The sequence below is a fragment of the Lissotriton helveticus genome, chromosome 2_1 (genome assembly GCF_964261635.1).
Source record: "Lissotriton helveticus chromosome 2_1, aLisHel1.1, whole genome shotgun sequence".
NCBI classification, from domain to species: domain Eukaryota; kingdom Metazoa; phylum Chordata; class Amphibia; order Caudata; family Salamandridae; genus Lissotriton; species Lissotriton helveticus.
Window position 1 is genome coordinate 208,023,288 of NC_136059.1, and position 144,179 is coordinate 208,167,466.

Here is a 144,179-nt window from a genome sequence, read left to right on the forward strand (position 1 = left end):
ACCTCCTGGATGAGTGCTTTCACTGGCAGTCGACGTTCATGTAGCAGGCCCCTCAGATGCTTCCGGGCCTTAAAAGAATGGCTGAAATGTGTGCACATTCTTTGGCAGGTGGTCAGTACCTCGCACACTGGACTTTAGTCACTCAAGAATTTTTTAACAACCAGGTTTATACAGTGCGCCAAACACGGCACTCTGAAATAGTGACCCTTATCCATGGCCTTAACTACATTGGCGCCATTATCCGTGGAAACATAACCAATCATGCGTTTTTTGGGGGACAGCCATTTCAAGACCTGCAAAATGTTTGAGCTGTATGAGTTGTCTCCATGCCAAACATGGCTAGTGTTGCATGTTTCCGAGCAGCTTTGAAAACGTTGTCCGTGTCAACACCTGCCCTTAGCTTTGCTGTAACTCCTGAAAAAGAGATGCAGTGTCCAGTGATGCACATGTAATCAGTGCCTGCGCCACTGGTCCACATGTCTGTTGTCAGATGTATGGTGTGAACAGCACTCTTCTTCAAAGCTGCCCCAATCGCCTCCAGCACATCTGCATGTAGTGCTGGAACCGCAACTCTGGCAAAATAGTACCGGCTAGGAACCTTCCATTTAGGGCAGAGCGTTGCCACTAATTCAAGAAAACCAACTCCTTCCACAAAAGAAAAAGGGAGAAGGTCCAGCGCTAGCATTTTAGCCAGCTTAGTGTTATACAGACGCACCATTGGGTGGTTGCATTCAAATGGCGCATCTAAAAACAACATGCTTCTAATGGTGGGCTGGACCATTTTTTTACGGGAAGATGATGACTTCTTCGACCCAGTTACGCTCGGTGATGATGAAAATTTTCGCATTGGTGTCTCACTCTCTCCCACACTCTTAGTGTGGCGCACAGGGGGTGTGCTGCTGGGGTACTGGGTGTAGGTGAAGAAATGTTTGATGCTTCTTCCTCCTTGTCATCATCAGATGAAACATCAACGGATACAGTTTGTTGACTTCCAATTCGGGCTTCCTTGATCTCCTTTAGGTGCGCAAGCCATTGGACAAGGTGCTGTCTCTTAAGATGACCTCTCTGGCCTCTGGTACCATAGTTGGTACCAAGCTTACCACGAGTAACTGCAAGCTTACAAATGCTACAAATGGCTATGTTTTCCCTTTTTGGGCAAACACTAAAGAAGTCCCAAACTGCGGACTTCAAATGTCTGTGGGGGGCGGAGGAGGCGATACTGCCGGTCATGCTGCTAATGCCAGATGAAGTGGAGGATGTGTGTTGCTGAACTTTACTACGTTGTGCAGTTGCATCACCACTAATTGAGGTGGAGGTGGATGGAGGTACCTTCTGGCGAGAAAATATGGAAGCGGTAGGTGGTGGTGTACTAGTTAACTGCATTTGTGGTGGTCCCGTTGTCACGTCGCCATCATCTTGCTCAGCAGCATTTTGGGATAGGGTAAAAATGTCTGTTTGCTGCATGCCCGCTGAGGCTGGAGTGTGGCGGTCGGCATACCAGTCTCCTTGGTATGTGGCGCCACTTGCTTCTTCTGCTTCTTATTGCCATCTTTCTTGCTAGAGGAGCTACGGGGAACTTTTTTTGGAGCTATCTCTTCAGAGGTTAGAACAGCAGGCCGTAGTTGCACGAGTTGCAGAGTTGTCTTGTCTGTGGCCACACGTGATGTCGCGTGACGTTATGCTGCACACACACCGCTGCAGTACTTCTTCCTGGCACTGGTGGTTCTCTTGTGCACCTAAAAGCAATGGAAGACAGAGGAACATCAGTTATCCACCCCAAAAAGTCGAAAAAAACATAAAAATCAGCACAATCCCATGCCATCCATGCCCTCAATGATGTTTAAATTCAAGAAGACACCCCACAGAAAGACTAGGCCCATGCACCACTCACTACCCCATGGCATAATGGATGAAAGCTAGGCAAAATGGGTGCAAACCTCAGAACACTGCCTGTCTTCAGAATGGCCCCTTGAACCCCAGACACATGGCCAGGGCCTGCCTGTACCAGCACTCAAAATGACCACCACCCACATGGCCAGTCCCCATCAACAGTACACCAAAAAAAACCCGAAAAAAACACAAAAATCACCACAATCCAATGCCATCCATGCCCTCCATGATGTTTACATTAAAGAGACCCCACAGACAGACTCAGTCAATGCACCACTCACTACCCCTGGGCAAAAGGCCTCAACAGCAGCCCCAAAAATCGAAAAACACACAAAAATCAGCACAATCCCAGGCCATCCATGCTCTCAATGATGTTTAAATTCAAGAAGACACCCCACCGAAAGACTAGGCCCATGCACCACTCACTACCCCTGGGCATAATGGATGAAAGCTAGGCAAAATGGGTGCAGGCCTCAGAACACTGCCTGTCTTCAAAATGGCCCCTTGCACCCCAAACACATGGCCAAGGCCTGCCTGTACCAGCACTCAAAATGGCCACCACCCACATGGCCAGTCCCCATCAACAGTACACCCCCAAAAAACCGAAAAAAACACAAATCACCATAATCCAATGCCATCCATGCCCTCCATGATGTTTACATTAAAGAGACCCCACAGACAGACTCAGTCCATGCACCACTCACTACCCCTGGGCAAAAGGCCCCAACAGCAGCCCAAAAAAATCGAAAAAACCCACAAAATTCAGCACAATCCCAGGCCATCCATGCCCTCAATGATGTTTAAATTCAAGAAGACACCCCACAGAAAGACTAGGCCCATGCACCACTCACTACCCCTGGGCATAATGGATGAAAGCTAGGCAAAATGGGTGCAGGCCTCAGAAAACTGCCTGTCTTCAAAATGGCCCCTTGCACCCCAAACACATGGCCAGGGCCTGCCTGTACCAGCACTCAAAATGGCCACCACCCACATGGCCAGTCCCCATCAACAGTACACCCCAAAAAAAACGAAAAACACACAAAAATCACCACAATCCAATGCCATCCATGATGTTTACATTAAAGAGACCCCACAGACAGATTCAGTCCATGCACCACTCACTACCCCTGGGCAAAAGGCCCCAACAGCAGCCCAAAAAAATTGAAAAAACCCCACAAAATTCAGCACAATCCCAGGCCATCCATGCCCACAATGAATTTTAAATTCAACAAAACAGTTGTATCGTGCACCCATAACTAACCCTGGTCCTACTGGATAGTGTGGCTACCCACAATATATTTTATTTAATGTTCTGAAAAAGTTCCAAAATTGTAGTTGCAGCAACTGTAATGCCCCAAACAAACTTACTTGTGAAAGTTGATTTCTAATCCAAAAGTGATCCAAAGAAAGTCAAAAAGGCCTCAAATCCAAATATCCAGCAGCATCCACAAAAAGTAATCCTTCCAGGTCAAGATCCAAATAAAAGTGACCAGCACATGAAGAAAGCACTGGGAGGAGCCTGCTGGACAGGAACAGGAAGTTGGAGACTGTGGGGCACTTCCTTCCTCCCACCCCCCCCCCCAAAATGGACTCCTTGCAAAAAAAAGTGCAGGCAAATGTCAACCTTAGGAGCTATCCTGATAAAAATCATCATTTTCAGAAGGTTTATGCTGCTTGCTGGTGGATTTCTTGTGCAGAATTGCAAATTTTTCAATTTCGCGAGTGCGAGATTGTTGCTGCCCGCCGCATCTACGTGTTCACAATTGTTTACTGCCGCGATGCGTGATCGCGAGCCTTTATGACGTTCTCGTGTTAACAAAATCTCGCTGTGCAAGGTGGCGGGCGCGATGACGCAATCGCGGTCGACAAACTCTTGTGGGATCACGCAGCAAGATCCAAAATGGCGCAGCACACGAAAACATGGAGAAAAACAACTTTTCAAACGCTGAATGACGGTAAGTGAACGCCGCGCGCCGCAATATTGTATTTGTCAAGCGCGACCAAGCAAAAAAAAATCCGCTGCGTGCGAATTTACTAATTTTCGGCAAATTCGCGAGAGTTCGCGGATCGCGAATTTACTGAAAATCCGCAAATTCCGGGAGCGGAACGGATTTTACGCCCATGCTTAAAATCCACCTCCAGTGTTTCCCTGTCACCATTGCGGGTTGCTGGGAGATCGAGTCCTGAGAGATACAAGACCTCCTTCATTCTATAGCCAAGGTATGGAGGTGATTAGACCCTTAGAGAAACTATCTTAACTCAAACTACATCTCACTTACTCCTTCCCATGTACTAGGCTTAGGTTAGGTACACCGGGGTAGGCGTATCTTAGAAGCACCAGTTGAGTACATTTAGTCATTATTTTATCATTGTATGTATTTTATCCATTTTAAACACCGTATGGCTTAGAAACCATACCATGCTTTTACAGTATTATTTTATAGTACTCCTTTTACTATACACACTTTACTTTATGACAAGTATTGTGATTGTAGCAATTCACTTCTATTGCATGAGAAAGAAGACTGTAAAATAAATAACCTCTTTTATTGAAAACGCTCGTCTCTCTGTTTCTCTGCACTTCTGGTGAAAATAAGCATGCACGATTGACTGAGTGAAATAGCTATCTATTGTTTCCGCGACTCTGGAGTTATACTCCTTATTCTTGAGGGAGCAAAGTTGTCATGTTTATGCGGTTTTCAGAAACTAATCCCTTCTTGTGAATTCAAGAAAGTTTCTAGTACCTCTGAGCTAGCTGGCATTCATAATTAAGTCTAACATATTCAATAGAGACCTAGTCGACCTAAGTCCTACGTCTAAACTATTGTTTATGTTATTCCAATGCACAGAGCCTATTGGGAATATAGGAACTACACTACATGGCGCCCAACATTTGGTAAGGCGATAGTTTAATGCTAGATGCTGGAGTAACTCAGTCGTGCTTTTCACACAGACCCCTTTTCCCCGTAAAAACTCCAATAGACGTCTGGAGTGGGTGAAAGGTTAATATCCGCCAAAACTTAGTAGGATGAGAATCCTATGCAGTAGTTTTTAGTTTAGTCAACGTTGAAGGATACAGTGTTCCAAAATATTGTGCACCTAATCTTTGTTTCCTTGAAACTTGCTCTGCAGTAAAATGTCGGACAACGACAGAGAAAGAGATGTTTTGGCAATTCAACTTTTAGCGGAAGACACAAGTCTTTGGCAAGATGACCCGGATGCTATACTCATCCCAGTCAATGTAAGGAAGAGTGTAACTTACAAACTTATAAATAATGGAGTATCATCAAGAGGTGGTACAGTCATATTTGTGGTAGAGGCCCATGAATATCGGCAGACAGAGGTATTCTATTCCTGGATACATTTTCCAGCAGCAATAGACGTCTGGAGTTTGGTTTAGTCAACGTTGAAGGATACAGTGTTCCAAAATATTGTGCGCCTAATCTTTGTTTCCATGAAACTTGCTCTGCAAACTTTCTGTCAGCAAAAATGACGGAAAGTGACGACGAAAGGGAGAGAGCAGCCTTGGCAGCTCAACTGTGGTTAAATGACACAGCTCTTCAAAAAAATGACTTGGATGCAATAATCATCCCGGTAAATGTAAGAAAGAGTGTAACTTACAAACTTATAAACAATGGAGTATCATCAAGAGGTGGTACTCATATTTTATAGTCATATTTGTGGTAGAGGCACATGAAGATCGGCAGACAGAGGTATTCTATTCATGGATAACGTTTCCAGCAGCAAATGCTGTAACACACGAGTTCCACTACTACAAAGCAGAGGAACAAGCGGCGGAATACGTTCCTTTCAAGGACGTTGAAATTCCACTAACTTACCAGGAGCATCAGCTCTGGTTTAATGGCGCCCTAAAACATCAAAATCACATTACCAGGCTCGGTCCACTAGGTAGACCAGGAGCCACATGGCCGTCTCTAGCCAGCTATACACCACATCCTGACATTGAAGAAATGTCAGACAGAGAACTTTTAGTTCAGATAAAACAATTAATTAAAATACATAGACAATTGGTCCAATATGTCATGCGGACTTTAACAGTCCAACCAGCAATAAAAATTCTACAGCACACCCCTCACCAGCGGAACACAAATAAAATTACACCACAGACTATACAATCAGTCATTGGCATATTACCCGCAAAACGGGAACAAATTCCGTTCTGGTTAGCTCAAAAAATTACTCAAATAGAGGCAGTATTTCCTGATAGTACACCTCATGAAAAACACAGAATTTTGACAATCTATCTACTAATGGGGATCGCACCACATGTGGAGGACTGTGACACTTGGGGAACAGTCTTTGCTTCAATATACACAAAAACACATGGTGTTCTGTCTATGGCGGTTATACCAGACGTGCTAAGACAGATTCAAAATGAGTACGGTCCGGAGCCTGCTTTAAATCTAGGTATGAAATTACTGAAAGAATTTAAGCAAGTCTCAGCTATACTACTAGCCAACATAAAAGGAGAAGCAGCATCTGTGGCAATCCGCCAAAAATTAAAAGAAACAGAAATAACATAAAACATGCCGAGGATTCTGAGGACACAACTCAAGAACGGAGAATGGGCCCAGACAATGCTAGACAGCACAGCAGAAGTGACCATAGCTCACAAGATCCTGATGAATCTTCTGGAGACAGTGGACACAAATGAACACATTCAGGTGGAAACTGCAGACACCAGAGTTAGTGTACCCCATAAATTATATCAAAGAACATTATGTAAAGAAGGGGACAAAACTAGGAAAATAAAAGGTCTCTTTTAGGAGAATATATCTAAAGGCTATGATACCCTTCTAGCAGAGAAAGACTGGCCACCAGAGTTTGTCAGGGAGTGCCCACATGGCGAGGAAATAATTATGCCTGCCTTCTCAAATCACATTCCAATTCATAAAAATACACATATGCTAGAAAATGGATAGTGGCCCAAGCCCCTGCATTATATAAAAATCATGTAGGATGGGATGAGGATTCTCCTCACCATAAAATTCAGTTAAAAAATCAACCTACTGCACAGAGGCAGTATCCTGTTAAGCAAGAAGCTAAAAAACAAGTCAGGGAGATCTTAGATCAACTTGAATACCAGGGGGTGATTGAAACATGCACCTCACAAATGAACAACCCTTTGTTTCCTGTCTCCAAACCAGACGATTCATATCGTCTAGTTTTGGATTACAGACACCTAAACTCTAGTTGCAAAACATTTGCAGTACAAAACTCACACAGTGCAGCACTAATGAATAACATCGTGTGCAAAAAATATAAAACGACATTAGATATTTCAAATGGTTTCTTCTGTCAAAACATTGCACCAGAAAGCAGGTATTTGAGCGCTTTCTCCAGTATGAGGGCCCAGCGGCAATTTTGTCGTCTTCCCCAGGGATTCAAGAACAGCCCAGGATTATTTTCAGCCAGGGTAACAGAATTACTACCAATGTATGATGATGAGGCATTATCTTATGTCGATGAAATCTATCTTACAGACAATGACCTGGAGACACACTTGAAAAGAGTGAACACCATTATACTTGGGTTCGCATCTGAAGGGTACAAATTCAACTTTAAAAAATCACGAATTGCCCACCTCACTGTCCTATTTTTAGGATATGAGTTATCAAGTAAAGGCAAAAGCCTAGCAGACAACTTCTTAGGGAAGTGTGCAGTACTCCAAGCTCCAAAAACGCTGAAAAACTTACAATGAATTCTAGGTTTCCTGAATTTCGGAAGAACTTACATTCTAAACTACGCAGAGAGGGTTAAACCCCTCTACGATTTCAAACCAATTAATTGGACACAGAAACACACAAAAATGTTACGATCAATACAAACAGACATGTTAACTAAAACAAAACTGCAAACACGCGCAAACGAACGCAACCTTGTAATCCGAGTCATCCTAGGGTGATGCGGATTTACGTACCTGACCTCTAATGAGGGAGAAACGGTACCAATAGCTTATAAATCCCACTTGTACACACAAGCTGAAATGAAATTCAGTTCTACAGAAAAAATTCCGACTGCGGTCCAAACTGCTGTAGCAAAAGAAAGAGCCCTAGCCCAAGGGTAGATCTTATCTGGTTTAACAGCAGTATCAGCCCTTGAGGCAGTAACAAGACCGAGAATTCCAAATGCTATGTCATTAGATCCAAAATGGATACAATGGGTTAATTCTCTTGCTGCAACAGACGTGATACATGCATTTGATCCCAAAATGAAAAAGCTAGAACATCTAGAATACGAACATGAATATCCTCTGTCGATCGAAATTCTGCCTCTCGAACAGTACGCCTGTGTAATCTACACAGACGTATCTGCACAACACTACGTTGTGGATAAACAAGTTTACAATGCAGCATGTGTGAGAAGTTGGCCTGGTATATGATGCTCACTAGTTCTAGTGATCACCTTGTACCATGCTAAGCAACCCTTATGATGATTGGTTGTAAGTCAACCTTATAGACCAGCTATCCTAGTAGCGTGGACAAAGCAGTCTTAGGCTAAACTCTGTAAAGGCATGTGAAGCAAGCTGTTTTACCATACACAATCCACTTGAATACCAAATGAAAGGACACCACACAGATATATATATTGAAAATATATATATATTTATTTACTACAAATATCCCCTATACTCTTTATGAGCACAGAAGCAAATGCGTTAAAACAAAACACAGTTTAAATACACAAAAGTTGCACAATATGGATGAGCCCTAGGGGCCACTTAAACCATATACTAAAATAGTGGTATAAGAACCACCATTTGGAAAGGAAATAGGCCTAGGGCCTGGGGAATCGCTGGAGCTGTTCGGGACTAACAGTGAAGAAGTCGGGAAAGGCCAGCGGGACTCGGGTGCAGTGCTTAAAGTGCACGCATGCACCAATGCAAAGTCAATGGTGCGTAAAAGTTACAAAGTTACTGCAAAAGGAGTCTTCCGACTGGACTAGGACTACTAAACTTTGGAGTTAGGCACTAGAGGGGTGTACCAGGGTAAGAACACCGGTGTTAGTAAGTTACCTCACCCACAGGAAGCGGGTGCACAGGTGCCAAAGTGTGTGAGATTTCGTCACGCAGTCTGATGGTGCCTGAGGATGAAGATGCTGCAGGCGTCCAGGCGAGTAGTGTCCGGTGTGATCCAAGGATGGATTGAAGATGTGAAGACCTGAAAGCAGAGGGGACAATGTTCAGAAGTCACTAGCCAGTGACTGGTGAGGAACCAGGATGGAACCAGGCGATGTCGTGTGCAAACAGGCGATGAGGTACAGCTTGTCTCCGCAGCCACGTGGACACGAAGAGGTCTAGGATGTCGAGGAGTCAATCACGAGCTGTCCCACAAAGGCTCTAGCTGATGGCAGTGTCGGCAACTTGATTGAAGCAAACAGGCCTTGGCTAATGCAAGCCATGCAGGAAGTGAAGAAAGCTTAGTTCTCGGACCAGCAAGGTCAGAGGTGCTGCTCCTTTTTACAGGAGTGAGGGCCAGTCTGGAGCAACCAGACCAGTGGTTTAGATTGTAGATTTCGTCGCCAAGATGGCCACTAGCCACGTGGCAAGTGACCGGGATGACGCGTCGAGTGGCAAAGTGCAAAAGGGCCCCACGCAGATTGTGGAGATGCTGGGGGACTGATCTTTTGTGCAGATGCTGCTCGGTGGTGGGGCTTCTCAAACCCCAAAGCACAGCATTGAGGGAGCCTCGGGGGCTGCGCAGTCAGCTTCTCGGGGGACTTTCAAGATGGCTGATCCCACGTCTCTCGATGCCTCCACGGGTCTCTTCTTTTCAGGGACTGTGGATCGGGCTGTGAGATGTCTGAGAATCCAGGTCTTGTTGAGCTCTGGGCTTGGGCTCCGGCGGGAGGCGGTGGCAAAGCAGACGTCGAGTTGCTGGTTGGTGCCTGTATTCACAGGGTGGTCACTCCTTGGCCACAAGCGAGATTCTCTTCAGTCTTCTGTGCAGCAGAATGTCGAAGTCCAGTTTTCTTCTTAGTTTCAAGTCGAGTTCAGGATGATCTGAAGTCTTGGGACACAGCTTCTACTCTTATTCCAAATCTAGGGGCCAGATTACCTGCTAGGTCCCTCCTCTGGGTGGGACCAGGAAGGGGGGTGGTTACACCCCCTTTCCTTTGTCCAGCTTCGCGCCAAGACTGGGGCTGGAGAGCCCCAGCACCGGTTTGAACTGGCATATGCACAGGGACACCTTGTGTGCCCCAGGCATGTCTCATTCTATTCAGCCCTGTCCTACCCAATACACAAAATCCTGTCTGGGGTGGTGCTAGCACCTCCCAAGGCAGGAAACCCTTTGTCCAAGCCTCCCTCGCTGGAAGGCCTACCAGCAGCAGGAGGTCAGACTTGTGTCTGTGGTGGCAGCATCCATTTTGTGATGATGAGGCTCTAGTTTAATTTTAACCGGGGTTCAGGTTATGTACATGTCGTGTCCCTCTAGAAGGGTGGAATGCTACCCCCGTTACCAGAACTGGCGAGGGGGTAGTATTCCAATTCGTATGACACCTTACTCGACATGTTTTGATAAAGCCAAAGCAAAGTTAGCAAATAACCACGAGGATTATAATGCACTTAAGAGTATATGGTATGGCAGTATCATGGAACAGCTACAGGAAGTGGTTCCGAAAGCTGCAGACAGGCTCAGCTCATGCTAGAGCACCATCTCACATATTTCCAAGCACTCTGCCTCCAGGATTGATGAGGCCTTCCATAGGAGTGGCTGATAGGAATATATGTGTCCATTTTAGGTTAGGCATAGGCATACTATACCTAAGTAAGGGGTGATTACACCGACTTACCCCAGCTGAGTGATCAGCCAGTTGTGTTAAATATGGAGGCCAGGCCAGGGGTGGCACAATACGTGCTGCAGCCCCTGGTAGGCCTTGGAAACACCTATGCCCTGGGTACCCTGGGTACACTGTTACAGGGGCCTATAAGGTGAACCAGTTCCAATTTGTAATGCACCTAGAGTGCATTGGCATTATTTAGAGAGAGAACAGCAGGCTGTGGGTCTGATTAGCAGGCCCACAGCCACATTAAGTCATAAACCAGTGAAGCAAAAAGCAAACATTTGGGGTGACCGTAGGATAGCAGACTCTACTCTCCTACACAACCCCCCCCCCAAACACAGGGACATTAGACTAACCTTGACCAGTTGTGTCTTCATGTTCTAAGTGGAAGTACCTGGATAGACCATCTGCATTACCATGGTGAGTGCCAAACAAGTATGGTCTCAACTTCTTCAGGGCCCACACCACAGCAAAGGCCTCCCTCTCAATGGCTGACCAACGTTTCTCTCTGGGGGTCAGCCTTCTGCTAATAAAAGCAATGGGCTGGTCTTGACCATCTACATTAAGTTGTGAAAGCACAGCTCCCACTCCCAACTCAGAAGCATCTGTTTGGACAATGAACTCTCTTGGGTAGTCAGGACTCTTCAGGATAGGTGCAGAGCACATGGCCTTCTTCAGGTCATTAAATTCCTTTTGACAGTTTACTGTCCACTGAACCTTTTTGGGCATCTTCTTGGATGTCAGATCATTAAGAGGAGTCACAATGGACCCATAGTTCTTAACAAACTTCCTGTAGTACCCAGTCAGGCCCAAGAAAGCTCTGGCCTGAGTCTGGGTGGTTGGAGGGGACCAGTCCTTTATGGTCTGGATCTTACTCTCCAGTGGTTGAACTTGGCCTCCACCTACAAGGTGGCCCAAGTATACAACTTTACTCTGCCCTATCTGGCACTTTGTGGCCTTGATAGTGAGGCCTGCCTTTTGCAGAGCCTCTAGCACTTCCTTCAGGTGAACCAGGTGATCCTCCCAGGTGAAATGAAATGAAAATTGATTTGTAGAGCGCATGGCTGCCCTAGAGCGTCCCAGCGCTAAAAGAAACACAAAGCTACCAACAGCGTGCACCAAAAAGTCAGACGTCAAGAGGGAATAAGTGGGTTTTCAGGGCCTTCCGAAATTTCCCCAGACTTGGTTCCTTCCGAATCACAACTGGGAGGGCATTCCACAGCTGACCGGCATTAACGGAAAACCGGCGCCCACCAGACCGTGCCCTCTTCGATCTCGGAATTGTCACCAGATTGCCATGGTCGGACCGAAGGGAGCGCAACGACTTGTAAGGGCGGTTCAAGTCCCTCAGGATACGGGGGCCGACGCCCTGAAGTGATCTGAACACAATGCAGAGGGACTTGAACTTCACTCTTGCTCGGATCGGCAGCCAGTGAAGGGCCTTAAGGGCAGGTTTGGCAGAAGATCTTTTTGCCGATCCGGTGAGCAGCCTGGCAGCCGCGTTCTGGACTCTTTGGAGCGTATGGAGAGTTGACTCTGGGGCCGCCAGGAATAGGGCGTTGCTATAATCTAGCCTAGATAGAATGAGCCCCTGCACCAGAAGTTTCCTGAAGTTGGGCGGGAGTAGCGGAAGAATTTTCCGCACTGATCGGAGCAAGCCATAACAGGTCCCCGCAACCCTTTTGGCCTGTGTTCCCATTGACAGCTCCGGCTCGAACCAGACCCCCAGGATTTTTATTGCATCCTTAGGGGAGGGGGGGGGCACCCAGACAGGGTGGCCACATGGTTTTTGGGAGAGAGGTAACCGAGTTGCCCAGGAGCATCAGCTCCGTCTTGGTGCCATTGAGTTTTAGTCGGGAGCCTGACATCCAGGACATAATGCCTGATAAACAGGATATTTAACAACAAGGGGTGGTGATGGACAGAGTTTCTGAATTAAGCAGAATACTCTCACCCAGTCAAGAGATCAGGGCTAGATCCAACACCGTTTTTTAGCTCACTGCACCATCCCAGTTCAGAACCTGGCTATATGCAAATTAGTCTGTTCCTGTCCCAGTGCATGATGGGAACAGGGCAAACCAAACTACCAAGCCAATTCTTATACTGGGAAGGAAACAAGCTTCCGGGGACCGGTTTCTGGCATTTCAGCCGTCGTCGGCCCGGCTTGCTTGAATCCTGATGGTGCAATGAGCAAGGGACTCACATCTGAGTATACCCTTCCACGCTTAGGGTGGACAAAATATTTAACAACAAGGGGTGGTGATGGACAGAGTTTCTGAATTAAGAAGAATACTCTCACCCAGTCAAGAGATCAGGGCTAGATCCAACACCGTTTTTTAGCTCACTGCACCATCCCAGTTCATAAACAGGAGGCAAACTTTTCACCATGACTTTCTGAGAGAGACAGCGAGACGACCAGTTGTGTGTCGTCTGCGTAGGTCACTATTTTCACCCCGAAGGGTGAAACCACCTCCTCCAGTGGGGCCATGTAAACGTTAAAAAGCGTAGGGCTCAAAAATGAGCCCTGCGGGACTCCACACTGAAGGGGGATAGGCTCAGATCTAGTGTTGCCTTCGCAGACCTGATAGACCCGCCCGCTCAGATATGAGGTGAGCCACTTGAGAGCCACGTCCCTCACTTCCATCTCGGCCAGATGTTGAATCAGGATACGATGGTCCACAGTATCGAATGCAGCGCTTAGATCCAGGAGGACCACAGCCGCGGATCCTCCTGAATCTAAGATGTATCTGGCCTCCTCCACCATGGCGATTAGGGCCGAGTCAGTTCCCTGCCCGGGACGAAAGCCCGTTTGAGACCGTCGCAGCAGGTCATTGGACTCAAGGTAAAGTGATAGCTGCCGGTTGACGCATTTCTCAGCGATCTTGCTTAGGCCCGGCAGTAAAGAGATGGGACGAAAGTTTGACAGGTCCGCGGGATCGAGGCCTGGTTTTTTTAATAGCGCCTTTACCATTGCCTGCTTCCAGCTAGGTGGTACTACGCCCTGGTTGAAAGAGGCATTTAGCAGGGCCGTTGCGGGGGCGGCAATGGTGTCAGTAAACCACTTGAGGACATGAATAGGCATGGGATCAAGGGGAGAGCCGCTCTTAAGGGCAAACAGCTCGGCACAGAAAACCTCCCTTGAGATAGGTGTGAAGCTGTCCAACACTACCCTGTCTGGAGCGATGTCTGGCTCAACTTTATCCAGCCTGGGGGCACTCTGGGGAAGACTGGCTAGAATGTTACGAATATTGGTGTCAAAGTAATGGGCCAGTTGGTTACATTTGTCTTTGCTCCCATCTTGTGATGCAGGTGGAGTGGGGACTTTAAGCAGCTCCTTAACAATGTTATACGTCTCTCTCGAGGAATTAGAAGAGGTTTTTATTCTTTCCTCGAGGAAGGCAGCTTTAGTCAGATTGCGAGCCACCTTATAGGATCTCATAGCTTCGCGGTAATCTGATCTAGTGTTAGAGGCCCAGTTCTTACGCCATTCTCGCTCGAGTTTTTTGCACTTTTTCCTCATCATCCTCAGTTCAGGCGTGTACCAGGAGGACTTAAGGCCACCGTTCTTTTTGTTCACCATTTTCATGGGCAGAACGGCATCTAAGGCAGAGCATATCCAGCTATGGAGGTTAACATCGGCCTCCAGAGGATCGACTTCAGGTATGGGGACCGTATGTTCAAGTGCTGTGGTTAGGTCCTTTATTGACAGTTGAGACCATAGCCTTTGAGGGGTACATGAGGACGTTGCGGGGGGAGGTCTAGGTTCTATGGTGTGGTTAAGCTCGAAAGGGATCAGGAAATGGTCCGACCAGGGGAGGGGGAGAGGGGGTAAAGACCTAAGTTGGGAGATGTAAGAGAACACTGGATCCAACAAATGGCCTTTTACGTGGGTAGGCTCGGAGTTGTGCAACACAAGGTTGCCTGCCCCGAGCTCAGATCTCAGGTCTGAAGCCACTTTATCATCTTGATTATCAAAATGGAGATTCAGGTCTCCCAGCAGCAAGAAGTTTGAAGAAGAGGCTGCCAGCGCCAACACGATGTCGAGAAGGGAGCTAGTAAATTGCTTTGTTCCGCCCGGAGGGCGGTAAACAAGCATGCCTGAGACGAGTTGTTGGGGGAAAGTTGTATCCTAAAATAAAGACTCTCGGCGTCCAGAATGAGACGGTATACAACGGTAACCACGCATTTTGTACAACGCAGTACCGTTACCACGCTACTTTTACCACGCAAGTCGTTACCACTACTTGCGCTGGAGGGCGCTCCAGGATAGTAAATATATTAATTTACTATCCAACTCCTTTCCCTAGAGTCCACGGGGACTGGAGTTGGAATAGTAAATTAAAAAAATTACTATCCAGCGCCCCTCCACGCAAGTCGTGGTAACGACTTGCGTGGTAAAAGTAGCGTGGTAACGGTACGCGTTGTAAAAGTACGCGTTGTACCGTCATATATCCGAATGAGACCCTTATCTGCCCTACACGTGAATTTATCCCTGTAGATTATGGCTAACCCCCCCTTCCCTTGAGATCTATGGAGGCATTGGATAAGATAGCCGTCCGGAAGGGCGTTAACAATATCGAAATCAGAATTGACAGATAACCAAGTTTCAGTGAGAAACAAAATGTCCAAGTTGTTATCCTGGATTACATGGTGGATCTGTAGAGATTGTTTGGGCAGGGATCTGCAATTAAATAGTGCCATAGCCAGCGGGACCCCCGCATGAACTCCTATTGTAATGCCCTGGCCTCTACTGTGGCAGAATTCACATGGCATGAATAGGTCATCTGATCTCATTTCATGCGAGCAGTGTCGCGAGTCAACCGGTCGGAGGAGAATAAGATCCTCCTTTGAGTATTTATCCCCGTGGTGACCTGACACGGACGGCATCCGGACGGCATCCCTGGCCCTAGGTCCGTCCTGGTCCGGACGAGCCCAGACGGGCCTCTGGCGCGCCATCGGCGCGCCCGCTGCACCCGCCCGCTGCGTGGACGGACATGGACTGCCATTTATGAAGCGCGTGGGCCTGGAATCGCCCGAGCACTAGAACGCTAAGTGGCAGAATTCCCCCAAGATGGCGCTTACAGAGATCGCGCTGGGGAGGTAAGCCTACAGCCAACCGGAGCTCTAAATCGGCCCTCAGGTAGCAGGTAGCCACACAGAAAACAATGTACAGATGTACTAATAGTGCACAGACTACAATAGCAAGTTAAAAACGAACGCAAATGAATCGGTAATTTTCAGTAGTATTCTATTAAAATCAATAGCGAAATGTGTGCAATATGTGGATGCAGCCTAACTCCCAGTAACAGCCAGGGGAGCTTTGTGTGTCAAGAAGAGCGCCAAATGAGCGAAGCAATTTATAGCGCGAGGGCCTGGAATCGCCCGAGCACTAGAGCGCTAAGTGGCAGAATTCCCCCAAGATGGCGCTTACAGAGATCGCGCTGGGGAGGTAAGCCTACAGCCAACCGGAGCCCTAAATCGGCCCTCAGGTAGCAGGTAGCCACACAGAAAACAATGTACAGATGTACTAATAGTGCACAGACTACAATAGCAAGTTAAAAACGAACGCAAATAAATCGGTAATTTTCAGTAGTATTCTATTAAAATCAATAGCGAAATGTGTGCAATATGTGGATGCAGCCTAACTCCCAGTAACAGCCAGGGGAGCTTTGTGTGTCAAAAGGTGGAGCTGAAGACAGCAATATCATCCAGATATGCTGCGCAAAAGTCATCCAACACAGTAAGGACTTGATTCACCAACCTTTGGAAGGTGGCAGGTACATTTTTCAAACCAAAGGGCATCACCACAAATTGATAATGCCCACCTGGGGTAGAAAATGCAGTTTTGGCTTTAGACTCCTCAGCTAACCTGATTTGCCAATAGCCAGCTGCCAAGTCAAATGTGCTCAAATACTTGGCAGAAGCCAATTTGTCTATGAGCTCATCTGCCCTTGGAATGGGGTGTGCATCTGTCCTGGTGACAGCACTGAGTCCTCTGTACTCCACACAGAACCTCATCTCTCTCTTGCCATCTTTGGCGTGAGGTTTGGGGACCAGAACCACTGGGCTAGCCCAGGGGCTCTCTGAGGGCTCAATAATACCTAATTCCAGCATCTTTTGCACCTCAGTCTTTATACAGTCCCTGACATGGTCAGGTTGCCTGTAAATCTTGTTTTTCACAGGAAGACTGTCACCAGTGTCCACCGCATGGGTACACCAGTTAGTCTGACTGGGTGTCAATGAGAACATATGTCTATATGACTGCAAAACTTGTCTACAGTCATTCTGCTGATGTTCAGTTAGGCTGCCATCTAAGGCCACACCATCAACTGTGCCATCTTCAGGGTTCTGAGTCAGCAGGTCTGGGAGAGGGTCACTCTCTTCCTCCTGCCCCTCAACTGTAGCCGTGAGCAAGCCCATGTCTGCCCTGTCAACATATGCCTTCAATCTGTTAACATGGAGCACCCTGTGGGGGCTCCTGGGAGTTCCTAGGTCCACCAAGTAGGTAACCTCGCCCTTCTTTTCAATGATAGTATGGGGCCAGACCATTTGTATTGGAGTGCTGCTGGGGCCACTGGCTCCAACACCCATACTTTCTGTCCAGGCCGGTACTCAGTCAAGACAGCCTTTTGGTCATGCCAAGCTTTCTGTAATTCTTGGCTGGCCTCAAGGTTTTTGGATGCCTTCTCCATATACTCAGCCATCCTGGAGCGGAGACCAAGTACATAGTCCACTATGTCTTCCTTGGGTTTTCTGAGAGGTAACTCCCATCCTTCCCTCACTAAACACAGGGGTCCTCTTACAGGGTGCCCAAACAACAATTCAAAGGGGCTGAAGCCAACCCCCTTTTGTGGGACCTCTCTGTAAGCAAACAGAAGGCAGGGTAGAAGGATGTCCCATCTGCACCTGAGCTTTTCTGGTAATCCTTTGATCATACCCTTTAGGGTCTTGTTGAACCTTTCAGCAAGCCCATTGCATTGTGGATGATAGGGAGTGGTGAACTTGTAGTTGACACCACATTCCTTCCACATAGCTGTTAAGTATCCTGACATGAAGTTGGCACCTCTGTCAGATACTACCTCCTTAGGAAACCCCACTCTGGAGAAAACTCCAAGTAAGGCCCTGGCCAGAACAGGAGCTGTTGTGGTCCTAAGGGGTATTGCCTCTGGGTACCTGGTGGCATGGTCCACCACCACCAGTATGAATCTGTGCCCAGATGCTGTAGGGGAATCCATTGGACCTACAATATCAATCCCCACTCTTTCAAAGGGGACCACCACCACAGGTAGTGGTATCAGGGGGGCCTTTGTTGTTTCACCTGCTTTGCCACTGGCTTGGCAGGTTACACAGGAGCGACAAAACTCCTTTGTATCTTTAGACATGCGAGGCTAGTGAAAGTGAGGGACAAGCCTGTCCCAAGTCTTGTTCTGGCCTAGGTGTCCTGCTAAGGGAATATCATGGGCCAAGGTTAGAAGGAAGCCCCTAAATTGCAGAGGTATGACCAACCTCCTGGTTGTACTAGGCTTGGGCTCTACCCTCTGAATAAAGGAGCCCATCATCCCAATATACTTTATGGGCACCTTGAGCATTCCCAGCAGCCTCAGCAGCAGCCTGCTGTCTGAGGGGTTCAAGAGAAGGACAGGTTAACTGAGCCTGCCCCAAGTCTGCCCTAGAAGGTCCCCCTGTCCCCAGAAACTCAACCTGATCAGGTTCAAGCTCTTCAGGGACAGTTCCTTCAGGGGTCTCAAGATCATCTTCCTGTGAAGGCTGATCCTCACTTGTAGGCAGTTGGGATGGCACAGCCTTTACCCTCCTGTTCTTCTTCTTGGAAGGTGCTTGGTCCATTGTTCCAGGATCCAAGACCTGAGGTTCAGAGAGGTACTTTTTGGCCTGTGACCTGGTCACAGCAAGGACATGTGATGATATCCATAACATCTCTGCATGAGTCCTGTACTCAACTTCTGACCATAGAGAGCTCTCCAGGTCATTGCCCAACAAACATTCTACTGGGAGATCAGCACTAACCATAACTCTTTTTAGGCCAGTTACCCCTCCCCAGGAAAAGTTAACAAGTGCCACACTATGTGTAGTAGTGACATTGCTGGCATTGGTCACCAGGTAATTGTCATCTGGTATGTATTGTCCAGGGTCCACAAAGCTAGGTGTCACCATGGTGACACTGGCACATGTGTCCCTGTATGTGTCAGGTTTTAGATAGCGCGCCTGCCTAGGACTACGATTCCCAGCATCCTCTAGCGCAGAACTACTTTTCCCAGACTACCTTGGGAGTCGCAGGATATCACCGGGCGGAGCCCGACGATCGGCGCTAGTGATTCCTGGTCTACCGTAGGATACAGTCGCTCGTCTGCACCTTTGGGCTTCATTGTTAGACTTCCATTGGAATCTAGTGGGGAAGTTGAAGCCGACATTTGGTAATGTTGGAACGCGCTGGCTAGCGCGTTCATTCGGATGTACTGTGCTGACTGTTTTGTTTTGCGCTACGGAAACGCGCGCTGTGTGTTTCCTTTTGCCTCGCGGCTGCGAGGGTACTGTGCCTTAAAAGGATTGTCTGTAATTCGCTTCTCTACACGTCGTTGACGTGTAACTTTATTTCTAGCAAATAGTGGCGGAGTGCAGGGGGGGGGGTTCGTTTTCCTCCGCACTACCGTCACGAAGGCTTGGTGTGGATTTGATACCTATATGATTTGTATGGACTTACAACACCAAAGCGGAGGGCAGTGGTGGTGATAGAAACCACGCTCTGCCGTGTTTGGTTATATTCCCATTGGATTATCAAGGAAGTAACACACCAAAGCGGAGGGCAGTAGTGACAGGAACTACGCTCTGCCGTATTTGGTTATATTCATTTGTGTACTGGAACTAAAATAACTTTGTACTACATTTCTCAAAGGAGCGGATTCCCATTGCATCATTTTAGCACGGTTGTGCTCTATCTATTGTTTATCTACAAGTTATCGGAAACCAACTATAAGCTCCTTGTTTGTAATATGGGGTATGTGGATGTTAGCAAGGCTGGTTCTCAGTATTCAGATGAGGAGTGCCCGGCTTCATGCTAATCCCTTGTTTGTTTTGTGCAGGATGGAAGGAAGACGGGAGATACAGCAATAGGGTGTTTAGTGCATATATACTACAGGTGAATTCCGGGGTTCTTGTTTAGTAAGAATTTATGAGAGTAGGGTTGTATATTGTATTAACCTATGCCCTTTTGTCTTTCAGTTTCTTTTTCCCTGCTGCCCCTTCCTTTCTCCCCTTTTATTCTTTGTTGGGTTTTTTCCCCCTTTATGGGGTTTTTCCCTCGCCGTATCGTCTGAACACCCTGTGTTTACTATTCAGGGTGTTTGGAGGGTCCGGAGGTGGAGCATTGTTGCTGCATGCGGATCCTTCGGAGTGTCAACCTGACAGTATGCTTGAGCCACTTTTTCATTAATCAAAGGCGTCTGCCTGTACTTGCCCAGATTACTGGGGCTGACAGTAGTGGACACATCTATGTCCACATCACAAATCAGAACAGCCTGTGTAGGGGTTCTGACTAGGCCAGACTATCCCTCAGTTCCCAAGGTGATACCTACTACCCCCTTAGTTTGTGGACCAACACTGCTGACTGTACTATTGGGTGCAGGTGCCTTAGGGGCTGCAGTGTTGGGGGCTCCACCCTTTGTACACTCACTTGTCCAGTGAGAGGTGTTTTTACATGTACTACACCAGGGTTTTCTTTGACCTTCTTTCTTCTTCTTCTTGGAAGTTTGGGACCCACCCTCGGTATTAGTTTGGGGCCCTGTTGAAGACTTCTGGTCTTTAGCTTTCTGCTCCCCACCCTTCTGGTCTGTTTCTTTTGGTCACCACCCTGGTTCTGGTTCTTTTGCTTAACTCTGGTTCTAACCCATTTGTCTGCCCTCTTTCCCAATTCTTGGGGAGAGGTCAGATCGGAGTCAACCAAATGTTGATGCAACTGCTGGTTCTGACAATTATTTAAAATTTGTTCTCTCATAAGCAAATTGTACAATCCTTCATAGTCTGTAACCTTACTTCCCAGCAACCATCCCTCCAGAGCATTAGTGGCACATTCAACAAATTCAGACCAGTCCTGAGTCTGTGTCTTCTGGGTTTCTCTGAACATTAACCTATACTGTTCAGTGGTTAAGCCTAACCCATCAATTAGAGCACTCTTCAGGACCAGGTAGTTTCTAGAATCCCCATCACTAACTGTGAGGAGTCTGTCTCTGCCTCTACCTTCAAAGGAGAGCCACAAGATTGCTGCCCACTGCTCTTGAGGGATCTGCTGTACTCTGCAGGCCCTCTCAAGTGCAGTCATCCATTTGTGGATATCCTCCCCAGCTTTGTAGGGGGGCACAATCTTACTCAGGTTTCTATTGTCATAGGACCTGTCTTTATCCTTTGGGATAATGCTGCCACCAGTGGATCCTAATCCACTCTCTCTAGGCTGTCTTGCTTTAGCAAGCTTATCTTGGGCCAGGGCAACTTCTAATTCTTGCTTCTGGATCCTAAGCTCAGCCTCTCTCATTCTGGCCTCATGTTCCCTTCTCTGAGGGCTAGTCATCCCCCTTCTGGAGTGACCATGAGAACCTCTAGAAGCTTGGGAAGTATTGGATTCACCTGAGTGATTCCTCCTCCTCCTTTGCTCCTGGTTAAGTCCATTTGGGGGTCTGAATGGGTTTGACCCTGACTCAGTCCCAAATAGGCTTAAGTTAGCCTGGCTAAGCCCTCTGGCTGGCACCTGACTAAGTCTCTCATCATCAGAATCACTTTCTTCTTCCTCCTCTTCATCCTCCTCATCCTCAAGCTGAGTATCTCCAGTGTTCTGGTTTCCCTCATCTATCTGGACAACAGGGACAGGGGTGTCAGTATTATCATCTTCAGTGGGAGAGCCTCCTTCAACATTCCCTGTGGGGTCTGTTTTAGAGGTCTTTAGAGCTTCAGACTGGTCTAAAAGCTCTCTGAGGTGTGCTGTGGTAGGGGCTGGACCCGTCTTGAGACCTCTTAAGGTACACAGCTGCCTCATTTCTTTAAAGCTTAACATAGCAAATTTGGATGGTGCCCTTGGAGTGTCACTCTCAACAGGGACAGGTCCAGTGGACCCCTCTGCTCCAGACATTGCTCTAGTGTGGGTGGATATGTTGCAATCTACCTACACTGGGGTTTACCTACTAAACCTATCTAGTAGTTGTAGTCAGCGTGTGCTACTCCCTATCCTCTACAACCACTAAGTTCAGTAGAACTTAAGTATACTAGTCTTGTTTTATATGTACCTAACAGGTACCTGTATGATCTTTCAAATGATACTCTCAAAGATTGTAATGGTAAAACAACAGCAAGCTCAAATCCCAACCGCTGCTCACCAATGTGAGAAGTTGGCCTGGTATATGATGCTCACTAGTTATAGTGATCACCTTGTACCATGCCAAGCAACCCTTATTATGATTGGTTGTAAGTCAACCTTATAGACCAGCTATCCTAGTAGCGTGGACAAAGCAGTCTTAGGCTAAACTCTGTAAAGGCATGTGAAGCAAGCTGTTTTACCATACACAATCCCCTTGAATACCAAATGAAAGGACACCACAGAGATATATATTGAAAATATATATATATTTATTTACTACAAATATCCCCTATACTCTTTATGAGCACAGAAGCAAATGCGTTAAAACAAAACACAGTTTAAATACACAAAAGTTGCACAATATGGATGAGCCCTAGGGGCCACTTAAACCATATACTAAAATAGTGGTATAAGAACCACCAATTGGAAAGGAAATAGGCCTAGGGCCTGGGGAATCGCTGGAGCTGTTCGGGACTAACAGTGAAGAAGTCGGGAAAGGCCCGCGGGTAAGTATGGGCGGATTTTGCGGATTGGCAATCCGCGAACTTGCGTATTTACGGATTCGCAATCCGCAAAATCCGCGAACTCCCGCGAATTTGAGGATTTTTTTTTTTTGTGTTCGCAAGGGTTTCTGCCAGTTCGCGAGGTTTGTGTACCAGTTCGCAATTGCGAACTTACTTGTCGGCTCGCAACGGCCGCGACTATGTTGTTTCTACGTCTGGTTCATCATCGCAGGTTTGCGAAGTTACCCTAGCGGTCGTACATGGGCGCGGCCATCTTGTTTGCGTGACGGAATTACGTTTCCGGGCGCTATGTGTAATCTCGCAAAGTGTGCGGCTTGCTAGTACAATTTCGCGTGTGATCGTGAGGAAAATCTCGCGCGAACTTACCCACGCGGTCGTGAACGGGCGCGGCCATCTTGTTTCTCATTCATTGCTATGGTTCTGGGCATGCTTTCTGTATCCTCTCTGAATCTCTGCCATCCTTTGCTTGTTTGAAGGTTTTTTTTAATCTATTTTACTTATTATCTATCCCTCTATTTTTCTAGCTCTATATTTTTGTGTTTTCTGCTACTTTTTGTTAATTTTAAACTACTTTTTTAAACTCTTTTCTTTTCTTCTTCCCTATTCTATTTCTTCTTTATTATTTAGCTTCCTTTCTGCCCAGACCATGGTAAAGGGAGTCGGGAAGCAGCCCGCGAAGGGGAAGGGTCCCGCACCCCGTGCCTGGCTCCCGTGCTGCGTTTGAGGGGGGAGAATGTCGCGCCCCGGGAGATCTTCAGCGCGGAGGAGGTGGCCGCACTAGTTTTTTATGTTCAACGCCGCCTCCCCAGGACCATCATGGCAGGCGGCAAGATCGCTAGCGGTTACGGGATCCGGGAGCGCCGGAAGCGGTGGGAGAAGGTGTGCCGGTCCATGTACCAACAATCTCGGGTCCGGCGCACCTACAACCAAGTCACCCACCGTTGGACGGATATCCTGGACCGGGAACGCAATCTGCTGGACCTGCTCGGCCTTGAGATCCCCGGGCTTGGTGAGTAGTAGTAGCTATTTCTTTACTACTCTGTTTTCTCCTGCTCTGTGCGTGTTGATATCTTGCAAATTTTTGTTTTTTACCAAGAGCAATAATGCTGCTGATTACATTGTAGGTAAATTATATTTCAAAATCTTCTGTGCATTTCAGGTGCACTGCTCTCCTTCTCAGTAGCGCTGCTACTATGCTTATTTGTTTTCGATTTTGTGTTCATTTCATTGGCCTGTGAAATTATGCATGAGTGTAGTTTAAAGAACTGTGTAATGCTAGACACTAAGGGTCAGATATTTAATTACCGGCGCATCCCTGAAAAGTAGCAGGGACGCGCCAGTAATTGTGCGCCACGCCACCACCACCCATGGTGCACCGTATTTACAATGCGGCGCACCATGTGCCCAAAACGTCACCGAAGCGTTACGCTTCTGTGCCGTAAAGGCGGCGCATTGCTGGAGTTGCGTCGCAACGATGGTGCAGCTCCAGCAATGCTCTGGGGTGCTCTATCTCCCCAATGCTGTGTCAAGCCGTACGTCTGCTTCAAGCAGGCGCAGGGTTTGAGTCACGCATCATTGTCCTCAAAGTGACCGATTAAAATCTTGTAGATGTTACTCAGCCACTTTTAGGATGCGTTCCTGCGCAGGAACGCCCTCCCTTGCGCTAGAACGCCCCCTGATGGCGCAGGGCTTTACAACGTGATGCATCTCCCATATGCGTCACGTTGTTAATATACGCCGCACCATGGCACCTCTTTGTCCTGCCGCTGCGTCACAAAAGTCACGCAACAATTGAGCAAAAGAGCCGCAAGGGGCTTCTAAATCAGCCCCTACAGACTCAAGTCCAGTCCTTCCTTTGTACACATGGCGATAAGAAGAAATAGTGGTGGAGGATTGATAGTTTGAGTATTTTAATGACTGGTTAATGTAGTAGGAAACTTTTTAGTGTTGTCGCTGATCTGCAATCACGATGGACTTTGTCTGTCACTTTGCGTGCTGCGGACTGCTGCCTGCCAGTCCTAGGCGAACCTTTTTAGTAGTTTGTTTAGTGAGTTACATAAGAACTTTCCAAGTCGACGGTCCGCAAATCAAGCAATACCAATAACGTAGTAGACCACATGGGATCGGTCAATATATCCCGTGGAATAGTTGTCTATTTGCTATTTCGCCAAAATATTTTGTTATTGTTCTTTTGAAATGTTTGATTTGGTTGACAACAATCATCCATGTTTTCGTCTCTTTCTTTCTTTCATGTTGTACATCAGCTCCCCCCAGGGGCAAGAGAACAGAGGAGGAGGTGGTTGCTGCTGCTGCTGTAGAAGGCCAGGATCGGCCAGGCGAGGGCTCCTTTGCTGGCCCCAGTAAGTTTTCATTTTAATATAGAGTACCTATTTTTTCCTAGCGTTCCTGATTCGATTTTTTCTAAATCGTCTTTGATCTTATTGTAGACTGTATCTAAATTCTTATCCTGCCTCGACTATGACTCCCTGTGGTATTACTAAATTATTCTTATTAGTTAATTAATTAATTAATTAATTAATTAATTAATTAATTGGGGGTTTCTAAAGCACTAGAATCGACTCCCGAAGGAGTATCTCTGCGCTGTAGTCCGCTGGGGAACCCGTCCTGGCTTTCCCTGTGAGATGGTCCCTACTGGGTATCTCCAAGGTGAAACCAGGCATCCCCGGCGTATGCGCGGGCCGTTGTGGAGATGAGGCAAGCTAATGCCCAGAGTTGCCGAGTGTGATCCCTGGTTAGAGTAGGCACCGAGGCGAGAATTATCGAGTCCGCTGACCCTGGTCCTTGACCCTGCCGCGTCGGGAATAGAACCCTGGTCCCGGGCTGTCCTCTGCTTCTGGGTCTGCCGCCTCTAACCAGTGAGCCACACCACTCCACTTAGTCTGTCTATGTAGCTAACTAAGATTGCACATTTGGCAATTCCATTGGACTCCCATTCTAGTCAGCAATAGCTCTATGCACTGAGCCTTCCCTGGAAAAAGGAACATTTTTACTTTAGATTAGACAGTCACAAATTATTACATTGTTTTCTGTTTTTTTTCACATTTCTTTATTCCTAGACCAAATATTATATAGTAGTGAGTGGTGTATTCTAACAATCTTAAATGTACTTTGTAGGTGGAACATCTGGTGGCGGGGCCAGCGCGGAGGTGGTGGTACTGGATGAGGATACTTCTGGGGAGGAGGCGGTGCAAGTGCCGGACGACACCAATGTGCCTGTGAGGGTTCACACGGTGGTGGCGGGCAGAGGTAAGCTATATATTCCTTACTTATTGAGATTGAAGACTGCAGAGTGTGCTTTCTGCACGGGTGTATTATAAATCCTCTAAATGTACTTCGACTTAGCTGTGAAGTTTTTGGCGAGAAGAATCCCAATCAGATCTGAGATGAACTTGATGGATGGGATGAACGAAAAGCGAAATAAGGGTGTAAGTAAGTGTGGAAGGACGAGAAATTTAATGATGACTGGCAAAGAAGAATGATATGTTTTTGCTTGGTCCCCGAGGTGGCTGTGAAGGAAAGAATATGGTATGGTGCATGGCTTGGTAAATGATGAAGCAAGGATGGGTGGAAGGAGAACAGCCTTGGTGGGTGAAACAGAAACTGTATGTGTGCATATACTTTGCATGGATGGATGCCTGGATCATGGTACTATCTGACTCTTAGATAGCATATGTGTATCTAGGGAGAGTAGATGGTCACTGGATGAACTAAGTGTTACTTTGAAGAACATGTAACACCGCACCCTCATGTCCGTTCCAGTGTAGGAAAGGCAAGGAAAAGAAGTTGTAATTTTGTCCAAATACTACCATGAATAGTAGCAGTAGTTTGTATTGCAACTGCAAGCACAGCATATATCCGGTTATTACGGTGGACACTCCCTACCTCTCTTAATAATTTTAGTTTAGTAATAGTACGTCATTCATGTGTCGGTGTATCACTGTTCACTCAATAAAAAGCAAAGCACCTAAAGTCATCCCATATGTAATCAAATACATCCCATGTGAAGTGATAGATAATCAGATTATTTAGTTTCTTCTTTTTCCTTCTCTAGTACTCATTTGCATTGTAGGGTGAAAGTTAAATTAATTAAGCAGTAGCCCTTTTAACAGAGTATTCTCAGTGCCACCTGTAATAGAAAAATATGAGCTTCACCACCTGCATGTACTGTACCGGTACAGTAACGCAAGTCTGTCTCACTCATCATGGTGTGCGTCTGTTTTTCTCGGGTGCAAGTTCACTGCGCTGGCATTATGCCGACTTGCAGAAGATAACGTACCAATTTTCCTAAACAAGAGAGAAGAAGAAGAATAAGACTGGTGTACTGTCATAGTCGACTGTAATGGAAGTCCATAGTGCTCGTAGAATTTGTTCCTTAAACTCCCATTAATGTTAGAGCAAGGATGAAGAAGTGGGAGGTTAGCTAGATACTGGCCTCAATAGTTATGTACTGTGCTTTCAAGTTGCATTTTTGTAAGAGCATTGGTTACAGACTATGTCTTTCTTTCTTTATATAGTTGCTTCTTCCAAATCCAACAAACCATCAAGGAAGGAGCAGGCTCGAATGGCCCGGCAATGGAGGCTGGATGCCACTGTCGCAGAATATCGGCGGCTGCTGGCCCTGGAGGAGGAGGACACGCAGTCTACTAGTACATCTACTGCGACAGCTGCATCCTCCTCCGGGCCCACACGGGCAGCCAGCGCAGTGCTCCAGCGGTACGGAGCCGGGCTACCAAAACCAACCGCCACCGCCGAGCAGTAAAGACATCAGCTGCCCCCCACAGGAGTTGCAAGGCACGCCAGCGCCGCTTATGCCTCAGAGTGTCCTACCTGGAGCAGGAGGTCTTAACTTATAAGAACTTGGTGGAGGGCCTCCGCTCCGACCATGCCACCCTCCGCAAGGAGTATGATGCCCTGGCCGCTACAGTGAACAGCATCCTGCCGTAGTGTCCCTTGCCCCTTTTTTAGAAACTTTTGGGGGGTGGGAATTGGGAGTTGGGTTCTTTTTGGGACTTTTGAAGGACAATCGTTGGGGTTAGGGAGGGTCTTGCAGGAGATTATTTTGTTAGGGCTACAGAGCTACAGAAACATACTTTTTGAAACTTTATCTGAGCATACCTGTTTTTTACTGCTTTTGAGTCTGGTGGGTGGGGGTTTAACAGTAAGTTTGTTTTCCTGAAACTTAAGTCTGTGTCATTTTCTTCCTTTAAATGTCAATGGCTAAATGTTTTCAACACTAAGTGCCTCTCACAGACTAAGTGATCCCCCCTTTTCCACCATGGATTTTCTTCAAATCACTTGCAACCAAAATTACACATTCCCACGAGTGCTCTAAGACCCCAGAACTCAGTTGCAAAAATCAAGAACACCCCGAAACACATGCAATCCTGCTGCTAGGGCTAACCCTAACGAACCCTAAGTTACAAAAAGTGCCAAAAGGCTTTTCCTCATGGATGTTGTCCAAACCAGTTTTATCCGGTATTAGACCTTCCCATCAATGGCCACAGAGCCGTCAACCCAGGCCAAAACAAGTAGAAGACCCCCAAACAGCCAAAAAGCAAAAATAAAAAAATGTGGACTTTGTCACTTTCCTGAAAATTTGCAAAATCACTCAGTGCGCCCTCTGCAGCTAGGCCCTAACTCTCCTCTGCCTCCATGGATTCCCTTCAAACCTCTTGCTATCAAAACTATCCATACCCAGCGTTGCTCCCAGACCCTGAAACCCACCCACAAACACGAGGAAGCCCCCCAAACAGGCCCCCGAAAACGCTACATTGAGCGAAATGTCAGAAAATGCAAAAACTTTTTCCTCATGGATGTTGTCCAAACCAGTTTTATCCGGTATTAGACCTTCCCAGCAATGGCCCTAGAGCCGTCAACCCAGGCGAAAACAAGTAGAAGACCCCCAAACAGCCAAAAAGCAAAAGTACTAAAATGTGGACTTTGTCACTTTCCTGAAAATTTCCAAAATCACTCAGTGCGCGCTCTGCAGCTAGGCCCTAACTCCCCTCTGCCTCCATGGATTCCCTTCAAACCTCTTGCAATGAAAAGTATCCATACCCAGCATTGCTCCCAAACCCCGAAACCCACCCACAAACACCAGGAAGCCCCCCAAACAGGCCCCCGAAAACGCTACATGGAGCGAAATGTCAGAAAATGCAAAAACTTTTTACTCATGGATGTTGTCCAAACCAGTTTTATCCGGTATTAGACCTTCCCAGCAATGGCCCCACAGCCGTCAACCCAGGCGAAAACAAGTAGAAGACCCCCAAACAGCCAAAAAGCAAAAATACAGGTGATTAAAGTTATAATTATATTAACTGTGCAAAACAAAGAAAGACAGAAACACAGGAATAAAAGTGAATAAGTACGAAAAAGAAAGTTCTTGATTAATTGGCTCATTTTCAGGGCTCGGTGTCAGGGAAAAAGAGTTCATCCTCATACTCTGCGAATTCAGGCAGGAGTAGGTCAGTGTCACCTAACACAGAAGAAATTCCCTCATCTAAGTTGCTGTCCTGCTCGTCTTCTTCCGTCGTGTAATCTGGTACTTTGTAATAGGTGGTATGAGGTGCTCATTCATCTTGATCATTGTTAACCTCTCCACATTTTTGGGCGAGAGGCGGGTCCGTTTGCAAGTTACAATGCCACCAGCAGCACTGAAAACACGTTCAGAAGACATGCTTGCGAGTGGGCAAGACAAGTAATTTATAGCCAGGTTGGTGATCTCTGGCCACAATTCTTTTTTCCCATACCAATACGCCAATGGGTCAGCATTAACATAGACCTCTGTTGAGTCATTCAGATAGTCCTGCACCATCGGCTCAAGGTTCTCCACGGTTCCTCCACTTTGCTAACTTTTTGCTCGGACCTTTTGAGAACCAAACCCAAGCTCAGCTAGCCAATCCTCTTCACTATCATCACCCGATATTTCTGTTGTGTCTGGTGCAGATGATCCGGTTGCCGGTGTCTTTAACGGCTGAGAGGTCACTTCTGCCACAGCCACAGGTGCAGAAGTGGAGTCTTTTGACTGGGAATGGCCTGCTGATGCTGATGTACTGCCTTTTCCTTCAATTTTCTGCCGTTCTCTTTCAAACCTCATGGCTGACAAGGCTAGCCAATGTTTGTACTTTGTAACATCTTCATCACCAAAAGGAAATAATGCACTGCCTGCCAGCGCCTTTTTGTAGCGTGGATGCAGAATAGTAGCACAAATGTAATGCTGTTCTGAGTGGATCTTTTGAAGACGTTCATCGCCAAGTAGGCGCTCTAATAATTTCTCCGCCAAAACAAAAGCTTCTTGCTTTTCTTCATCTTTTTGAAACTTAGAAGACACCTCCTTCAGTTTGTGCTCCAGCAAGCGCAACATTGGGATCGCTTTTCCCAAATTACAGTCCTCCCTGCTGACTGCACGCGTGAAGACCTCAAAAGGACAAAGCATGTCTGTCAGGCTTTTAACTAGCTCCAATTGCTCCGCATGTAACCTCAGGTCCTTCACAGCTGCACCCAGTGTAAGGAAATACTGATCGAGTACCGTAAACTGCTCATACAGACTCTCAAGCATGTAGAAGGTTGAGTTCCAACGTGTTGGCACCTCCTGGATGAGTGCTTTCACTGGCATTCGACGTTCATGTAGCAGGCGCCTCAGATGCTTCCGGGCCTTAAAAGAATGGCTGAAATGGTTGCACATTTATCGGCAGGTGACCACTAACTCGCATGCTGGACTGTCTTTATCCAAGAATTTTTTTACCACCAGGTTTATACAGTGCGCCAAACACGGCACTCTGAAATAGTTACCCAGATCCATGGCCTTAACTACATTGGCGCCATTATCCGTGGAAACATAACCAATCTCGCGTTTTTTTGGGGACAGCCAGTGAAAGACCTTTGTGTTAAACTCATTCAAAATGTTTTATGCTGTATGACGTTTCTCCAAGCCAAACATGGCTATTGTTGCATGTTTCCGAGCAGCTTTAAAAACTTGGTCCAGGTCAACACCTGCGTTTAGCTTTGCTTTAAACCCTGAAAAAGAGACCCAGTGTGCAGTGATGCACATGTAATCAGTGCCTGCGCCACTGGTCCACATGTCTGTTGTCAGATGTATAGTGTGAACAGCACGCTTCTGCAAAGCTGCCCCAATCACCTCCAGCACATCTTGATGTAGTGCTGGAACCGCAACTCTGGCAAAATAGTACCGGCTAGGAACCTTCCATTTAGGACAGAGCGCTGCCACTAATTCTAGAAAACCATCACCTTCTACAAATGAAAAAGGGAGAAGATCCAGCACTAGCATTTTAGCCAGCTTAGTGTTATACAGACGCGCCGTTGGGTGGTTGCGTTCATATGGCGCGTCTGAAAACAACATGGTTTTAATGTTGCCCTGGACCATTTTACGGGATGATGATGATGACTTCTTCGACCCAGTTACGCTCGCTGATGAACTTTTTCGCCCTGGTGTCTCACTCTGTCCCACACTCTTAGTGTGGCTCACAGGGGGTGTGCTGACAGGGGTACTGGGTGTAAATGAAGTGTGTGACGCTTCTTCCTCCTCGTCATCATCAGATGGAACATCAACGTTTGCTCGACTTGCAATTCGGGCTTCCTTGATCTCCTCTAGGTGCGCAAACCATTGGACAGTGTGTTGTCTCTCAAGATGACCTCTCTGGCCTCCAGTCCCATAGTTGGTACCAAGCTTACCACGACTAACTGCAAGCTTACAAATGCTACAAATGGCTCGGTTTTCCTTTTTTGGGCAAATACTAAAGAAGTCCCAAACTGCGGACTTGAAATGTCTGGGGGGGCCGGAGGAGGCGATGGTGGTGGTTAGGCTGCTAATGCCAGATGAAGTGGAGGATGCGTATTGATGAACTTTACTACGTTGTGCACTTTGCCCACCACTAATTGAGGTCGAGGTGGATGGAGGTCCCTTCTGGCGAGGAAGAAATATGGAAGCGGTAGGTGGTGGTGTACTACTTAACTTCAATGATTGTGGTGTTCCCATTGCCTCCTCGTCAACTTCATCATCACGCTCAGCAGCTTGTCGGGCTAGGGTCAAAATGTCTGTTTGCTGCATGCCCGCTGGGGCTTCAGTGACGTTAGTGATGACTGCGTCCTCGTTGTGAGAGTCTTCAGCAGCAGGAGTATACGCCACTTCTTGTTGAGCGTCATCACACTCCATAACTATGAGAGTTTCGACGACCTTCCTTTTACGTTTAGCTACCTTTGTCAGATCATGGTGTGCTTCAGCCTCACTCTCAGACGGCAGTGGTGCTGGTTCCCAAGTAAGATCCATATCATCAGAAGGAGGTGGGCTTGAAGAAGATGTAGACACCACCACTCTTGATCTTTTCCTTGCTCGGGATGTGGAAGACAATGAATGATCATCAGGAGGAGTGGCTTCCTCGAATGATACCTCGGCTTGATTGTCGATTTCCAGATGTGCCCCTACTTCTGGAGGAACAACTACTGTGGGCACTTGTTGTGCCCCTCCACGCACCTCTGCTTGCTCCTCTCCTTGCGCCGCCTCTCCTTCCACATGTACTTGGGCTTGTACTTGCACATGTGGTTGTTGTTGCGGCTGTGGTTGTTCAACACTCGTCAGATGAGTTACAACAACCTGTGTTGATTGAGGGACATTGCTGCTACTTTCTTGCGATGAGCCAACATCACTGGTCGATGGTGATTGAACAAGTAGACTGGCTGCCTCTGCAGCACTCAAGGGCTTGGACTTAAGTTGGCGTGGGGGTGGTGGCACTGAGCCCAATGGAGCGGGGGTGCTGCTCCCAGCTTGGTCCCCAGCAGATCCCGCTGCTGCTGCAGGCGTACTTTTTTTTTATTCCCAAAATATGTATCGGGCGGCACACCAGTTTGCTTGGTAACTTGCTTCTTCTGCTCCTTTTTGGCATCTTTCTTGCCAGAGGAGCTAAGGGGAACTTTTTTTGGGGCCATCTTCTTCAGATGTAACTCAGAACAGCAGGCCGCAGTTGCACAAGTTGCAGAGTTGTCTGTGGCCACACGTGACGTTGTGCTGCACACACCGCAGCAGGACTTCTTCCTGGCACTCGCGGTTCTCTTGTGCACCTAAAAGCGATGAAAGACAGAGGAACATCAGTTATACACCCCAAAAAATCGACAAAAACCACAAAATTCAGCACAATCCCAGCCCACCCATGCCCTCAATGATGTTTAAATTCAAGAAGACACCCCACAGAAAGACTAGGCCCATGCGCCACTCACTACCCCTGGGCATAATGGATGAAAGCTATGCAAAATGGGTGCGCACCCCAAGCACATGTTGCCTGTACAAGCACTCAAAATGGCCACCACCACCCACATGGCCAGTCCACATCAACAGTACACCCCCAAAAAAACGAAAAACACACAAAATCACCACAATCCAATGCCATCCAGGATGTTTACATTAAAGAGACCCCACAGACAGACTCAGTCCATGCACCACTCACTACCCCTGGGCAAAAGGTCACAACACCAGCCCCCAAAAAATCGACAAAAACCACAAAATTCAACACAATCCCGGCCCACCCATGCCCTCAATGATGTTTAAATTCAAGAAGACACCCCACAGAAGGACTAGGCCCATGCACCACTCACTACCCCTGGGCATAATGGATGAAAGCTATGCAAAATGGGTGCACCCCAAGCACATGTTGCCTGTACAAGCACTCAAAATGGCCACCACCACCCACATGGCCGGTCCACATCAACAGTACACCCCAAAAAAACGAAAAACACACAAAAATCACCACAATCCAATGCCATCCAGGATGTTTACATTAAAGAGACCCCACAGACAGACTCAGTCCATGCACCACTCACTACCCCTGGGCAAAAGATCACAACAGCAGCCCCCAAAAAATCGACAAAAACCACACAATTCAGCACAATCCCGGCCCACCCATGCCCTCAATGATGTTTAAATTCAAGATTTCACCCCACAGAAAGACTAGGCCCATGCACCACTCACTACCCCTGGGCATAATGGATGAAAGTTATGCAAAATGGGTGCACCCCAAGCACATGTTGCCTGTACCAGCACTCAGGATGGCCACCACCACCCACATGGCCAGTCCACATCAACAGTACACCCCAAAAAAAACGAAAAACACACAAAAATCACCACAATCCAATGCCATCCAGGATGTTTACATTAAAGAGAGTGAGAGCCCACAGACAGACTCAGTCCATGCACCACTCACTACCCCTGGGCAAAAGGTCACAACAGCAGCCCCCCAAAAAATCGACAAAACCCACAAAATTCAGCACAATCCCCGCCCACCCATGACCTCAATGATGTTTAAATTCAAGAAGACACCCCACAGAAAGACTAGGCCCATGCACCACTCACTACCCCTGGGCATAATGGATGAAAGTTATGCAAAATGGGTGCACCCCAAGCACATGTTGCCTGTACCAGCACTCAAGATGGCCACCACCACCCACATGGCCAGTCCACATCAACAGTACACCCCAAAAAAAACGAAAAACACACAAAAATCACCACAATCCAATGCCATCCAGGATGTTTACATTAAAGAGAGTGAGAGCCCACAGGCAGACTCAGTCCATGCACCACTCACTACCCCTGGGCAAAAGGCCCCACCAGCAGCCCCATAAAATCGACAAAATCCACAAAATTCAGCACAATCCCAGCCCACCCATGGCCTCAATGATGTTTAAATTCAAGAAGACACCCCACAGCAAGACTAGGCCCATGCACCACTCACTACCCCTGGGCATAATGGATGAAAGCTAGACAAAATGGGTGCAGGCCTCAGACACTGCCTGTCTTCAAAATGGCCCCTTGCACCCCAAGCACATGTGCAGGGCCTGCCTGTACCAGCACTCAAAATGGCCACCACCCACATGGCCAGTCCCCATCAACAGTAGACCCCAAAAAAACCGAAAAATACACAAAAATCACCACAATCCAATGCCATCCAGGATGTTTACATTAAAGAGACCCCACAGGCAGACTCAGTCCATGCACCACTCGCTACCCCTGGGCAAAAGGTCACAACAGCAGCCCCCAAAAAATCGACAAAAAACACAAAATTCAGCACAATCACAGCCCATCCATGGCCTCAATGATGTTTAAATTCAACAAAACTGTTGTATCATGCACCCATAACTAATCCTGGTCCTACTGGATACTGTGGCTACCCACAATATATTTTATTTAATGTTCTGAAAAAGTTCCAACATTGTAGTTGCAGCAACTGTAATGCCCCAAACAAACTTACTTGTGAAAGTTGATTTCTAATCCATAAGTGATCCAAAGAAAGTCAAAAAGGCCTTAAATCCAAATATCCAGCAGCATCCACAAAGAGTAATCCTTCCAGGTCAAGGTCCAAATGAAAGTGACCAGCACATGAAGAAAGCACTGGGAGGAGCCTGCTGGACAGGAACAGGAAGTTGGAGACTGTGGGGCACTTACTTCCAAAATGGACTCCTTGCTAAAAAAGTGCAGGCAAATGTCAACCTGAGGAGTGATTCTGATAAAAATCATCATTTTCTGAAGGTTTATGCTGTTTGCTGGTGGATTTCTTGTGCAGAATTGCAAAATCTGTATTTCGCGAGTGCGAGATTGTTGCTGCCCGCCGCACCTACGTGTTCGCAATTGCGAACTCTCGCGATGCGTGCTGTGCAAGGTGGCAAGGCGCGATGACGTAATCGTGGTCGACAAACTCCCGCGGGATCCCGCAGCAAGATCCAAAATGGCGCAGCACTCGCAAAATATCGAGAAAAACAACTCTGCAAACGCTGAATGACGGTAAGTGAACGCCGCCCGCCGCGAATTTACGGATTTTCTGCAAATTCGCTAGAGTTCGCGGATTGCAAATTTGTCGAAAATCCACAAATTCCGCGAGCGGAACGGATTTTACGCCCATGCTTACCCGCGGGACTCGGGTGCAGTGCTTAAAGTGCACGCATGCACCAATGCAAAGTCAATGGTGCGTAAAAGTTACAAAGTTACTGCAAAAGGAGTCTTCCGACTGGACTAGGACTACCAAACTTTAGAGTTAGGCACTAGAGGGGTGTACCAGGGTAAGAACACTGGTGTTAGTAAGTTACCTCACCCACAGGAAGCGGGTGCACAGGTGCCAAAGTGTGTCGGGTTTCGTCACGCAGTCTGATGGTGCCTGAAGATGAAGATGCTGCAGGCGTCCAGGCGAGAAGTGTCCGGTATGATCCAAGGGTGGATCGAAGATGTGAAGACCTGAAAGCAGAGGGGACAATGTTCAGAAGTCACTAGCCAGTGACTGGCGAGGAACCAGGATGGAACCAGGCGATGTCGGGTGCAAACAGGCGATGAGGTGCAACTTGTCTCCGCAGCCACGTGGACACGAAGAGGTCTAGGACATCGAGGAGTCAATCACGAGCTGTACCACAAAGGCTCTAGCTGATGGCGGTGTCGGCAACTTGATTGGAGCAAACAGGCCTGGGCTAATGCAAGCCACGCAGGAAGTGAAGAAAGCTTAGTTCTCAGACCAGCAAGGTCAGAGGTGCTGCTCCTTTTTACAGGAGCGAGGGCCACTCTGGAGCAACCAGACCAGCAGTTTAGATTGTAGATTTCGTCGCCAAGATGGCCACTAGCCGCCTGGCAAGTGACCGGGATGACGCGTCAAGTGGCAAAGTGCAAAAGGGCCCCACGCAGATCGTGGAGATGCTGGGGGGCTGATCTTCGATGCAGATGCTGCTCCCTGGGGGGGCTTCTCAAATCCCAAAGCACAGCATTGAGGGAGCCTCGGGGGCTGCGCAGTCAGCTTCTCGGGGGTCTTTCAAGATGGCCGGTCCCACGTCTCTCGATGCCTCCATGGGTCTCTTCTTTTCAGGGACTGTGGTCGGGTTGTGAAATGTCTGGGAATCCAGGTCTTGTTGGGCTTTGGGCTCGGGCTCCGGCGGGAGGCGGCGGCAAAGCAGACGTCGAGTTGCTGGTTGGTGCCTGCATTCACAGGGTGGTCACTCCTTGGCCGCAAGGGAGATTCTCTTCAGTCTTCTGTGCAGCAGAATGTCGAAGTCCAGTTTTCTTCTTAGTTTCAAGTCGAGTTGAGGATGATCTGAAGTCTTGGGACACAGCTTCTACTCTTATTCCAAATCTAGGGACCGGATTACCTGCTAGGTCCCCCCTCTGGGTGGGACCAGGAAGGGGGGTGGTTACACCCCCTTTCCTTTGTCCAGCTTCGCGTCAAGACTGGGACTGGAGAGCCCCAGCACCGGTTTGAATTGGCATATGCACAGGGACACCTTGTGTGCCCCCGGCATGTCTCATTCTATTCAGCCCCGTCCTACCCAATACACAAAATCCTGTCTGGGGTGGTGCTAGCACCTCCCAAGGCAGGAAACCCTTTGTCCAAGCCTCCCTCGCTGGAACGACTCCCAGCAGCAGGAGGTCAGACTTGTGTCTGTGGTGGCAGCATCCATTTTGTGATGCTGAGGCTCTAGTTTAATTTTAACCGGGGTTCAGGTTATGTACATGTCGTGTCCCTCTAGAAGGGTGGAATGCTACCCCCGTCGCCAGAACTGGCGAGGGGGTAGTATTCCAATTCGTATGACACCTTACTCGACATGTTTTGATAAAGCCAAACCAAAGTTAGCAAATAACCGCAAGGATTATAATTAAGAGTATATGGTATGGCAGTGTCATGGAACAGCTACAGGAAGTGGTTCCGAAAGCTGCAGACAGGGTCAGCTCATGCTAGAGCACCATCTCACATATTTCCAAGCACTCTGCCTCCAGGATTGATGAGGCCTTCCATAGGAGTGGCTGATAGGAACATATGTGTCTATTTTAGGTTAGACATAGGCATACTATACCTAAGTAAGGGGTGATTACACCGACTTACCCCAGCTGAGTGATCAGCCAGTTGTGTCAAATATGGAGGCCAGGCCAGGGGTGGCACAATACGTGCTGCAGCCCCTGGTAGGCCTTGGAAACACCTAGGCCCTGGGTACCATGGGTACACTGTTACAGGGGCCTATAAGGTGAACCAGTTCCAATTCGTAATGCACCTAGAGTGCATTGGCATTAATTTAGAGAGAGAACAGCAGGCTGTGGGTCTGATTAGCAGGCCCACAGCCACATTAAGTCATAAACCAGTGAAGCAAAAAGCAAAAATTTGGGGTGACCATAGGATAGCAGACCCTACTCTACTACAGCATGCACGATTGTTAAAGGTCGCTGGCGCATAGGTAAATTTAGACCAATGGTCACTAAAACTGAATCACTCAGAAACTGTACAGCTCAGCGAGCTGAACTACAAGCTTTAAAGATGGCGCTTGAGAATGCTGATCGCAAATTCCCCACACTAATAGTGTGCGACTCGCATTTCTGCGTCCCATCTTACAATGATTTCATGCAGACCTGGATTAAAAATGGTTACAAAGATGAGACAGGTGTCACAATAAAGAATTAAAAAACCATGGGAACAAGTAGTTCTTTTACAGAAAGAACTACGAAAGACTCACGTGATACATACGCAGAGTCTTTGACGTGATGGCGTTCACGTTGCAGGGAATTCATTGGCTAACAAAGCCACAACGGCAGCTGTTTAACCGGTTTCCGTAGCTACAAAAAAGCGTGCTAAAAAACAAATAGATGGAGAAACCATGCTGGTAGTAAAAGCCTCATTAAAAGGCGACTATGCAGCATTACCTCTAAAATATCCACTCAATAATGCATACATAATTGATGCGAACTCCGTTCCTTTTGCTCGAATCCCTGGAGTGGGGGACAGAGTAATCCCAAACACGAACCGGAGGGCTTACTTGATTCAAGAAGCACACATGGGAATGGGTCTGAGGCACCAAGAGATCTTGAAATCTCTAATAGAATTGCAATCAAAATACTGGTGGCCGGGGATGAGCGTGCATGTTTATAACTTTGCATTAGATTTTCAGGACTGCTGTAGTGTAGTTCCTATATTCCCAATAGGGTCTGCGCATTGGAATAACATAAACGATAATTTAGACGTAGGACTTAGGTCGACTAGGTCTCTATTGAATATGTTAGACTTAATTATGAATGCCAGCTAGCTCAGAGGTCACTAGAAACTTTCTCGAAATCATAAGAAGGGATTAGTTTCTGACAACTGCATAAACATGACAACTTTGCTCCCTCAAGAATAAGGAGTATACCTCCTGAGTCGCGGAAACAATAGATAGCTATTTTACTCAGTCAATCGTGCATGCTTAGTTTTACCAGAAGTGCAGAGAAACAGAGAGACGGGCATTTTCAATAAAAGAGGTTATTCATTGAACAGTCTTCTTTCTCATGCAAGAGAAGTGAATTGCTACAATCGCAATAATTGTCATAAAGTAAAGTGCGTACAGTAAAAGGAGTACTATAAAATAATACTGTAAAAGCATGGTATGGTTTCTAAGCCATATGGTGTTTAAAATGGATAAAATACATACAATAATAAAATAATGACTAAACGAAATCAACTGGGGCTTCTAAGATACGCCTACCCCGGTGTACCTAACCTAAGCCTAGTACATGCGAAGGAGTAAGTGAGATGTAGTTTGAGTTAAGATAGCCTCTGCCAAGAATCTAAATCAAGAATTCTCTAAGGCTCTAATCAGCTCCATACCTTGGTTATAGAATGAAGGAGGTCTTGTATTTCTCTCTCAGGACTCGATCTCCCAGCAACCCGCGAGGGTGACAGGGAAACACTGGAGCTGGATTTCTTGGCAGGAGAAAAGACAGCGTCTCTCTCAGTGCGTCAGCGGGAGGGTCGGCTTCCTTCGGCACTTGCTACAGCAGGGCGTCGTGCAAGTAGATAGTCAATCTGCTCCAAAGCACCGTGTGTTTTGCTAGCGCAGATGCTGGTATATTTATACCTGGAAGGTGCCGAGTTTGACGTAAGGTTGGACATAAGACGTCACTAAGAACTCGCAGTTCTTTCAGGACTCCGGGAGTTCTAGGACAAATCAATACAGAAGCAGGGGAAATTCCCGGGCTGCTGGAGGCTTGGTTTATCTAAGAACACGTTGTGCTCTCTAGGAGTCTATGGGAGTAGCCTTGCCGCATTTGGACTGCATTGGCTATGTCTTAATATGGGTATGATTCTTATGCCTACATAAGGACATGATTTGATATAACCACATAAGGACATGAATCGGGAATGCTTAACTAGAGTCCTATATTCGTCTACAACACCCACTCCATGTATAATGTCCATCATTACTAAATACTAAGCAATTTGAAACATATCTATGCATGTGTTTTCCATCCCACCCCAAAATACATAAAATGCATTTGAAATGGTATAAACATGAAAAATGAGTATTATACTGTACGTTTTCAAGCAGTGGTATCATTCAGATAATATATTTTTAGTACATTGGAATATTGACTGAATGAAGCACAACATTTACATTTATGAAATGGCTCTTAATGCAGAAGAGAGGATTGAGGCCATTTCATCACATATTTATACAAGACTGTACATGTGCTAGAGGCTAAGTCAAAATATTTTCTCTAGAGTTTTTAAAAATAGAAATCTTGTTCTCTAAGAATAGTTCTACTTTAAGCAGAGGATCATGTGCCATAAGGTAAATATTTTGAGAACGTGGAAAAATTATAATTTCGCTCTCAGGGAAAAAAAATTGTTCCAGAGTTTTTAGAAGTTCTGTTGATCAAAATTGAAGGCCGAATTCAGAGTTCAGGGAACGCTGTGTGCTCGTGTTTTCAAAAGCTATTCTCGTTGTAAGGAGAGAACATTAACTCAGATAGGCTGGCAAAGAATTTGTCTACAACAGTAGGTGAAAGTTGGTCCATGTCCGAAAAAGTAGAAATAGTGCATATGTGAGATGCATTGCCGTCATCGGTGTCTAGATCAGCAATGGTCACAGAAGGTTGTACCTCTGTACCGCTTTCATCTCGTACCTCACCGCCACCGAGTCGTAATGGTGAGGTCTCAACGAATGCCGTCATCAGAATAGGTAGCCGCTGGGGACAATACGTTGCATGAGCCGTTACCGAACCAAGCAAAGTATCGACATCCATATGTACTGCTGATGGGAGTGTGAGACAGACGTCTAACACGCATTCTTCTCCACAGAGCAGGCACCGTTGAACAGGTAGGATGCAATCTTGCCAGATTGGTCTGAATGAAAGAAGCCAGGTAGTATTCAGATCTCTTAGCCGAGCCAAGTCGAGGACTTTAGTAATCCGATCTCGGTATCGCATTGCTAGGAGCGTTTCTTCCATTGTAGCCCGAGTTTTGTCTGTGACTGGACTTGCCATATCGGAGCAGAAGGAACAAAAATAAGATTCCTGCTACGAGTCCCAAGATGAGAGGCAGGCCGCCGAACAGAGTGCACGAAATTTGGGAAGATGCTCAGGACTGCTTCAAAGGGTGCTAACAGTCCCAAAACAATTGTCTTAAATACATGTGTGATGCCACTGGTATCAGACATGTTTAAGATTTGACTTAACATTTCTACGAAATGCACGGGACAATTTGTTGATAATAATGCATGTATCTCTGCTGATGTCCTTGTGACTTGCAGATCATACGTTTCTTTAGACGAGGTTAAAGGCACAGTTGTTTGTAAAAGAATGGACTTCATTCTTCTTAAAGTATCAATTCGAATAGAAGAAATATTCAAAGAAGGCCATATCGTTGCCTCCTTGTATGGTTTGCTGTTTGGATACAATACTTGCATACAGCAAGTGACCCTGGATGTAACACTGACGAGATAGGCCGTTCCTGGCAACATGCCACAATAGCTGCGGTCACTTAACATAACGTAACTGCCATTGGAAAGTTGTCTGAAAAAAGACTCTATTTGTGTAGCAGGGGTGCCGTGCAGGTGGCATGAAAGGTTATTTGATGAACCTTCGCAGGCTCCATGCAAGTTAATTCCTTTACACAGAAGTGTACCGCTCAGTGAATTTTTACAGTGGTTACCACTAAGAAATACCTCTTTTTTCCCCCCACTCCAACATCTATGTGTGTAAGGTAAATTCCAGGTTCACTTGATGTACCCTTTATCCAACCTTTCATACAGGCCCACTGGTATGTGCTTTTGGCAATATTGAAACTGAAAAGTCGTTATCAGAATTGTAATGGTGCCATGTTTTATCCATTCAATGACATTTCTTTCGGAGATTGTCAATGGTAATCTTTCTAGTTTTTCAATCCTCAGCACCGTATAGTCTGCTCCTCTTTGTGGCAAAGAGATTTGTTTATCTGTAAGGTTAAAGACGGAAAACAATGACGTTGTGTTGATTAGACGCCATGGCACATAGCCTGAACTGAGATTTTGTAACGTCCAGCCTAATTGTACAATAGAACGTAATTGGGACTGGCCATGTTGTAACATTAGCATATCCTGTTCTATTATATCAATAGCAGATGATACAATACTGTCCAGTGAATACATTCTGGAGGACAGAGTCATTAACCCATTGTCCACTACAGCAGTGTTTTTTCTAAATTAATACGTTCAATTTCTCAGCAGTTTCAATTTGCGTTACTTTCCAAGCTTCGTTGTAAGCAGCATATATACCGGCGTATATGAAACGTGTTTGACGCTGTTTGCGAGGCCCCAATAAGAAATCTCGCAAGTCAGCACCTTCTTTAAGTAAGGTTAAGTGTTGCTTAATTTCAGGTAGTGTGGATTTCTGTAGCCATTCCAGGCATAGTTTTCCCACACTGTATGTTGTTGCTGTCCCTGGATGTTGTCTCTGGGAATATCCTAGGTCTGGCCTGTTCTGTTTAAACCCCTGTGTTCTGATCAGGAATCTATCTTGACAGTTATTAATTCTATTTTGGTGTAAAATATGGGATACTTCTATCTCCACATCTGTAGTGCTATTACTATCAGGTATGGGCTTTGGTATAGACGGTTTGTTTAAGTCCTTTATCCTGGCTAGGCCAAGACAGGTTGTTTGTTGAATGGTGTCATTCAGGAACATTATCTGTTCTGAGATCATGCAGGCTCTGAATAAGGATTCTAAACCTTGTACCTGCCAGTCTTTTGTACCCCAGACAGTTTTTGTCTCAATGTTGTTTTTCCAAAATGTAAAACTAAATTTAGGCAATTATTCATAAAATTTTGCAGAATATATCAGTTTACTCTTTGTCAACATGTTTTTCATTCCTGTCTTATGTATAATCTTAAAATATAACGTTTCTGGATCAGTGTTATTAAATCCTGAGAAGTATGGGAATTTCTCATAAAATGTTTTCGAGCTGCCTTTTGGCGGTGTTGGACAATGTACCCATTGATTATAAGTGAAAATATTTCTAGGAATAGCAGATTTATGCAAATAGTGGTGCCCATAATGATTAAAGCAATACATTTCTTCATAATCTGATGAACCTTCTAAATAATCATATTCTGTAAATTTTGCTGACATTTCTAAATCTGACATAATATTATTAATAATTTCAAAGTCCCAATCATCAGAGAAAGTGCTAGGTGATACAAAGTCACTTAAAGAAACCTTGAACTGATGTGGATATTTCAAGAGTTCAACCGGGCCATAGATGTCGTAATCAGTAGCATTCCATGCTACACCACCAGGTATAGGAATGGCTGTGATGTTTCCTGATGATAGTTCTCTTTTTTCAATGTCAGAAGATCTAAGAGCCTTTAGAACCAAGTTGATTTTCTGACTTGCTGTCCCCATTGTACTGTATTTTCCATCAATCATACTTCCCAAGCTTAAAACCGAAATGAGCCTGAGTAGGAGGAAAAGTACACCTAACACAATCCACAATTCAATCCATGGTGAAATCAGATATGTTTCTCCAAGTTGATGAAGAAGTTCAGTTGTTTTTTCTTTGAAAGTTTTATTTGCTGGCTTTTCTTCATGTTCACTTGGATCTTCAGAAAAGTCATCGAAATTGATGTAGTAGCCAGATGCAGTTCTGTCAATTGTTGGAATAGCTTCCGGATTTTCATTAATCTTTGCATTTGTATCGTCAGAGGCTACATCATTGTAGACAGGTATTTCTTGACGAGCTCTTGCAATTTGGATTTCAAGAGGCACAAGTTCGATGGCTTTGTTGCATAGTCCTTCTTTATTCACTGCAAGTTTATCAAATGTGACTAGTCTCTCAGTTTGAACCTCTTGAATTGTAGCAAGGTTTGGTCTTCTGCTACATCTTGGGAGTCCACTGGGCCTACTACTTATTATTGGCCACATGATTGTGGTTTTACCAGGTCGATAAATACAACTCTGTTCTCCTTTTTACCAGCAAGGGGCGGTAGTATTACTGATCTTGTTCCGCTGATTGCTAAGACAGGTACTGCTTTCCTGTAAGAAGGCCCAAATTCCTTCTTCACCGCGATCTTTTATCTGACCAGATCCCCAATCTTTGGAATCCAGTCAGGTCTTGCTGGGACAGGTGGTTTTTCTTCAGTGGCCGTTGGCTTTAGCTTTGTGTTACTTTGACTTCTTCTTGTCTCATTTAAGTCCTGTAAAACAGCCAAACGATCTTTGATATCAAAGGTTTTTGGTTCCACCATTGAAGTCTGACTATCGAGGTCTTTGATTATCATTCTGGTACCAAACAAAAGTTCATACGGAGTGATTCCACCCAGAGAAAGTCTTGGCAGATTATTAAGACTACGTTGGACACTTATTAGATGTTTGACCCACCCATCAGCCAACCTAATACCCTCGCTGTTATAGATTGCTTTATGTCACGGTTTTTTGTCTCCACTACCGCATTTCCCTCAGGATGGAATGGACTAGAGTACCGCAATGCACTGCCCAAGCAGGCCATGGCCTCCTTGTAAGCTCGAGAGATAAACGCAGGACCCTGGTCAGAATGTAGCATGCCAATTGCGTATGTGCCGATAAAGACTCGCAAATCTTTTATAACAGTTCTGGCGTCAGCCGAGCGCTGGGGCCACATCCAAATGAATCTCATCTTAATATTTATGAGATCGCTTCTTTCCGTGTGGACGTCTGCGTCTAGATAGCCTAATGCTGTCTAATAGAGGTGTCTGGGCTAGTATCTGGTCCGGTTCACAACTGCGATCTCTGTTGCAGTGTTGTAGACGAATCTAGGACTCTAGTTAAGTATTCCCGATTTATGTCCTTATGTGATTATATCAAATCATATCCTTATATAGGCATAAGAATCATCATACCCATATTAAGACATAGCCAATGCAGTCCAAATACGGCAAGGCTACTCCCATAGACTCCTAGAAAGCACAACGTGTTCTTAGATAAACCAAGCCTCCAGCAGCCCAGGAATTCCCCCTGCTTCTGTATTGATTTGTCCTAGAACTCCCGGAGTCCTGAAAGAACTGCGAGTTCTTAGTGACGTCTTATGTCCAACCTTACGTCAAACTAGGCACCTTCCAGGTATAAATATACCAGCATGTGCCCTAGCAAAACACACGGTGGTTTGGAGCAGATCGACTATTTACTTGCCCGACGCCCTGCTGTAGCAAGTGCCGAAGGAAGCCGACCCTCCAGCTGATGCACTGAGAGAGACGCTGTCTTTTCTCCTGCCGAGAAATCCAGCTCCAGTGTTTCCCTGTCACCCTTGCGGGTTGCTGGGATATCGAGTCCTGAGAGAGAGATACAAGACCTCCTTCATTCTATAACCAAGGTACGGAGCTGATTAGACCCTTAGAGAATTCTTGATTTAGATTCTTGGCAGAAACTATCTTAACTCAAACTACATCTCACTTACTCCTTCCCATGTACTTGGCTTAGGTTAGGTACACGGGGTAGGCGTATCTTAGAAGCACCAGTTGAGTACGTTTAGTCATTATTTTATCATTGTATGTATTTTATCCATTTTAAACACCATATGGCTTAGAAACCATACCATGCTTTTATAGTATTATTTCATAATACTCCTTTTACTGTACGCACTTTACTTTATGACAAGTATTGCAATTGTGGCCACTCATTCTCTTGCATGAGAAAGAAGACTGTTCAATAACTAACCTCTTTTATTGAAAACCTCTGTCTCTCTGTTTCTCTGCACTTCTGGTGAAACTAAGCATGCACAATTGACTGAGTAAAATAGCTATCTATTGTTTCCGCGACTCTGGAGGTATACTCCTTATTCTTGAGGGAGCAAAGCTGCCATGTTTATTTATTTATTTAGTGTATTTTGTATTGCGCACAGCTACCCCAACGGGGTGTCCCGGCGCTCCTGTGTGATTGTGTGCTGGATCTGACTCAGGTAGAACTAGCAGAATAGAAATGATTTCAGGGCTTTTCGGAATGGTAGCTCTTCCTGAATCATTTGAATGGAAGTAGAAGTTTGTTCTAAAGGGAGGTAGCACATACTTGGCACGTTTTGCCTCCAGAGCGTACTTTTTTGAATCTGGGGGTAATGAGAATATTTTTTGAGCTGGAACGAAGGAGTCTGGCATTACTGTAGGGGCAGAGGCAGGAGGAAAGGTATGCAGAGCTCTTTCCCTTAACTGCCCGGTGAGCCAGAATTATGACCTTAAATTCTGCTCTTTTTTGGATTGGAAGCCAATGAGTCTTCGCCGGTATGGTGCTCGCGAAGGTAGATGCCACAGACCAGTCAGACTGCAGCATTCTGGACCGTCTGGAGTCGATGACAGAGGCCAGAGGCAAGACCAATATAAAGACCGTTGGCGTAGTCTAGGTGAGAAGTGATCAATGCCTGGACAATTGTTCTCCTGGTGTCACTAGGTAGGAAATTGATGAACTTTTTAACCATCCTGATTTTGGAGAAACACGCAGCGGACATGTTTATGCGGTTGTCAGAAAGTAATCCTTTCTTGTGAATTCGAGAAAGTTTCTAGTGACCTCTGAGCTAGCTGGCATTCATAATTAAGTCTAATATATTCAATAGAGACCTAGTCGACCTAAGTCCTACGTCTACCACATTGTAGGCTTTCTCGACAATCTACCAATCCCATCCTTAAATAGTCAGATTAGAGAATCACTACTCGATGAAATCACCATTGAAGAAGTTGAATTAGTGATTGGTTCATTGGCAAATTGTAAAGTGACCAGAGAGGATGGATTGCCAGTAGAATATATAAAAGGTTAGCCCCAATCTTTAACGTATAAATCTTAAAATTGGCTAATCACCTACCTAAAGGCCTCCTTCCATATAGCAGTGGTAGTCAGCGGTAGTCAGCGTACTGAAGAAAGATAAAAACAGGGAAAATGTCAATTCCTACCGACCTATAAGTCTTCTTAACGTTGACTACAAGATCTTCACAAAGCTTCTCACAAACAGGCTCAATAAAATTGTGGGTCTCCTTATTCATGTAGATCAATGTGGTTTTGTGGCTGGGAGACAGCTTCCTACCAACACGAACATTTTATAGAAGCATTAGATTATTTCCAAAAGAATAGTATTGAGGCTCAGGTGTGGTTTTTAGATGCTGAGAAAGCTTTTGATTTGGTATCATGGCACTGTCTGTTTTTAATCCTTGAAAAGTTTGACTTCCCAGAAGGTTTTATGCAATTAATAAGGAGTCTTTGTAAGGGCTCACAGGTGCAAATATTATTCAACTCTATAAATGTGGGCATTTGCCAAATAAATAGGGGTACAAGGCAAAGATGCCCCTTATCCCCTATTTTATTTGCCCTTTTCATAGAACCATTGGCAATAGCTATCAGACAAAAAATGCCACACACTGCCCCCCTAAAAGGCATGACCAATATAAAATTCTACATCGATGATATCGTACTTTTTTTAAACTCCAAGGGACATACTCAGGAGAAGACTCCAGGGAATATTTCGGAAATCCAGGCGATAGGTGGTAATAAAATAAGGCCAAGACAGAAACTCTGCAATTGCTATGTCGATCCGCTATTGCCAAATCTCAGGCTAGTATACAATTCTCGCCCAAACAGATGACGGAAAGAGTAGAGGAGCTATTCCATTTGAATTATATTCCCTTTTCTTACAAAAAGTTAAGTGCCTTTTAGCATGATGGAATCAACTTCCATTATCATTTTTTGGCCAGGTGGCACTTATAAGAGTGTCAATCTTACCAGTATTTAACTTCATATTTGCAGCAGCTCCATGCACATTACAACGTCTTTTTTTAAGGAGATAGATAGTAAATTTTCATCCTTTTTATGGGCTATTAAGACATCAAGACCAGTACTAGGCACTTTAAATTCCCCGACTGAGGAGGGAGATTGTCCCTCCCAAACATAGGAGAATACTACCATGCACATTTTGCACACAACAATCATAGATTTTATACCCAGTCTGACTCTTCGATGAGGGCTAATTTTTTATGGACAAAATTTGAATGGAGTATAAAATTACGACCCAATGAGAATAGTTAAGAACACTAAGAAAGCGCAGTACAAATGGATTCTTAAACAAAAAACACAATTGCTAGTATGGTATGGTATCCCCAGGATAAATGGTGCAACAAGACTGTCTTATCTCTACACTGGGAAGGCTAAATTGCTACAAACTGGTATATTAAGAAAAGGAGAGGAGAATGGGTATAAACAAGTGAGAGAGCTTAACGCCTGGAAAAAGTGGCCTGAGATAGAAATCGGGCTTCTCCACTCCAAGGACACGCTTAAATGGTCATATATTAAAACAAAGCACTTTTTGGAAAATGTTGATGCTGGAACTTTAACAGCATGTTTAGGTATAAGTGAAGCTCTTGAAGTTCCTGATAAGTGGTCAATAAGCGCTTGGGTGAAACTCTTTAATGAAAATAAATCTGCTGCTACTTACGAAAAAATGCAAGATAAATGGTAGAAAAAAGGTTTGCAGATTCCAAGAACAACCTGGAGCAGAATTAACAAACTTAATGCTACAGCAATCAGAGGTGCTAATTTCAAACAAATGCGATTTTATACAAAATGGTTAATTTTATAGGACATAATTTCTGCATAATACATATCCCCAGATTGACTGTGCTAAGGAAGGAGGATGCACTTGATCTCATAGTGTTTGGGACTGCCCAAAAATTGAGAATTTATGGGGAGAAATTGAAAAATATCTCAGAACTTCCATAGGCCAATCTATATTTATTGAAAACTTAACTGCAGCCCTGGGAAGCTCTCCCCATGCAACATTGAACAAGATGCAAGAAGAATGCTTATTTATATCCTCCTTAGTGGCAAGATCTTTAATTTTGCAAAACTTGTTAAGTAACAATATACCTTCTTTTCAAGCATGGAGATAACTTTTTTTAGTTAAAGAACTGGAGAGACGGTATGCACTAAGAACAGGGCCGCTAAGAAAATTTGAGAAACTTTGGCGTTCCATAGGAAAATTTTCTGGGATCTGGGTAAAAAGATTGTTGTTTGAGAAATTGTGTAATATAGGATTTTTTTATACAGCTTTCTGGACTCTAAATACATTAAACCTACTCCTTAAAGATCCATTTTCATTTATATCTGTGCCACGTCTTCAACTCTATCTTATATGGAGCACCTACGTACTTTACTCTGTATTTGTCTTTTGTTGTGTGAGGAATTGGGCAAAATATGATTCTCTATGGATAGTTTGTGTCCCTAAGAATCCTAATTCTACTGTTTACAGATCGATATATTGATGTATTCTTGTCATGTTGCTAAATGTAATTCATATCAAGCACTTGCGCACTTTGCACTGTATCTATTCTGTACATGTGTATATTGTATCATAAGTTGAACTATATATATATATTACATATTCACTGAAAAAAACCATATGTTTCAGGGACGTTATAGTTAGTTGGACATTTTACTCGTACAAAACCACAGAAATTCGGCCGTTATAGTTAGTAGAGCTAACTTTAACTCGCGCCCTCGCAATGCACTGCTGATGACGTCACATATTACATTATTCATGACATGGTCAGTGACATCACTGATGACATCTCAAGTGACCACTGATGACATCATCCAGTGAGTGTGTGTTTCTGTAAAGGTTAAATATGTTTTATATATATATATAGGCTAAGGTGTATTGAAGAATGAGTGGGTGTCTAGGTATCTGAATGGATGATTTAGGAGGTGCATGACTGACTGTATAAGTAAGGTATTAAATGTTTCTTACTAAATGCATGGGTTAGTGACTAATACAGACATTCAAACAGTTTATTTTGTCAGTTGGTGTGTAAGCAGTTGCATGGGTTGGTGAGTAGCTAAGTTAGGGTCTATATGGGGTATTGATTGGTTGTCTGATCATCTGTATGGGTGCCTGAATATCTGTGTGGGTGGGTGTAACTGTGCATAGATGTTTGATTGGGTGATTCACTGGGTATATGGGTTAAAGAGTGCATCTGTGAAGGGTTGTATGGGTGGGTGATTGTGTGTAGGGGTGTGTTGGTGAGTAAATGGATGTCTCAGTGGTACATGTGTGAGTAACTGCATATGTGAAAGGCAGTATATGTGAGTGTTGGAGTATATACATGACTGTATGTGAAAGTGAGTGAATGTGAGAGTGTCTGTATGTATGAGTGTCTGCTTGTATTAGTTATTGTATAAAAGTGTAAGTATGTGTTAGTATATGTTTGAATAAGTGAGGTGGTGTATGTATAACTGCATAGGTGAGTACATGGGAGTGTGATTGATTCTTTGCATGACTGACTAGGTATGTGAGTAAACCTATGGGTAAGTGGCAGTTGGGGAATGTCTGTATAGATATGTAAGTGCATATGATAATGCTGTATTGATGGTTGACTGCATGTATGAGTGACTGTATGGGTGACTGATTGGATGTGTGTGTGTAGACCTAGGAATTAGTGAGTGGGTATGTACTAACTGCTATTGGTGTGTCTATGGTTTCGAAAATGGTAGTGTGTATTTTAGAGTGGGTGTATCAATACTTATATTAGGGTATGAGGAGGTGCATCAGATTATCACATGGATGATGTCATGTGTGATGTCATTTGAGATGTCATCAGTGATGTCATCAGTGATATCACTGACCATGTCATTAATGATGTAATATTGACTTCATCGTCAGTGCATTGCAGGGGCATGAGTTATAGTTAGCTCAACTAACTATAACGGCCACATTTCTCTGGTTTTGTACGAGTGAAATGCCCAACTAACTATTTCGTCCCTGAAACCTATGTTTTTTTCAGTGAATTTCTAAGGTTTTTTAAATGCTACTTTCTAACTATAATGTCTCTGAAACCTATGGTTTTTTCAGTGAATTACAAAGGTTTTTTAAATGTTAATTTCCAATTATAATGTTCATTAAACCTATGTTTTTTTCAGTGATTTTAAATTATCATCCCATTCTCAACCTGGTGAAAATTGCTGATATCTGCAGTTTTTCAGCAATAGCTTCTACAAAACAAAAATATTGCCACAAATGAGAGCGACAATTAACACTCATGATATACAGAGTAGATGTTCCCGTGCAAAATTAACACGAAAACACCACTTCCTGATGCAATCCAAAAACAGGTGAAAAGCTGTGTTAGCAGTAAGAATTTGACATCTGCCTTTTACTGGTGTAAAGCAGGACGACTACCTACAGTATGAAAGGGAGCCCAGTCCTGTGGTATATAAATAAATAATACCGGATCTATTTTTGAATGAATGAATGAATAACAGATAGCTCAATAAAATAAGAGTCAAGATTCGAGGTAGTAGGAGTTTCTGCAGGTTTATTACAGCATAAGGACAGGATCAGGACAACCTGCATAGGATGACCCAGCAGCTGCTGGGGCTTGGTCTGGGATGAGCGCGCTAACTTTTAATAACAATACATCAACTTATATACATAGCGCAAACACATAGCATTACATTGCAGTAGGCGTAGCAGTGGGTGGAGCAGAAGGCGTGATGCGTAGCAGTCGCGAAAGATAACAGTAAAAAGAGGTGTAACTGGGAGTATACATAGACATGTGATACAAACGTAACAGAATATGTCATGAATGGGCGGAAACATAGGAGGGGGCTACCTAAGGAGCCGGGACCTCTAACCTAATGGTGCGCGAAAACTGGCAATGACGTATCACTAGGAGAAGCTGGGGGCTATGAACTCTGTGCTAGGAGCAGAGACTAGAGTCTGGAGGGTCGGAGCGACATGTACCTAAACCCTATCTGGTATCTGATGTTTAGGGAACATGTTGATATAAACTAGAAGTCATGAGGGAAAAGCTAACTTGACTCTAAGACTGGACCATGCATTATTCTACATGTAGTGCGTGATGAAGAATATTAAATGACCATTAATACAGTATTTCTCTAACGTGGAGCCGAATAGGCTAGACAATGACGGAAACTATTGATGCAGTTCAGTAGCTTAGGAATGCAGAAGAGGAGGACTGAACTGATAGCTGGAATCATAACATACTTTTGGCAGACTCAGAGGCAGAACCAAGCTGTACCGGGCACTGCGAGGCAGGAAGTAAGTGAAAGGTCGAGGATACAGGTGGGGGCTGTATCGCTCCTCAGCGAGGCTTTCAGGAGACAGGAGCTGAATCTGATGTCCGGGCCCTTTTGAGGCCTGGAAACGGGGACTTTATAATGGAATAACGTGCACACTAAGAAACGTGGCAACGTAACTTTACATAGGCCTGATATTCGTAGTATTCACGAGGACTGGAAACTAACATACTAAAGGTGGACACAACTGTAATTGCGTCTTTAATCGGACATGGGGAATAACATATGCATATTGGTCATGCACACATAACATATGATGGATGAGGCGTAGGGACACAGAACATGGCAAAATTTACTTTTCCACATTCCCTCCTTGTCACTACGTTTCCATCAGGAAACATCAATTTTCATGATACCGTCTATCATTTCATACAGTACCATTTGCTCGTCTCGAATTATCTTGGAACGGGATTTAGAACGGGGCTTGGGACTAGGAATACAAGAGGTAGCGCACATGCTGCAAATCGCAGGGCCACATTGTATACAGAGGCAGCAGCTGAATATGATCGCTACTGCAATACCTAGAAAGGACAGGACTTTCCATCCCCATGCGGAAATTATATTCCAGAACCAACCGGACCATGTCCAGGTGCCTGGATCTTGGTGTAACAGATGGGCAATTTTATGGAGTCTGGTTATAGCTGAATAAACAGACGGCGCGTTATTTGGAATGAAAATACAGCAACTAGATCCGATGACTCTACAGGCCCCGCCCCTATCGGCCAGTATGACGTCAAGGACGAGACGATTTTGCAAAACGACAAATCTCATAGCAGATTGTTCTTCGGTTAAGTTACCTAGAGCAGAGGCAGTCTCATTTACTACAGCTTCAAGGGTTCTTGTTAACCTACGGATTAGTTTACTATTCTGGACAGGTCCTACAAAGAAGAAGAAACCTTTATTGAAATCTGTATACTGTTCTAGAGTAGTTTCAGTATAATCGACAATTGGGGACTCCCTTCTATGTCTAATGTGTACTAGATGTGTGTTTCTGTGATAATCAGATGGGGCTAGGAAAACAGGTGGCAGTAGGAAGGCAATGTAACAGGTTCCCTCCCAATCGAGGGGCAGACGGACATATGCGGTTTGACCACAAATAAAATAAGAATGACGTGAAGCTTTGAAAACAGATTTCCCACTGTCACTATACTTGACAACAGTAGTACATTCACTATGACCTACATGTATGGAACCATAACTATGGACACATAATTCGCCTTTGACAGGTAGTACTGAAATAGCAGGTAAGTCTGGAGTAGTATCAGACTGAACATTCAGGACCATGAAATTCGACGAATAATTACCTAAATTATATACTTCATTTTCTAGATCTAAACCTGTTCTGTGGGGGAGACCTTGCTTGTCTGGGAAACATGTACTGTTAAGAAAAGACATGTCTGTTGAGGATGACGTTAACGTGGACCATGCTCCACACGAACCATTATGTGTGAATGGATAAGGAAAGAGTGGCAGAACTCCCTTCGGTGTCTGGAAAGGGGGGAGTCGACCACACACCCAACAATTAGTGGCATTGCTGGTCTGGTGTGAGTAATGTAACATACGGATAAATGTGTTGTTGCGCATAGCGAGGCGGTAAGAGAGTTCATGAGGAGGCAGATCACTAAACGTGTGCTCTACTGTAGCATTAGCAGACATATTTACATGAGGAACTGGAAAATACAGATAGAATGCATAGCTGGTGCAGGAAATCATAATGCTGATGAATAATATGAAACTCAGAAAAACAATACATCGGTTTGCGTTTAGACTGACTCTCTCACTATGGGGGTCTATTTTATACATGTCAGAAACAATCTAACCGTTTCACCTAGGGGAGGACTTATACAATCAAACTGACTGACTTATTTTACTAGACCTGAGCTTTAACTTATACTCCTGCTGCGGAGTTTTCTCTAACCAGGGAGGGGTTGTAATAATGTCTTGTGCGGGACAGTCCTTTAAAACAATGTTTTGGCAGTCTTTCGAATCTTGGGAATCCTGGGAAATGTTTTTAGAAACGGGTTTCAATCCTTTAAAAAGTTTAATATGAGAAAGGTGGATCCATCCTTTTCTGCCTTCCAACTTGACGGCAGTACGGGTGGTCAAGAGGACCTGACGTGGCTCCTTCCAACGTGGTTCCAGCGGACTTGATCTGTCAAAATTTCGGATCATCACCAAGGAGCCTGGAACGATCTCGTGCGGTGCCACCTCGGTATTGTCTGGAAAGGCGGCAGCAACCTGTGAACGACATGAGTTGAGGGCAGACATCAAGGAAGCTAGGTAATCTGTCAGCATATTACATGAAACATCGGTAATACTTCGGGGTCTAGGAGTACCCCACATGTTAGGGGGGCGGCCGAATACGACCTCATACGGGGACAGACCTGATCTGGAATGTGCGACCATGCGCATATAAAACAAAGCGACTGGCAGAGCTACTAGCCAGTCCACACCTTTTTCTTTACAGACTTTGGCAATACGGATTTTCAGGGTCTGATTATGTCTCTCGACCAGACCGGCTGCTTCAGGATGGCGTACACAATGAAACTTCCACTGGTACCCTAACAAAAGGGAAACGTGCTTCATTAATTCTGAGGAGAATGGTTGGCCGTTATCAGAATATACGACTCTAGGGAGTCCATATCTAGGGAAAAATTCACGAACCAACTGCTTGGCAGTGGTCGCGGCTGTGTAATCTGGGACTGGATATGCTTCTGTCCACCTGGACAAAGCGCATACAACTACAAGGACATACTTGAAACCTCGACATCGCTCCATTTGAATATAATCCATCTGGAGGACCTCAAAAGGGTGGTCAGGAGGCTGGAAACCACCTTGTTCCACCGGGACACTTTTACCTGGATTAAACTGACAACATATCATACAGGTACGGACTTTCTGCTTGGCTGCAGCTCGTAAATGCTTGTTGAACCAAATATTCTGGATACTGTCTAACATAGCTTTTTCTCCTAAATGTGCTGGACTATGTGCGGTGTTGATAATGACTTGAACCATAGAGTCGGGGAGAAACCATGTGGCTCTGCCCTTCGTTAACCATCCTTGATCTGTCTGGACCCCTCCTTGTTCAGACCATTTCTTGATTTCATCGGGGGTAGCATGTAACTGTATATCTATGACGTCTTGTGTAGGGTCCTTAACTGTCATGCATGTAATCGGATCTGGAGTGTGTGTTAGGTTAACTGGAATGTCTAGAGTCTGTGCTGTAAGCTTGGCTGTGCGGTCTGCTAGATCATTACCTTGGGAAATAATGTCAGTAACTTTCGTATGTGCTTTGCACTTCATGATAGCAATGGATGTCGGTAAATGTATGGCATCTAACAGGGCTTGAATAAGGAGACCATGCTGAATCTTGGTTCCATGAGAAGTCATGAAACCTCTCTCCTGCCAGAGCACTCCGAAGTCGTGTACAACTCCGAATGCGTAACGTGAATCTGTGTAAACATTAACTTTCAGGTTCTTGGCATGTATACAGGCTTGTGTCAGAGCGACTAGCTCTGCTGCTTGAGCGGACCGGGTGTCAATACGGTGTGTTTCAATAACTTCGGTGTCAGTAGTCACTGCATACGCGGCGACTAGTTCTCCTGTACTAGTTCTCATACATGAACCATCCACATAAAGTGTCAGGTCGGGGTCTGGTAACGGAATGTCTGTCAGGTCTTGTCTTGGCTTTGTCGTAATGTTAACTACTTCCACACAGTCATGTGGGTCTGGATTTGAATTAACTGATGGTAGTAGTGTAGCAGGATTCAGAACGTTGCAGCGTCTAATTTCTATGTGTGGCTGGAACAGTGTCAATTCATAACCTGTTAAACGTGCAATTGTCAAGTGCTGTGTTTGTGTTCGGTTTAAAAGAACTTCTACGGAGTGTGGAACTTGTACTGTCAGGGAGTGTCCTAAAACTATGGAATCACTTTGTCTGATAGCTAGTGCTGTGGCTGCAACTGACTTGAGGCACGCAGGCAACGCCTGGGCGACTGGATCTAATGTGCTCGAAAAATAAGCACAGGGCTTGTATTGTCCTGCTTGATCTTGTGTGAGAACAGATAATGCTGTACCTTCGCGTTCAGTAACGAAAAGTGTAAAAGGCTTACTGTAGTTCGGTGTGGCTAGAACTGGAGCTTGACATAGGGCTTTCTTTAACTCGTTGAAACTAAGTGTATGGTCAGATGTCCAAGGGAGGACAGTCGATACGGCTGCCTCCTGTGTCGTTAACTGTATCAGTGGCTTGGCCAGGAATGCATACTGGGGAATCCATTGTCTACAATAAGAAGTAAGGCCGATAAAGGCACGTACCTCCTTCTGGGTTCTGGGCTGGGGAAGACTCGCTATTAACTGGATACGGTCGGGTGTCAACTGCCTACCCCACTTGGACAGCAAGTGTCCTAAGTATACCACTTGCTGGACACAGAATTGAAGCTTCGAAGGGGACACCTTGTGCCCCATCTCGGCAAGGAAATACAAAACTGTAAGTGACGCTCGTTCGCAGTCACGTTCAGAACGGGCTGTGATCAGTAGATCATCGACATACTGGAGCAGGGCAGTGTCAGTTGGCATGTGAATGTTGTCTAGTTGTCTCTTGAGTGCTTGACTGTAAATACTAGGACTTTCTGTGAAACCTTGAGGAGCGCGTGTGAACATATAGCTCCTTCCATTTAAACAAAATCCGAAAAGAAACTGGCTGTCTGGATGAATTGGAACACTAAAAAATGCATTCTTGAGGTCTATGACAGTGAAGAACATGGCTTCGGAATCAATGGCTGTCAATAGGGAAGAGATGTCTGGGACAACTGGGTACTGCGGAATAATACATTTATTAAGCTCTCGTAAATCAATCACTAATCGATATACTGGGGGTGCATTTGGATCAGTACGTTTCATGACTGGAATGATCGGAGAATTACATACATTGGAGTCAGTTTCTACAACTACTCCTTGAGCCATGAGCTCGTCAATAATTTTGGATAAGGCTGCTACAGCCTCAGGTGGCAATCTGTACTGTCTGATTCGGGGTAACACTACACCTGGTTTGAGAGTCACACGATGGGGTGTGATTTGCATGTAACCTACATCAGTTGGGCCTTGCGCCCATAAATGCTGCGGAACATTAGACAATCTTGAATCAAAATCTCGTAATACATAGTGACCCTTAAAGTCACGTAGGAACAATCGTATTCCCTCTGGGGAACAGCAAATAACTGCACCTAATTCTTTCAGTGTCTTAATACCTAATAGGTTTTCTGGACATGACTTAGTAAGTAACAGATCAGTAGTACGGGACAATGGACCTACTTCTAGAGTAACTGGCTTTGATATCTCATTAACTATTGGTTTTCCTGAAAATCCAAGGGAAACATTTCTTGAGCCTGAGAGCGGAGCCCCTGGAACTTCGGCATGACTAATTGTGGTCCTACTTGCCCCTGTATCGATCAAAAACTTTCTGTCTTTCCCTAATACTTGACTATGAACATAGGGACCTTCTTGATCTACAGGTATCTCGATGAGAGGCAAGCCTACCTCCCTCTCTAGGCTGTTTCATGAATATGGCTGGTACTCTGGATACTCTGTCTGTGCATACTGGTACATCTGCGATGTAACATGCTGTGTTGCAGCAATAGGCTGCGGTACTGTAACTGTCTGTGGTGCATTCTGCGGCTGAGGAATCTGTGAAACTTGTTCTTGTCTAGGCGGACGTGGTCTTTCTTTAGTCTTACCAGTAGCTATGTTATGTTTCAGAACTGCACACTCGTTTATAAAATGACCTGGCTGTTTACAATAATTGCAGTTCCCTTTAACGGGAGCTGCAGGATAACTGGCTTGATTCGGACCCCTCTTCTGACTGTCTTGAGGAACAGATTGTGCAACCAGCACTTTCATTTTCGTGTCTTTCATACGTTTTCTCTCGTGTTCTTGCTCTTCCCTGATTCTATTCTGGTGGTACTGGAGCATCTGGAGCATCTGGGACGGAGTATTTGCTTGCCAGGTGCTTTCGACTTTCAAAACTCGATTTTTAATTTGTGGGCTTGAATTCTCGACTAATTTAGTAACAAAAAGATGAGGGTATGACTCACTACTTGTCTTGAGACCACTGTTGATACTGAAACATTTTTCAAATCTAGAATAAAAATCACTAATATCTTCGTCTTGTTTCTGTTTACAGGCTGAGATTGCATCCCAGTCTTCTTTTCTCGTTGTCAATAATCTGGGTAAAACTTGAATCAATAATTCTGGTAATTCTTTACATTTATCTCCAAGACCGGTACCTGGTACTCGTGCCTTGTCTTCAGCTTCTAGAGCTGTCCAATCGATCTTTTTCTCTCCCACCTCCCATTCTTTTTCCTTTAACTTTTCATACACCCCTGCGGGTAACAGGACTTTTAACATTTTAATGATATCTGGGTAAGTGTATTCTCCCATACGGAGCATGTCTTTTAATTCTCTATGGAACCCTGCTGGATCTTTGTCATGACAGGGAATTAATTTCTTCATTTCAAGAAGTTCCATCTTTGAAATCGGAGTGTATACAAACACTCGTTGCATTTCGCCACCCGTCCCTCGGACTGGGTGGACCTCTCGTAACGGATTCTGTCTGTCTATGTAGAATGAGTTACTTTCTGGGGGTGAGACATGAACAAAATGCGGGTTCAGAAACGTTCTATATTTGTGACGCTGTTCTAGAATGACACTAATTAAATCGGTACCTAGACCTCTCCATCTATACTGGAGTAACTCGTTCAGGATATCATGCAACGGACCTGGATCAGAATGTTGACCCTCATACAGAGTAATAAGGTACTGGATCATATACAAACCCACCAGTCGTTGCTCGGCTGGGGGCAGTTTCAGAAACATTTGTGCCACTATTTCGTCTGGGAAAGTGGTAGAATCAGTAATCCATCGGACTGCTGATCGGGCTAGTTCTTGTTCATGCATGGTACTTAACTCACTGTAACCGATTCGTGATTTCAGAATGTGATCGGTAGCTTGAAATACTTGTTCTAGAGAACCTTGTTCTGGTGCTGGATGATGAAAAATAGACTTGTGTTCTAGACGTAAATGGCGATCTGGAAATCTGGATTTTCCTACATACGCTATTCTGGCGGAATTCTCGTTCTCTTCCTCTTCAGGATCAGAGATACTTTCTTTCTCGCTTACTTGTGCTGCTTTACGCTGTTCGTGTATCTTTATTATTTCTTTACGGATTTTCTTGTACATACTCTCCATGGCACCGACGGTCTTGTGCTTACCCTCGGCTATATTATCACTCCACCTTGTCAGGATTCTCATTTCGGCGGGATCTTTAGACGGGTAATCTTGTTCTCTTATTAGACAATTGATCAGGAACTTTAATATCATGAGCTGGATCTCGGCTTTCCTTTGAGACATAATCTCGCCAATACTTTCTGGATCATCCCCTGTACGGATGAAACGATATATTCTGTCTAGATCTTCTTTCATATTCGGTAAGGTGACTAGATACTCGGTCACTCTCCTTACACGTAAGGAATATAAAACCATATTATATTCGCCTGGAACTGGATCATAGACACATTCGTTAAGGGTTTGCCTGATTTCTGTAACAGACTGATGTTTGGGCGTGCGCTGTAACGCTTGAGCATGTAATTCGAGTAATGTTAAACGCTTGTGTGGCGGCGGGGTTTGAGGAAGACCTCCTCCTGCGGCCCCTAGACTAGAATCGTCGACTGACATTCTTCGTCCTGGCAGAGTCGGTAATTGTAACGTGGGCTGGACTTGTATGGCGGGCTGACCCGGGGGGGCTGTTAAGGGCACCCCGGTGTCTGGAGGAGCATGAATTACCTGGTTTACAGGGACTGGCGGAGCGCGAACAGGATTTGCATATTCGGGGACTGTGTCGTCCAGATAGGACGAAATAAAAATATCAGCTGCGGTCGGTTTGTGACGTAGCTTGGTCGGAACTAATGGTGGCGGGAAATTACTAGATGCCTCTGGGGTCGCTTTTGGCAAACCTTCGGCAAGAAGAGGATACATACCCTTAATGAGGGCATGCCTCTGTCTGTCTGACTGTTCGGCTTTGACTTGTTCACCTATCTCGATTAATTCTCTTTCTTGGGCTCGTTCCTGGGATTCTCTACTTAACTCTGACTTTCTGACTTCTTTCTCGGTTCTTCTATGAGCTTCCTTACGCCATAACTCGATGGCATCTTTCTGTGACTGTCTGGCTTTCTTTTTCCATAATGCTTCTTCTACTCGCATGATACATTCGGCATCCCATGTACCCGATACGGGCCATCTATACTTTTCTTCTAACTGTTTGGTATACTCTACCCATAAATCTAGATACATTATGGCGCTTATGCCATGTTTCTGATACATAAAGTGACCTGGACTGTCCCTAGGTGGGACAGGAACCGCTTCCTCTAACAGACCCTTTCTAGTTTTTATCTGACGTAACTTGGAAAATATAGGCATGACTGAACTGTAATCTGGACACAATACAATACACAATGAAAACACGAAATCACGTCACACTCATACCACAACATTAAAAATACATGAAGAACATTATAAATAACAGTTCGAACAGAATATTACCTGGAATACTGAAAACAGAAACAGAACAGAATTTCTCGAGAACGGAACAGACTAGAGTTACTGGATGCACTGCTGTAACAGTACGGAACATACCGGTCCCATAAAGGGACGCATCAAGACCCGTATCCACCTAGGTGAACACTTCGTTTGTGAGTCTGGGCACCACCAACCCACGGACCAGGAGTCAATTTAGATTGGTCCTGTCTAGATACTACCCCAGCAATGGTACTCACCGGGCAGCACGGAACGGAAGGCCTCGGACGGGACTGGACTGCTACGACGACGAACTTCGGACTTCGGACTTCAGTTACGGGTGGGCCTCCGGATACCTCGGACCTTGGACTCTCGGCTTGGGCTCTGGTCGGGACTCGCCGCGTTCCTCCACCGTCTCGTTTGGATGCTGGACCGCCTCCTCCGTCTCCTCCGTGGGCCTGAGGGATACTTGGAGCAGAAATATCTGCCAGTGCACGGTATGGTTCCGTCACGACTGCAGAGGGTCAGGGGGTCGGCGTGGCTTCACCGACGCGTGGGGAAAGGGCAAGTCCCTGTTCGGGCGCCATTATGTGGTATATAAATAAATAATACCGGATCTATTTTTGAATGAATGAATGAATAACAGATAGCTCAATAAAATAAGAGTCAAGATTCGAGGTAGTAGGAGTTTCTGCAGGTTTATTACAGCATAAGGACAGGATCAGGACAACCTGCATAGGATGACCCAGCAGCTGCTGGGGCTTGGTCTGGGATGAGCGCGCTAACTTTTAATAACAATACATCAACTTATATACATAGCGCAAACACATAGCATTACATTGCAGTAGGCGTAGCAGTGGGTGGAGCAGAAGGCGTGATGCGTAGCAGTCGCGAAAGATAACAGTAAAAAGAGGTGTAACTGGGAGTATACATAGACATGTGATACAAACGTAACAGAATATGTCATGAATGGGCGGAAACATAGGAGGGGGCTACCTAAGGAGCCGGGACCTCTAACCTAATGGTGCGCGAAAACTGGCAATGACGTATCACTAGGAGAAGCTGGGGGCTATGAACTCTGTGCTAGGAGCAGAGACTAGAGTCTGGAGGGTCGGAGCGACATGTACCTAAACCCTATCTGGTATCTGATGTTTAGGGAACATGTTGATATAAACTAGAAGTCATGAGGGAAAAGCTAACTTGACTCTAAGACTGGACCATGCATTATTCTACATGTAGTGCGTGATGAAGAATATTAAATGACCATTAATACAGTATTTCTCTAACGTGGAGCCGAATAGGCTAGACAATGACGGAAACTATTGATGCAGTTCAGTAGCTTAGGAATGCAGAAGAGGAGGACTGAACTGATAGCTGGAATCATAACATACTTTTGGCAGACTCAGAGGCAGAACCAAGCTGTACCGGGCACTGCGAGGCAGGAAGTAAGTGAAAGGTCGAGGATACAGGTGGGGGCTGTATCGCTCCTCAGCGAGGCTTTCAGGAGACAGGAGCTGAATCTGATGTCCGGGCCCTTTTGAGGCCTGGAAACGGGGACTTTATAATGGAATAACGTGCACACTAAGAAACGTGGCAACGTAACTTTACATAGGCCTGATATTCGTAGTATTCACGAGGACTGGAAACTAACATACTAAAGGTGGACACAACTGTAATTGCGTCTTTAATCGGACATGGGGAATAACATATGCATATTGGTCATGCACACATAACATATGATGGATGAGGCGTAGGGACACAGAACATGGCAAAATTTACTTTTCCACAGTCCAAAGCCACATCTGAAGACCAACACATGTCAAAGAGCTACTGATCATGCAGGTCTGACACCCAAGAAGGCCACAACAACCACCACCATCACCCCCAGGGCCTCCCCCCTGACCACCTCCCCTACTACCACTGAGGCAGCGCAGAACAGGACAGCGGACCTTCCTAAAATGGCATGGCCCCTCAGCCACACAATAGCTGAATGTTGGGAGATGTGGTAACCAAGTATGTGTGAAGGACAGAAGTTACCCATCAATAAGAATGCACACAATACCAAGTGCTGGACAGACCTCACTATGCAGAGCACAGACCTCTCCATGTGCACATATACTGCTGGTGCTTGTAGTGTAGTGTTGTAGACAGTGGACACAACCATGTTACCTCAGGCAGTGGCAGTGGGAGAGATCTCTGTCATGGAGCTGTGTCGTCCCCCCTGTAAGCGGAAGCGGAAGTGAAGTGGGCTGGACAACATACACCACTCCAGTGTAGGAGTGTGAATAAATAGGCCGGGGCTCTGGGTGTGGTTCATTTCTGGGAAGGCCAACGTGTCTGCTACAGCGGCGGCCCTCACCGTGCCATGAGGCCGCCTCCATGACCACAGGCCTCCTCAACACAGGCCCCATGCAAACCCAGCGTCACAGCACCGCAGAGTTATGTATGTACAGACTACTGCCTTTGATGTACACTGCGGACAGCTGGGCTCACAATTCAGATCGAGTCGCGATTGCCGATGACGCAGTCCAGTTGGCAACAGACATTGCTACCAGTGCGGCCCGGAACAAGCATAATCGCAGGCTGCATACACCCTGAATGCTTCTGGGACCACTAACTGTGCAGCTCAACTCAACACCACGTAGCTGTAGGCCCTTGCTGACCGCTGCCTTCGATCTACAGAGCGGACAGCAGGGCTCCCAATTCAGATTGAGTCGCAATTGCAGATGACGCAGTCCAGTAGGCAACAGACATTGCTACCAGTGTGGCCCGCCAGGCCACGCATCATCGCAGGCTGTGCACACGCTGAGTGCTTCAGGTGCCACTAACTGTGCAGGTCAAGTGAACACCACATGACTGTTGGCCCTTGCTGACCGCTACCTTCAGCCTGCACTGCGGTCAGCAGGGCTCTCAGTTCAGATTGAGTCTCGATTGCAGATGATGCAGTCCAGTAGGCAACAGACATTTCTACCAGGGCAGCCCGCCCGGCCCACGCATCATCACTGGCTGTGCACACACTGAGTGCTTCAGGTGCCACTAACTCCCTGCAGCTCAAGTCAATGCCACGTAGCTGTGGGCCCTTCCTGACCACTGCCTCCAGCCTACACTGCAGTCAGCAGGGCTTACAATTCAAGATTAGTACTGATGCAAATTGTGTAAGAGACTATAATCGGTTAAGAAGACCAAATGCTCCCAATCTGTGCAGCTCAAGTCAACGCCACGTGGCTGTGGGCCTTTGTTGACTGCTGCCTCCAGCCTACACTGTGGTCAGCAGGTCTCACAATTTAAATTCAGTCTTGAATTATTAATTTCAGAGTTCAGTAGGCAACTAACTATAACGTCCCGGAAACCTACATATTTCGACAATGTAGTCCATACATATTTCATCTTTAGTTCCATATGCCTACAGTGCGGTCAGCAGAGCTCACAATAGGAATTCAGTACTGATTTATTAATTGCAGACAGACAGAATTGTACTCTATGTCCTCGGATTTTGTCAAGAGGAAGTGAAAAAAAGTATTCCTTGATGTCTGTGCTGACTACTGCCTTCGATCTACACTGCGGACAGCAGGGCTCACAATTCAGAACAAGTTGCATTGTAGATGAAGCAGTCCAGTAGGCAACAGACATTGCTACCAGTATGGCCCTCCCGGACCACGCATCATCGCTTGCTAAGCACATGCTGAATGCTTCTGATGCCCATACCTCAGTGCACCACAACTCATAGGCCTTTTATGATAGAAACATTTGTGTATGTTTTCAGATCTGCTGCCCCTACCTCAGTGCACCACAAGTCATAAATTCTTTACGATAGAATCTTTTGTATATTATTTCACATCTGGTGCCCCAACCTTAGTGCAGCACAAGGTAGGGAACCTTTTATGATTGAATCTCTGTGTGTGATCCGATAACACTAACCATTCCCTGAGGGCTGGCTTACACTCACCTCACCCACATCCAGCACAGACGTCATGGGAAATGTGACCCTGGTGATAAAAAGGGCATATGCCCTGACCCAGTTCCACTATCAATCTAACTGTGTCTGTTTGTTCATTATGTGTGCATGATGCTGCCCCTGGGCCCTACCACATTACATTGTGCTGTGCACAGCACATGCACCCATGTTACCTCTGGCAGTAGGGAAACCTTGGGTTACGTAACTTGGTCATTCTATAAGTACATAGGTAGAGACTGGATCATTACAGTACTGCAAGGAGAGTGTATAGTGAATTTATAAGTGCTTGGGGATTAGCAGAGTGATTGGATAAGTACATATGTTGGCAGAGCCTAACCCCCGAGCACAAGCTTGGCTCTAATTGGCTGCCCTCCATGTGCCAAAAACTGAAATTTGGGCTTTGCATGGCCCTGTATTGCTACAGCTGCATGTGCAATAAACATTCATATCCAAACAGATATGTCATGTACACAATCTTTCATGTGTGGAAGTATGGCTGAATGTAGGGTCAGTGATTCCCCCTACCATCCATGTTGGCCATTATTGTGGGACTTGGGTCACAGGGTGACACATTGGCGCTTGCGGCCCCGGTGGCGGCAGCACTACAGCAGGGACACCTGCATCAGTTGATTCCTCATACAGCCCAGGACGGAACCACGCCCATAGCTTTGGAGTCATTGTACACAGCCTCACGCAGGACTGGCATACGCCAGGCCAGCACACTCTTACAGGGATGGACGACAACGTTACATGGCCCAGGTTTTCCTTGTAGTGATCTGCTGGTCACAGGTCTAGATCTCGGTATACCACAGCCCCTCCCTCACAGCTGGTTTATACCTACACCACACCCATCATGCACAGGCATCACAGGACACGTGACCCTGCCAAAAAAGGGCCAGGCGCATGTGCTATAGGCCATTTCTATTCTCTCTCATGACTTAATGTACAGCTGAGGCACTTTCCCCGACACGGGCCTCCCGCCACGTGGCAATGACTTGAGTTCCACTGAGTTAGTGCCACCAAATCTGAGCGGGTATGCAGCCTACGATGATGCGTGGCAATCAAGACCTAATTTTAATTGAGAGCCCAGCTGGACCGCGTGTACCCCAAAGGCAGCTGGCTGTACAGACATGACTCCTCGGCGCGGTGCAGCAGGATGTGCTGGGGGCATGTGCTACGGAATCCACCTACAACTGAGGAGGTTGCTTCGGCATGTGGTGGGCCCTCTTGAACACACGCCGGTGGCGGAAGGTGAGCAGAGAGGCTTGTTTGCGCAACAGCGGGCAGTCACCTCTGGGCGGTGGGAGTGGATGGTGTGCAGCAGCCTGGGTACGCAGGGGCGGGCAGACACCTCTGGGCAGTGGGAGTGTATGGCGTGCAGCAGCCTGGGTGCGCAGGGCTAGGCAGACACTTCTGGCCAGCGGGAGTGTATGGGGTGCAGCAGCCCGAGTGTGAAGGGGCGGCACAGCGATGAAGGTGTATACAGTTGTACGTACTCTGCCATTACTGATTCTATACTATACTATGTTTCAGATGAGTGAGCTTGAGGGCTGCAGTACGTCCCGGCACTTGGTTGGAGACTCACCAGTGGTGGAAAGGTGAGCTGTGAGGGTTTTGTCCACAGTGTCGGCACTCACTCTCCCACTCCATTTCTTCCTCTCTCTCTCTCTCACACTCTTTCTCTCTCTCTTCCTCTCTCATAGGCATAGGGGCTATGGGTGTTTCTACCCTGCCCCCTTCTTTTTTTTCACTTTTGTTTCACTGTTTTCTTGTGACTCGGTTCTACAGAGTCACAAGATGGCTGCCAACACTTCCTGGTTTGGAGTGTTGGCAGCCAATCACAGTAAAGCTTGTGGTCGGGAGGGTTTGCAAACCCACTGCGTCCGTAGATATCGAAACCTTTATTTTTTTAATTTCTCAGCAACTATTGACTTGACCATTTAAAAAGGAGGATGCTTTCTGAACCAGGCACTACCATTTTTCCATCGTTGGTGTAATTCCGTTCGGCAGTTCAGGCTGTAGCCTTGACTAAAGTTTTCTATATGAAACTGATTTTCCAACTTTAATTTTTTTAATTTCTCAGGAACTACTGATCGGATTTACACCATTTAACTACAGGGACTCTTTCTGGACCACCAAGGGCTACCTTTTTGCCAAATTTGGTGTAATACCGTTCAGCAGTTCAGGCTGTAGGCGTGTCTAAAGTTTCCTATGGAAAATAACATGGGGAAAACACATTTTGGGAACCCCCCTTTTTTCTCGGCCCCTGCTTTGCGAATCACCCCAAAACTTTCATGACAGGAGCTGACCGGAGTGCCCAATTAGTTTGAATTCGTCAAACGGCGCTAAAGATATTGGCAAATCAAAAAACGTTTTTTGAATAGAAAACCAGAGTGCACTCTTTGCTTTAAATGGTGTAAATCTGTTCAGTAGTTCCCGAGAAAATCATATTAAAATGAATATTAGTATCGGGTGACCCCGGTGGAACCGGGAACCCTCCTGATCATGAGCTTGATTCTGATTGGCTGCCAACACTACAAACCAGGAAGTGTTGACAGCCATCTTGTGACTCGGTTGAACTGAGTCACAAGGAAAAGGTGAAAAAAGGATAATAGGGGGCAGGGTAGAAACAGCCTGACTCCCTGGGGCCGATCAAGGGGTCCTAAAATAGCATTTAAAAATTTTTTGAGGCAGGATTCAAGTAGGGGTTGTGAATCCCTCTGAATCGTTTAAAAAAAATGAAGCACAGGCTCCACGCTTCCTTTTCTGGTAGCCCCTGGGTGGGCCAGGTCCTGGGAGCAATACTGAATTATGATGTAGATGCCCGTTGGGACCCTGTATTCCTAGGGACCACCACCTCTCCAAGGCTATGTTAATGATATCCTGGGGCGCACAGCACCCCCACACCTCCAGGAACCGCTACCTCCCTGGGGCTTTTAAAAAAAAATACATGGGGGCTCATGCCCGCCCATGCTGCCCAGGGGACTGCCACCTCCCAGGGCCTTGTGGTCCCCCAGGCCCCAGGGACCACAATCTCCCCGGGGCTTTAATTTATTTAAAAAGATGCAGGGGGTTCCTGCCCCCACCACACTGCCCCAGGGACCACCACCTCCCCAGGGCATTTATTAATTAAATGGGTGGGGGTCCTCACCGGCCCCCCTAACCCGGGGACCGCCACCTCCCCAGGGCTTCAATTTATTTAATGAAGTGTGGGGGGGCTCCTGTCCCCCATACTGCCCTGGGGACCACTTCCTCCCCAGGGCAATAATTAATTACCATACGGGGGTTAGTAGCAGACCCCTGGGGACCACCACCTCCCCAGGGCTTTAATTCTGATGGAGGTAGGATATGCCGCCCTTGTGGAGCCCTCAATTGCCCTCCTCCAGCAATGTCCTAGGGTGCCCACCCCTGGGACATTGCAGTTTGCTATGGCAGGACGGGAGCACTGCTCCCGCCCTGCCATGCAAACATCTGCTTCACTTCATGGAAGCAAGAGCAGAAAAACTGCTCTAGTTTCCATGAAGCGAAGCTGAATTGCTTTTGGGTAAAGGGAGCTGCATGTTTGCAGCTCCCTTTGTCCAAAAGCAATGTCGACTCGTGCAGGGGGCGGGAAGCTGGCAGGGACCATCGGGGCATTGGGGCTCCCACCCCCCAAGTGCCCCACCGTGAGGCCATGCTCCGGAGAATGGGGTCAGCAGGGCCAAAAAGGGCCTGGGAAGGGGGCCACTCGCCTCCTCCCCTTTTTAATTTTTAAAAATAAAAAATGTAAAAAGTAAGGGCGGGTAATGGGGTCCCCAGGCTAAAATTGGCCTTAGGAAGGGACAACGCGGCCCCCCTTCAAAATGTAAAAAAAGAAAGACTGTGCAGGCCTGGGCGATGGGATCTCTGTGGCAGAAATCGGCCTGTGGAGATGGTTCGCACGGCAGCATCTCATTTAAAAAAATAAAAATAAAGAAAGGCCCAGGGGATGGGGTCCCCAGGGGCGTAATCGGCCTTGGGAAGGGGACCTCACGCCCTCCTCCCATATCAAATAAAAAAAAAATTGTTCAGGCTCCGGTGGATGGGGTCCCGGGCCCCAAAAGGTTCATGAGAAGGGGGCCTCCTGGCATGTTCTGGGTTGGCAGATGAAGTCCCCTGTGCTGGTGAGGGCCCTGAGGGGCCAACTAGCCCACCAGGTACCTCCAGTAAGCCCCACACAGACTGCTGAGAGGTGGTAGGAGTCCATGCCCCTTTTTACACCACTCTGCAAACGCGCTTCTTGGCGCACTGTTGGTTGGACGATGAGGTGCCCTTGTATCCTGAAGACCTCAGGACTCAATTGGACTTCATCCCCCCAGCAGCAGTGCACCAGGAGACACGTTTGTAGAGTGGTGTAAAAAGAGGGTGTGGCCTCGAACCACCTTTGGCATTCGGGCTGTATGGGGCTTACTAGAGGTAACAAGAAGGCTAATTTGCCCCCAGTGACCCTCAGGAGGCAAGGGGACTTCATTTCTCAACCAAGAGCATGCCTTGAGGTGCGTTTGCAGAGTGGTGGAAAAAGGGGGTATGGCCTTGTCCACCTCTCAGAAATACCACTTTGTGGGGTTTACTGGAGGTAACAGGTAGGCTACATGGCCCCTATGGATCCCCAGCAGCAAACGGGACTTTAATCCCCATCCAAGAGTGCACCAGGGAGCATGTTTGCAGAGGAGTGGGAAAAGGGGGCATGGCTGTCCCTAGGGGCCAACTACCCCTCCTGTTACCTCCAGTAAGTCCAACACAGCGGGATTGCTAAGAGGTCATCTGAGGCCACGCCCCCCTTTCTCCACCACACTGAAATTGCACCTCCTGGCACACTACTGGTTGGGGATGAAGTCCACTTTACTGCTGAGGGACTTTGGGGGCCAAGAAGCCCTCCTGGTACCTCCTGTAAGTGCTATGCAGTGGAATTCATTAGCGTTGGTGAGAGGCCCAGCCCTCTTTCTCCACCACTCTGCAAATGCGAAAGTTAGGGCTATTGGCGTTGTAAATGTAAAAGTTTTTTCTAATGTTTTCTGGAGTGGAGTGGATGTGCATTGTGTGTAGTCGAATTATGTGGTATGTTGTGCAGTGAAATTATGTGGATAGAAAGTATGTGGTATTTAGTGTATAAGAATTATGTGGAGTGGGATTATGTGTTATGGAGAGTAATTATATGGTATGGGATTATGTGTTGTGGAGTGGCGATTTCAGGTTTAGTCTTCCTCGTTTCCAGAAGCTGAACTATGAACTCAATGAGACAAAAAAAAAGACGGAACCGCCGAGTAGCACTTCTGGACGTAGTCAGAGGTATGAGCAGGGCCACTGGAATCATGCGACTGTTTGGCTGCACCGATTTGTGCATAAATGGACATTTTCCGCATTTGCCACATAATCCATCATCTGCTGCATAATCTGTAGATTTGAACAAAAAAACCTTGTTTCTAGCTCAAACGGCTCTAATGTTATCAAAAATGCAGCGACAAGTGTTACAGCTTAGTGGAAGGCCCCTTGCAAACCTGGAATGGTCACCTGTTACTGCTAAATGTGAGAGTTAAATTGGTATTAATGCGGCGCAAACCACTCTTGCTTCTTTCTGTGCCTCTCATGCCTCTTTCGGCATATCTCTTGCTTCTTTGTGTACTTCTACTAACTGGTATTGGTGTATCTATGGTTTTGAGAATGGCAGTCTGTGTAGGTGTATATTAGGGTGTTAGGAGGTGCATCGGATATTAGGTGGATGATGGCATCAGTGATGTCATCAGTGATGTCACTGACAATGTCATGAGTGATGTAATATGTGGAGTCATCAGCAGTGCATTGCGGGGGTGTAAATTATAGTTAGCTCAGCTAACTATAACAGATGAATTTCTCTGGTTTTGTATGAGTGAAATGATGTCAGCTTAGCTAAAGCATCCCTGAAACCTGTGTTTTTTTTCAGTGAAAATCCAAGGTTTTTTAAATGCTAATTCCTAACTCTAATGTCCCTGAAGCCTGTGTTTTTTTCAGTCAATAGATATTAACTTATATATACATGCATACATGCACACACCTAGCATTACAAAAAAAGCTTACTAGTCGACATCTTGGGTGGCAGAAGGGAATCCTCTGCGGCTCCTGGAGGATTGGGGCTGCGGCTCCTCTCACTGAATGACCTTAGTGTTGGGTCAGTTAATGAGAAGAGGCTGCAGTTCTTCACTCATCACAGTGTGGGATAGGGGTCAGTGAGACTTGCCGACCCCACTCTGTGATGATCATCAACAATGGACACATAGCCCTGGGCACGTTAGGCTTAAAACTAAAGTGCCCAGGTTCAAGTCTATCAGTAACATTTCCCCTCGTCATGAAGGGGAGACTCGCGGAAGACTTTTCTGGGCTGAGAAGGTCATGCCCTCCAGGCTATGAATTCTTCAACCCCATACATTTCAGCTCAGGCAGCCAGGCACCCATGCATTTATTGCATGTACAGCACCTCGATGCCTGACCCGAACATTAAGGGTGTTTGTCGGGCTTTTCGTTTTCTCAGCCCAACAGATACCCTCTTATGTGTTGGAAAACGATGGAGGGGTGGGGCCCCTCAAAACCTTAATGACGGGACACTACAGGGTGGGAGTAGGGAGGTACGGGGCAACAAGCAACAATGCGAGTGGGAGATAGGAGGATAAAAAGAAATGCCTCAATCCGAGCACGACCCACTGAAGCATACCTGTTAATCAATTAATCAATCAATCAGTACTTGGTTCATGCTCCATCGAATTGAAACCAGATGTGGTGACCAATGAAAAGAAAGGAAATGAGAGTGACAATGAATCCAACCAGTGGTAAGTAATAAGGGCTAAAAGCCACTTTTTTGATTTGTTTTAAGAAACAAAAGATCGTCGTGAGCGGCAATGCATTTGCCGCATCAGGAAAGACCTAAAAAATGAATGGTAATAAACTAATACAGTAATTTGTACAACATCTGATACCTCCTTGTGAGAGGAGTCTTCTGGCTAGCTTAGGATATTTAAAGTTCATATTTTTACAATCTCTCTTGAATTTGTTTTGTTGAAGAACCCACCAAGGCCATCATTCTTGTAGAGTCCTACTGGACTCGTTCTAGTGTTTTGAGACTGGGCGCATGTGCCCTAGGCCAGTTGTATATACCCTCCAAATTGGTGGCCAGATTTGATGGGTTCTCTCCCCTCACCCACTAATAAGGTGAAAAACCTGGGTGTGATAATGGACGAGAGTCTTACCTTTAGTCATCAGCTTATTTCAGTGGCGTCTAAAACCTTTTATGTAATCAAAACAATTAGGAAAATATTGCCTTTCCTACCCCCGAGCAGCCGGAAAACAGTGATTGAGCCTCTCATAATGTTGAGATTGGACTACTGTAACAGTCTGTACCTCAATGTTCAACAAAGGCTCCTGAATAAACTTCACTACTACAGAATGCAGCAGCCAGACTGCTGTCGGGCACACCTCTGTTTGTGCCTATTGCCATGGAAATAAACAAATTGCACTGGCTTCCAGTATGGAACCGAGTTCGCTTCAAAGCCCTTTATTTAGTTTATAAGGTGCTGCATGGTTCAGGATCTGACTATTTAAAACAACATTTCCACTGGTATACACCGAAAAGACCACTTCACTCATTAGGTGCCAGGCTGGTTTCAGTGCCACGCATAAAAAAAGTTTGATGGGGCAGCCAAAGCCTGGAACGACCTGCCATTCCAATTAAGAAGCATCACAAACCTCGTAGCTTACATGAAAAGCCTAAAGATCTGGCTCTTTGCCCAATTATCTTCTTCCATTTATTAGCCACAGGAGATGTAACTAGCGCCAGGACACCTCCCGGTAACAATTGCACTGTATAAATATCACTAACATTAACAACATTAACATTAACTAGTGTCCGGGTCATCCTAGTGACAGCATGTGTGCCTAGGGACCAAAACCCTACAATGGTGGTGAGTGAGTCTGAACCCGTGGGTGTACTGGCTGCAGCTCCACTGTGAATCATGGAGGAAGTAAAGCCCAAGGTACCAACGCACCTCCTCCTTTCCCACAGCGACAGTGGTACAGCAAGGCAAGAACATTACCACCCTGTAAGCGAGGACAATGGTGCCCGCCTGTTAATGCCCTTGCAGCAGGCCACCTGCTGTGATCCAGCACACTGAACAGGCCTGGGGAGAGGGATCTTGAAAAGGGGGTAGAGTGGGCACTCAATGCTCGAGGCACCTACACGCTGCTACCTCAGGGTGGGAGAAGCACACTGATAAATTGAGATGGGCACTGAGAGCCTGTGTCGCCCCCTGCTGCCACCACTGGTAAAGGAAGACCAGGAGGCATCTCATGCCGTTTCCATAATGCCTGCATCACCCATAGCAAACGAGAGAAGCCTGTCATGGGCTGCAACATTGCCTTTGTGTCAATCACATTGCACCACCTGACAGACCGGTAAAAGCAGGCCCGCAGTCCTCTAGTTGTAAACAGTGTAGCGAAACTGACTACTGGAGAATACCTCGTTAGCAGGTGAGAGGAGCGTGGATCAGCCCTGCTGTATTCAGCATGAACACCACCCCCTGCAGCTAGTTGTGCAGATTGCAAGGAATGCACAGCCAGCAGCATTAGAAGGCTGCCGTGACCCTATATTTGAAAAGCAGCACTAAGTAGCCTGCATGTGGCAGTCCCACCCAGGGCTGCAGTGGAAAAGGACAAGCTGCCCTGCTGCACAGGTCCTGCATGGCACCCCGCACCTTCATCCCCAGCCCCCACGCAGCCCACAGTCAAAGAGAAACTGATGCGGCGGCAAAGGAGCAGCGCAACGCCACATATCAAGTGAATCCTCACACTGCACGCCCCGATGGAGCTAATCTTGGACAAGCCACACAGCTGCCCAGAAAATGAAGAGACTGCAGAACCCCTCTAACCTTGTTCTGTTGCCCATAGTACTGAGGGAAGCAACCCCTCTCAACAAGTGAGAGCTGCATGGCCTGCAGTTTATTAAAGCTGCCAATGGCTGAGAGTAGATGTGGCTGCAGCACTAGCTAGCGGACATTTGCTGCCACCAAAGGAAAAGAAAAGTCGTTCATGTCCTCACAAAGTGCCGCCAGGGTCCCATGCAGGGGCAGGTGTAGAGGAGAGAAGCACCTGGTGCAGGTGCATATGTCCAGTGAGGAGAACACAGGCAAGAAAATGAGTGGAAAAGACTGAGCACTGCTGGGGGGGTGATCTTGGCGCCGAACAAGACGGCCGCCTAGAGATTCCACTCGCCGCTTCGGGACTAAAGTTTTGTTATCTAGCCCGTCTTTCACCACTTCCAGTAGTGAATACTGCCTTTATTGGATTTCGGAGCATGTTGTGCCCCCTGTGAGCTCACTTCAGCCCTTCAACGGCTAGCTCTTCAACTCTTTTCAGCTGCGAAGCTCATCTCCTCACAGCCCCCGCCTTTTCAACTGCGCACTCTGCTGGAATACATCGGCACTGTGACAACATCACAACGAACGCGAAGAACACTCCTCTTCTCGAACAATGCTGACTTCCTTCGGTATTGTTTTCTGTTTAACCCTTGCCTGTTTTGCCTAACCCAATCTTGATATGATTTCCTGGCTAATGGCTGCTTGTGCTTGTGATTTGGAGGTTTATTTTCTTGCATAATTTCTACATCACCACTAGCTGTCTGAGGATGAACTGTATTCCTTTTTTATAATACTCCACTTCTTCTGCTGCAGTCCTTTGTGTTTTCAGTGGAGCATTTTCTTTGTTATAAATATCCTGTTTCAATTTTCTTCAGAACGTCCGCCATTTTAAGTGCGCATTTTTCCTCCATGCCTCTGATATTCTACTTATGACCTGCATTATGTTAGTTCCACTTCCACAATATTTTTTTATTAAGCAGGTTTACCTCAGCACGCATGTTTTGTCCTATCAATTAAATAACTTTTGGCTATTTGTAACGCGATTTATCAGCATAGATTTTTGTTTTTATGTGTTGCTTCAGCTGGCGCTAAACCTTTGCTGTTGCCTGTGCCTAGACTTCTTCTTGGACTCTTAAATTGCTCTTCCAACAGCATTTTGCATTGTACCTTCCCTTGGACTATCTATTTCACTCCATATTTGGCTGCTACTATTACTCTCTGCTCCCAGCTGTTCTTTATTGGCTATATTTATCTCACTTGGAGCATTCTTTATTTTGGTACCACCATAACTAGACAGTACTTATTTTTAGACTCTGGCTGTCACTTATGGGACGATTGCGCAAACTAAAATGTGTTTTTGTTCCTTCAAGTAGTGCTCCTCTGCCTATATCTTCCCCCTCCGCAGTATTACCATCAGATTCCCCCCATACCTCCCATCAAATGGCTAGAATACCATCTGGTCGCTCTTCCGCAACGTCTTCTGTTCCAAGTAAATCCTCTCCACCTGTTTCTTCATCCAAACGCTTAAAACAAGATCCTCAGTCACATGACAAACCACCTTCTAGCATTTCTATGGAATTACTTTTAGAAGAGATACGTGCCTCGTGCCTGTTTGTAGAAGAGACTAACAATAAAGTGCAATTCCTTGAAGAGAAGTGGTCTACGATGGATAATAGAGTGTCTTTACTGGAGCAACAGTCATCAGAAATCCAAGTTAATTCCCAGCGGATCTCCTCTCTAGAAAAGTCAGTCCTCATCTTCCAACAACACACCAAGGATTTGGAAAATAGGAACAGGAGGAACAATTTACGTATATATGGTTCGCCGGAATCTTTGGAAGGTGATGACCTAGTATCATTCTTTTCCTCTTTCCTTCCTAAACTCCTGGAGATGCCGTTGACTACTTCTCTTAGTATCTATAGAGTGAAATTCTAATTACAGCACTCCAAATTGGTAAATATCAGTAGTAGGCTCTAGTATATAGCCCTCAACACCAAGACTTGGTTCAAACAGTTGTTGAATGATAAACAAACAACCACAGAGATGAATCAAGAAAACAATTTTTTATAGTAAGGGATCAACAGTTATCAAGCCAATTTAATTCGGAGTCCAAGTCTGTATTCTTCAATTATTTCTTTATTCAAATTTCATAAAAGATTCTTCCAGCATGTTATTCGCCAACACGTGTTTAGTCTCACACTGAGACTTTATCAAGGCATAAATAGTGTAGGAATTTCGTGTTGTTAATAGTGGATGTTTCAAAAGCACACTGCTAACATCCAAAGATGGAACACCATATAAAAAAGGCGGCGTAATTCCTAGTGCATCCCAACGTGATATTCGTTTCGAAAATGGGGACGAACTACAGTATTTGTTAGTATTCAAAGATGTGACCGAAATGACCCCAATTATCTAGTATTAGTGCAAGGCGGATTGTTTAGAATGGGTCCTTAGTGGCAAAACATGTTCGGTAAGTAGTAGAACGTACATACGATTTAAATAAAGGCTTTCTGTGCAACCATGATAAGTTGCAATCAGAACAACAGCCGAAGTTGTATCCAAACGTCACGGCCCGCCACAACTTCTCTTAGTCCCCAAAGAGCTCATAGACTTGGTCCTCGACTCTCCTCTTCATCCGCTCCAACTAAACCTCGTGGTGTCTTTATTCTCTTCTTGAAGTTCACAGACCTTCTTTCAGTCCTATCAGCAGCCAGATCTAAACGTCAACTTTCCTGGTTGGGTCAAAGAGTGTTTCTTTCTCAAGATGTATCCAATGTTACTGCCTCTAGATGAAAAGAATTCCTTAATCTCTTTGCGCCTCTTCGATCTCTTGGTGCCAGATATGGTTTATTTCATCCATGTATCTTCAAGGTTACATATCAAAATCGAACATGTTCCTTTCAAGATCCTGCGGAACTTAAGAACTTCATCCTCATCCATACCACCACTGGCATGGATACTGCGAGTCCTCCTACTGGTTGAACACTTAATCTTTCTATTTCCCTTACAGGGCTGTACTTCCTTTATACTATTTAGGCTATTCATGCAGTGCATTATATTTATGGTTACCTTTAGATGTTAAAGTTAGTTTCTATGAATGCTCTTGATTATTTAGACATCATAGTAGTTCAATTACTTTTTAGCTGTTGTTTCCTTGCTCCACGTGTTGTTGTTGACTCGTTCTGCACTTCCCTGTGTGCTTCCCTGATGTTCAATAGTATTTTTTGTCTTTTCATTTAGATTGGTTGATGTCTCTTCCTTCCATCCATGTGGCTTCCCTGCTATTTTCCCTCGTCCTGATCCACTCCGGATTCCCATTTTTGGGTTGCTCTTTTTGTTGAGTGTCGCCATTGCCCCAATGTCCCTTTCTTCTTGTTGTTTCTCCCCCAGGTATGTTATTAACAGTCATCCTTTGGATATGTACTGTCTCTTCTTGCTGTCTTTCTTTCTTTCCTTTCCCTTCTTTTCCTTTTGTTTCCTCTTCACCTATTGGCTAAATCCCTTTTTTCCTCTGTTTATATTCATTTTCCTTTTCTTCGGATTTGTGCGGTATTGGATTATTTATTTTTGATTATGTTTCATTTGTATACACTATTATGGTTTCTATTTCTATTGAACTTATATTGTTTGAAAATTCATAGTTATCTCCTGGAATGTAAAAGGTTTCATTAGCCCTATTAAGCGGCAGAGAGTTCTCTTCCATTCAGCCTCCTATAATCCTGATTTAGTTTTTTTACAAGAGACACATCTTACAGAGGCCGAATCCCTTAAATTAAAAAGAAATTGGGTAGGTACGGTTTTGTTTTCACCCTCAACTAACAAAAATAATGGAGTTATCATTTTATGCCACAAAAAACTACAATGTAAAATCTTGTTACAAGAGAATGATTCTAATGGTAGATGGATATTAGCTAAGTTACCCTTAACTGTTTTCAATGTTTATGGACCCACACTACCTGATTGTTCTTTTTGACCTCTAATCACGAAAAAATGTATTCAACAGAAAGATGACTTGTTTATATTAGGTGGCGATTGTAACCAGATTATTGACCCATTCCTTGATCGTACGTCCACAGTCCGCTTTATACCTCACAAAACTCACAAACAATTTCTTGATACTATCTCACAATCATGTCTTACTGATTCTTGGCGACTCTCTCACCCTGATACTTTGGACTATTCTTTTTTCTCCCCTCCTCACTCATCCTTTTCTTGTCTTAACTACATTTTTCTCTCTCAGACTCTGTCTCAGCACTTACTATCTTCCTCTATTGAATTTATCGTAATCTCGGACCACGCTCCCATTGTAACAGATCTGGATTTACTTTCACCACATCCCAAATCTTCTCGTTGGCGTTTCAATAGTTCCCTACTTACTGATCCTAATTTTTCTTCCCCTTTTCGCGCCTTCACCAACGAGTTCTTCTTACTTAATAACGATCCTAATATTTTTCCTCATATTCTCTAGAATTTCTTTAAATCCACTGCGAGAGGCTTCATTATAGCTTTTGTATCTAAGAAGAAGAAACAATATCTTCAGAAGCGGAAGGACTCACTGGCTCATATTATATCCTTGGAACATACATTTTTTACCTCCTCAGATAAATCTATAGCCCCACAACTTTTGCGAGCAAAACTGGAACTCAATAAATCCACTACGGATAATGCTTCTTCAATACTTCTTCGTAGTAGGGCTCGCTTTTATGGCAGTCGTAATAAATCAGGGAAACTCCTCGCTAATTATCTTAAGTCACGCAAAGAACGTACCATTATAGAATCTGTTTACTCTTCTGACAATGTCCTCCTCCATAGGGACAAGGACATTCTCGCTCAATTTCAATTATTTTACCAACAACTCTATACTCCAGAATCTCCTCCTACCCCCTCTCTTATTCTAGCTGCAATCTCAGTTGATGCAGAAAAAGCCTCTGATCAAGTTGATTGGTCTTTTTTGTTTGCTTCATTATGATGGCACGGTTTCAGTTCTAAATTTATATCCCTCATTTACCTTCCATATTCGGCACCCAAAGCTTTGGTTCTCGTGAATGGTCAAGTCTCTTCACCTTTTACTCTTCAACAAGGCGCACGTCAAGGTTGTCCCCTATCCCCTCTCCTTTTTATTTTAGCACTGGAACCCTTTTTGCCCTCCATTCCATAACAATCCCTCCATTTTTGGCTTTCCATACGGAGACAATCAACTGAAACTCTCTGCGTATTCAGATGATATTCTCTTATTTATTTCTGATCCAGAAGTTCCCCCTTTATTATTCGAATTTGACTTATTTTCACAAGTATCCGGATATAAGATTAATACTGATAAGACTGAAATTCTTCCTTTAACTAACATCTGTCTTCTCCATCTTTTTTCTTCTACTGGCTTCACTTGGAATAGCTCAAAGATTAAATACCTAGGTATTTGGTTTTCTAACTCTATTTCCTCTTCAATTGTCCAGCAAAAGTAAGGAAAAGTTCTCTAAGAGAGTGAGAGGCAATGCAGCATGAAAGAGGCTGCACCATCTGGATGCCACAGCACTGAAAGGCCACAATTGGCCTTTGATTGAGAATGTCACATGGAATGACTAACCTGGCCAAGCATGGCAAAACGTAGGCAAGACCATGTACAGCAACAGCAACGGCACAGCCTCAAGGCGCAAGCACTCCACCCTTGAGTGAAGGCAGAAGGGAGGTTATCCTCCATCTAGGGAGCAGAGCACCAAGAAGAGCCCTGAGGAAGAGAACGGACATATGAGAGGTCCGCATGAATGAATGAAAGAACATTTATATTGCGCAGCTAAAACCCGAAGGCATCAAGGCGCCTATCAAAATGAATCACAAAAGGCAGAAGCAGAACTACAGGTATGCTTTGGCAAATAGCCGTGTCTTCAGGGCTTTTCTAAAGGACTGCAGAGTGGGAAGAGCCTTAGTTTCCACAGGAAGAGCATTCCACATTTTTGGTGCTATGGTGGAGAAAGCTCTGCCACCCCATTTAACTCTGCGAATGCGTGGTACTGATAGCAGAGATTTGTTGGCAGAGCGCAGATTTCTAGAAGGGCTGTAGGGGGCCAAAAGAGCCCCAATACCTACGGACCTATTTCTCGCTAAAGCGCCAAAGGTCAGGCACAAGATTTTAAAAGAAATCCTATCCTCAATGGGGAGCCAATGTAACGATTTTCTTGCGGAAGTGGCTGACGCACGTTTGGGTAGATCCAACACAAACTTGGCCGCCGCGTTTTGGACCATTTGTAGGCGCTGCAGCAACCCCTTGTTGAGTCCTGCATACAGCGCATTACAATAGTCGAGTCGGGAGTCTATGAGTGCAACCACGACTTGCTTTCTGGCCTGCTGGGATAAGTAGTGTTTAATCTTCCTCAAGATGTGGATTATGCCCCAACAGGTGGAGACTGTTCTATTCCCCTGCTGACGCATATTGAGGGTAGGGTCGATCAAAACTCCTAAGTTTTTATCCAGAGCAGCGGGTACCGGACAAGCTCCCAGTGAGGCAGGCCACCAATTTGCCGACCAGATATCCTCCTTTCCTCCAAACACCAGGATCTCTGTCTTCTCACCATTGATTTTCAATGAATTGTAAGTCATCCATTGAGCGACTGCCGCCATACAGGATCTAAAATTGGAGGCGGCCTCGCTGATAGACTGGGAGAGGGAGACCAGGATCTGGGTATCGTCGGCGTAGGTGACTACCTCCATCCCGAAAGATCTTATCAGTCTGGCAAGTGGGGTCACATAGATGTTGAAAAGGGTCGGACTTAATGCCAACCCCTGAGGGACCCCACATTGCACAGACAGGGATGGAGATAGAAACTCCCCCAGCATCACTCTCTGTTCCCTCTGGTCTAGGAAGGAAGTCAGCAAACTAAGAGCAGACCCCTCCACCCCAATTTCCCTCAGGCGAGATGTTAACACCGTGGGAGAAAGGGTATCAAACGCAGCCGTAAGATCTAACAGGATGAGGAGGGTGGTCTGGCCCTTATCAACTCGGGTGCGGATGTTATCCAGCACTATGGTAAGGGCAGACTCGGTGATATGATCCCTCCTGAATCCGTGCTGCGAATGATCTGAATGACCAGAGTTCTCCAGAAAGGCCGCGAGCTGCTTATTGAGATGTGTTTCCAGCATCTTCGCAGCGGCAGGGAGCAGCGAAATGGGGCGAAAGTTTTTAAGTACCCCTGGGTCCAGTGTTGGCTTCTTAAGTAGTGGCTTTACCACTGCCCTCTTCCATTGCTGAGGAAAAGTACCAAGCCTCATTGCCCCATTCATGATATCTAAAAGGGGAGGCAAAAGGGTCTCCTTACACTGCTTCAGGAGCTTAAGAGGACAGGGATCTAGGGGGGAGCCTGATCTGGTCCTAGTTAGAAGGTTTTCTAGTTCCTGAAGTACAAGGGGAGGAAAGGAGGCCAGGCGTTCCGAAGGAATAACCTCCGCCAAAGTTAAGACAAAATTAGAAGAACCAGAGGGATCAGCGATTAAAGCCTTCTGAAGCTCTAAGGCCGAATACAGATCAGCAATCTTTGCCTGAAAGGAAGAGGCGATGTTATTACACAGCAGCTGAGAGCCGATAACAGGATCAGGAATCTGAAGGGAGGTTAGGGAATCGACAATCTTGAAGAGCTCTTTCGGAGAGGAAAGTGAGGTGGTACAAGCAGTAAAGTATTGTTGCTTAGCTCTTATTACCTCTGCCTTATAGCCCCTCAATAAGATTTTGTGGGCCTCTTTTTCCCTCAAGTCCCAACTGGCCAGCCAAAGTAGTTCCTGCCTCCTGACTCCCTGCCTAAGGAGTCTTATTGGCTCAGAGAACCAAGGGGCCAACGGCTTTTTCCTGGCAGAGTAGCGCAAGCAGACGGGGGCAAGTTCATCAAGTGCCGTGGTGACAGCCTTTTCTAGCTGGGAGACCGCAAGACATACGTCTTCCTCCTGAGAAATTGACATATTGGGGATCATAGGGGCAAGGGTGTTATTAGAGATGTTCTTAAGGTTTCGCCGAGATACCATCTTACTTGAGCCCCTTTCCTTGCTATCCATAGTAGTACAAGACATTTCTATTGGAACAGCATAGTGGTCGGACCATGAGAGGGGGAAAGGATCATTAACTGTCAACCTTTCATCATTTGAGAAAACTCCATCAAGCGTATGGCCCGCTTGATGGGTAGCACCCCTCACAAGTTGGTTCAGCCCACAGGCAGACATAGCATCGATCAGGGAGAGGGTGTCACTGGACTCCATATTTTCTAGATGATAGTTCAGATCTCCCAGGACCGTAAGATGCTCACAGCCAAAATATGGTTCTAGAATGTTTAGCATATTTTGTCCAAACTCTGTTCTAGACCCAGGGGGGCGGTAAATTAGGACACCAGTGAAAGGAATCTCAAAGGAGCCTTTTAAGGAAAAATGTAAGGCTTGAACATCCTCCTGAGGGTCAGATAGCGGTGAAATGTGGCATAGGAGACTATCCCTATATAGGATACCCAAACCTCCTCCTGTACGTCCTGCCCTATCCAGCCTAGCGAAGAAGTAGCCTTCTGGAACTGCTTCCACTAGGTCTGGACCCGAGGAGTCTTTTGCCCAAGTTTCTGTGACAAACACCCAAGTGGGTTTCCTGTCCAGAACAAGATCCCTAAAAGCAACATTGTGCTTAATTAAAGAGCGAGCATTAATGAGGAAGCCATTCTCCCTCAAGACACTACCTCCCCTGTTACGGCTCTGTCCCAACTGACAGGGAGCCGAGGTAACACCAGGGACCCCATGGCCCTCCTGAAAGCAGCCACAACGGGGGTTAGTTAAAAGAGCCTCGGGGATAGAACAGTAATGGCATGGAAAGCCAGATGGCTTTAGCTTTAGCAGGTCGTGTTTAGTGTACCTGAAGCCTGTGAAATCACGATCAGCATTTACATCTGACCAGCCGTCCAGCACGTCCTCAGCGCGGACGGGAGCAGACGGGCTGGGCTCTGGCGTGACTCCAGCGGCGCTCCGGCACCCACGCCGCGCGCACACGCTGCACGCCATAGTGCTGATGGTATATAGGGCTCTAGCTAGTCACCCTGACTGCTAGAGCACTCAATGAAAGGCGTCAGCGTCCCTGAGTCCCACCAAGATGGCGCTCAAGCTCGAGGAAGCCTCGCTGGTCAGTCCGCCAAAGCAGCGGTGCAGGGTACGATTAAAGTGCAAGAATTCGGCAGTGAGTTAAAAACAGGGGATAATTTGCTAACACAATAAAAATAAAGAAAAAACGGGTATTTAAAATTACTAGAAGCGCCTACAAGCCAAGCGCTGCGCGTAGTAATGCGGTGCCTTACAGGCAGACTCTACCTCTTTCCGGCTTTAAATATGTGCGCCGAGTTGCCTCTAGCCAGTCAACTTGACTGCTAGAGCGCTCAATGAAAGGCGCCAGCGTCCCTGAGTCCCACCATGATGGCGCTCAAGCTCGAGGAAGCCTCGCTGGTCAGTCCGCCAAAGCAGCGGTGCAGGGCACGATTAAAGTGCAAGAATGCGGCGGTGAGTTAAAAACAGGGGATAATTTGCTAACACAATAAAAATAAAGAAAAAACGGGTATTTTAAATTACTAGAAGCGCCTACAAGCCAAGCGCTGCGCGCAGTAATGCGGTGCCTTACAGGCAGACTCTACCTCTTTCTGGCTTTAAATATGTGCGCCGAGTTGCCACTAGCCAGTCAACCTGACTGCTAGAGCGCTCAATGAAAGGCGTCAGCGTCCCTGAGTCCCACCAAGATGGCGCTCAAGCTCGAGTAAGCCTCGCTGGTCAGTCCGCCAAAGCAGCGGTGCAGGGCACGATTAAAGTGCAAGAATGCGACGGTGAGTTTAAAACAGGGGATAATTTGCTAACACAATAAAAATAAAGAAAAAATGGGTAGAAAGAAGAGTCAGTTCCTACCGACAGGACTGGGCTTCCAAGAGGTCCACGGTGGAAGACGATACACAGTCTTATGTACTGGAGGCAACCAGAGAGAGATCCATGTGAAGTAAACATGAGACCCGTGGCAGTACTCCACATCACATGGAGAAACCTGGTCAGAAGAGAGAAGAGCGTGGCATGGCACCACACTGTGAAAACGAATTGGAAAGGAGAAGAGAGTGGCATGACGCCAAATCCTGAAAGAGAATCATGAAGGAGGAGAGAGAAGAGCATGGCATGACCCTATGTCTTGATGGATGGTAGAGGAGAGAAAGGTGTGTGACAGACCTGTTATACAGAAGATCCAGACACAGGGGTGCAGAAGAAATGTTGAAACATGGCAAGACCGAATTCTTGTGCCACTGCCGGAGAGTGCACCTACAGACACAAGCCAACCACCGAGGTGCTGGGACATCCCTTGAGACAGCCCAGCAGGAGCACCGAAAGTAAGCTGCCTGAATGCATGATACACATATTTGCCCCTCGCTTCATAGTGCAACTGTCAAGCCACCTGTCACCGGCTTCTTGAGGCAGATGGCATTCCTGCTCGCAGCCACATGTCAAAGAAGAATTTGAATTGCACCAAACATGTAACAAGTTTCATGACCACAAAGTCCTTTCAGGCATAGGCATTCCAAGCAACTCTTTGGCACCTGTGGGCGGTCCTGCAGCGGTCCCCACATGCACACATGGTCCCGTGGCAACCCAGCAAAAGGGCTTTAAGGGAGCCTCCATTGCGATCAAATTCTGGCAGATAGTTGCTCCACTGACAGGTACCGAGAGGCACAGAGCCTCAGAAGAAGGCATCAGAATGCCACAAATGTCTTCCAAGCTTTCACCTTTGACAGATCTAGGGCACTTTAAAAGAAAGCTTTGCAGCAAACTCCACCAACGCTCCTGATGCACCTCCCCAATTTGAACTGTTCACATCAACCCCAACACCATGAGAGCAGGCAGGACTAAACAACATGGCACAGGTGAACTGTAACCCCACGGACATGCTGCCAACAGATCCAGACACAATCCACACCGCATTTGGGCCAAGAGTCATCTGAATAAACTACGGACGCATGCTGTGATACCGGGTGCTCCCAGGTGCACCTGTCAGCCTATCCTGCACTGTCCTATGGAACTGCCTGAAAAGACTCCATGGTGTGTGTTTTGTTGTTTATTTCTTTCCCACAGGTTGGACTTGTTTTTTTTTTCAATGACTTGTTCTAGTGTTTTGCCAGGTACTGGTATACCAGCCACTTGCCAAGGGCTCGCTGTCACTCTCACCTCACACCCATCCAGCATCGGTGTCACAACCAACATGGAGCCAATAAAAGGGTCCGGGTGCACATGTACCCCACTCTAGTGTCCGTGTTGTCCTTGACACAGCAGGAGGGCCTAGGGTCCACAACGCTACACTTCTGACTTATAGTTTCTACTCATACTCAGCAATATGAAGTCTGTGTTTTTATTGAGCCAATGAAAGACCTTGTTTTTATGCTGTCTGGTAGTTTTGGTAGGGACTGGGTTGGCTGACTGCGGCCATTGATCAGACTATTCTCCAGGGGCATGGACATGAGGATGGTGTATTGGCTATTGCATGTATCATAGTCCCTCATCCTTTGATCGGATACATGAGTGAGGAAAGAAGGAACTCCTGAGGTTTGAGCAGGAGGAGGGTTAAGTTGGCAAGGAAGGGTAGCTGTTTCTTCGGACAGACAAGGAGCGCAAACCCCCCTCTCACTTGTCTGGATGGTGCTATGCTTCGGGACAGCAAGTTAAGCAATTGCCCCTCCAATGACACACAATCTTATAACATGGTTAAACAGTTCTCTATCATGCTCTTCAGTTCATTATAAGAAGAGTCCAAATAGAAAAATTTCCTCCTGTCTGGTCACTCCCTATCACCCTCCCAGAACCCTTTGCTCTAGTTCTTTGTTTCTGGCCACTCAAAAGAAAATACAAAGATATAGATGGGGTGGACGCTCCTTTTCGTTCAATGCCTCCAAGATTTGGAACACTCTCCCCCCTACTTTACGGAAGGAAAATAACCTCTTGGCCTTCCCAAAACTCTTAAAAACCCACCTCTTCAAGACATCACTTTAACTCCACGGCTCTTCTGTTTCTCTGTCAACAGCTCTGGGAGGCCTCAGGGTAGCCATGCACTATACAAGTACAATTTCATTCATTTATTCACCTCGGCATCACAGAAATATTAGCCTCAGATGAAATATCCAAGCACGCTGTGGCTTTTAAAGCTTGAATACCCCTTTTAATCCTCTAGAGTAAGGGTTTAGGGTCACTAAAACTAGATGAGTCCACGACAAGAGTCTCACAATTCACATCCATAGTTCCTCCTGTCCATGGCCCACGGTCCAAGTCCTCTGGAACAATCATGGTGGGCCAAGAAGGGGTCTAGGGTTATACTCTTTAGTAAAAAAAATTATTTTTTTGCAAATGAGTCAAATAGAAGAAATACAAACAAAAAATACCCTGTTACATACTTTTTCGTATACATTTCATTTTCGAGGGGTAAAATAACAAAAAAGAAAAAGAAAAGGAAAAAGGATAAGAGAAATCACTAAATAATAGACGCTGAAAACAAATAGAGGAATAATTAATACATCAATCCTGATTCATACAGTGCCAAATAGCATTGAATTTTTGTAGTGCCTTAAAACCTTCTAACCTTAGCCAAAGCTTTTTTCTCGTTCGAAAATTTCAATAAAGATACTACACCACTCCATTACTTTCCATGGCTTTGGAGTAATCAATACCCGGCAAAACTGCTCCACTGAGAGGACCGTGATGATGACCCTTAATTTGTCCCGGAACTAAAACGAGTGATTCACATTGGGTTTCTACCATTAACCCTTGATATTATCCTGCCAACTATGCGTTGGAACCATCCTAATACATTCCCTTGATTACAGTTTCTGCTGTTCCTGTGCAATTGTTCCCCAGTCTTCACTCGGCATTCCTTCATAATCCAGCAGACCCCGTATCAAGAGAGGGTTGAAACGTCATCGACACTAACAAAAGAGAAGGCACGAATACTACATTACCCATTGAGTACAGTTTGTCCTTTTGATATTTTCCAATAACCTGTTTCCCTACTTTTTCTCAAATTTTCACTTAGTAATCACCAAGATAGGTTATGGTCACTTCACTGGGGCTCACAAATCACTTTTAATGTGCAACAAATGCAAACCATCCAATTATTTCATGTATAGAAAATACATCTGTGGTAAAAGACTGTGACTGCAGAATAAATCCTACTTACTTTGGCTGAAGTAAGGACTATCTTGCTTAATTGTGGCGTTGCGCATTAAGAATTTTTTAAGAATTATCATATAATCATATAAGAGTGTGTTATGTATAAATATTCTCAGGTACTTTTACTGTGACCTAAGTAAGAAGGTCTAAATTGGAAAGTTATGATTTAGATTTAATCTGAGCAAGTTACCTAAGCTTGCACATACAGTATTGCTTTGATAAATGAGTTCCTTATGAACAATGCAAACAAATGCCTGTTGCACAACTCCAAGAAAAAAGTACAGTGGTTTTGTGTCACAGTGGACACTTCAAAGTTCAGGTTGCCGCTGTCAGAGAGAACACCAATGTTTTACAGTTCAGTTCTTCTTTTATTGTATCTTGTTAGCCAGCCGACACGTGTTTCGTCGCATTGGAATACAGTAATCCCGCGACTCCTCAGGGCGCTTGGCCGGTGATAATTCCAACCCGGCCCCGCTCGAGACCAGGTGAAAAGAAATGGGTCCAAATCGCCGTCAGTGCGATTCTTGAAACATAAAAATTGTCAGGTCGTACCCGGAACCACGCCGTAGGAAGACTCGTCATGCTGGCTTCTCCCCACACCGGGGCATCTGAATTACCGGGAGCCTACAAACACCCCTCATTTCTTAAGTGGACGCCAATAACTTACACCAATTGAAGAAATCTATACATTTGGGAGAAAACGCACGTAGCATATATGGTCAGGAGTCCAACCACCACACGATAAAACAACCTGACAATTTTTAAATTTCAAGAATTGCACTGACGGCGATTTGGACCCATTTCTTTTCACCTGGTCTCGAGCGGGGCCGGGTTGGAATTATCACCGGCCAAGCACCCTGAGGAGTCGCGGGATTCCTGTATTCCAATGCGACGAAACACGTGTCGGCTGGCTAACAAGATACAATAAAAGAACTGAACTGTACAAACATTGGTGTTCTCTCTGACAGCGGCAACCTGAACTTTGAAGTGTCCACTGTGACACAAAACCATTGTACTTTTTTCTTGGAGTTGTGCAACAGGCATTTGTTTGCTTTGATTTAGCGTGTGGTCTCAACCACACACTTCAAGAGCGGTTATAGGGCTCTTCTCCTTGCCTGTCTGCACCTTCGTTTTGAAACATCAGCACATAACACTTTTGCACTTTAATAAGGGCTGTGCGCCCAGTATTTCCCCCACTCTAAAAACCCTGTTCTCAATAGATATCTTCCTTATGAACAATGTTTGTTGATTTAAAGCCAGTCTAGCAGTAACTGTCACTATAGCTATTAATGCCCCCTTCGCTCGATTAGAGTTATCACTGTAACCCATTTATCTCTGTGGTGGTGAGGGGCACATCCAATCCAAGCTAGTTTCTTAAAACAGACGACCTCCCACCAAAATGCCACTAACATAGGGCACATAGCAAACATATGGGTAAAAATAACACCATATTCCCACATTTACGACAGTTCGTCCTGTTACTTAAATACTGGGCCGTTGTTTGCCCCATCTAACAACCTTATCAGGTGTATAGTACAACATACTTATAGTTTTAAATTGTTGAAGTCTTAAATTAATAGACCATACTGCATATTTTACTGTAGAGAGTGCAGCCTCTAAAGTTGTAACAGATATTTCCTCAGCAAGAGTTACACTCCATTTCTCAACTAAGAGACCAAGAGGATCCAATCTTTCCTGACTAAATAGTTGATATACAGCACAGAATAATTTTCCCTGACAAGTTTCATGAAAAAAGCCAATAGTTGATGGGCTTCCACCCCCCTGAGCCCTTGTGATCTCACAAAATAATCCCTAAATTGAAAATACTTATAATAGTGCTGACATGGTATAAGGAAAGAATCTTTCAAATCTTGAAAAGTACGGTAGCCATCACCATCATAGAGATTCACTAGTTTATCCACCTCAAGGCTAGCCCACTCTTTAGCGATACTATCCAGGAATATGTTTGAAAGGAATGGATTATCCCACAGCGTAAACTTGGTAAAGTAAGTCAGTAGAGAATACGTAGTAGCTATTTCTCGCCAAACAGTAGCAAAACCCAACAGCCTCTTGAAGCGTACGGTCTTAAAGTAGTTAGAATCATGTATTCGGTAAGAAACCTACAACTATCCTGGTTTAACAAAAGTTTATGGCTAAAATCTAGGTCTTTATTAGAAAGAAGGCTATGAAATCTACTTGTAAGAGCGGCCCAATTGTAGGATTTAAAATCAGGAAGTGCAAGACCGCCTTGGTTAAATGGATATTTTAAAAACTTAATGGCCGGTGTGTACGCCTGTAACCCCAGATGAAGCTGCCTACTATCCCATCTAGTTTCTTAAAAAACAGATTCAGCAGTTTCAATGGAATGGACCTAAATAAATAAAGAAACTTAGGAAGAATTGTTATTTTACCAATATTGCATCGTCCAATAACACCAATAGGAAGCTTGTGCCAGTTCTTGAGTTTCTTGGTTTATAATTCAGTAAGATCTGAGTCTTATAAATATTCAATTTGTATCCAGAAAAGGTACCAAATCTTTTAGCCTCTTGAGTAATTATTTCTAAAGATTGGGTTGGATCTATCGAAAAAATTGCGATATCATCTGCATAGGCATTAATTGTTAGTTGGTTAGGTCCATGAGAAAATGTCCGAATGCCTTGATTCATCACAAGTACTTGAATAAAAGGTTCAAGATATAGAGCAAACAACAGGGGAGACAGAGGACACCCCTGTTGTGTTCCCCTATTTATCTGCAAAGCCCTGGACTGTAGACCTGCGTAGCTTAGTTTAGCCTGGGGTGAACGATAAAGCGCCTTTAAACATATCAAAAAGCAATCGGAAACTCCCATTCCAGAAAGAGAAAGCCAAAGATAGTACCATACCACCTGATCAAACGCTTTCTCAGTGTCCAGAAGAATCATGCCTAATTTAACATTAATTTGCTCAGCCTGATCGAATGCCATGACAGCAGTATTAATGTGGGTCGACGTACCTCTTCCCTTAATAAAGCCACGCTGTTGCCCTGTAACCAATTTCACCATTAATTGAGGTGATTAGCCAAAATCTTTGCAAAAATTTTTCATCAGCATTGATAAGTGAAATCGAACGGAGCAATCCACAAACTGCTGGTGGCTTCTTCTTCTTTTGAAAGAAAAACATATTTGTGTTATCCCAAGAGGGTGGTACCACACCTAATTTCCCTATTTCATGAATAACTTTGACAAACAATGGAGTTTGGATATTTTAAAAACTTTGTAGAATTCAATCGGAATTTGGTCTTCACCCCAATATTCCGGACGGAAAGAGATGCCAAAGCCAGCCAAATATACTTAGCCGATATCTCCGGTTCCAATTGGGCAACATCCTGAGCTGTTAACGGTGATATTTGAGCTTTGCCCAAGTATCAAGAAACCTCCTCTAGTTCTTCTGGGTTTGAAGGAGCATAAAGATCTTCATAAAAGAGCGCAAATTGCTCCAAGATCACTGGTCTCCGGTGAGTAAAACATTATGTTCGGGGTACCAGAAGGATCGGAAGGAGCGGACTGCCAAACATACATGGTTAATCTATTTCAGAAATCTTTTCCAGATATGGCTGACTGGGATAGCCATATCCATTGGGCTCATAGACCACCGTTGATTACTAATAAACCCCCTGGCCGCTTTCCTAGACCTATTTAAATCGGCCTAGGTAATTTTCTTTACAGCAAGCAGTTTCCATTAAAGTCAGGCCTACTTCTCCAATACGCATGGACTCTTTTTCAATGTTTGTTAGATTTCACTTCTGTAAGGGCACTATAGATCGGCGCTGGAAACTTCGGCAACTTATTGATCCCCTGAAGGCTACTGGTGTGCAGGTGTATCTTCAGGAGCCTGGGCGCTTAAAAATAATAAAGGATTGCTATACTAAGCTAGCATTTACAGAGCAGGAGGTTCAGGAAGTTTTGAATTCCTGGCAACAGGAGTCTGAGAAATAATCTGAAAGCTTTAGTGTGCTTTTTTCTGGTGTTTCTAACCGGAGATTGCTTATTTTGTTTCAATTCTCTTGTTCCAACATGCCTTTGAAATTTTTTTGTTTTCTCTAATTGGGGGCACTCTACATCTGAACTTCCTTAAATACTGTCTTGTAGACAGTAATAAGGGGAGTGATTCCTTTGTTAAGACACCGGGTGGGTGATAGGTGGGGGGAGGGGGTGGGTTTCGTTTGTTGCAGGGCAAAAGAAAGGGAGCTAATTTCTTTTACTTGGGGGAGTGCTTTTTGGACGTGCTTTAGGAAAATGTGTTCTAAATGAGGTATTTGTTGTCATATTATGGCAGGGAATACATTTCTATGTTGGAATTTATCTGGGCTGAATGCTACTTGTACACGCAAACTTGTACGCGGAGAGTTAAAGATGTATCACCCTCATTTTGTCTTGGTAACTGAAACTCACATAGCGAACAAGGATTGGATGTTGCTTAATCAACTTGCCTATAACACTGTCGCCTGCTCATCTCAAACAGTGCCAATAAGGTGTGTGGCTATACTAGCAAGTAAATTCTTGGAATATAAAACTGATCGGGTTATGGTTGATGTCAGGTTAAGATGGTAGGTAGGTAGTTGTTTATTGATTGATTAATAATTTTTTTTACAAAAGTGTAAATGCTCCATTATGTACATTTGTATTACAATACATCATTAAAATTGCTTATTAAATAGCGGTGAATCTTTAAAATTATATACACCCATTATTAAAACTGTTTAAATAAAACAAGTTCATATGTATAGGAGTTAATGGAGAATATAGTCATTATAATGATCAATGTTATATTGTTCTAATTTTTTCGATACAATCATAGAATCAATGCTTGTCTGCAAGTCCTTATGCCTCTTTCAATAAATAACTTTTTTTAATAATGTTAATATTTAATTTTTTAGTTCTGGACAGAGGCACAGGAGATGTATAATATTTTCCTCTCCAGATTTGCACAACCTACACGATATATTGTGTTCAAGTTTTTTCCAAGGTAGTGCATGGGATTCTCCTGGCCATATTCCAAATCGTGCTTTGATGAAGAAATGTTTACTTCTCAACGTCCATGCTTTGTCCAGATACTGCTGGGGCCTCTTTTTTTGTAGGCATTTATTATGAACCATGCATTTTTCCTTTTAACAAAGGTCTCTTTGTCACTTATCAATGATAGGTAATCTGTTGTTTTATTCACAACTTTTTTAAAAGATTCCTGGGTTATGGTAGTAGTCCAAATCCCCCTAACCTCAAATTCATTCAGGGCCTTGTCCGGGTATTTCCAGGCAGATGATTTATTATTGCCCTCAATTTCTTTCCATAGAAGCTGCGAAATTAAGCTCTCCTTATCATTTTTCACTCTGTTCCATACCTTAATTATATGACCCTTTCGTGCATGCAGTTGAATATTCAAGCCGAATTCCAGCCTGACTTGGGCTTGTGATGCATTTTTTGGTAGGAGAAAGAGGGATCGAAAAGTTTTTGAGATAGCATTGTTAATAATTATTGCATCTTTTCCGTTTAGGGCCTCACTGCCGTAAGTTAAAGAAGGTAACAATTTTGCCGATATTACCTTAAGAAGCGGTTGATAAGTTAAATTGCTTGTAGACTTTTTAATTATCCCAAATGCACCTGTTAAAGCATTTGCTTTCCTGGTGATGTCAAGTTTCTGAGGGCTAAAGTTACCATTGTTGTTAAATATGACTCCCAGATATCTATAGGTTTTAACTTGCTCCAAGTTCTCCTTTCCCAGGAACCATTTTGAATTGTACTTCCGTCTTGAATTTTTTGTGACAACCATTACTTTAGATTTGGATTCATTTATTACCATATTATTTTTTATCGCGTATTCCTGTATGCGTGTTATTAACCGTTGTAAGCCCACCTTTATGTTACTCAGAAGGATGACATCATCTGCATAGAGTAGATTCAATATATGTTTATTGGCAAGCTTAGGTGGGTGTGCATTTATGTTGTTCAAGGCCTCAGTCAAATCAGCTAAAAACAAGTTAAATAATAAAGGAGCTAATACACACCCTTGCTTCAATCCACCTAGCGTTGGTATTTCCTTAGTTAATGAGTGACCATTACCGATACGTACCCTAGCCCAAGTATTTGTATGCAGAAGACGGATCAGGTGTAATAACAAGGGAGGAATCCCTAGTGCATGTAGTTTTCCCCATAGGCGTTCTCTGTCTACACAGTCAAAAGCTGATTTAAAATCAACAAAGCATAAATGAAAAGGTTGTCTTTTTGAAATTGCTTTGTCGATTAAAACAGATAGGGCTAAGATGTTAGTAGCTGTTCCTAGTCCTTTAATGAAGCCGGTTTGGTTAGGCGGGAGAATGCTGTTATTCGTTGCCCAATCAGATAAAGATGTTAACAAAAGCCCTGCAAATAATTTTGCATCGGTGTCCTGTAGGGTGTCCTGTAGTTTTCCGGCAAAGCCCAATCTCCTTTTTTGTATATGGGGATATTAAAGACCCTCTCCAGCTTTCCGGTATCACACTTTTTCTGACTACTTCTTTGAAGACCCTTGCAAGATGTTTTGCCCATGATTCAGGATCCTCTTTATACAGGGCAAAGGGTATACTGTTTGGCCCTGGTGCTCCATCTTTCTGTTTCTTTATTAGCTTAGCAACTTGTTCTTGGGTTATTTCGAGATCAGTTTCTTGCCATGGACTTAGAGTTCCTTCCGTGAGCAGTGCTCTTTGATTCCAGGTTTTGTAGAGTATGGATTTAGATGGTGCCCCAAAAAATTCACCCATTCCGTCTCGTTTAATACAGATGAGACTACAGCTTTATCAGGCCTAGTTAGGCTATTTATCATCTTCCAAAACTCCCTTGAGTTTCCTTGGTTACTGGCATAAACAATTCGAGTCCAAAGATCATTATTAGCTGCCATTTTTTCATTCCAGATTAATCTCCTTAAATTTTGATTTAACTCCTTTTAAGTGGCTTTAGTTTCTTCTTTATTGGGGAACTTTGTCAGCTCTTTCCTTAATCGATTTCTAGTTTGTTTCATTTTCTGTACTGCATATGGAAGGTTGATATGGTTTACCCTTTTTTCTGTTCGAGTCACATATCTGCCTCTAGGGTCATTGCGGTTACCATTATGACTAGGTAGTTTGGAAATAAAATTGGCCCATTGGTCAGTTTTTGATGTAGCTGGGGTTTCTTCGAAACATTCCATAGCCAGTTTTAGAGCCAGATCACTGGTCAATCGTTTGTTATTTTCCGGTAATTAGTGGTTCCAGTTTGATCTTGCGTTGTTAAATAGATTTGATGTTTTTTGTTTATAAATGATGTGGTGATAATTTGCTGACTGTGATCGCTCTATGGGACATTCTTTAAATAGTAAGAAGTACAGTTGTTAAAAATATTCAATGATACCATAGTATAGTCAATACGAGATTTGGTATTATGGGTATAGCAGGACCATGCCGGAGGCGAATCCGTTGGGAATCTACCATTTAGTGTTCGTAGCCCCAAAGCTTCCATATCCTTCAGAAAATTTAGACCTCTTTGATTTTGTCTCGGTTTAGTTGAGGTCTCTAATACTTGTGCCGGAATTAACCATTGGTGATCTTGTGACTGTGTCACATCATCTCTTGTAAAAGATACTAGCAGATTTAGATTGGAGTCTCCTGTAATAATAAAATCCATAAAGGGGTCCTCTATCCTTTGCTCTACCAAGTTGGTGGAAAGAGTGGCGCACATGGTCTTCCTAGAGGTAAATGTTGGTAGACTGTATATATTAACCAACTTTAGCGATCTTTTTTGTTCATAAATCTTGTATTTTAGCAATACAGACTGAACATTACAGTTGTTTGTGACTAGTTCCAAATGTTCCGCATTTAGATCAAATGAAATAAAAATCGCTAGGCCGCCAGAGGGGCGTCCATAATTGCTTTGCTTAATTGCAGGTTCAAAATATCCTTTATAACCGTGGATTATAAACGGAGCTGTTGCCCAGGTCTCCTGTAATAAAATTATCTGATAATTCTTAAGTGATTGAGTTTTATTATCCAATTTTTTACCTATACCATTTATGTTCCAAGAGCAAATTGTTATACCCTCAATGATATTTTTTTAATTTTCTACTGATGTTTTCTGATTTACTTGTGATTGTTTGTTATTTCCATGTTGTTTTGGCATAACTTTACTGATCATTAATCCCCAACTACGATAGATATCTTCTTGCTTCATAATTTGTTCCGCTACAGCAGAGGATGTAACTGTTATTACTGTTAGTGGCAGTAAACCTTCTGGATTTTGTAGGAAGCCAACACAATCTATTGCTTTAGTTGTCAGGTTTTCTAGAGATGGAACCGATTTGAATAGGCACAAAAGGTTGCCTCTATTTAACGTATCTCGATGTCCTCTGGACTCATATACTGGCTTGAAGATTAGTTGTTTCTTCCTCTGATTTTCCATGACCCTTTCATTGTTTATATTCAATTCTTGTTTAATTATCTTTATAAGTTGTTTGTTGTTACCACTTCTAACTATTACTATTTGGTCTCCTTTTGTTGAGTCGGCTATATCCTCTATTAGATCAATTGCTTCAAATGGTTTTACCGGTTCGATGGGTGAAAGTTGTTTTATATTTGTTTCTTCGTTTAGAGTTTGCGTCAATATTTGTTTTACCGGGTTCGATGGATGAAAGTTGTTTTGTATTTGTTTCTTCGTTTAGAGTTTGTGTCAATATTTGTTCTTCCATGATGTCAGTATTCAGTGTGCCTGAATTCTTTTTTTCTAGCACAGTCTTACCTATTTCCCATTTTACTGAACTGATTGTGTGGTAACTTTTTGATTGTATGCCAATCAATGTTACCTTTTTGAGCGTTTTTTACACACAGCCAGTTCTGATCTTATGGTCTAGAGGCTCATTTAATGTGAGATTATTCCAGGCTTTAGAGGATTTATCAGGAGCGAGATCAACTGTGCCACTTTCAAGACCAACTGTGTCCCTTTCAGATTGCTTATCTGTTGTGGTCTTATTTTTCAGGTCATTTATCATGTTCATGTGTTTTCCATGTTGTGCAAAGATATCATAATATTTAATTTTTGTTGTAATAAGTTTTGTTAACGGGTCAACTACCTATATCCATTTTTATTCCCGTTAATTCCCTTGGAGGGAGTTTTCCCTTCTTTCCCTTATTGATTTTATTTTGTATTGTTCCATCGTATGACCCTTGATCTGTTTGATCCTGCACATTTACTCTATTTCGCGCCTTGCGTAATTTTTTCCTGTGCCTTTTTGTCATTTTGAACAAATTCGGGTCCAGATCAGTTTTGACCTCATCATCGTTATCCCCTTTTTCATTTTCCGCTAATTGATTATTAGATTTCCCATTTATGTTTTTTTTGGTGTCCTCCTTAGTATTAAGTAGTGTTGTAACGGATGATTGATTTTTAACTTCCAGCTCACTTTGAACTGGTAGGTAATCCTTGTTTATGTGCTTAGTTTCTGTTATACAACGTATACCTTCATTATCATCTATTTTCCTGCTTTGATCCCATTTGAGAGTTGCCTTAACATCCTCTAATATAGTACTAATAACTTCTGGTATGATTGTTAGTTTGTTAATTATTGGCACACAAGAATATTCTAAATAAGAGGTGGATCGATCTGCTTGAGCTCTGGTTATCAAAGAATTAAGGTCAGCTAATTTAAGATCTATTCCTGTGACCGCTTTTGCCATTGTTCCTAATATGTCAATTTGTATATACATTTTGTTGGACTGAAGTGACAGTGCTTCGAGGGTAAGTGATGACGTTTGGTAAAAAATATCCCAAATAGAACCTAAATCCTGATTATAAGTGGTCTTAATGCTTTTACTCAGCCGTGGTTTCTGTTCGATAGTAGGGGAATTTCTTAATTAGCTCCTATTATGGCCGTCAAATTGTACTAATTGCACTGGTTCAGAATTACGTCTTGGTCTGACTCCCACAGGTTGTGTATTTTCTATGACCAAGTTTGCTTTATCAGATTGCTTCACTAAATCAATAGATGACAAATTCAGTGGTTCTTTTTTATGAGTACTGTGTTCATTACATAGTGTTTGCAAACCTATCATTTCATCCTTGTATGACAGCATAGCTGTTTCCAGTGTAGGTGAAGCAATTTATTTTTTCCTAAAAAGACTTTCCTGTGGAGAATCATCCGATATGTTCTGGTTATTAATTATCGGTACCAAACTTTGAGCAGTATTTTTCCTTATTTCGAGGTTAACCTCTATAGGCATCCTAGATGGCATGGTTATTATACCTGGTTCCATGGAGTGTTCAACATGTGAGATCTCAGTTTTTATTCCCTCTATAGTATTCACTATAGTGTTCCCTTCACGTAGATCCCTTATGCACATTAAATCCTGGTTAGCGCCTTGCGTAGGTGTTTGATCTAATGACTTAACCTGTTTATTAGGTTCGATGTTCCCATTATTTATTTCCTCAAAGCCTTGTTTTAGTTTGAATTGTTGAGTCATAATTTTCTGATTATTAATAGGCATGATAGGTGTCTGTAAGTTTCCGATTGCTGGATCGCTTTGTATTGACATCAAAACTCCCACTGTATCCTTCAGAAAATCAAGTTTTTGAGGAATTTTTATACTTTTTTCGAACATCCTTGCAATTGGTGATATAAGTGTCTGACTCAGCTCCTTAGGTTGTGCTTTGGCTTTTTTTAATATGCTTGGTGCTTTAGATTTACGTGACCTACGTCCTGGGAGATCAATTGCCCTCCCTTTCCCAGAACGCATTGTTTTTTGAAGGTGTTTATAAGATAAAGTATGAGGTAACAATCAAACTCCCAGGAAGACAAACCAACCAACAGTACCTTTATACAAGCTTATACAATTGTGCAACAAATATCAGTCCTGGGTAAGTACTCAGCAAGTATTCAGCCTTTTTCAGGAGTGCTCCTACTGCAGCTGGTAGGTAATTTTAGAAGCAGTTTGGCATACACGATGCAAGATATATAGCTGTATGCTGGTTAGAAGCTTTTGCAAAGTACATATGCTGGTTAAAAAGCTTTCCAAAGAGGGTCCTCACAACTCATAAGCCACTTAAGTTTGAAAATCCTGATATTTACTTATCTTTTACTTATGTTTAAATTGTATTGTGTTTGTTATTGTATATTGTATATTGTATTTGGCAAGTATTTTTTTCCGGCAGCGCTCTAGCAACAACAATCTGAGGATAATCTGAGGATAGTTTGAAGATTCCTCACCACATCCAGCAGGCACCGTGGCTCCTTCCCCCCTGCTCCTTCAGAGGGTATTTCAACCCGCCTTCGCCTCCACCGCCGCCTTAGCTGCACTAGAGAAGAAAACCAGTGAACCGCACACAAGCTCACCGGCAGTGTCCCTCAGTGTCCCGCAGTCCGGTAGTCCTGCAATGAACCGTCTCCACCTCCCCACCCTGTCTGCTCACTACCTGCATGCCCAGCCCTCAAACGCCGAGACTGCCAAAACCAAAACCGCTGAGCCGCTAACCGCCTAACAACAAGGCAGCGTGGCGCGGGGTGGCTTGGCAGCGGGACGTGATGGCAGTAGGGCAGGCACTGGCAGGCACCGGGAACAGCAGCCGTCGGGGATTGGTAGCGGTAGCAGTAGCGGGTGGCGGTGAACCGGCAATCCGGTAATGCGGTAATGCAGGAGCTTAGCAGCTCAGCAGGTCAGCAGGTCAGCTCGGCAGCTCGGCAACGCGATGGCCAAGGTACGTGACTCCTCCCCCACAATCGTGGGCTATTGCTCAACTGGTGGTCCATGGTATTAAATATGTCTTAGTGGTGATTTATGGTCCGAATACAGATGATCTAGCTGTCTTAACATGCTCATGTTAACTCTATTCGAATTCAAGGGAACTTTAATAGTCATGGGAGACTTCAACTGAGTTATGAATCAAACTCTAAATTCAACCTCTCGTGCCCTTCTTTAAGGAGGTCGAAAGTACGGACGTCAATTTTGGAACTCGCACTGTTGCATGATATACAAGATGCCTGGCAGGTTTTGTATTTAGATTCCCCGGGGTTTACATTTTATTCTTGTCCACATAGGCAATATTCAAGGCTGGATATGGCTTGGGTGGGTCAGTAATACAGGCCTGAGCACAGCTTAGATGGAGGTTTGTCTACAATCCAATTTTATTAATAATTCAGCCGACACCTGCTGTTAAGACAGCACGGCCTTTTTCTTTTCCACGTTATTTTTTATCTGATGATGAGTATACTTTGCACATGGGGAAACTCTTGGCTGATTTCCTAGATTTTAATACTGGCACTGTATCTCCTCATATGATATGGGATTCCATGAAGGCATTTATAAGAGGCATTACTCAGCAATTTAGACTGTCTAAAAATAAAACTAAGGAGGCTTTTGTCACAGCGGCTCCTATGACTTTAACTAGTCTAGAGCTTTCTCATACACATTCTCTTAGAGGACAGGATGAGGATCAATCATCAATTTATTTTAAATGAATAGAAGCGTAGGAAGAGGCATTAGGGATTATCAAGGAAAGAGCGACAGCTGTTTTAAATACATTTTGCTCTGAACAATATGAACACATTGAGCAAGTGGGCAGAGTACTAACCTGTAAAATTGCTGATAAAAGGTCTAAAAGTAAGATTGCTGAGGTCCAGGGTTATACTCCTACTGGCCGGGATTGGTTCAGTACAATTCATTTATGCCTTCTTTTGATTACAAGAGAAATATGAATAACAATGGGCAGTTAAAAGTTCTAGACTACTCAGCAAATTTGTCCTCAAAGGTTTAATGTCCACAGGCCACATATCCATAAATAGGGGTCAGCTGCCATAGACACAGAGCACAGTTGGGATACTGAAAAAGTTGGATTTAAAACAGCATTGGTACCCGTGTGTTATTTATGAGCCACCTGAAGTGGCCTAGCCTCGCCTCTTCTGGTTGATGATGAGCCTGACCTAGGCTCGGGCTTAGCCCCGGCACATGATGCGCAGCAGGAAGGCTTGTCGCTCTTTGTAGGATTTGGTGAAAATGGAGTGTTAGTCCCCTCCTTCCCCTCTAATTGTTCCCACAGGCTGCTGGTCCTTGTCATACTACCAATTTGGCAAGCAAGTCCCATGCAAGGAGAAGGCTAATCACACATTGTAGGATATGGTGAAATGGTAGGGTCACACAACCTACAATCTAGCCAAACAGGCTGCTAGTAATCGTAGTCCTGCTACATTGGCAAGTACGTTGTACAAGTACATTATATACACACATGTGGGGAATTCGCCTTTTCTGCATGGTCAGCCCATATTTTTCACCTTTTTATGGAGACTGCTTTTGCTGGTTTTAGAGCTCTGTTCACTTTACCCCTGGTAACCAGGAGTAAAATACATATGCTTCCCCTCTGTGAACATGGTTACATTGGATTGTTCTTAATTTACACATTGTTCTTGCCTAAATGTCCCTAGTACATGGTTGCAAGGGTGCCTGCATTATAGCCAGGATAGTTCCTGTGCAGGAATAGGTACCTTCCTGCACCAAAAATGTCCTTGGAGGCTTTTGTATCTTTATGTGTGTGCTGCAGAATGCAGTACACATGCAAATAGAAAATAATGAGAAATAAGGATATTTCTCCTCCTTATATCAGCCTCAGGCAGGTACACTATGTGCCTACATATCCATGCCTACACCTCTTTATAAATATAGGTTTTCATATACATATGTGTATATAATGTACACATACATCAAAATAGTAACACAACCCAAACCAAAGTCTTTGACGGGGCAAACCTGGTTTGTGTAATCGACATGCGCTCCATCGCGACCATCCTAAAATCATGCTTTGGTCCCAATCTTCTGTGTCCATATACTATAACTGTTCATAGCACTCTTTGATGCTATTCTCACTCAAAACCTAATAAAATCATTTCTCCAGTGTCTCTTACTGGATTTTTGTAGGTTTGGTGTCCTTTTTAAAAATTAAGTGTACTCTATTTTTGTAATATGGCCCTAAGTGAAGCCTGTCTGCTCTGTGCCATAGCTACCAGGCGGCTGAGCTCAGGTTAGCTAACTGACTTTGGGATTCACCCTGACAAGTTACCATTATTATTCCTTGAGGCGGACGACATACCACTCAAATCATAAGTCATATATTAATTGATATGTTTGTTTGGCTTATGACTGTAATGGAAGCTACACATAAATGGAATGGTTACAAGCCACATGTCCTTGGCAGTGGAAGCACATTTCCCTTACTTAACTTGTGCAGGTGGGAAGTATGTGTAGATATTGCAATCATATATCACCTCTTTAAATAAAAAACCTCACAAAGCATTGCCCATCCACAACCAAGCTTCCTCTCCTGTTACTTGTGGACTGTATTCTTATATTTGACCCTGCAGAGTACTCCGTTATCTTTTGGCTTGGTTTGCGCCATAGAAAGACCCTATACCACATACATATATACATACATACATACATCCATTCAAAAAAGCTTAGCTTTGTAAATAGGACCCATTCGTTTCAGTCATTAACTGTTTTTTCTCTGCTGCCAAACTGCTGGTAGTTTTTCATGGTTACACAATAGCAACCATTTTGGTAAATTTTCAAAACTGCCATAAACTTCCTACCCCAATACAGAATCATGACAATTTAGTATTTAAATAAAACATCAGGAAAGCCTAGGAGAAAACCGACATTTCAATTCAGATATAACGGAACATACATGGAGAGCCCACATAGCAGCCACATACAATAAGATGTATTATTCAGGTGTAAAAATCACCAATGAAACTCTAAAAGTGACCCGGATGGCCACTAGCCAGATAATGAGTCCCAAGGCCCCAGTGACCAAAAACAACCAGAAAACAGATACTAAAATCTACCCACCAATACTGATAAACTCCCCTAATCCCCAAGATATCACTTAGAAGACAACTCTCAGCTGGAACCCCTGGAAACACTAAGGAGTGACTCAATGGAATACCATCTACAGAGGACACAAAAGCAGGTATTGAACACCATAAAATAAGAAAGACCTGATGGGGCCCAAGGCCAAACAGCTTGCCCAACGCCTTATTTTTTATAAAAATCCAGCATTTTGGTCCATCTACCTATCCTTCCTATTCGCCTATGCCTTGGAGACTTGTAACTTCCCAGATTCATGGCGAGGAAGCATCTTACAACCAATAGGTGCATTCAGATCCATCCAATTACAGACTAATCACACTCATCGATGTTGAGGCAAAAATGTATGTTTGAAGCTTATTGACAGACCTAGAGGATTGGCTCACTAGCATAAACCTAATCCTTAAAATGCAAACAGGATTCTGTGCAGGGATGAGCACCTTAAAGAATCTATCTGCAGTCATGCTCTTGGCTAACCAATTCATTGCCAAATCAAACGTCCTGCATGTGTGCTTTGTAGATCTTAACGCCGCCTTCGATAAGGTTCCCAGAACTAAGCTATGGGCAGAAATGAAGTCTTGAGGAGCTCCCACAAAATTGTTAGATTCAGTCATCAATCTCTACTCAAAAACGTGGGTTCAAATAAAAATAGGGGACCGTCGAAGTCTAACTAACAAAATTCCAAACATCAATGGCTTAAAACCGGGGTGTGTCTTGGCTCCTTTTCTATTTAACATCTACACAGCTGATTTAGAGAACACTCTCTGCTTACCACAAGAAGACTCTCCGAAACTGGGAAATGTCCCAATAGCAAGCCTGCAATATGCCGATGACATTGTCATTGTTGATCACCCAACTAGCAGAATATACATCTTCAGCTCAATTAGTTCTCAACTTCCAAAAGTCGAAGGATATGTACTTTTCCAGCCCCCACAAACAACAACCAAAATTCACCTGGAGGATAAACAGGAATACCTTGGACCAGGTGGCAACATATAAATACCCGGGGGTACTACTAGACCAGCATCTCAATGGCAAGCAATACCTGGAATTACAGCAAGTAAAAGCAAAACAGCTGTTATTTACATTTAAAACCTTGCAGAAAAAACTTAGAGACTGTTCAACAAACCATCTATTAAAGTTTGTTGCAGCAAAATTCTTGCCATCAATTTCAGACGATCGGACCTGTTAAGCACTAAGGATTCAACAGTCTTAACACTGCACAAACTAGCCTCTTCAAGAAACCATTTTCAATTCTATGCCACATTTCTCAAGCCCAGATAAGACTGGAATTCTGTTTAAAAAATCAGATTGCGACAAGACAAGGTGCCCTTGTCAAATATTATTGGAGAATGAGGGCAGTGGAGGAAAACTCTTTAGCCCATTATTGTTGCCTAGAAGTTGAAAAGCAATCTAGGTTGAGCAAGTCAGTATATCCGGTTTTAAATCAATATCTTGCAGCTTTAAAGTTAGAGGACATTTGGTTCACAATATCGGCTGATCCAGAGTTTAAACAAATAGCTAAAAAAACATCTCAATCGACGGTCCCAGTTAACAGACAAACCATCTTTGGCCTTTAAAACCCACACGTGGGTGCTGATGGCAACATACAAATCTCTAAAACCTCAACCATATTTGCTAGAACACTTTTCAAAACAAAAATAAGTGGAATCTGATTCTATTACGACTGGGAGCCTATCCATCTAAAGACCTTACCCCAAAATGGAAACGGTCCTGCCCACTATGGAATGCCGCCTTTGTGAACATGGAGATGAGTCACTACTACACCTATTATGTATCTATCCAACACTATTAAATGTTCAGAAAACCCTTTTACGGCCAACACAGAAGAGAGAACAAATAAGGACTTGCAGAGCTGCTGTCATAAAATGCATAGGAGGCTCGACAGTCCAACTGGCATGCAAGGCGATAAAGTTTCTGCCCCTAGTCTAGCGGAAAATAAATTAGATAAGAGTGATAGAATAATCCAACTTGTCTTTTCAGAACCACCTCGTTCATTCAAATTAAAATTCCGCAGCTCATATGTCTACAGCACAAGCACTTTATTTACAAATTATGTAAATATGCTTGTTTGCAGTTTAACCCAAATCATTAGAAGGCCGCTTTTTCCAGTAGGACTGGACATCACATGCCCACATGAAATCAATAAAAACGGTTTTAATATTATTTTTAACGTCTATTTAAATGAGTTTAATGTAATTTTCAAACCAGAACAATTGTTTGATATTTTTATGTATTCTGGTGGATTGTGCCGCACTTTTATGGTTTTAAATGAAATCACATAAAAGTACTTACTACTACTTATTAAATAAAACACCATTGTGCTCATTGTAGCCCTAAAATAAAAGTACTTTTCTGTTTCAAAAGTGCACCACAAATATCAAAACATAAAAAAAACTGCAAATAAGGAAAGTTATACATCAATTTATGAGAGAAAAGGGAGTGAAAAAGGAGGATCCATTCAATATTATATTTTTGCAGCTCCAAAAGCAGATTGGAGTTTATTCAGTTAAAACTCCTTGCCATTAATTCACTGCATTTCTTTTGAAAAAAATAACAATGTCAGACAATGCCTCTATTTATCACAGACTGCCCTAAAGAAATTTAACTTATCAATCCATCCAAAATGAATTTTACTTTTGCAGATGAACATATATTGATTTTCAGCGAGCAAGAGAAAGCTGAAATTGAAACACTTTTGTCAAATATAGTTTCAAGTTTCCATAAAGGGTTTTGGTTTCGGATAAAAATCCCTTTATTTTTAATAGCTTTTAGGAGCACATATTTCAAGATTTTTAATACACTGCTTTTATAGAATAGGATTCAGCCTCAAATGACTGACTTTAATGGTATGCAGCATTATAGTGCTAACTGCCAGCTCTGGTCTGCAGCAGCACTGCACAATTAAAAACCATAAAGGAACATTTAGTAAAGTTTGTATGGGCGCAGCAAAACCTAAAATCTAGAAGTGATTTACCATAGTTTAAAAAAGTCAGTGAGAACAGATAAATAAATATTCCCCACCGCATTAACTACCTAAAATAATTAAACACACTTCCAAAGCAAAAGCACAATGTATTTAAAGAAATATTTTATTGAAGTTCTTGCTACTGCCATAAACCCATGATAATTTCAATATGATTATAGCAACGACGATACATTTTAAAATGAGTTATTTTCCAAGTTTATAAAAAAGAAATTAATTAAAAATACTTGTTTTCTATTACCGCACAAAAAATGCCTAAAGGCAAGTTCATGCCTCACCATAGAGCTGGCTTCTATTACAAATATGTAGTGTAAACCTAGGAGGTTTATTTATGAGCGGCTTGCACCACTGAATAGTCACTTTATCTGATGTTCTGGTGGCGCAAACCTCTCAACCATATTTATGAGGACATGCAAAGCCGGTTTCATGGCTTCATAGATATGGAGCAAGACAATGCAGCACCAGTTTCCTTAGTCTGCTCCAGGGAGGCATTCCTTAGGTGTTGCGGTGGGTTTTTCCATGCAACACCTATGGATTTTCACACTGTCCAGATTTGCTTAATCACGTAAACCTGGGGCAGTGCCAAAACCTTACACCTCCTCCTTGTTTTTTCCTCTTTCTATGTGTGCTGAATTCAGCAGTACTCAAAGAAAGAGAAAAATGCCTTTCTGGACTGTTTTTATGCCGGAAGGTGCCCCTTTCTGCACAAAAATAATCCTGCAATGCAACACGGACACCCTTGCACCATGGTGCAAATTGTGTGCCAGCTCAAGGGGAAAGGACAGGAATGCACCCTATTTTACAAATACGGTGCATTTCTGCACTTTCACATTGGTGTAGGGTAGCGCAGCAAGAAGATTTGCAGTGCTGCCCTACACGCATTCCCCATAAATTAGGCCCTAATTATAACGCAACAGCGATTCAACAGATTAAGTCTAAAGAAAAAATGGTTACTCAAATGTGAACTACTTTTATACTGCTAAGTGCCTCTTTATGTCTTTTACACATTAACGCAATTCTCATGTTTGTAATAAAACCCTATTTGTATTATCCTTTGATAACTATACTATTGTCTTTATTTAGAAAATAAATTACAAAAATCCTACTTTTTAACATTAAAAAAGATATCAATTTATCTCTATGCCCCAGTTTGTGGAACACAACATAAAGGTGCTTGTGTGAAAATACATCCATCTATACAATTAGAAAATGGCACTCATCATAGCATAGCATTCAAGTCTACTGGAAATGCCCCTAGATGTTGGCCTTCTTTTTCTAAATCCATTTTTGATGACCTTTGGACTCTTTGAACTTTACTCATGCTAACCAGAAGTAAAGTTCATCTGCTCTCCTTTCCAAACATTTTAGAATTGGCATACACTAATTGGCGCATTTAATTTACTTGTAAATCCCTAGTGTAGGATTCCACTTCTACTCAGGGCCAGTAAAATAAATGCTATTAGCCGGCTGCAGCACGCATTGTGCCACCCATTAATGTAACACTGTAAAATCTATTTCCAGACCTGCCACTGCAGCCTGGGTGGGCAGTTTTGAACTGCTATTTCAACCTGGCAAAACAAATATTTAAAGCTACCTGTAAGGTAAGCCCTAAATCTAAATGCCTATAGGGCAGGGTACATGATATTTAAAAAGCAGGACATGTATATTTATTGTTTTACATGTCGTGGCAGTGAAATACCTATAATGTCGTTTTTCATTGCAGAAAGGCTAGCTTTCCCATAGGCTAGCACTGGTTAACTTTATTACATTTAATAAGTGATAACTTCAGTTCAGAAATATGTCTTACGCTCAATTGAATTGTAATTTAAAATCCTCTTTAATGGGAAAGTCAGATTTTAAATTACTATTCCGAAAATGCCAGTTTTAGAAAGTTAATCAAGTGCACAAGGGGTTGGGCCACAATTACATTTGAAATTTACAAACAAACCAGTAGTGAAGTTACTTCACCACAAAAATATTTTACATTCATGGTCACAAAACTCAATTCATGTGATCACATTTTATTTGCATCTTTATTTTTCAAGACATTTATATTTTTTTTAAGTGTCCACAAGTTTTGAACCTGAAATGATTTAGGGCCCTATTACCACTTTCGGTGGTGAAAGAGGGGGTAGTACACCACTGCGGTGCCTCCGCACCGTCGAGACTTGCCGCCTCCCCCAGCCAGAATATGGCTTAAAAGTGGTCTGGCAGGCGGGCGGTATGTGGGTCCCACTGTGGTGCCTCGTTTAAAGGCAGCAGTGTCATTGAAAAAGGCATAGCAATGGCACCGCACAACAAAGGTTCCTGCACGGCATGGGCTCATAATTCAATGCCGAGCAGGAACTGGTGTGAATGCATGCATCCACATGTAGAGGAGCCACAGGTGGACATGCATGGCTCCCTGTGTATATGGCACCTCGTGCATCCTCTCTATTATGGTGTAAATGGAGGAGGAATCTCCATGACACCGTAGGTGGAGATAAAACTCATAAAATACTTGGCAGGACTAAACTGCTTATGGACGATGGGTCCTCTTGGTACCACGATAGCCCCCTCTCGCGTCCACAGGCTACTGCATCCGAAACATGTTCAACAGTTCATACTGCTGCCTCTGACTGCCACAAAGCCACCAGGGAACAGACGTTCCCTCACAATGTCAGCAGTCCTAGGGCGGTTCACCCACCCAACTCATAACAGGGCGTTTGGACTGCCAGACTCATAATCGGGCCTTTAGTGTTCTCATCAAGACCAAGTGCTGCTGGACAAGAAATGTCAGTCATTAGGGCTAAAATCTCCATGCTGCAACGTTCTTAATGGCCCATTTCTTTGCAATGATTGTGTGTTTGTTGAGAGCACGGCAGTGACCAGGTTGCATTTGTATCACATTCTTTTTTGTCCATACACAATATTGTTTCTCTCTTCAGCGCTCTTGTTCTTTCTTTGAACTTCTTAATCCTGGTTCCATGATAGCCCCCCCCCCACGTCCATGGACCACTGCATCCGAAACACATTCAACAGTTCAAAAAACCAGAGAGAGTTTTGCGAAAAAGGAACTCTGCAATACAGGGAACCCTCTGTTAGAATAATTTACATGTTTGGTCCCCATTTCATGGCCTGATTAGGTAATGAGCTTCCATCCCCTGGCCTTGTTCCATTTAATAGGGGCCTTCATTGATATTATTATCTTAACCAAGCTCCTCTTGGTGTTTACAATCTAGAACAGGGAAATTTATGTATATTTCTGTTAATGAGCATAGGTTTTGTAGATGTAATAATTAACTGTCAAAATGTATGTTCTGTTTTATCTGATGTGGGTCACCAAATTGTTTTATTCAATGTCAAATATGTTGTTTGTAGTTCCAATGTTTATGACATGCACAACAAAAATCATATACATGTCTTGAAAAATAATGATGCAAATAAAAGGTCATCACGTTATTTGAGTTTCATGACCACAAATGTAAAATATTTGTTTTAGTGAAGTAACATCAGTACTGGCTTTTTTGTACATTTTCAAGTTTCAGAAAGTTGCCTTTTTCAACCTAAACCAAATGTACCTTTCTGCCAGTGTCCAGAGTCAAATGACTGCAAATAGCATTCATGTGGCCTTTATTTCTTCCAGACTGGGAAGAAAAGAGCCTTGGTGTATGGATGGGTATTCCTCTCCTGTGCAGGCTGGCAGGGGGGTTTGTACTCAGCCCTTCCAGAGTTTAAAAGAGCTAGCCTTAGGACTGCACCCAGCCCCCACCCTGACGTCTGAATATGTCTGTCCTGTCCCTGGCAAATGCAGCCCACACCTGAGCATGCCTGTCCTTTCTTTCCCTAGAGAGCTTAGAGCCAAGTATAGGGAAAATGGGAAAAGCTGATCAGAACCGGTTTAGGGTTAGACAAAGGGGGTGACACACACACTGGCTTGCACTGGATATAGTGGCACCCTCAGAATCTCTTATCGGAACACTCCTGGACCTGTGGAGACTCAGAAGAAGGACTACCCTGCTGCTTGAATCCTGACGGAAGACTGTAGGTGTTTGCCCTGAACACAGGACACTGTAAGTAACTCCAACGGTCAGTTGACTGAACTCCAGTTTGAGCTACAGGGACACAACAAGGATCAAGAGACCTTTCTTTGCAACTGCCCAGCTAACCAGTACCGACTGGAACTGCCTGAACCCCTGCTGCTGTCCTCTGTCCCAAATGGGTGCCCTGCCCAGGTCCTGGACCCTTGGGTGGTGTTAGAATATGCTCCTCCTGCCCTAAAGCTGCTAGCACTGGACTCCAGGCGATAAACCAGTGGCTCTGAGCTGCTTGCATTGAATTGAAACATCCCCGCTCTCCTCCATAATGCAATCAGGCTTCACCAAGGCCAGCGAGGGTTCCTGCATTTGACTGCTAATGTGACCTTCCTGGTAACAGACCCCAGACTTTACCGTTTGGAGCTCTTCACATCTAGGATTTCAGTTGCCTGTCATTGATATTTGTTTTCACTTTATTACTGTTTAAGTACTGCATAAACATATTACACTTTGTCTCTAAGTTAAGCCTACCTGCTTTGTGCCAAGCTACCAGAGGGTTAAGTGCAGGTTCATGTAGTGACTTTTGTGGTTCACCCTGAGAAGGATTGTGTTTTTTCTTATTTTTGCCATATTGTTTTACCTACAACTCGTATGTGAGATGTGGGTATCCTGAAACCAAATATCTCAAGACTTGTGTTCCATGGTGTGAATCAAAATATTTAAAAAGTTAACAACACAACATAAAATACCTCTCAAGTTATAAAAATAGACTAATTTAAAAAAACAAAATAACACCAAAATGAAAAAAATACAATAAGGGGAAACAGCGATATGAATTTTTAAGGCTTTAAATACAAATAGTGCGAAAAAGCATGGACCACCAACCACTGTCAACTGGTTGTGCTTGACCGAGACAGTTATGTTGTAAGGCTGACCACGATGAAGCGCAGGCCAGAAACATGGGTCGGATTCATCCCGGTCAAAAAGTTACCTTCACAATTCGAACATTTTTGAGAAGGTAGAGATTTCAGCGGGCTGAGGCTGCAGGTGGGTTCTGAAGGCTGGCTTGTCAACGACAGGTTGGTAAAGGATAAGGTCTCAGCGAGGCTGTCTTTGAAGGCAGTATAAGATCAAAGCTGAAAAAGTCCAGAATTCATGCTCAGGAAGTCGTTGACATCAAATAGATGCTTCTTGGCATTGGGCCTGGTGAAGTTTTCTAGCTTACAATGTAGAATGTTTTCTGGAGGTTGGATTTATCCAAGAGGGCAGGCACAACTGCAGGCTGTAGCCAGGGAGGGTGCAACATCATCTGATGCTGGTCAGGGTTAGAAAAAGGTTTACTCCTATTGCAGGAGCTACAGCAAAGTCAAGCCCACCCTCAGCGGATGGGCTGGCAGATTGGTCTCAGTCCATTGATGATTCTCCAGGCAAAAAGTTAGCAAAACACTTTAAAGGCCCAAGTTTTAGAGTCAAGTAGGAGGGGCACACTCTGACAGCAATCAAGCATTCCAGGGCCTTAGAAAAAGCATTTCGGGGTCAGGATTCACTCTGGCAGATGCCAGCAACAGGGTCCTGGGTAGATCTAGTTGAGATTGGTCGGCTGGGCCACGTCCATGAAAGTGGTCTTCTTGAATCCCTGTAGCTTAATATGAGGTCAGCCAATTGACCCTTTGAGTCACCTTCTTTGTCCTGGGTACAAGTGGGAGCAGGCACAGCCTCTCATGTCTCCTCGCAGGTCTCAACAGCAGATGCAGTGCTTCCTCTGTCTTCCATAGGTCTTGTAGTGACCTGAACAGGCAGGCGGGGCGACTCCTGTCCACTAACCAATAGGAAAGACGTTTCCAGGGGTAACCTTATCCACTCTTGCAGCAGTTCCGGTGTGCCCATATGCAAAAAGAAACGCATTAACCCTCTATATCTAATTCCAACATAGAGGAACCTTTGTTTCCCCTATCAGAGCTACATTAACCAGTCTAGAAGTGGGGCCAGGGAAATGAGGAACCCCTTCTCTGTGGTCACTCAGGTCTTGTTCTTGTGGCATCTCCTCTCCCAGTGGGATTAGTATGTGGCTGACTAGGGAAATAAAGGATGGGATCAAGCCCAAGTGTAAGTAGCACCTGCCTCAGACAAGGTAGGGCTTTTTGGTGATGATTAAGTTCCTGGGCACAGAGGAAAAGAACACCTCCCCACAACCAAGGACTTTGACTCAGCTCTGGGAGCAAGTTGGTACCTCATCAAAGAGCTAGTCAGCTTCTACGTGACAGTTGGAAGCTCGTGCAAATGAGCCGGCTTTAGGCAGGTAATAGGTAACATTTCAAAAGTACTTGTACTAATTTAACTGTTAGAAATCTGAATTTACAAATGATTTGGGATTGTACTAAGTATTTTTAGAAGTCCAAGAATGAATTCTGTAGATGGTTCCTATACAGAGATAACCATATTTATCTTTTCTATGGAACAGCTATCTGCTAAAGTGAAAATAGATTTTTAGACCAGTTCACCGTAAGTACATATTTGACACTAAACATTTACATGTCATGATTTTAAATACCATGCGCTCTGCCTTATAGGCATTTAGGTCTACATAGAGGTGCCATATTAATATTTAACAGGAGGGTGTAGGCCTGTCAAAAGGGATTATCATGACAGGTCACATGTGTAGTTCAAAAACTGCACAGACAGATCAAATAGTATCCTGCACAGGGGCATTTTAATCTTTAATACTTCTGCTCTTCTCTCTCTTCTTTGATTTGTGTAAGGGCCAGAAGGAGCCTTGTGCTCAGCACATGCACCTGGAGAGGGACAGCCTGGGAACCTTTACAGATATTAGCGTTATCCATTGGTATCCAAAAAAGATGAGACAGAGTTGCTCTCCAGGGTAGCTCCCATGTCACATGGCAATACTAACTGAGTTCTAATATGGACTCAGGAAATGTATTTATGTAATCCAGCTTTCGTCCTAAGTAGGCCAGTTGGTCTTTTGATACAGTAGAGACTTACTAAATGCCCATGCCTCTCTGGCATGAGCATGTGAGAGGGTGACGGTTGGCTTTGCGCCTGGAAATGGCTATCCAGTACTTCTTACTGATTTGATCTTTATAGGAATGAAGGGATCAATAGGCTCTATGGGGTAGTTCTATAGGCATGTAGGAGACAAACCTGACTCCCTGGCATAGAAGAGGCCCTGGTCCAGAATAGCCTTCACTGCAGAGGAACAGTGTACTTGAAAATGAGACCTAGCTGCTGGCCCCATTTGCTACATGCCTCAGTTGGCCCTCAACATCTTATCTAGAACATTACACTCCATGAGGAGGGAGCACCATTCCATGAGGTGAAATGAACATATTTATTTAGAAGTGTTCCTTCCCAGGATACATCCTATTACATAGGCTTTAAACAGACTGACTGTTGAAGGTCATCTTCATGTGTCTGTTGGAACAGAGAGGACATCCTATTCCAACAGACATGCAAACACAACACGTAGGGGGAAGGAACCACCAGATTTGTAACTACCTACAATAGACAGTCTAGGGAAGTTGAGAAAATCCCAAGAAAAAAATGGGAGAATCTTTACAATGACCAAAGTATAGCTTCTACTCTTGATAACATAACATGCGTATTTGTAAAGCGCATGATCACCCGGAGGTAACTTGCTGCTGAATAACAGATGTTCATTGTTACCCAACACACTGGTACTTGTTTTATTAACCTCAGATGAATGAAAGACTGAGTGGACCTGCTGGGATTTGAACCTGTGACCATGAGGTCAAACACAGGCCCCTGAAGTGGATGCATTAGTTCACTGAGCCACCGGACCCAGCTCAGTGGACTAATCATATACCCAGTATAACACACAGGAAAGGTAGATCTCTGAGAGATACTCTAGTCTACAGTGGAATTATTCCCAGAACTGATATAATTTTGGGGGGTTTGGTGGTTATTTTTCCTTGCAGGAAGTGTAAAACCTGTAAGCACAGCACAGGGAGAATGGAATACGAAGTACCTTATGGTTAAAGAACCAGGAAAATTACTAAATGTATTACTTGTACTTCACAATTTGTTGTCTATGTTTTAGAATATCCGTGCAAAAAGAGGCATGTTGGCAGCACAGTCCATCCTGCCAAAAGAGGATTCTGGTGCACATGCGTGCAGTTGATAATAGGGTACCTCAATACCCCATGGCAAGACCTTTTGGTGAGATGCATTTTAGACATCGGAACAAATTGTTCTATTTTATTATTGACCAAGCACCAAAAGAGACCAGAGGTGGCAGAGGGGTTTTGGCTATCAAACACATGGAGTCCAAATCTATTATTGATTTAGAAACAAAAGGCCCTATATGGTGGACCATTGAGGAGTAATTGAATTTTCTTCTGGGTGATGAGTGAATTATAATTTTGGCTTCTTTTAAAGCTTCTCTGTTTTTGCTACTGTTTGATTCTTGTTTAATTATTGTATTGCATGATTTTTTGTGCACATGAAGAAAGGAAGGGAACCTCTATGAGATGCTCTCCAGCCAGTTGGCAGGTGCCCTCTACCCATTTCTTCCAGCGCACTCTATGATAACAAGGGGATTCACATCTCGTGCCTGACAAGACTCATGTTCAGATTAATGACTTTATAGTTGGGTTCAAGTAATCCACCTGGGTTTAATCCCTTAAGAAGATGCTATAGTTTAACTTGTGCCCTTGGTCCTCCTGGAATCAATATTGAAGGTAGAACTGTTCTAGGAGGTTTCTTTTTCTTGCTAATTGCAACTGGTACATTCAATGCAGGGTGAATACGTTTTTTCACTTGGGTGATTTTTACAATTCTATCACTTTTTGTTCACTTTTCACCAGTTGGAGGTTTACTTCCAATGAAGTGCGAGAACTTTGTTTTATTTGTGAGGGAAATGTTCCTATTTTGTCTCTACGAGTAATTATTGTGTACTGTGCCCACTTGGGCTTGACCCTGTAATAACTATCATTCTGTGTGGCATTCATGATTTCCTGACCAAAGTACCTTTTCTAGTTTCAGTGGGGTATTTTCATTAATTAATAAGACATTGTGTACTATTTTGTTTGTTTTGATGGTTGTGCTCCACTGTGTTGCTGGCGGACGAGTATGGTCCTGTTTTGGTTGTCTATTACTCTTTTGATGACAAAAAAAATATAAATTTTTGTAATTGTTATGTAGTATGTTCTTCCAGATGGCGCCTGCACTTATTCACTTGTCTGTGTTTCATTTCAGACACTGTATGTGGATGGCAGTTGATGTGATGATCATGTTATGTTATGTTATGTTATGTTAATTTATTTCTTCTATAGCGCTCGGCTACTCCAAAGGAGCATCCCGGCGCTTTGGCGAAGAATATCCGCAGGCAAGACAACAACATAACAACTAAAAAGCAGACAGAAGAGAAGCAACAAGTTTATTTAGTAAAAAGCCACGTTTTAAGCTCCTTTCTAAAAGCAAGGAGACTGGGAGCCTGTCTGAGAGAAAGTGGTAGTTCTTTCCACTCCTTCGGGGCTAAGTAGCGGAAAGATCGACCTCCCATCCTTGCACGCCTGATAGCCGGGACTGTCATTTTGAATAAACAGGATGATCTCAGAGACCTGCTGGGTACATATCGGGAGAGGCGTTTCCTTATGTACTTGGGGCCAGAACCATGTAAAGCTTTGAAGGCAAAAGTCAAGCACTTGAAAAGAATTCCTTTTGCGATCGGTAGCCAGTGTAAGGTATTCAGTAGGACCGTGGCACCTGCTTGTCTCGGGAGTCCGTAAATAGCACGGGCTGCCGAGTTCTGGACTACTTGCAAACGGGTCAAAAGATATTTTGGTAGACCCAGAAAAAGAGCGTTTGCATAGTCCAGTCGAGATCCGATCAAGGCCTGAACAATAGTCTTCCTATGCTGGAAAGACACTAGAGGAAGAAATTTCCTCAGCATCCGTAAAATGCCAAAGCATTTACCTGAAAGGCATGAAATGTGTGGCCCAAAGGACAGTTCACTGTCTACAATCACTCCCAGGTTTTTAGCCTTGAGAGACACATTGTCAGGAGGAAACAAGTCTTGTGGCCACCAAGCTTTCCAGTCTGGTTCACAGGTGCAACCAAAGAAGAGCAGCTCCGACTTATCGGAATTGCACTTTAATCCATTACACCTGAACCACTCAAAAACCGCACCAAGGCAATCCCTGATCTGTACGCCGTCGAATGACCCGCCTCTATCACAAGTGAATAGAAGCTGGGTGTCATCTGCGTAAGATACGATCTGGGCGCCAAAAGACTCCGCGACTACCGCCAGAGGGGCCATAAAGATGTTAAATAGCATGGGGCTAAGAATGGAACCTTGCGGAACCCCTACCTCTAGTGGAGCCATGTCAGCGGAGAAAGGGGGCGCCCAGATCGTTTGCCGGCGGTCGGCCAGAAAAGATTTAAGCCAATTCCACACCGTTCCCCGGATGCCGCTCTCCCAGAGTCTTACAAGGAGGCGATCGTGAGGAACGGTGTCGAAAGCCGCCGACAAATCTAGCATTACCAACATGGCTCTTCCCCCAGAGTCGAGCACTTCCCTGATGGCATCCGTGACCTCGAGAAGAGCCGACTCCGTGCTAAAATTTGCACGGAACCCAGATTGCGTGTCATGCAGCAGATCATTTCCTTCGATGAAATTGGAAATCGTCCGATGTGCAAAGCTTTCGGCCACTTTCGCCAAGGCAGGGAGAAGGGAAATAGGCCTATAGTTGGCATGGATAAGGGGGTCCAAGGTAGGCTTCTTGATCAATGGCAGGATCAACGCATGTTTCCAAGCCTGCGGGACCACTCCAGTAGACAGTGAAGAATTCAAAAGGGGGTTAAGCAAGGCATTTAAGGCAGGTGCCACCTTCCCCAGATGTTTAGCCAGGCACGGATCAAGTGGAGAGCCTGATTTCAGACTTGACAAAAGCTCAAGAGAAGTGTCAAGGCACAGATGTGGAAATTGTGAGAGAGAAGGGCCTGGACCCTCCCTAATAAAGGGGGTGATGAAGGACCCACAACCGGCTGAGAGCTAAAGTTGAAAAGAGAGGCTTGAATGGTTGTGATTTTACTAACGAAGAACGTTGCAAGCTGTTTTATCCATACTTCTGAGTGAGTATGAGATGGAGTACAGATAGCTGGAGAAGTAAATTCCAGGACAACTTTAAAAATTTCTTTACAACCATTTTCAGCCTCATCAATTCGACGCTCAAAATAAGCCTTTTTTTCATTCCAGATTAACTAGTGATAGGCTTTAGTTGTCGCTCGAAATTTCAATTTCTCAGTCGGATCATAGGCCCGTCTCCAAACTCTCTCAGCCCTTTTACAACCCTGCCGCTGCTCCCTTAACTGGGGAGTGAACCATGGGGCCGACGCTCTGCGTTCACCTGATTTAAGCTTTTTTTCGGGGATTAAGGTCTCAAATCTGGCTATCAGCCATTTGTGGAAGAGACCAAGATTCTCTTCCAAATTGCCCGAAAGAGGACATGGAAAGGTGGTAAGGGCCTCAGATAACATATCCACCGAAAGCAGATGAAAAGGACGCGAAGTTCGCATGGTCGCTATTGATTCTCTCACCCGAGTAAGAGCAGCGGCAGGCACGGAAAAGGAGATCTAAAAATGATCAAACCACAATACTGGTTGTATAGACGTTATAGTAATAGATTTTGTCGAAAAAATCTGGTCCAGGGTATGACCTTTATTATGCGTCGGTTTCTGCAGAAACGGAGACAATCCTAATGGAGCTGTAATGTCGCTGAGTTTCATTGCATCAATGTCCAGTATATTATCCATATGAACATTGAGATCCCCAAGAAGAATACAATGCTCAGATCTAAGACAGGGGACTGAGAGAGCTACTTGTAGTTCATCAAAGAACGGCCCTGCAGGCCCCGGGGTTCTATACAGGAGAATCCCGGTGCAAGCCTGGAGGGGGGAGAGCTGAAGGGTGAAACCCAAGGCTTCAGATCCCTGAATATTCTCTACCGGGAAGGTTGAGCAGGGAATGTTTTTATTTCCCACAAGAGCTACACCTCCTCCTCTGCCCGATGTTCTATCCCTCCTAAAGATGTTGTATTCCGGAGGGATGGCATTGGCTAAATCAGGTGCAGAGCAATCACTCAGCCAAGTCTCCGTGAGAAATAAGCATGATATATTGGAATTCTGTAATAGATTCCAGATATCAAGGGAATGACAATTCAAAGATCTAGTATTAAGAAGAAAGCATTGATAAGGGGCCGGAATATTGTCCGGCGCGGTTCCGATGTACATTGGGAGACGCCAACCGCACGTCGGACAACCTTTCCTCGAAGCCCGACTGCCAGGGAAGATAGAATGACATTGGCCACGAGGGGGGCGTAAAGCAAGTAAATCTGCAGAGATATAGCAAAACATAACTGTAAGACAACACTAAAGGTCTGCCAAACATAAAAGATTAAAACACCCCACCGTCCAGCCCCGCCGCCTCCAAGACGCTGACGGGCGCAGACGGGCAGGACTCTGGCAAGACTCCGGCAAACCGGAGGCCGACCCGCTGCGCGATCCCGCTGCGCTCGGAGGACTGGTTTAAATAGTCCCTCCAGGTGGGGAGCAAAACGACCCTCCAGTACACCCAAGATGGCGCTGGAAGAGCGTCAAAGCCCTTCTCAAGATGGCGCTCGCTAGGAAGCAAAAGAAACCCTCAGCAACCCCGAAACCGGGCCCTCACAAGCGGCGGTGTTCTTACTATTATAGTGCAGGTATGGGGTGAGCCCCACGAATGCTACCTATTTAAAATCAGGGAAAAAACAAAAGAAACAAACAAAAAATAAAACGGGCTTTTAAAAACAGAAACGCGCTCACCACGCTGCGCAAGAGCTGCTGCTAGCTGCCAATACCTGGCAAATAGTTTCTATCAAGGTGTTTAGTAGCCAGGGACCGCCTTAAATAGTCCCTCCAGGTGGGGAGCAAAACGACCCTCCAGTACACCCAAGATGGCGCTGGAAGAGCGTCAAAGCCCTTCTCAAGATGGCGCCCGCTAGGAAGCAAAAGAAACCCTCAGCAACCCCGAAACCGGGCCCGCACAAGCGGCGGTGTTCTTACTATTATAGTGCAGGTAAGGGGTGAGCCCCACGAATGCTACCTATTTAAAATCAGGGAAAAAACAAAAGAAACAAACAAAAAATAAAACGGGCTTTTAAAAACAGAAACGCGCTCACCACGCTGCGCAAGAGCTGCTGCTAGCTGCCAATACCTGGCAAATAGTTTCTATCAAGGTGTTTAGTAGCCAAGGACCGCCTTAAATAGTCCCTCCAGGTGGGGAGCAAAACGACCCTCCAGTACACCCAAGATGGCGCTGGAAGAGCGTCAAAGCCCTTCTCAAGATGGCGCCCGCTAGGAAGCAAAAGAAACCCTCAGCAACCCCGAAACCGGGCCCGCACAAGCGGCGGTGTTCTTACTATTATAGTGCAGGTAAGGGGTGAGCCCCACGAATGCTACCTATTTAAAATCAGGGAAAAAACTAAAGAAACAAACAAAAAATAAAACGGGCTTTTAAAAACAGAAACGCGCTCACCACGCTGCGCAAGAGCTGCTGCTAGCTGCCAATACCTGGCAAATAGTTTCTATCAAGGTGTTTAGTAGCCAAGGACCGCCTTAAATAGTCCCTCCAGGTGGGGAGCAAAACGACCCTCCAGTACACCCAAGATGGCGCTGGAAAAGCGTCAAAGCCCTTCTCAAGATGGCGCCCGCTAGGAAGCAAAAGAAACCCTCACCAACCCCGAAACCGGGCCTGCACAAGCGGCGGTGTTCTTACTATTATAGTGCAGGTAAGGGGTGAGCCCCACGAATGCTACCTATTTAAAATCAGGGAAAAAACAAAAGAAACAAACAAAAAATAAAACGGGCTTTTAAAAACAGAAACGCGCTCACCACGCTGCGCAAGAGCTGCTGCTAGCTGCCAATACCTGGCAAATAGTTTCATGTGATCAAAATCCTTAGGGCTGCACCACATCATGTTTGTTTGCTGTGATCAACTTTTCAGCACTTTCCTGTGTGAGTGCCTTTATTTTGGATTGTCGACCGAGATTTACGGCTAGTCAGCTAATCCAACCTGTAGTGCTCTAGGTGATTTGGAAACTCTTATCATTCTTATATGCACATACATACAAAGTAAAACCATAAAAATATAAGAAGATCGAATAGGAACAAATATATTAATCCATGTAGACAGTAAATAAAATATAAAACATTGAAAAAACACATCTTTAAATAATACTATAAACATTAAGATAAATTTAAAAATCAAAACAAATAATTTAAAATGTAAAAAAAAAAAATGAATGCTATAAATTATTTAAGCAACATTATAAAAACTATTGGAGTCTTAGAATATTAAATATACTATTACCAGGCGATTTAATGCAATAATAGGGAAAGTGTTGGACTTCGGCCAGGTAAAATTTACTATTCCCACTCCAATCTGTTCAACAGCAGGGAAAGCACTTTAATTTACTATTATCATTCCAGACAGGGCAACAATAGGGACAGCATTAGATTTCGGAGAGGTAAAATGTACCTTTCCCACTCCAAATAGTGCAGCAGTAGAAAAAGTGTTGGACTTTGGAGGGGTAAAATGTACTATTCCCACTCCAGGCTGTGCACTGCGGTGCTGTTACGACGCATCTTTTACAACGCAAGTCATTACCAAGACTTGCACTGGAGGGCGCTCAAGACTAAGGAATAGTAGATTTACTATTCCAACACCTTCCCTACTGTATGTAGGCTGGAGTTGGAATAGTAAATCTTACTATTCCTAAGTCCAGCACCCTACAGCGCAAGTCGTGGTAACGACTTGCGTTGTAAAAGATGCGTTGTGATGTACCGTGATCATTTTGATCGTGTTGTAACATCATACAACCAGTACCACGCTTCAGAGGTCAGATTAGCGCATTTTAGTGCAAATAAGGGCATCACCTTACTAAAATGTCCTAGCCACGCATGGTAGCTCTTATGGAACCAAGCAAGAGTTGGTCAATCAGCTACATAACGAAAGCAGCCAGCATCCATCAGCTTGCTCTGGATGTGCTGCTGCTGGCTGCGCAGTGTCTCAGCTCTCTCACCCAGGCACGGAGGAGCAAGTGTTAAAGCTGCAAAGTGTCACAAGTGTTGCTACAGAGAGTTTACAATGAATGTATAGCTTCCATGATCTGTATCAAGGCCGGGCTTTATAGGCTACTTGTTCATTCAGTGATGTGTCAGTGAGTGAAAAACAAACAGCTGGCTCTAAACCCGGCCTTACATGGTTCCGGCGTCTGCTGATTTCAGTCACCAGTAACTACGCTGCAGGCAGTTTGGCCCAGGCAGCATGAGCTCCTTGTTTTTTTAGGTTGAGCTTTCAACCTCTTGTATATACTTTAGTATATACTTCTGTGTGGGCTTAAACTCCACCCACTGGTTTTCATTTTTTTTCCAGTGTCCTTTCAAAATCCTTGCTCGCTAGTGGTCAGTCCTGCCTCTCTGCCCTTCCTTTTTCTCTTTTGCTCCTCTCGTGGAGCAGGGACCAAGTACTGTGTCATTATGCAATGTTTGTTTGTCTGTTCTTTGGGGGACTAATATTCTTTGTTTCTTGCTCATGCGACTGTTTGCCTGTGTCCATATTCGGTGCCAATACCTGCACATTTCTTTTGTTTCTGCACAACGGCATGGCAAGGCTCTCCTTTTCACAGCTGCTCCCCTTGCCTTTGGAAAATCAGTGTGATTGAAAACAGGACTGTACATCTTTTTTTCTGTTGCTGTGCCTGCCCACATTGGTGTCATATGCAGCTCTCACAGTGCTCTGTGGTGTTGATGTTCTGCTGTTAAGCAGCAGGTGAGGTGCAAAATATGTTTTCTTCTCTCGCTTCAACTGCCCTTCCGAAGGCCCCCAGACATCATTTTAGCTAACCGTCTGGATATATATATTGTTGTTGACTGGAAGTCATGAGGGCAAAGGGAGCACTGTTACAGTTGGGGTGAAGAGGTGGGAGTCAAAGGTGTGCTAAAAAGGACTAAGACAATATTTTTATTCTGTCATTTTGTTGGTCTTTTACTTTGAAGTAACTCCATATAAAATAACAGTGCACACATCTTAAAATGAACAAAATGCAAGCTAAAGTAATTTGTAGAAAATGCACTCTGAAACATTATTGTTAACACGATCACTGCAGACATCTGTGTGTGTATGTAATCTGAGAGTAAAGGAATCAAACCTTGGCTGGCTTTAAGGGGGTGAGGTGAGTGGGAGGAAGTAATGATATGTGTATTTATAGTGCCACAGTGTCCCAACCTTCAACTGAAAGCACTGTAAATCGGAAAGTCATTATTTAAAAACCATACACACTGTTTAAGATAGTTTGGCACACAATGTGCAGAGATTGTGTTTAATATAACGTCCTTTCAAAATATATAATTTTAGTGAGAGTGCAGACATGTTTTTAACTGATATTTATCTCTTTCCCTGCACTTCATTATTTGGTTTTACTTGGGGGAAAGTGTCACTTTTAGGGGCCTATTTCGAGTTTTGGTGGAGCGGTGGCACGGCAGTGTACACCATTGTGCCACCGCTCTGCCAATGGTTGCGGCTCCCGCCAACCAGTTTACGACTTTTTAGTACTGTGGCAGGCGGGCGGCGGGGTGGTCCCATGGCAGTGTCTCTTTTAAAACCAGCGGTGCCCTTATGGCCGGGATGCCCGCCACCCCCTCCCAACACGTTTCCCCAAGAATGGGAAGTCGGACAATAGTTGAACTTTTGGAAGGCGGGAGGGAGTCACCCTCCCGGCCGTATTTATTAAAATATGAAACAAAATTTAAAACATTAAATAAAAGTTTCATCATTATGCATAATGTACAATTTGTCATTTATTACATTTCGATGCAGTCATGTACTTTTGGCTAACATCCTGAAAATGCATACACTCTAACTCAAATTGTACATCCTAGCATTAAGGGCTAACGGCAAGGTCTTAACCGGTGTCAGATCCCTACTACCAGACTCCCGCCCTCACGGTGTGAGCGGCGCATGCGCAGAGGACTGTACCCTCATTGCCAACTGTAACTTCCCTTGTCGTGGTGGGGGCCCCCTTTCTACTCGACGCCATCTTAAGGGTCGTCCGAGTTCCCGTATGAGGTCTCTGTAGGAAGGACAGCGTGGACTCTCCCCCATCACCACACTCTCTATCCGCCGTCGCGGATATCCGGCCCCGGGAAATTAGTAGGAGGGGCATTTAACCGCCTCCCCCCTGGGAGGGGCCCATGGCCATCTCCCCCTAGGCGCCCCATCCTTAGTGGGTGCCGCCTCCCCTAGGAAGGGGCCAATGGCCGTCTTCCCCCGGGCGCTCCCATCCATTGTGGGTGGCGCCCCACTCTAGGGACCTTGAAATTACTGCTCACCGATCATGACCTTACCGCCCGACAAATAAATACGACAGTTGTTTACCTACTAAGGAAAGAAAAACTCGACATCATCCTACTGTGCCATCAATTGCTCTTTCCTGCAAGGAGACATCTCTGCAAAAGGTCAATCTTTATTCTCAACATTCCTTCATTCTTTCTACCAAGGAAACAAGGCCTATACTTCCATCTCTCTGCAAGACTTTATTTCTCCAAACATTTGCCATAAGGGGCTGGTGGGTGGGTCAAAATTGCTGCTTGTTCCGTCGAGGGCTCACGGGCAACGAGTGGTGCAGCCTTCCGATCCGAGGAACAAGAGGACGCTCCTCTGGATTCCCGCTCCTTTATTCTTCTGCGGGAGGGCGTGTACCCGTCCCCGGTATGCCTACGGGGCGTGGTCGTCTTCCGTTGAGATGTCTAGGACAACCCCTCTTGGGCGTGGGAAGGCGCGCCCCGGCTATGCCGCTTCGGGCATACCAGCCGGGCTACGCCCACCCCGCCCAAAATGGTTTCCCGGTAGGTTCGGGGCACCCATCCATACGTTCGGGGGGGGCCGAGTGGTCACCCCTTTCCATATGGCCGGGATGCCCGCCACCCCCTCCCAACACGTTTCCCCAAGAATGGGAAGTCGGACAATAGTTGAACTTTTGGAAGGCGGGAGGGAGTCACCCTCCCGGCCGTATTTATTAAAATATGAAACAAAATTTAAAACATTAAATAAAAGTTTCATCATTATGCATAATGTACAATTTGTCATTTATTACATTTCGATGCAGTCATGTACTTTTGGCTAACATCCTGAAAATGCATACACTCTAACTCAAATTGTACATCCTAGCATTAAGGGCTAACGGCAAGGTCTTAACCGGTGTCAGATCCCTACTACCAGACTCCCGCCCTCACGGTGTGAGCGGCGCATGCGCAGAGGACTGTACCCTCATTGCCAACTGTAACTTCCCTTGTCGTGGTGGGGGCCCCCTTTCTACTCGACGCCATCTTAAGGGTCGTCCGAGTTCCCGTATGAGGTCTCTGTAGGAAGGACAGCGTGGACTCTCCCCCATCACCACACTCTCTATCCGCCGTCGCGGATATCCGGCCCCGGGAAATTAGTAGGAGGGGCATTTAACCGCCTCCCCCCTGGGAGGGGCCCATGGCCATCTCCCCCTAGGCGCCCCATCCTTAGTGGGTGCCGCCTCCCCTAGGAAGGGGCCAATGGCCGTCTTCCCCCGGGCGCTCCCATCCATTGTGGGTGGCGCCCCACTCTAGGGACCTTGAAATTACTGCTCACCGATCATGACCTTACCGCCCGACAAATAAATACGACAGTTGTTTACCTACTAAGGAAAGAAAAACTCGACATCATCCTACTGTGCCATCAATTGCTCTTTCCTGCAAGGAGACATCTCTGCAAAAGGTCAATCTTTATTCTCAACATTCCTTCATTCTTTCTACCAAGGAAACAAGGCCTATACTTCCATCTCTCTGCAAGACTTTATTTCTCCAAACATTTGCCATAAGGGGCTGGTGGGTGGGTCAAAATTGCTGCTTGTTCCGTCGAGGGCTCACGGGCAACGAGTGGTGCAGCCTTCCGATCCGAGGAACAAGAGGACGCTCCTCTGGATTCCCGCTCCTTTATTCTTCTGCGGGAGGGCGTGTACCCGTCCCCGGTATGCCTACGGGGCGTGGTCGTCTTCCGTTGAGATGTCTAGGACAACCCCTCTTGGGCGTGGGAAGGCGCGCCCCGGCTATGCCGCTTCGGGCATACCAGCCGGGCTACGCCCACCCCGCCCAAAATGGTTTCCCGGTAGGTTCGGGGCACCCATCCATACGTTCGGGGGGGGCCGAGTGGTCACCCCTTTCCATATGGCCGGGATGCCCGCCACCCCCTCCCAACACGTTTCCCCAAGAATGGGAAGTCGGACAATAGTTGAACTTTTGGAAGGCGGGAGGGAGTCACCCTCCCGGCCGTATTTATTAAAATATGAAACAAAATTTAAAACATTAAATAAAAGTTTCATCATTATGCATAATGTACAATTTGTCATTTATTACATTTCGATGCAGTCATGTACTTTTGGCTAACATCCTGAAAATGCATACACTCTAACTCAAATTGTACATCCTAGCATTAAGGGCCAACGGCAAGGTCTTAACCGGTGTCAGATCCCTACTACCAGACTCCCGCCCTCATGGTGTGAGCGGCGCATGCGCAGAGGACTGTACCCTCATTGCCAACTGTAACTTCCCTTGTCGTGGTGGGGGCCCCCTTTCTACTCGACGCCATCTTAAGGGTCGTCCGAGTTCCCGTATGAGGTCTCTGTAGGAAGGACAGCGTGGACTCTCCCCCATCCCCACACTCTCTATCCGCCGTCGCGGATATCCGGCCCCGGGAAATTAGTAGGAGGGGCATTTAACCGCCTCCCCCCTGGGAGGGGCCCATGGCCATCTCCCCCTAGGCGCCCCATCCTTAGTGGGTGCCGCCTCCCCGTGGAAGGGGCCAATGGCCGTCTTCCCCCGGGCGCTCCCATCCATTGTGGGTGGCGCCCCACTCTAGGGACCTTGAAATTACTGCTCACCGATCATGACCTTACCGCCACAGACCGGATAGTTGACCGACTATCCGGTCCCCCCAAATCCTCCTAAAGGTCATGCTCCCCGGTACGCCTACGGGGCGTGGTCGTCTTCCGTTGAGGTGTCTAGGACAACCCCTCTTGGGCGGGGGAAGGCGCGCCCCGGCTACGCCGCTTCGGGCATACCAGCCGGGCTACGCCCACCCCGCCCAAAATGGTTTCCCGGGAGGTTCGGGGCACCCATCCATACGTTCGGGGGGACCGAGTGGTCGCCCCTTTCCATTTGTCCTCTCCACCAGGGTTTTCATGGCAGTAGAACTGCCATGAAAAACCTAGCAGAGAGGAATCTTGTAAAATATTTGGCCAGACCATAGCGGTCCCCCCAAGCATATTGGAGCCTCTGACCACCTCTCCTATGCCCGGGAATGGCGGTCCGACTTCTGGAGTCGTATTCGGGTGGTCGGACTGCCAGTGCATCGGTGGCTGGATCCGCCACCGCCGCATCACCACAAGTCCGGCAGTCCTCGGACAGCCAGACTCGTAATAGGTCCCTTAGTGTCATACATTTGTCAGTAGAATGTCACTCATCAGTATACTGAAAGCAATTAATTGTCACACATACGCAATGTGAAAACGTAGCAGCTATGTATATTGTATATGGGGCGTTCCCACTGCAGAGCAGGGCACCACATTTTGCAATTGTTTGTTAAAAAAAAACTTTTCTGCATTCATGTTTAGTCAATATGCAACATTTATAAACTGCGCAGTTGCGAGCCTTTGCCTTTGCATTTTCCCCCATGCAGGGTCGACTGGGGAACAAAACAGGCCAGGGCATCAAAATAAAAGTCGCCCTCCCATAAGAGAATTAGATAGCTAAGAAAAAGTAGCAAAATCGTTTTGCTCATATAATGCCTATCATAGCAGGTGTTTTACGAGGTATGGCAGACTGCATGTATTTGTGCTTGCTGCAGACAATATTTGAGGCAATATCAGAAGCAATATCAGGAAAATCAAATGTAAAACAACCAGCTCACCAGACCAAAAAAAAACGGCCCACAAATAGTAAAAAGATACTGCCCACTCACTGACCTGCCGGACCAGCCCTTCTAGCACTGGCAGATTGCCCCCCAGGCTTTAAAAAACAGTCCTCCTCTCTGTGATGGAGGTTCTGCAGGAAGGAAATGATTAGTCATTGCAGAGGGGGAGTGCAATTCATATTCCTGGCCATCCAACCTTTGCTTTTAATACATAATTATAATTTACTATTGTGCCTGAGGGAAACTTACATTAATTAATATCCCTGCAATTTGTTTCAAATTGCTCCAACTTATTCCATTGTAGAAAACTTTCACAGAGAGGACATGAAATAAAAACGATAAATATACAGTTTTACTTAATTAAAATGGCATTTCAGATAAGCGCGAGCAGAAAATTCATAACTCTATAGCGACGGCAGCTGTCAGTAATAGCAAATAAGAACAGAGGGTTATTGCATAATGTAACGGTGGCCGCTCAGGCAGCAAATTGCTAACTGGATGCCAACTTCTGTTTCCCTGTCTCATGACAGGACTGCATCATGCAGAGTCATGCATTCGGCTCAAGCAGTATTTATTGGTGCCAGGAAAGGCGATGATGCTAGTGGCATCACTGCCAGATCACAAATGGCGCGTGGCGCTTGTCCACAATTAAATTACGACTTGTCTGTCTTGGAGAGACACTTCTCTTGGAAAACAACTCAGAACAACTTATTGTCTAACTTCAGAATGTCCCTCCACCCCAGCTATCTGTCCATTTTTGTATAGCGCCTCGTCCATTTTTCTAGGAGCTATCTTGCCAATCCCATTGTTTTAAATAGCGCTTCTTTGCTGTGTATCTAGGTTCCTGCACTGTAATCCATACATTATACCTACCCAAAGCTCATCGATCGATAGACCACACTCGTGGTACTTGATTCAGACTGAAACTGAACATTTATATAAGAAGGAACCCGAGCATCTGATATGCCCTTTTGCCAACACAAGCTGGAATAGCGCCTTGGTTATTCGTTGACGTCTAGCCTAAAAACAGGCAGCACAGTACAGAAAATGCAAAAGAGGCTTTGCCAGCCACTGATATTGAAAGGAAAGCCAACAAAATTGGGAGAAACATGGAATTGTGAATGGATGTCCTTTAGAAACATTTTTCATTTCTGAGCACTTAGCACTTATACAATGAGAAACATAGTAAAGGAAGTGACATGCCAGACAAGTGACTGAATGTTAAGCTGGGGGGGGGGGGAGTCAGTCGATACCGAGGCTATGATGAAGGTCGTCTAAGGCTGCCATAGGGTCATCAAACGCCTCTCCTTAAAGACCATCACTTCTCAACTGTCACTAAAGCTGAGGCAAAGTTGGGCACTTGTCCAAATCTATCTTCGGACGCATTGTCACAAATTCTTTATCTGTACATATGGGGCATCTAGCCCTGTCCACTGGAGTATTACCCTAAACATGCTATTTGTGTATTCATCTCCTATGCTGTGTTTCCACTGCAATGAATAATGGACTTTTTTACTTCTAAAAAGCACACTCACTATCCACAAACAGTTATTTATTTGACACATTAATTTTATACACAAAGCAATACTTTTTCTTATTGTAACTAAAGTAGTTTTTTTATTTTAATATTTTTGCTATTACTTGATTGTGAGTTTCATAGTAATGTGCCCACGCTACTGCGTTGTCCATTTGCAGATGGGGACACCTGAGTCCTCGAGCCTCTCAAGACTTTGGATCATTCACAACCATGGGGCTAGACATCCTGACCACTTCCCTCCTCCTCTTCCGTCGCATATTTTACATGGCTACTACACATGTTTTTCTAGGCCTGAGTAGAGAAATTCACTCCACTTGCAGAGTTTGCAGAATTCAGGAACTCCACATATAACGAGTTCTCAATACATTCTGCCTTCCGCTGCATAGCAGGATGTTTTTTCTGTTGGTGCACACGTAACTTGTTTGCCGTGCTCTGATGATCGTGACAATACTTGCCAGCTGCTAGTGAGGGCGCAACACCTGGTGGCCGCTAACGTGGCTTACAGCGCGTTTGCGTGACGATGGCGAGAGCGAGGGACTGCAGCTGCACATCAAGCAGATTCTCTACCCGAAAAGCAGCTACATCTATTAGAAGAGTTACTATTCTCCTCTAATGGACCGTTCAGGTTGTTTTTTAGTTATAGAAGCCTTTTTTTATTTTTATTTTTTCATCAAGAAGGAAGTGCCCCTGAGATTCCAACTTCCTCTTCCTGTCCAGCAGGCGGCTCCCAGGGCTTCATCCATCTCTTGGTCACTTTTTATTTGGATTTGGAGCTAGAAGGATCACTTCCTTTGTTTGTTGCATATATACCATTGGTGGATTTAAGGAATTTGTTTTTGAGATTTCACAAGTAATTTCAAATTCTCTTGTATAAGGGTGTTGTTTGTTTGATAGAGGGCATGTACCAGTGTTTATTTGTACTTTTATTTTTAGATTTTTAAGATTTATTGTGATGGGTGTACTGCAGTTTCAGTAGGGGTCTAGTTATAATTTTGCATTCATTTTTTCTTTTTTTGTAAAGGAACAATGTTGCACAGTTCAGTATATTTTCTCCATGTCTGTTAAATTTGCAATATTTATCTATTTTACTATGTGGCCTAGTCTGCCAATGAACCATCCAGTCAGTAGGCCCAGGACAGTACTAGTCATGGGTATATCTAGTTTTAAAACTTCATATAGGGCTGCGATGGCATTGGATTACATTAAATATATGGTGTTTTATTCTGTATTTCATGATTTTGTGTGTATAAAAAGAGCAGCCACGGCCGGTGGTAGGTGTAACTGCAGGTCGGTGACGTAGGGAGGGGGAGGGGCAGGGTGGGGGTTTGTAATGTATGGATTACGGACATTAACAGGTAAGTAAACATATAAATAAATAAAACGAATTTTGTTGCGCGCACTGCATCGCATTTGGTGATGCAGTGCACACAACAAAATTTGTTTTATTTATTTATATATTCACTTACCTGTTAAAGTCCGTAATCCATACATTAAAACCCCCCACCCTGCCCCTCCCCCTCCCTACGTCACCGCCCTGCAGTTACACCTACCACCGGCCGTGGATGAAAAAGAGTATATGTAGGGTGATATTTGATGTCTTGGAAGAATGTATTGTGACTTGCAACATATTTATTTATTTATTTATTTATTTATTTTTCTTGTATAGTGCAAGGAATTCAATCTCCGAGGAGATATCTCCGCGCTTCGTTGTTCCGAAGGTAGCTAGAGACAGAGAATCTGTGTGACATAACTAAGATTGCTGGGTAGGAAACAAATACGTCTTCATACATTTTCTAAAGGTGAAGAGATTGGGGTTTAATCTGAGAGATGGGGGTAGTGAGTTGCAGAGAGTAGGGCCTCTGAATGAAAGGGCTCGACCTCCTTGTCTTTCTCTTTTGATCCTAGGGATCTGTAGTAGAGCTTGGTTTTCAGATCTTAGAGTTCTTCCAGGTTGGTAGGGTTGAAAGATTTCAGTCAGATACCTAGGACCAATTCCATACAAGCATTTGTGAATGGTACAACATATCTTAAATTGTACTCTCTGGCGTATGGGAAGCCAGTGTAGCTTGTTGAGTAAGGGATGGGAGGGGGATCTAGCAGGGGCATTGAGGATCAGCCTGGCGGCTGTGTTATGAACAACCTGTAGCCTCCTCAACTGTTCCACATTGGCAGATATAAGCAATCCATTGCAGTAGTCAAGCCTGCTAATTACTAGAGTCTGCACTAGTGTTCTCCGGTGATGATCTGCTAAATAGGGAAAAACCCTTCTAAGCAGGCCAATCACTCTCATACAGGTTCCTGTGACCTGAGTGACATGGTCTTTTAGCACCAGTGGTTGATCCAACTTGACACCCAGATTTTTCACACTTTCCTTTGGGCATGGAATCGTGCCTAGTTCTGAAGGCCACCATTCAGGTGACCAAAGGAGTGGGGCATTTCCAAAGAGCATGACCTCCGTCTTACCCACATTCCATTGTAGGCAATTGGAGGTCATCCATCCAGGTATTGCTCTCATTCCAGCAGCAAAGGAATTCTTTACCGCAGAAGTCATATTTTGGAATGGGAACAGCAGCTGGGTGTCGTCTGCATAGGATATTGGTGTGAACCCATATTTCCTTGCAACATTCGCCAAGGGGGCCACATACACATTAAATAATGTGGGGCTTAAACACGAGCCCTGTGGAACCCCCTTAGTGAGCTCCACTCCTATTCCCTCTAGACGACTGATCAAGGTGTCATGAGATACTGTGTCGAAGGCAGCGGATAAATCTAATAGCACCAGAATCATAGAGCCTCCTCTATCCTGTGCCATTCGGATGGTGTTGGTCATGGAGAGGAGAGCTGATTCTGTGCTATGATTTGGCCTGAACCCAGATTGAGAAGGGTCCAGACCATCCGCTGCCTCGATAAATTTAGAGAGATGAGAATTGACATGTCTCTCCGTCATCTTACCGAGGTGGGGTAGGAGGGATATAGGGCGTAGATTATTAAGGTCTGACCATGGTAGCGCGGTGTTTTTGCGAATTGGGTTCACTACTGCCTTTTTCCAATCTTTGGACATCTTTCCTTCTTTGAGGGAAAGATTAATCAATGCTTTAAAGCTTGGTGCCAAAATGCTACCCAGGGGAGCAATCATCTTGGCAGGTAATAGATCAATTGGTGAACCTGTTTTAATTAAGTGAAGTAACATATATACTTCAGTGAGACTAATCTCTGGGATCGAAGTCAGAGTAGGTCTGTTTATTCCACCAATGGTAGACTCAAAGCTAGGACTATTGATGATATCTCTATTATTTAGTGTCTTAGTAATTTTTTCATAGATTAAATCTATCTTTTTCTTAAAGAACATAGAGACCTCATCACATAGATTTTGATTAAAATCGTCTGGGCTTTCACAGGCTGTGGGCTTAACAAAAGATTGTAGGACTTTAAAAAGTTCCCTAGTGGAATTTCCAGCCTCTGAAATTTGTGAGTCAAGTTTGTGTCTCCGAGCTTTTTTTATGTTTTTGAAATAATTGGACTGAGCTTCTAAATAAAGAGTTTTGCTAATTGGAGTATGAACTTTCCTCCATTTTTTCTCCAAACTCCTACATTTTTGTTTTTCAGCTCTTAATTCTTCTGTGTACCATGTTTCTGTTTTTGATTTAGCACATTGTTTATGCAGTTCTAATGGCGCAAATAAATCAATGGCCTCTAAGAGTGCTTTATTAAACTTGGCTAAGCCTACTTCGATGTTATCCTCTTCGGAGAAAATAGGTTCTTTCCATATTTGCTGTAGTGTTTCTGGGGTTATTTTATGCCATTTTCGTTTCCATATGGCTGGGAGAGGTTTTTGGGATCGTGCATGAGGGCCAAGTAATTGAAAGGATAGTATGTAAAGGTCTGACCAATTAATGAGAGTAGGAGGGCAGCATATTATTTTGGGACAGTTGGTTAAAATTAAATCCAATGTATGGCCACCCATATGTGTTGGGCCATTATTCTGGATTTTAAGCCCTAAACTGGATAGATCACCAAGTAAGGATATAGTATCAGGATTGTTTGATACATCTACATGAATGTTAAAATCTCCAAGGAGAATGAAGTCTTCATTGGCTCTAAAATACGGGGCTAGTAGTTCCATAAGAGTTAATGAGAAGTCCGAGCATAAACCAGGGGGACGATATAGTAATGCCCCTTTCCACTGTGATTTAGGGGAAAAGGAAAATCTGAAAATTATTATTTCCATCTGGGCATTGCTACACTGGTCAAGTACTGAAACCTTTAAATTCTCTTTATAGACAACAGCCACACCACCTCCAATTTTAACCAAACGATCTAGGTGTAGGATATTGTATCCAGCAGGGATGCCTAGCATAATTGCAGGGATGGTGTGGGGTTTTAGTCATGTTTCTGTGAGAAAACAGATGTCTGGCATGTCCGAATTAATGAGATCCTACAATTGTTGGTAGTGTTTGGGTAGCGAGCATATATTCAATAAGAAAGACTTAAATCCTGGGGGTCCTTTCCTGGCAGCATGGTTAATATTGTGCGCGCTAACAGTTCCTGTTAAGGAAGGAGTCCGATCAGGAAGTATTGTCTCGGCTATAGTGTCCACGTCAGTGGGAAAATCCCTAGTTGGGCATGTGTTCGTAGCCTGAAAGCGGCAGTTAGCACAGGAGAAAGGGCCTTCAAAATTGGGCCAAGAATCTCGTATGCATGTCGCGCTTGAGGTCGAATTCAAACAAAGGAGCTTTTCTCTAGAGTAGCATATATTGGAGCTAACCTGTGTCTTCGATGTTCCAGAGACCAACGCCATGTCCCTTGTCCCATCCTGTCACGGACGGGAACAGCCGGGCTTTTCTTCGGCGCTTCTTAGGCGCGCTCGAGGGCGCCCCCTGCACGAAACCGCTGCGCGCTTGTTGGGGGGGCGTAACTAAATAGCCCTGCAGACGGTGACGGCTAGAGCGCCGACTTCCGCTCTAGCGGAAGTGAGAGTTGGTATGCCTGGCTCTTACCTGTCCGCCCTCCGCTCTACGGCAATAATTGCCGAGTCGGACCGGGGCGGGCAGGCTTCAATATCGAGCTAGACAATGTGGGGGAGAGTATTTTAGGAATTTAAGGCAATTATAGTTTTGATTTGTGGATTATTAAAATCAATCCTAACAAATTTTTAAATTCAATGGTAGACAGTAAAAACAGTAAAAATGCCTAAAGTTTCGTTATCCTTCCTAGCTCCTCGCAGCCCTCGCAGTCAGGACAAACAAGCAGTCTAGGGACTTTACCTCCATATCAACAGCGGGTCAGGAGACACTGCCACCGCCTCCTACCGCAGCCACTCAGTAGTCTGACCAATCTAAATAGCCCTGCAGACGGTGACGGCTAGAGCGCTGACCTCCGCTCTAGCGGAAGTGAGAGTTGGTATGCCTGGCTCTTACCTGTCCGCCCTCCGCTCTACGGCAATAATTGCCGAGTCGGACCGGGGCGGGCAGGCTTCAATATCGAGCTAGACAATGCGGGGGAGAGTATTTTAGGAATTTAAGGCAATTTTAGTTTTGATTTGTGGATTATTAAAATCAATCCTAACAAATTTTAAAATTCAATGGTAGACAGTAAAAACAGTAAAAATGCCTAAAGTTTCGTTATCCTTCCTAGCTCCTCGCAGCCCTCGCAGTCAGGACAAACAAGCAGTCTAGAGACTTTACCTCCGTATCAACAGCGGGTCAGGAGACACTGCCACCGCCTCCCTACCGCAGGTAGTTAATTTTTGTTTTTGGCATTGCTGAATTAATGGTAGTATTTTTTTCAATTTTACCAATGCCTCCTTTGTCTGGCCAGTGTGTGTGTGTGTGTTTCCTGTAGGCCACCATTTGTCTTTGTTCTTCATAACATGTTGCCAGGAGCCATTTTGTGTAGTCCGTGTCCATAGGCCTGCATTTGCTCTTTGTTCTCCATGGTTCCTTGCTTGTTGTTGTTTGACAATGTGGTCGGTGGCCATTTTGTATAGCCTGCCAGTGTGCTTTTGCCATGGGCCCTCATGTGTTCTTTCTTGTGACCATGCCTCCTTGCTTGCTGTTGTTTGACCATGTGGATGGTGGCCATTTTGTGTTGCCAGTCAGTGTGCTTTTACCATAGGCCTACATATGTTCCTTGTTGTATCCATTCCACCTTCCTTGCAGCTTGACTATGTGGTCGGTGGCCATTTTGTGTAGCTAGCCAGTGTGTTTTTAGCCATAGGCTTGAATGTGTCTTTATTGTGCCATGCCTCCTAGTTTTCTGCTTGACCATGTGGCCGGTGGCCATTTTGTACAGCTAACCAGTGTGCGTTTGCCCTAGACCTGCATGTGTTTTTGTTGTGGGCATCCCTCCTTGCGTGCCGTGTGACCATGTGGTGGGTAGCCATTTTGTGTAGCCAGCCAATGTGCTTTTGCCATAGGCCTGCATGTACTCTTTATTGTGGCCATACTTTCTTGCTTGTTGTTGTTGTTTGACCATTTGGCCTGTGGCCATTTAGTGTTGCCAGCCAGTGTGCTTTTGTCACAGGATCTGCTTATGTTCTTTATTGTGGCCAATCCTCCTTGCTTGCTGGTTTTGGTTGACATGTGGCTGGCGGCCATTTTGTGCAGCCACCCTTTATTCTACTTTTCAAAGGGAGATTGATAGGAGAGGGCTATGCCTTTTGTATTTGTTAATTTTTTACTTTTCCCTAATATTATGCTCGAGGATCACTGTAATATTTGAATATTGATAGTTTTATATTATATGCTGTTTTTGCATTTTTCTCCTGCATCGCCTTGCCTTCCAATGGGTTTCTCACAGTCCCCTAGTCTTAGACCTGACTTGTCCAGCGGGTTTATCCTCAGACATTTTACTTTTGGCCTCCTGTGTTTAACCCTGTTTTGCTTGGTTTTAGGACTCTGGACACTTTACCACTGCTGATCAGTGCCAGAGTGCATATGCTCTCCCTGTGAATTGTGTTTTTGGATTGGCGTTTCCATGATTGGCTTGTTTGACTTACTGCTAAGTCCTTAGGACAGTGCACTGTGGGTGCCCAGGGCCTGTAAGTCAGATGCTGCTAGTGGGCCCGCAACACTGATTCTGCCACCCACACAAGCAGCCTTGCAAAAGGTTCTCAGACCTTCCATTGCAGTGTCTGTGAGCAGATTGGTATTGCTGTGTCGACCTGGCATGTGCACCCACTTGCCAGGCCCTAACCTTTCCTTTCCTACATATGAGTCACCCATAAGGTAGGCACAAGGTACCACTGTGGGCAGGGTGCAGTGTCTGTGAAAAGGTAGGACATGTTGTGATTTATGTAACATCTTATAAATATAACTTCCCATTGGAACAAGATAGGAAGGAGAAGTTTATTATACCTGAACTCAGAATCTGAAGATGCATCTTTTAGTAAGGATGATTTATACATTCTGTGTTTGAAAAAGACCACTTTAAGAGAGTAGTTATTTTCTTGCTTAGCCATCCTGTGTGCCTCTGCTGATTTGAGTATTGACTGTCTGGTATTTGACAGGTACTGGGGATGTGCATTCACTGTAGACAGCCACTGGGGTGGTTGAGGTGTGTCCTGCCTTTCCTGGATGAGACAGGTCTGGGCTGATTAGACCTGGGCTGCATTTAGAATAGGGGAGGAGATTTTCTTTCACCTGAATGAGCCTGGCCTACCTTACACAAGACTGTCTCCTCCTCCTGCCGGGAAGCTGGACCAGAGAGGACAGAACTGGTTTTGACTGAGCACAGAGCCTCTCTGCCAAAAGAGAGCAAAGAGAAATGCTGTATAAATATTGGGGCCCTGGTCCCAGAACTTTAGATCATTTCTGGAATTCAAGAGGCACCTGGAGAAACTGAAGGAGAAGTACTGTCCCTTTTCTTAATGTGTGCTGTCTGTGGTTGGCATGCACTTACTATTTCTGCCAAGGAAAGGATAACTACTTTTTTTTGTGTGCTGTGTCCCCTGTTTGAGGAAGATCTCCCGATCTCCAAGGACTTGAAATAGAGCTTGCATTCTGTTCTGAAGTCTTAGGGACAGAAAGACTTCACCACCAGCTCCCCTGAATTTCATTGCTGGGAGTTCTGACCTGCCAAAAGGTGCCTGTTGCTGAGTTGGGCCTCTGAGGGTTGATCCTTCTGTTTGGAGCTGGAAAAGACACGCAACATGGGAAGCGCAATGCATCTGCACCTGACCATGACGCATCACCACTGTGCTGGAAGAATTTCCATGCAAAGTCATCGTGCCGCCGAAGAAACTGATGCAGCACCGATCTACGAAGTCCAAGATCACCACACTGATTCTGACGCAGGTCCAGCTGTGTGGCTGAAGAACCAATGCATCGTGGGACCAGGACTGGAGAGACCAATGCAGCGCCATGGCTGCCGCTGCATTGAGAACTGACGCAAAGACACCAGGGCGCAGTAAGAAACCGACTCATCACCTCCCTGCACAGTAAGAAACCAACACGTTACCTCCTCCTCAGTAAGGAACCAATGCATCTCCTCCCCTGCGTGGCAGTAAGGAACCGATGCATCACCTTCCCTGGAGTAAGGAACCGACGCATCACTTTCACTGCACGTAAGGAACCAATGCATCACCTTCACTGCAGCTGTTTTTGATTATGGTTTTGACGTATCCAAGATGCTTTGTGTTGAAAGTGTCTCATCGATGGTTTACTATGGAGAGAGCTGTTTTTACCTTCTAAGAAGTTCATTTCGATTACTGTATTGTGGATTTTTGTCATTTGGGTCTTGTTTGGTTTAGAAGAAGATTACTTATTTTTTTAAACTGGTGTGGTGTCCATTTGTAGTTTTTTAACTATATTGCTGTAAGTGTACACACTGCCTTTGAGATAAGCCTATCTGCTCGTGCCAAGCTACCAAGGGGGTGATCAAGGGTTATTGTAGAAGTGTATCCCCCCTTACCCTGACTAGGAAGAAGGGTCCCTACTTGGACAACAGCCGCCATCTCATCTATCGCTGTTGGAAAGGAGGAGCCATGCTAGTCATCACTGCACTGCTGGGGACAACCAGTCCTATGATCCTCTTGGCATGCAGCTGTGCTTAAAAGTGTGACGCAGCCCTAAGTAGCCACTATTGCATCTATCGAAGTTGGGAAGAGGGAAGCGTGCTGGTCATTGCTGCACTGCTGGGGAATACCAGTCCAAGGATCCCCTTGGCCCGCATACACGTTAAAAGTGTGATGCAGCCCTGCGGCCAAAGTAGCCCCCATCGCATCCATCACTGTTGAGAAGAGGGAGCTGTGCTGGTCATCGCTGCACCACTGGTGACTACTAGTACCAGGATCTTCTTGGCCTGCATCAGTGCTTAACAGTGTGACGCAGTCCCATGGCACGGGACTCGCCTGGGCTTTGCACGAGCCAAGTGCAAGCCCGTTCATGCCCATCAGAGCCTGGAGGAGGCTGAGCCCCCTAACACCTGGCACCAGACAGCTCGAATAAGGACTCCACCAGACCAGGATCATCATGGGAAAAAAGAAGACACACCCTTGAGACTCAACAGGGGTAACTATATCTATAAAAAATGTCTTCATAGTCAAAGATACTAATGCCATTTCAAAGGAGATCGCTTTGGCAGAAAAGAGACTTTCCCAGGGGAGGGGGGATCTGAATGAAATGGAATGATGCCGCCTATTATCAGGACAAATGTTGAACTAGTGATTCAGGGGGTGCCAGAGGACATTAGCTCACAACCTGTTCCAAAGGCAATTTCCCCTGACACATCTTCCCCCTCTCAATAGTCAAATACTACTAAGATTCCACAAACAATCAATCAGATATTTGTAAAGCACGCTACTCACCTGTGAGGGTCTCAAGGCCCTGGGGGTAGGGGGGAGCAGCTACTGATCAAACAGCCAGGTCTTGAGGAGTCTCCGGAAGGTCAGTATGTCCTCGGTCTGTCGCAGGTGGATGGGGAGGGTGTTCCAAGTCTTTGCGGTGAGGTGGGAGAAGGATCTGCTGCCGGTGGTTGTTCAGTGGATGCGTGGGGCGGTGGTGAGGGTGAGGTCAGCGAAGCAGAGCTGGTGGTTGGGGGTGTAGAAGGTGAGTCGTTTGCTGAGGTATGTTGGTCCGGCGTCATGCAGTGCTTTTTGAGCGTGGGTGAGGAGCTTGAAGGTGATCCTCTTGTTGACAGGAAGCCAGTGTAGGTACTTCAGGTGGGCAGTGATGTGGCTGTGGATGTCGAGGATGAGGTGTGCAGAGGCGTTTTGTATGCATTGGAGTCTCCTCTGGAGTTTGGTCGTGGTTCCCACATAGAGGGTGTTGCAGTAGTCCAACAGTTACATCTGGCAAAAGGAAAATATGTTCTGTAAAAGAACTTGTTCCTGCAAAACCAAAGAAACTAAGAAAGTCTACTCCAACACAGTCTATTACATACTTTGAAAAAGACAACTATGAGAAATTGCGGACAACTCCCGTCGCGGACGACATTCTTGACAAGATAACTTCTTTGTTACATCCCATATTGTTACGGTTGGGTTCAGTTGAACTCAAGATTCAAGAGCTAATAAAAGATGGGTTATCCTCATCGTCAAACACACCTATCAATACCCAACAAACACACTCTAAAAATAGCCCTCCCTCACTCCCAACCTTAGATTTTCAGGGGTAGTAAAGGGCGCAAAACAGGGATAAATCTTGAAAAGACACATCCTAACCACACGGCCCAACTCCATGGGCGAGGCTTTGATCTAATAAAAAGGTCCCTACCCTAAATAGCCCCATGTTCCTTGTCCCTGGGCATGCATTAGCCTAGACCCACTCCCAGCAGACACTTGGTGGGGAGTGCAAAATCTAGACCCCCCCCCTCAGGGACACCAAGAAAGCTTTTTAGCACGAGCCCCCACTTAGTTAGAGATGTGCTGCCCTGTCTCCAGGTGTAGGCCCGCCCTTTATCAAACGTGGTTCTTAAAGGGTGAAGACAGCCGATGATGATACCTGGTGGTGTGTAAGACCAGTCCATACTTTTTTTTGAGATGACCAGCACCACCTACTCATCGGCATAATGTGCCTCAACTTTTGGTAAGAATCAGACATTGAGCTTCTTGTTGTATGATACACAAAGAAAGCTGTCACCAACCAACCACAGAGAGAAACCACACAGCACCAGAAGGAAACTAACCACCTAACCCTAAACCTTCCGCCTGCCCCTTTGTTCAAACTTTGGTAAACGCCCCAACAGATTCCACCACCCAGCTTATGGACAAATCACGGTATTGGCCCACTAACCATACTAGAACAAGACACCTAGTTCAGAACCATCTCATCATGGCAAGGAGAACCCCATGAGTAGGGCCAACCGCGAAGGCTTACGAGGGTGATTGTATTGTCCTAAACGTTGATAGCCTCCGGATCGTGGGTGACTTACTATTCCAGCCACCAGTAGCAAACATAGTAGTGACCCAGATCTTTCCCGTAATGTTGGGTTTCTACTATAAACTGCATAGTTCCACATGAGACAAGGCATCAATCAATGTTATGGAACCACCCACAGTCAGTAGTATGCTATTGATGAATGAAATTGTGGGTCTTCTCACCATATATAGGCTCGGCCCTCCATCAAATCTGGATTCATTCAACTGACTCGAGAATAACACCCAGAGATGTCAGACAATAATTCAGCAAAAGTGTAATGTGAGTGAAGAAAACAGTGCACTAAGAGGGACCAACGGGGAGGCAGGGCAGGGATGGTGTAACGATACTCATCCTTTCGCCTACTCTAAAATGATGCAAGGGAATCCATCTCCAGTGAAAATAATTTAAACTGCTCCCTACTTTCTTGGAACATAGCAGGCTATAAAGGGAACAAAGAGTGTCACAATGTTATGTTAGAATTTCAGATTATTTGCACCCAAGAAGCCTGTGAGATCACACGAATTTATGTAAACGGGTATTGATCTTTTCAAACAATGGCATTACCGTCTAAAAGGGGAAGTGCGAAGGGGGGCCTACTCAACACCGATCCATTTAAAATCATGAATTTTATAAACAATTCTCCCTACTTCCACATCCTAGTTATTAAACGCTATGATACTTGGGACTTAATGATAATAAAACATTATAACAATAATTTTACAAACTCTGATGTGGTAGTTGAGCACCGAGGCAGCACCTTAGAGGACCTAGTTGTGCATCACCCAAACACTTACCACTTATTTGGGTTTGAGATTTTAACTCAAAAGCATGCCAAAGAAGTGAAGCAAAGTTATGTGGGACAGTAGACTACAAGGAAGATCCTATTACCGACTTCAACCATAACACTCAGGGCGTTGCTCTAAATGGCTTATTGATGACATGGCAATTTGAGCTCCGTAATTAATTAGATCCAGATACTGTCAATTATTCTCCACCTTTCAAAGTACTGAATGTAGTTCTACAATCGACTTTATAATTACCTCTGATTTCCTTAAAACTGGAATCACCAAGACGAAGGTTAAATTCACAGAATTTTGTGATCACGCCATGCTCTCATGTGCCTTATCCTAGAATGAATTTAGAAAAAGAAATTATAATTTGGCGCCAAAACCAATTCGGGCCAGAAGAAAAACTGGCTTCATTTTAAATCGAAATAAGACACATGAAACCAAGCTTCTCATAAATCTCCTAATGACAAACTACTAAACATTCTTCTGTGTTTAAATCCAGAGCCAAACAACATTCAGGTGACCAAAGCATTTGGCAACATTATAACAAATATCAGATGATAACGAACTGATCCGATCCATGTAAAAGATACTTCCCAGCATGGTCGGTTCAATAGGAACTGCTAAGGAGCCTTCTTAACCCCTTCCACACTCATGACGAGCTGGGCTCGTCATGAGGTAGCCTCCTGCTACGCTCATGACGAGCCCAGCTCGTCATGTAACATGTGTTTTTGTTGATTCCAGCACACAGCGGGAAAATGCATAGCATCGATGTAGTTAAACCTTCAAAAAGCCCTAAAAGCCCTACCCAGAGACTAAGATCAAGTTCAGACCTTGAGGAACCACTACAAATTAGCTCAAGAAAATAGGGTGAAGCAGCTAAAATCCAAGGCATGGGAAAGCTTAAAGCAATCATCTTCTATCCACGATAGTAAAGCATTTTGGAAGTGATTAATTAATCCTTCTTGACAGAGATAGCCGGACCCTCTCTGGATGTACACATAGATGAAGAATCAAGGATAAGGTACTTCCAGGATATTTTCCAAAAGTCAGTCGAATCGCACTCATCGGATATCCGTCCTCATGTCAAGGACAAAACATACCTCTGTTTTGAACTTAATGAAATACAGCTCGCCCTATCTCAGTCATCAACCTTGAAAAGGGGCCTGATGGGGTTCCTATGGATATCTTTCTTACAAATAATCCGTTATGTCCCCTTATTAACAGTTATTTTTAATTCGATAGCCAAAGCTGGATCCCTACCCTTTAGTAGGAAGTACATGATAATTCTGGTTTATAAAAAAGGGGATGCCTCAAAGCCAGCCAACTATCACTCCATTTCCTTACTAGATAGTACCGCTAAATCATGGGCAGACATGCTAAACAAGCTTGAAACTTGGGTTGCAGGAAAGAAGATTCTCGCCGAAGTACAGTACTGGTTTGGGCAGGGCAGAGCAGTATAGATCAGTGCCTCAACCTGACACTGATAGCGCCAAAGTATTTTATGGTAAAAAAGGACAATTATACATGGCCTTCATGGACCTGTCCAAGGCCTTTGATTATGTGGTACACAACAAATTGTGGAATTTTATGGAGGAAATGGGAGTGGAGGCCACAATAATCAACTTCATAAGAGAGCTATATAGTGATGCCACTGCTAAGGTTCGTTATGGAAGGCAAGGAGAATGTACAAACTCATTTAAAATTGAAAGGGGCATTAGACAGGGGTGTGTCTTAACCCTGTTCTTTTTCGCCATCTGTACGAATAAATTAAATGAGGCATTGACTAACAAAAAAAAGATACCCCTCAAGTACAGGCGACGCCCCATCCAATCTTGCTATATGCAGACGACGCAGTTGCTATATGCAGAACTCCTATGGCCCTCCAAACTCTCATTATAGAATACTCAGCCTTTATGTCCAATTTGGACCTTCATATAATCAAAAAGAAAACTTTTACTATGGCTGTGGGGGAGGCTAAAAAGAAGACAAGAGTTTCTATCTAGCTTGGGAAAAAAGCAAAAAGTCCATAGTTTTAATTACCTAGGTGTTGTTTTTTTATCTTAAACTAAGTTGGAAGAAGATGGTACAGAAAAGAATAAATCAGATGGGTAAAAGCATTGCCACAATCGTCAGATTTTCAAACAAATTGGGCTGTAAGCCAACACAGGAATGATTAAAGTCTATTTGGCTAAAACAACATCAATTTCTACTTAAGGGGCAGCAATTTGGGGGACAACGGACGTGGAGGCACTCCAAGTCATAGAAAACAAATTTGTTAAAAAACTATCTTAATTTCAGTGCACATAAGGAAGCATGCTTGCTTTACATTAGCGATGTCATTAACTTGGCCCCGTTATCCTTGTGGCTGTCGTGTGGAAAAGGAGCACTGTAGACCTGAATCAAAGGCTTTAAAAGACATCATGAATTCAGATTATGCTTATAAAAATCCCTGGATATACTTTGTCCGACATACGCTTACATCACGAGGGCTCGCACATCTTTATGATGCACTAACTCTCTGTGAATGCTTTCCCAAATCAAGATTAAAAGATCTTTTTAACAAGAAAGCGGCATCAGACAGGTGGGAAAGATGCAGAGGGAACACATCTGTAATGGCATATCAAGGGATACCACAGTTGCTCCAAGGCACCCTCTTTTACCTCTCATTTGCAGAGAACACTCAACACCGATACATTCTGATCAGATGTTGATTAAACTATATCCCCTTAATGTTAGGGTATCCAGAGAATTTATTTTCAATAAGTCACCTTCCCCTTTGCCCATGTGATGTTAAGTCGAATCAATTGATCTTGCGCATTTTGTTTTATTGCCCTTTTTATGAAACAGAGAGGAAACATTATATTATTCCACTGTTGAATTTGTTTTGCCTGTGTTCCCCAGCTCTAGCTCTATTTATGCTATACCAACTCGAAACCCCGTATGTATGCTACTTTCCTGTTGGCTGCCGTAAAAATCTGCACAGCTTCTAGAGTGACACTAGCCCTAAATTAAGAATTTTACCTCATACTAGTATTACGACATCCTGTTGGGCTAGTAGATTTTGAACCTATAATGAACTTTGTGATAACGTTTATGTCTTCTGGACCTTGTATTGTTATATATAGTATCCCATTAATTAATTGGTCTCTTTTGCTTTTAATATATTTAATTTCAAGTCCGTAAAAATAAACGCAATGGAACCTGCACACATGTAACACAGTCAGTATGCTCTTTGTTGAGTACAATTATCATGTCCTTTTTTTTTTAAAAGACTGGTGTTATTAATAATGTTCTTTTAAAAAAAAAAAAATCTGTCAATGTTACCTCCTGATATCATTAATTAGTTTTGAGGCAGCTTATGTTTTGTACCATTTGAGATTTTACCTTAAGATGAAGCTTAGCTTCTCTTCTAAACTTCCAATTGCACTGCAAATGTACATTTTGAAGACTGCCTTCTGTACGTTATGAATTGTTTTTACTTATGTACTTTTATGCATTTTATATAAATGTGAAATAAAGTCTTTTGACTTGATTTGATTTGACAACAGTGCAAACCATTGCCAACTAGAGACCCCCATTTCTAACACTTAGGAGCCCATTAGGATGGCGGGCAGATCGCCCACTCCAGGCCGGCGGTGGCGATCCGCCTGCCATCCGTGCCGGAATGACCCCCCAACATATTAGTATGGCTTGTGGGTCCGCGGCGGCCGGAAAAACCGTCTGCCACTTTTCCGCCCCGGTCGCCTTGCGACCGGGGTGGAAAAAGGTTTATATGGTGGCGGTGTCTATCAGACACCGCCAGCCATATTAGGATGGGCATTTAGCAATGCCTTTTGGTGGCGGAAGGCATTTGGAGTCTCCTTTGGGGGCCCGTTGCGGGCCCCCATGGACTCCAGAGGGCTGTGGGGTACCTATGGTAACCCCCAGCAGTTCCATGGAGTGCACAGCATGCCTTCCTGCCATTGTGGTGGGCGGTGCTGAATGCACAGCCTGCTACAATGGTAGGAATGCTGGATGCACCCGCCACTGTGACGGGCGCATCCTAATGCCACCATCGGGACCTCTGCCCTTATGGAGGGCGGTCGTCCCTTTTTCCGATAGGATGGCGGGCAAAGTCCCCCTAGTACACCAGAAATTATTTTTTGTTGATATAGTTTTCTTTTAATTTTTTTTTACTTAATACATTTTTATTGTTTCATTTTAATTTTTTTATTTTAATTTTGTTTTGTTTTCTTCTTACATTTTTCACCATCAATCCACCACCTGCCTGCCATAGGCACTGGCACACAACAGCATTCGTTTCTTAAGTATTATTATTCCATTTTCCCCTGGACTCTCTACCTGCCATAGGTGCACAACACATACCAGCATTTATTGTTTAAGGATTATTCAATTTCACCCCTGGGTCCCCTTGCCTGCTGTAGGAGTACACCAACATTAGTTTGTAAGCATTAGTCAAATTTCCCCTGCACCTGCCTGACTGCTACAGGTGTCTCCCTTAGATGCACACAAAGCAAACAGATATATCTGTATGTTGTTATCCTGATTAGAAATAAAATATGATGTTCTATTGGTGTGGTTTGGTCTTGAAATGCACTGTTGTTAGTAGTTATTTAGAATAATAATGTTAACTTAAGTAGCCACATTAAATTATATTGTCTGTACTAATTCAAACTGCAACAATTCCAATGTTCTTGCTTGCACAAGACATATCACACACAGTACTGCCAGACAGTGACATGAGTCCTCCAATCTCTTCCGCTTGTGCAGCTAAGTATCACTGACAACTGACAGCTTCAAGATGGACCTAAAGAATGGTGCTGCCAAGAAAGTGGCCATTGGGTAGGAGAAGAAGCAGATTTCCACCACTGATGTGCCAGCCAGAACATTTTTCAGGAAACGTCTGCCTCCCGGAACAGCCTCCGGGGAGCACGCTGGCAATTGAGCTCCCGAATCAAAGGCACTACCACAACCTAAGCTCAAAGCCATGTCTCTCAGCGATACAGCCACTGCAAT